Genomic DNA, 109555 nt, shown 5'->3' on the forward strand with positions numbered 1-109555 from the left:
TGCTGATAGTCCGGACAAGTGAAAGACTTCTTCTCTGTTTCTATGGTTGCAACAGCCCTTAAGAAAGATATAAATTTCCCTGCAACAACTAACTGCATATTCATTTTAAGGTAGATCTAGTTCCAGATTCCTGAGACAGAACCCTCTACCTGTTCCCAACCCCACAAAGCCAGAGCAGCAATATAGAAAATTTCTAATCTCAACAGAATTCAGTGAGCAGCATGATTGGTTTGGTAAATAAACAAACAAACAAACAAAAAAAAGAAACCCACCAAAAAAAAAAAAAAAAACCACAGCAAATTTTCAGCCTCTATGTACAAAACCAATGCAAACAAGTGGAACATTCTAGTTATATTTTGTAAAACACATGTTTGGGATCAACAAAACATCAAACATCCAGACCCTAGATTACAAAAGAGATCTATTGCCATCTAATTGTCAACCCCAAGTTTAGACAGTCCTTGTCGGAAATCATGTAATTCATCTATCTTCCCGTCTAGTACATCTAAAAAATTCTTTAATTCAGTTTTAAGGTTGGTCTGCCTATGTTTGTTCTCTTCAACTTCTGTCCTTAGCGTTCTGACTTTCTCTTCAAGATCTTTGTTCTTTTTCTCAGCAGCCTTAAAGACAAAAGAGACAATAAGATGAATCACAGAGAAGAAGGATGAGCAGCATTTCATAAATTAAAACAACAAATGGCAGCTGGGCTGTGAGACTTTGCTCGAACTTCTGTAAACTGATTAACACAAGCACCTCAGAGCAACTGACATGAGCATGTCAGAGCCCACACAGGAAAGGACACAGATTAACTGGAAAAGATGCTTTGCATCAGACTTTGTCATTTAGTTGATATCTTCAAATTCAGCTGGATTTAAATTGTGCTCTGTGCATACATTTGTGTCATTGCTACAGCTGCAGAATTAGACATTGTGCCATCAATTACATACAGAATTATCTATGGTGGTTTAACCTTGAAAAAAAAATTTAGGAAATAAATTTGCTGAGGAATAAAGTTGCTTTATTCAGCACTTTGGGATTTATTGGTATTTTTTTTAAATTCTACTTTGCCTGATGGCTTATTTATTGATCGGATTTTACTTCATCGATGAGACAGCTCATTCTCTTTTCATGTATTAATTTATTGCATTTCCACAAGACCTGACTCGAGAAGGCAACGCCTGAAGTCCAGCTGCTGCCTGGGGCAGGGCTCCTGAGCACCTGCCATGGGCACATGCCAGTGCTGCTGGAAAGGGATGTCACAGCACAGGGCCACATCCCCAGGTGAACTTGCACCCTGGTGCTGAGCAGCTATCCTCATCTGCTTCTTTCTTTCCCAAAGCCTGCCCTGCTGCCACTGCAGCAATTACCCCCAGGTCTTGGGGAGTTACTCGACACACGTGGCAGTGGTGCAGCTCCATGAGCCCAGAGCAGCAGAAACATGGGATACAGGATAGCCTGGAATTGCAGGAGCTGGATGCTACATGATCCTAGACAAACCAATTTCTGCAACAGAGCTATTTCATCACTCCTGTGCTGGGAATGGCACTGTGTATTTTGCATGTAATTAGCATTTTTTGGTTTTACTAACTGGAGCTCTCTTGCCTTGAAACACTGAAGTCTGAATAGAGAAATGCATACAGCTATGAGGAAAAAAAAAAGTAAAGGAAAGGTACCAGTTATTTTGAAACTAATTTCACTGCTAACTGTACCTGTAATTGTTCAGATACAGATTCACATTCTGACATTAGCTCTGGTATAATTTCACCCTGCTTTCGGAGCTCTTCCAGTTCCTTTGAAAACATAAAAAAAAAATATTAGTGCAAGCTTCAATTTAGAACATAATGAAAATCTGAAAAGATGAAATGGCTTTCCATATTTTATTGTATTCTGCACAGTATTTGGATGGAAAATAATCAAAATAACCTGCCTACATTCCAAAATTGCTAATTTTCTATAAGGATACATTTTTTCACTAAATTTTTTACTTTGCATTTCTAAAACAGGCAATGTAATCCCACCTCTTGCATGAATTCCATGAACTATATTAATAAAACCTTAACCTAAACCATGTAACTATGCAAAAGATGTATTAAATACCAGAGAAATCTGAATGGCTGTAATGCTACAAGCAATTTATAGATGGTAGCAAAGAGCAAATTAGACAATTTCAATGACATATGACAGCAAAAAAAAAAAAAAAAGGCCAGTGGCTTTACCAGTTGTACATATAGAGACATCATTACAGAACACAGGTGGAATGGCACAGCTCTGAGAACCACCACCTTCCCCCTCCCCCAAAATCTGTATTTGGTTCTGGCCTCACTACCCAAACTGAGCAGACCTGATGAAGGGAATTAATGGAAAGAGCAACAGTAGGAATCCACGTCTCTGTTGGAAATTAAAACAACTTGAAAATAGTGCAAGATCCTCCTCCAGAAACAGCCATTAGGTGATGACCTCCAGAGAATGCAGGGGTGCACCTCTGGACTACCTGGACTTGTGCAAAGCATTTGGCACTGTTCCACACATGAGCCTTGTCTCAAAATCAGAGAGACGTGGATTTGGTGGAGGAACCACTTGGTGGACGAGCACCTCCTCCACGAGGGGGGTATCAGCAGCTTCTCTTACATGGCAATGCCATGAGCACATTTCATGTGGGCTTGGAGTCCAGACCATGAAAGATTACTTATGGGTAGTTTAGAGCTAATTGAGAACATGCTAATGTAAGCATGAATTTTTAAAAGAAGTTAGTATATTTTCAGTGTAAATGGAAGAAGGGCTCATAAAATTCACAAGCTGACCAATTTTCTGGTTCATTTGGTACAGTAAAAACGTGAATCTTGAGGAGAACTCTAGGAGAGAATAAGGGCTGTTATATATGCTACTGCCACAGAAAGGTTGGGAAGACAGCATTACAATTTCCTTTGAAATAAAGGGCTGAAAAACACTATATTTATGACAGTGTATCAAAATCCATTTCCCTAAACTATTTCCTTCCACCACCACAAAATCCCTTAACAGCAGAGCTTTTAAGAGCACCAGCAGAGATGCTGTAATGGCACATGGCAAACTTTACTGCATTGCTTTTCCTTTTCAGCCAGCACAGAGCATTTGGTCAGTGTGACAATGGAAAAAAAACAGCTTCCCTGTATTTTCCCCACTGTTCTGGGGTTCCAAGCCATCATCCTCCTTAGAAAAATTAACACCCTTAAAAAATAACATTAATGTCAAAAATGACAAACTGGGGTACTCTAGATGAATCTGAATTTCTCACTCTTGGCATTAGTCCTGAGATCAGAGCGAGACCATAAACCAGCAAAGCTGTAAACTGTGAGCCATCCAGAAAAGAAATACAAATGCCAAATTATTTTCTAAATGATGTCTTTTTAATGGCAATCCTGATGTCTACAGGAATTTTTGGCATGGGGAGAGTCAAATGAATCTGCTCTGAGCACACATGTGTCTGGCACTGGGCACCAAGTTTCACCACTGGCTCTTCTACAAGGACAAGTGTTGTGTACATAAAAGCATCCTTTTCTAACCCCTGCCAAATTACAGCGTGCAGCCACAGCACATAACACATCATGAAACTTGGATGGAGAAACACTACCAAACAAGGGACTGTACATAGAAAACCTAGAAACAGGCAACACCCCAAGGCATCAGGCTGCTTCTGGTGGTAGGTGAGCCACTCCATAAATCTACACCCAAGGAGAGAAGCAGACAGTTCCACTCAAACATGAACATGCTATTTCTGTGTTTAGGGCACTCACCAGCTCTTTGTCCTGAAGTTCTGTTTCCAGCTCCTGGAGACGTCTACTCAACTGTGCATTTCTTTCTTTCTCTTTATTTATTTCATTGCACTGTTCCTCCAGTTCTTCAATCTTTAAGAAATGTCAGACATTAGGTGAAATTTTTCAAATTTATGAAAATCTGGGGCAGAACACAGCTGATGAAATGGACATGGGATCTGTTTCCTAAATCATAGCATTTGATTTACTGCAACCAAATTATCACTTCTTTCCTTCAAAAGAGTCAATTTACACATCCACTAGGAAACCTTGGGTCTGTATTTATTCTCTCTTACAGTCTCTCTTATAAGTACTCAGGAATGCACAAAACACTGAGCTGCTAAAGTAAGTGGAACTGGGGATAAAATCTGCACTTCACTCCTATGAAGCCAACACAAGGCTACAAGGAATTTTCTTACAAGGGTTTTCTTAACACATTAGAAGAAGAAATCTCTTGGGGGCTGCTTATTATTCTAGCTGGTGTATGAGGGACACAACATCAAAACTTTGGGGGGAGAACCAGTTCAGAGCAACATCTGCTGCTTTGTTCTCTTGCCCAGGGATGCGCTTTGCTCTCTCCAAACCTCCTGCTGCCAGCTCTGGACTCAGCTCCCAGGAGATGCACTTCCCACAGGCCGATGGACCAGCTCATTAAAGTATGTACTTTAATTCTCAGCTTCATGTTGCTTTGGGATTATAACTTCCTTCATTTGAAGGTAGAGCAATATGCAAAAAAATCTGACCCAATTAATAAAGGGGAAGGAGCTTCCCAGGGCACTGCAGTGGTGCAATGTGAGCACTGAGCAAGGAACCTACTTGGGGAAAACCTCAGAAAACCTCCCTGTATAGAGAAAGCACATTATACAGACAGCATTGCTGCACAGTCTGGCTGGTCACCAGCACGAGGACTTTGAAGAGGCAGTAAGGTGGTGTTTTAATAATCTCCTCTTTTCTAGTACAGCTGCTGGGATGTGGCATGTGTTGATGAGAACAACTTTTCCCTGCAACAGTACAGAGAGGGAAATAACTACCCTGCAAATGATGATATTTTCCCATAACACATGTTCCAGTCTCTCACTTCTCCCCTATCCACAAGAGACTGGATATATGAACCCAAATCATGTAACAACTTAAACATTAACATTTAACATTAATTTGTTAATGTAACATCAGTTAATACAGCTCTGGTTTGATCTCTGCATTACCACTGTGCACTCAATAAAACTCAAGTGAATAAACAGTGAGTATTGGCCTCAGAAAAAAGGGTGTTGTTCCACAAGGATTTTCAGTGCCAACAAACAACTCAAACCACCTCCAACACTGAAATACTACTTGCAGCCTACTGACACACAAAAAGACATGAAATTCCTTCCCTCTTCAAAAGCAAACACTAAACAAAAAAATATCCTCAGACTGATACAATCTGATCTCTATTTCAAATGTCCTAGTGATCCATCTAAGCAGCAGGAAAAGGATCTAGCTTTTCCAAAAGCATTTAGGATGAATAGGGTGAAAATATCTCTGCAAAAGCAATGCTCATGGAAACCAGGATCCCCCGTGCCCAGGATCCCCTGTGCCCATAGGGGCTGCTGCAGATAGCACAATATTATCTGAGAGATGGTACTACTGACTACTCTAAACCTCCACAGATTTAAACTTCTGAGTTGTTCTCTGCTGTAGCCATTGCTAACTCTCCATCTTATACAACTGAGAAATGTGCTCAATAATGAAGGAGAAAAGGCTTCTGATGATGCCTGTTGGCAAGTTTCTGGATGAGATGTGCCAGGTGTTAGCGCTGGAGAACCCGGCTCACAGCCCAGAGTGCTGAGGAAATAACTCACATCCTCATTCCCCTGCACTGCTGGGATTTGCTTCTAATCCTGAGTGGTTCCCAGGCTGGGTTCCTGTGGGTAACCAGGCCACAACTTTGCCTTCTGCTCATCCATATCTGGCAGCACTTAAGTAAGCTTTGAAAGGGATTATGCAATAGCAGTCCCACTTTTAGAACCTTTCTGGTTCCTCACCCCAGCCAGCAAGCCCTGCTGACACCAAGCCTCCCAAATCCTGACGCAGGGAACTTCAGGTGATGCAGCAGCTCCTCTGCTCCCTCCCTGCCCGCTGTGTGCAGAGGGAAGCAGCTGCCTGAGCTCCCCATCCACCTCCTTTTCAAAGGCCAACTCCATCTGCTAACACACAGCGGGAGAGCTGCAGAGATCCCAGAGAAAGAGCCGTGGTGGGAGCAGCTGGCAGGAGGGGCGCCTCTCCCGTGGCTGTGTTCTGCTACCTTGCCCCTCAGCTGGTCGTTCTCCTCCTTGCAGGCTGAGAACTGCTTCTTCCAGTGCTCGATGCTGGCCGCCGACTCCTGCAGGGCTGTGGACAGCCGCGCGTTGCTCTCCCGCAGCGACTGCAGCTCCGTCTCCCACTTCTTCACGTTGGATGAACTGAGAAAAACAGGACACCATGAGGTGGCTTTACCTTGAGTCCCTGTGAGTTGTTATTCTTTACCTGCCTGCAAACTCCGCCACCGCAGTGCATTCACCATTAATTTGTTGCAATAAGAGGAAGAGCACTCAGATGTGCGTAATTGCCTTTAGCCATTACATTCCTGTGGAGAATAAAAGCCTTAATTTGACTGTCTCTGTCAAAGCAAAGGGATCCACCAAGCCCAGCAGCAGTGGCCTGTGTCTGGAACACAAGCCCTGCTGTCAGAGCAGGCTGTAGGGTCCAGCTGCCCATTGGCACGCAGGGGTCTCACCCTGGCAGTGCACGGTCCCTGACACCTCCTGAGCTGTGTGGCTGCAGCACCTGGGGCTGGGCACCTGGCACCCCTGCAGCACAGCCACTCTGCACATCTGCAGATGGCACAGCAATTCCGAATGGAAGATTTCAGGGGGTTGACATGATCTATATTTGAATTTATTTTAATGCTGAGTCTTAACTATAAAAGCGTTACATAATGCTGCAGAATTAAACTACTCATTCCCCAAAGCTTTGAGCTGCAGCACAGAGCACAAGATTAGAGGGTGAACGAGAGGAAGGCTTTGAAACTCCCTGTGTGCTACTTGCTGCCTGCCTGTGGAGGTGTCTTCAGCAAGAGGAATGAGCTCACATTACTGTTTGAAACAGGTTAAGCTCCTGAAATGTCAATGAAGAGAGACGTTGTACTTCAAACATAATATATGCAACCTTGGAATTGCTCACTGGATAATGCTGCTTACAGTGATGCTTTGTTTTTTAAATACCTTTTTAAGAATAGCTTGATCTTGTTAGATTTTCTTTCCATTCAAAGATACACATTCACATGCAAGAGGCAGACAAGGCAAAATCCCAATAGAGAATTACTCTATTTTAATGTTGTAACTTTGCATATTGCAATGCCTGTATTTTCACTACAGCTGCAAATTACTCTTCTCAGCATTTTCAAATTATTTATCAAAGCAAATAGCAAAAAATGTGATTTCAAGGGGCTCTGTCCACAATTTAGAAATATCCCCTAAGACTTCCAAGTACTCTGATGAAATTATACTTCTAACTTCAACTTTTTATGGTTGAGTTCATTCCCTTTCATAATTTTAAATATCCATATCTATTTTCATCAAAGTAAGTGTAGCAAACTCAAAGAGGAAGAAAGATTGGCTTCATATGTTATCAGCAGCAATTACTCCCCTATGGCTTTAATGTTATTTCTGTAGTTTGAAAACTTTGTAAAAGAAGATGGCTATAATAGTTGGCATCGGCAGAATAAAAGAGAGCTTATTTCTTCACAACCTTCATCAGGAATAAATTAAATGGGAAATATTTCTCTACTGGATACTAGGAGGTACTTGCTAAAATCTGTTCAATCCTCCATTCTGCGGCACCATTTAAAATTAATTACAATCTGAATAATTTCTGTTAATATCATTATCCATCAGATAATTACAGCACACTTTTCCAATGCAATTTAGGTTCTACAGGAACTTCACCTTTGGGCTAGAGCAATTTTTAATTTATCATTCTCAGATTTGAGATGTGCCTCAGCAGGGCCACCATGTGATGCCTTCTCGTCGTCTGTGCCATTCACACTTGAAGCTCGAGTGGAAGATGGTGTTTCACGTCCAGACTCCTGCAGCACAACACACAAACGAACACTGGGTGTCTCCTGCATCTCCTGCAAGACCACAACACCAATTTCTTTGTAATCTTGATCCCACACCACTTGGCTGAGACCTCGGCTCTCCTGGCAGAACAGTGGTAACACACACATACCCTTTTCATCTTGGCTGCAAAGCTGGTCTGTTTAAAAAGAATGAAAAAATTACAATGATACACAAATGGAAGTTTAAAGCGTTCAAAACTTAAAAAAAGTTTTTCCCTGATACGGCTTTCAAAAGTTGTTTGGTGTTTTTCAAAAGTTGTTTGGTTTTTTAAGATAATGAAACAATACAACACACAAAGTACAAACAAACAAACAAACAAACAAACCCAGTACTGCTCCTCCAAAAACATACTATTCACACACTGCTTGGTGCTGACCACCAACAGAGAACAAACAAAGTGCACTACAAAAGAACCATGACCAAAGTCTTTACAAAATGAGTATCCAAAGTCAGCCACTCAGATCGAGACTAAAACCATGCAGCAGCTTTTCCTGCCTCCAAACATCAGCCCAGGCCAGGAACAGCTGCTGAGCAGGGTTCACTCTCACCTAAAGCAATGCACACCAAAATACAGCCAGCCCTGCAGAGAGCCTGGGCCAACTCTGAGTTTCTCCAGTGTGTAGGAAACGCAGACCCCGCTGGGCACTGCGGCACTGGTGGCACCAGCTGTGCTGCCCAGGAGAGGCTACTGTGCAGAGATACAACACAGGCTTCTCCCAGCCCCCCTAAAGCCCCCCTGCTCCCACACCACAGCTGCCCAGGGAACGCTGGACACAAAGTCAGGCAAACCAAATGCCACAGAAGTGGGCTGGACAGATGACAAAGAAGGATATTGATGAATCTCATTTAGTGCCTGCTGAAGCACTACACTGACTGACTTCCCAGTGACTCAAACTGTGTTTAACAGTACAAATCAAAGGATGTATAGCTTTCCCCGTTATTAAAACAGTTGTAACAGCTCAAGGACTGCTGAAAACATTAGATTTAAATGAAAGTTAAGAGCGTGGATGGATGAAAAATATTCTTCTGACAATGCTAATGTCCAGAAGCTGACAATTACCTTCAGCAATCTCCATTTTATATACTTTAAGCTGGCTGCCAGAAGCTGGCATAGTCCATTTGAAAATTTAACTTTAAATTATTTATCCTATATGTGTACAGGTATTAAAGCTAAATTACAAACCTGTGAATGATTGCTTGAGGTTTCAATTTTCTCTTGAGATCTGTCTCTTGCAAGTTTGGCAGCTTCTTTTACTTCTTGGAACTTCTCTGCAAACTAGAAAAAGCATGAAAGATATTTATTATCATGATTTATCGTCCATTAAACCATTAAGATCGCTATGTTCATATGGTATAGATGTCCAAAAGTGAACAACTAATTTTATTAATTTAGAATTTTTGGCAAGAAACAACATTTTAGTTCTTTGGCAGAATGGTTCTTCCAAAAGAAGTGGGGGTGTGTCTGAAAGAGGAACATCTCTGTAACTCTAGCCAACCACAGTAAAAGCCCATGGAGGAAAAGGAACTGTTGGTGTCTCCTGGTTTGATTTGGTTCTGTTTATTTCCTCCCCCTTCTCTGTTTCCCTTGGTGTTGACAGTGTATTAAAGACAAAAGTCTTTAAGACATATGTTTGGATAAAAATAGTATCAATGTCTTCTATTCCTAAGAGCAAGTGAATTCAATTAAAGAATGCAAATAAGTTTCATTTGCAGGAGGTAAGCAAGGGATTATCAAGACATAGGAAAAAGGAGAAGAAGGTAGATTGCAATGTACGATGGAGTTGTATGAAAACACACTTTTCTGCTCTAATTTTCTTATTACTTTCAAAAATAAAGGTAGAGAACTTCAGATAAAGGCTCGAATGCCTCCTCTAAGAGGGATATATCAAACTGGGAGAGGTGAAGGGAAGGAAAGATAAAGATGGAAGGTAACAATCCCAACCTCTGTGAGTTGCTGTAGGACATCTTTTCCAAAGGCAGCCTGGCATTTTTGGAATACAAGTGTTATTACAGCCAGTCAGGGTTGCAGGGCTTCAAACACTTTAAACAGTGTTTAAAATTTTATAAGGAGGATTACAAAGATGGAAAAAAAGGTATAATGCATAATATGTTTTTAAAATTATGATGTATCCACTATAAGAACAGGTAACTTTATCTTTCAGCTAAAACTGCTTGGTCCTGCTTGCCTGTGTTTTGAAAAACTTGAAATGCTAGAAAGGCAAGACATTTTAGAAGTAAAAATATAAACAGATGTATTTATTGCACAGTTTGTGCAATAAATTATATTTATATTATTATGTGATTATATCCTTGGATAATTCAGAGCACTTATGAAAAAATCGTAAATAAAAGCATGAAAAAACCATCCAAATTTACAGCTGAAGAATTGAAAGAATCATTATTCACTTAGCAATCTTGCCTTCTAATTTACAGCAGGTATTTAGCATGCTGTCTCAGTAAAATTTGGACTGTAGAGACCGATTAAACAAATTTTCTCCATTTGGTCTAAAAGCAATCTGGATTTCCACGTGTAACGCACACAAATGGCAATTTCCAACAAACACACACACACATCATGGTTAAACCCCAGGGATGAGAACATTCTGGAAGGTGAGCGATGCCCTGGGTGCACCCTGTGGTGTGTGGCAGCGCTGGTGGACGAGGATGGAGCTCTGGGGTCCAGCTGCTCCTCCACCACAGCTGACACTGCACACGCAAGGCGCGCGCCCTGGGACGGCAGCGGTTGCCATCCGATGGCATTGCAGTCACTACACGCACAAATGGCTTGATTTCCTCTCCAGCACTCCACAGATCGTTCAGAACAACCACATTACATTTGTGCCTTTAGTGATTTAACTCTAACTTTACACAAAGCATCTCTCCTGCTGTGACAGAGCAGCCATAACCAGCTGATTATTTCTAAAATATTATATCAGCACTAAGTTCTACCTTTGTGTTTCTTGCGGATAGCGTAAGGCTGTTTTGAGTCTGTCTTTTATAATAAATCTTTCTCTTTTACAATAAATCTCTTCATCTCATGTATGAAAAATTTATGAGGGTTCTTCATGGACGATACGAAATATGGGAAGACAAAAAGAATTGGAAGTGATCTATCAAATTTTATTTTGCAGCTATCTTCGTAAAGCACACAGGAGGCCGCTGTGAAAAACTATGTGAGCTGGGAAAAAAGGACATTTTTCCACATTTCCATAATAAAAAATTGCATATGATTGAGCAACACTAATCTTCAATACTAACCTAATAATGACCTCATTGCATAAACGATATCAGTCACGTCTCTAGTTCACCAACACATGTATTAAACATATTTGCATTTAGAAAGTGATTGCTGCTCTGAGAGGGGCAGTGCCAGCCCCAGCTCTGCAGCACCCATAGCACAGGAGCAGAGCAGGAGGCTCTGGAGCCACCCAAAGCTCGAGGCTGTCTGACAGTTTAGTACAGCCACAGGGCCAAATCACCATGAGAAATCAGATTTCTCTCTAGGAACCAACTGCTTCTGCCCCAAACACAAATAATTGACAAGTAAGTGGTACCACGAAATCATGCCCCACCTCCAAGGTCTAAGCTTTGAGCCATCAAACCATTACAACAAAAGGGAGTACTTAATGAAAGTCAAATTCCTAATAAAAAGTGTGTTGAGTAAATTAAAACTTGGTAAGTGTGGTCTCAAGGGGCAACAAAAATCTAAATATCCAAACCCAACTACTACAGAATTCATAATGTTTGTTCTCCTTAGGTCCATGCTTGCCCTCTGGCAAAGTTACCAAAATCAGCAAAAAAACCCCACAAAAACTGGAGTAGGAGAGATGCCAGCTGAATACTACCCCAACAGTCCATCATGGATTAGAGGATGTGCCTTCCCACGCCCCAGGAATCTGTGTGACTAAGCTGCAACACAGAGAAGATTTGCTGCTACCAACACTCGTGAAGCCTTTTGGTCAGGCAGCTGCAGCCATGAGCACTGCTTGATTAGGAGTCTCGACCAGTGAAATTTAATGGGGACTTGAGGATGCTACCGTGCATTGCAGAAATTATTTAAAGGCTGTTCAAATCCACAGTCAGTTTGTCACCAGAAGAAATATATATATTCAAATAGACCTCCTTAGCATTTTATACATTAAAAAGCATGATTTTGTATGCATAAATTTTAAGCTCCTGGTCTGGCATTATATTTTATGTCTCCTACTGACAAATTGTGCCAGTATCGGATGAAACAGCTGCTCCCACCCAAAGCAGGCTCATAAATATTTCATCTCCCTCTCGGTTTGCAGAAGGCTGGGTGATGTGACAGCCCCGGGGGAGCACGGCTGTGCCGTGACCCACAACACACGCGTGCTTTTCCCGTGGTTCTCCCGGGGTGAGCCCTCAGCACGGGGCAGAGGGGCTGCCAACAAGACTATTTACCCCAGAAAGTGCCCCGTAATTTGCTCTATCCCAGCCAGAGTGTGTCCAGCTCTGATGCCAGCTGGACCGGTGGCTGTGCTGTGTGCTGGGGCAGGGGCAGACTCTGCCCCGAGCTTGCTGCCCTGCAATGCAGGGACTGGCACACATGGCACACATAATGTGCAGGAGTGCAGAGAAATAAAGTCCAGGGCTTCCCAGGGGCCAGAGGCAGCTGTTTTATGATGTGCAAAGTCTGGCTTTGCTGCGTTTCTCCCCCGTATAAATCTTTGTCCCTATGCCCTTGACCACCTGCAGCTCCTCATATACAGCACGGCTGCCTCAAAGCACCCTGAACGGCAGCAGAAATCCTCCTTAACCACTCTGTGTGCAAAATTCAGCACTACCTGTGCAGCAGCAGCCCTGCCCTCTCACACCCACACACGCTGGCACTTTCCCGTGATTCCTGCCTCCGTCTGGCTGAAGCAAGGTTTGAAGAGCGCCTTGCTGAGACACACGGTGGGGAGGGGGAAAGGAGGGGCAGCGAGTCCTGCAAAAGGGGAAAAGGACCCTGAGTAGGACATCAGCTTTAAGCCCTGGGATTTTCCCAATCAATGTGAATGGTAATTAGGTTACTGGGTCACAGAATGCAGTTTTCATTAATGGCTCATGTTTAATTTGAACTGCTTTTCCCTACAGGTATGGATTAATGCTTTAAGTATCTCAAGAGAAGCAAGGCATTAGAATGAGGCAGTATCTTTTATTAGGCCAAGCAATATACTTTAAAATGTAGGCATTTTTAGGCATGCTAACCTCTTCTCCTGCCTCATTATTTTCCGTTGCTTTCAACAGACATTTTTCAGCTTTATTTATTTATATTTATTTTAAGCCAGGGCTATTGATCTCTGGTTTAGCAGAGTTTTAGTGTGCCCTTCCAATTCCTGACTAAGCACTTCAATTATTTCCTGTAAAATAGGCAAGCTTTAATTTATATCTTTTATAAGAGTATAATGATATTAATATAAAATGAAACTTGATTTTACTATTCCCAGTACACTTATATAGCTGTAATCTCACTCTCAACTCTGATCTTTCTTACTAATGGCTCAATAATTAAACTGAGAAGCACAGACAATAAAGGAGTATCTTTGTCCCATTGCTTTGCATGGTGGTAATAAACTAGGTTTTCTTGTATTTTTCAGCTAGATAACTGTCAGAGTTTTGGTTTGTTTTTACTTTTTTATGAAATCATCTCAAGCTATTTTTAAAAGTGCCCCCCTTAAGCTCCCTTTCAATATTCTGACCAGAAAAAGTCTTTCTGCTGATTTGGAAAGCCTTTCATGCAAGTAGAAGGCTGTATTTTGGGCAGTGGGCTCTTCAGCAGATCATGTAGTGCAAACAAATGCACAAAGTGACCTGGGAAGAAACCCAGCTGGGCTGGTGCCCCTGTACCCACATGACATGTTACTCACACTGGCTCTAGACTCATGAACACTGAGCTGATACCAGCAATGCATTTCTTCTGCGTACGTGTTTGATAAGGCCTGCAGAACATGGTAAAATTTCTCTGATTAGAGTGCAAGGTCCTTCAAATGTACCTCCTGCCTTATTGTAGTGAAGCCAGTGCCTTATTTTATTATTTACCTCTCTTCTTCTGAGGCAGACCCAGCACCACCTGCTCCATGTGGGACATGGTGCAGGTTTAGCCCCAGTCTGCCACTGAGGCACCCTGGGGTCTCGTGTCATGTTACAGAGGTGTAACTTCAGTAAGCCAGCATTAAAAGCTACTATCCAGAGGTGCTAATTCTCCCATTCAGTGTTCAAAGGTTACATCATATCATGTTTATCTATTACTCAAAAAAAAATTATTCCCCTAGGTCCGTTTTAATCCTCCTCTATTCCCACACATCTTATTAGCTACTATGAACACCTCTTTGCCCCAGGAGTGAAGAAACTGCACAGGTGAAATGAGCAGTCCTGTACACCTGAGTAAGCATCATAAAACATAACCATCTCCAACAACTCATTTTTAAACAAGCTTTGCACATCATGCCTTTATCATCCCTGCAGAACAGATTAATGCCCTGGCACTTTTATGGGCATCCCAAGTCCAAAAATAGTTTAACATACGGAAAGTAAAATAACTTTTAAGAAACACTTGCAAAAATGCAATTCTCTAGAAACTGTGAAAACTTATTAAGAGAGACTTTCTAAAATAAATTCCTATAACAACTCGCTTGATAGGGAAGTCCTTCCAGTGCAGTGCAGCCTTTGCTGCTTTAGACACCACAAGAAACACCTTCTTCTCCTGATCCTTTTCTTATTAAAGCACAGGAGAGGACAGCAACCTGAGAGGCTGCGGCATGCCCAAGGACACGCTGCTGAGGTCACTTACGAAGCCCAGTGCCAAGCAGCCAATGCCTCAGGAGTCAAGTATGTGTGAGATAAGTAGGGCTTTTTACCACATGAACAAACAATAATATCAGCTGCTTGATAAGCACTTGTCAAGACCACTACTCCAATGACAGGAGTATTTTCAGGTGCTGCTAATTCAGAACAAGAGGCTGCTCTAGGCTTTTCAAGCCTGCTAATGTACCCAGTGCCTAGTCCAGGGAAGTGTTTCATTAATACCAAACTCGGGGTGAGGGGTTTGGTGCTAATGCAGAGGCAGTTTTGTCAGCAAGCCTGACATCAGCTCGCCCTGGCTACTCATCCCGTGGCAGCAGCAGCACTCACTGCCACCCACAGGCAGTGGTAATTCCAGAGATGGTAATTCTGGTGATTCCAGAGATGAGGACCTGCAGTGCTGAGGAGGACCTGCAGTAACACACAGGTTGGAGATGTGCTGCTCTGCACTAACAAGAAGCAAGACAGCCCTTGCAGCCGCCCAGTGAGCCCTGTTACCTTTGTCAGCTGCTGCTCGGAGGGGAAGCCCAGCCCGAAGACGGTGTTGGCTCTGCTGTCTGCCCACTGCCCGAACTTCTGCGACGTTTTAGTGAAGGTCATGTTGGGGGTGATGGTGCTGTTTATGATCACCTGGTCACAGACAGAGCAAAAAATAAGAATTAAAACGTGCAAGTCACATCGGAAATGCATATCCTAGCAACGGTGTCATCCAAAGTAATTAGCAGGCTAAATTGGGAAATTGCTGTGTTCAGAAGATTTTTTTTTTTTCCAAAATAAAACAGTTGTTTTCTTGTCTTAATTCTTGCAGGAGTTCTGATGCTTTGTCTTGTTTTTCAAAGTACCATCAGAGCCCTGCAGTTAAACGTGGTTGCAGGAATGTCACTGAACTCAAAGCAGGGTCAGGAGGCACAAAACTACCCTGGCAGAAATGCAGATGCAAAATCCTTTTTTGCATTCGGAAGCCCTACAGCCACTGCCCCAACAGGTACCTGCTTGAGGCCTCCAAGCAGGGCATCCACAAGTAACACCTGAACTCAGACCTGAAGGGCAGAGAGATATTTCTGCATATTTCCATCTGTCCTCAGGCCTCCACAAGTAGGATGCCAGAGACATATCAGAAGTTTCAAGCAAAGCCAGATAATAAAAAACAAGACAAGGAGAAGCTGATGGCTTAACAGGGAGTTTAACTTGGGAGGGGTGGTGAAGCACATCACCAGCAATGCATATGCAGTATCAAATTTGGGCCCTGGAACAAATACATTTTAACTAATATCTGCTTCATCACCAGCAACCCTGAAAGCCACAGTGGTTCTTGTAATTAAAGAAACAGCCAACAAGAGGAAGGCTCGTGGATGAAGTCTCTGAGGAACTTAGTGGAGCAAATACAAAATGTAATCTTGCTAAGAAGAATTAGGTATATGTCAGTTCATTATCAAAAATCAACTTTATTTTCAAGATACATCATTATATTAGTCTAGCGACTTCTTCCCCTGGAAATTAATTCACGTACAATGTTCTTTCTGCTAGCAGAACAAGGGCTTTCTTTAGTAATGCGTACCATCATTTCCAAAATGCAAATTATGCAGTAATTAAGCCCAATCTGTGGGACAGTTTAATTAACATGATCAGGAAGTATCCTGGCAACATCATTTACTATGTATTCCAAGCAGTTTTCTCCTAAGCTATCATTTACATTTAGCAAAGAGTGTGAATTAAATTTACCAGAGGAAGATCCTTACTTGCTGCCATCCCCTCCCTGACTTTGGACCACTGCGTTGACACTTTCATTTGCTTTCTTAAAAATTACTCAACTTATTTCCCTCCTTTTGCATCATCACTTTCAAACAAACTTACGATTTTCTGCCATTCCCCACCACTGGAAGTTCTACCAGAAGGATAAAGACAGAGGGGTGCCAGGTGAGTGGTACCCCTGAAACTGTCCTTTGCATGGGAACAAACAGGGCAAGAAAGGGGAGAGGTGACCCTGCAACCAGCACAGGTCAACATCAACACTGTGCAGACAACACAGAAGTTGTGGCTGCTCCATCCCTGGGGCGCTCAAGGCCAGGTTGGATGGGGCTCTGAGCAGCCTGGTCTGGTGGAAGGTGTCCTGCCCATGGCAGGGGGCTGGAACTGGGTGGTCCTTGAGGTCCCTTCCAACCTAAACCACTCTGTGATCAGTTCTCAGGGTCACCACATCTCCTTGAGTGGCCAGTGCACAGGCAGAGGTATGAGCAAAGCTGCCCAGATTTGTTCTCCTACAGCTACGTCGTGCCATAGGAACAGACAACATAAAATCTAAATGTCATTTCAGTAATGTAAATTAAAAGAAAATCAGAGATTTTACGTAGGGGTTTGACAACGCAAAGGGACTGTGATAATACAAGGATTGCATGGAGAGTCAAAAGAACAGGAGGAAAAGCTACCACCAACCCCAAAATTCAGGGTGTTTTCCAGAAACTTTAAAGAAAGTGCTATATGTATATTTCTGCTTTAAAAAAATCTTACATCAGACAGATGAACCACTTACAAACGTCTAGCTTCTCAAGTTACAGAATTTATTTTAAAGACTATAAAATTCCCAGAAATTTCAAGTCAGAGAAAGTATTATTTCAGTCCTGCTGTGCCTATCAACTTAGACATCTGGGGGAAAAAAAATAATAAGGTGACCAGTTTGATTGAAAGGCAAAAACTTCACTCACTGATAGGTGACCCTGAGAAGAATAAAATTCCTCCACACCTCCTACAAGAATCATTGAGAAAATATAAACATATTAAAAAACCACACTAAAGTTATCTTTTACAACACAGTTCAATATTATGAGACATGATAAAAGGAATAATGAAGGCTGCAAACTGTAAACCAAGGAACTCCTTATTGAGCAATGAAATGCACTACATTAGCTGAGCACGTCAGAAGTTAATTTTTTTCTATGGCCAGTGGAGAATCCAAGGAAAGGTTGTGGTGAACACACACCTCTGAGAAACTGACAGTTCATCTGTTAAATTTATAATAAGCTGCTATTAGTGAAACTGCCTGGAAGCTGTCTCTACCTTTCCCTTTAAATCCTCCTCTGTCAGTCAGGAACTCCAGAAATGCTGCATTCCTACAGAGAAGTGAAAACCTAAGCAGAAGCCTAGGAGATTAAATCAGAGCTCATGTTTCTGTGAGCTCAGAGGAGATGGATGCTGTGGCTACATCGTGCTTATTCACCTGCTCCTCCTGCCCATCCTCACCCCATCTGTACATTCACTTCCCCAGCTCTGGCCATGGTTTCAGAGCAGTGACACTCCTCTGGCAAGGGAACAATCACGTTGGCTGTGTTTAGAGAAAGAAAGGGTGCTGTGATTTCAAAGAACAATGAACACTGAGGCTTGCAGGTGCCCCTGCCAGGTAACCCAGCTTGTCCCCACTCCCGTGGCGGGGTCACCCTCGGCTCTTTGGGACCAGAAGTAGAGTGCTCCCCACCACTCCTCCATCCTCTGGGCAGATGGTCTCAGCTGGGGCAGGAGGCAGGGGGAAGCATTTGTGCCCACCACAATGGGAAAGGTCAAATAAACTGGGAAATTTTTCTTCTTTTTTTTTTTTTTTTTTTTTTTTTTTGTGAAAGTATGAGCCAGAATTTTCAAATTTCAAAACAAGGAGAGAAGTAAAAGGGTACTATTTTGCTGCAGGCAGGATGAGCCACCAGGCTCTTTTCCATCCCTACCTGCAATCCAGCATGATAATTCTATAAGAAAAGGCCACTCATCAATTCAAATGAGACCTTATGAAATACTTTGCATTTGGTCCTCATTTGTATAATATACACACAGTGAAATTCCAGCTGCACCATAAAATGGAATAAACTTGTGGACTTTCATCCAGGATAATGGATTCAGAAGACAAACTACTCTCTAATCAAATGCAATCAATCCCTGAAGTGGTTAAAGAGTTCTCTCTAAAGAGAAAGAGAAGCATAATATAATAAGCACCTTACAGAATAATAAACTCATTCATCATCCTCAGTCGTCTACATGTTTTTTAAAAAAATCTGCCTTTGCACTCACCTACATGCAAATGTATCAGATGGCAAACATTCCTGATACACCTGCATGAGCCAAGCAAGATCTTGTACTAATTTCACTTCCTTTGGGAGAAAATCAAACCTGAGATCTAAATTTTTATCTGAAGATGACACAGAAGCACGTTCACAGCACAAGGTAGCCCTACCTTACCCAGAAATGACTCCAGACATATAGGAACGCACTGGGTACATTCATCAGATAAAAGTGAATGCAAATAGGCTGGTGTAGAACAAAACATCCAGCGGCTGGAACACACCCATCCTGCTGCCTTCCCACGGAGAGAAACTGCCAAATAAATCAAAAAGGAAGAGGTCACAAGACGACCTGAGTGCGTAGAAGGAGAAAAACGTGCTGGCAGCTCCTGCTGCTCACAATGTCTGAGCAGAGCCCACAAATTGAGCTGCTGCTCCTTTTAGGGCGACACTTGCAGAACCTGAAGGGCTCCACTCGCGCACACCCCACGCCACGACAGTGCACCGAGGGGGAAAAGCCGATGTGGCTCCTGGAAATGCACTTGCCCAAGCTGCTGCCTCTGTTAGCACAGGGCGAGCAGGCACGCTGGCAGCTGGAGCAGCACTCGGCGCTCGCCGGCTCGGCCCCAGCACACCCCGATGCCATCAGCCTCGCCAGCTTCACAGGGAGCAGAGCAGCGACTGCACAGGGCATCTGGCAGAGCCACTGGCGCTGCCCCGAGGAGGAGGAGGAGGATGAACACGCCGGCAGGAATCCGCCAGGACATGCACCCAAGGGGTGATGAGCCATGTCAGCCAGCCCTGCCGCCAGCTTCTCTGCCTAGGAAAAGACTGGAATAACAGCTATGAAATAGCTAATCAATGTACTGGCCAATGTATTTTCTAACTGTGTTAAATTAAATCAGAAAAGGACACCTTATTCTTGGACAAGAGTGCCAGATAAGGAATGATTCTGGAATTTCCCCTTTAAATACACATCACCTGTTACTCTGAAATAACCACACCTCCAGAAAAGCCCCAAGGCTCCAAGCCATAAGATCTGCTCTTTAAGACGATACTAAAACTTCCCCATTTCGTTTTCACACCTCTGAATATGTGCTTCCAGTTTGCAGCCCTTGTGAAATTTAATTTCCTCAACCCACCAGGCTGCTAATCTTCAGTAAAGATGTATCCCAGTCTAAAAACAGAATTGCAGAAGGAAAGAAGCTGCTAATCCTCTGGCCATAGCTATCACAGGCTCAGCAGGTTCTTCCAGCTCATCAAGTCGACATGAATCAGAAGGGCTTGAGACACAGGATGTGAAGATGAGGAGTCAGAGGTGGATTTACAGACAAATTCTTCCTTTATCCCAAATATTCAGCAACACTTCTGTGGAATTAGCCCACCTACATTTCCATGATCTGTATTATCCTTTACACTATCTACCATACTTCCTACCTCTGCCTCTAGACAGAATGTAACACTTTTCACCAGGATGTCACTGGTGATAAACATCTCATTTCTAGTCCTAGAAAGCTAGTGCCTACACACACATTGTTAATCAAGACTGTGGTAATAACGAGAAAAAAGAGAGTCCCTTGCTGACACCACCAAGCTGAGTGAAGCCAGGGAAGCACAAAGACACACAAAACCAAAAACAGCAATGGCACTTGTTGTAGCTTTGCTTTATCTGCTGCACCTGACACCTACATGGCACTTTTCCTGGGACAGGCTGAGGGTATGGAATAACTGGGAGCACTGTGAGTGTACATGAAGAAGAGCACTGAGTTTCTCCACTTTGCTCTTCCTCCCGCTCCACTCTGCCAGGGGGGGCACGAGGAGGAACTGAGCACAGAGCAGGCACAGCTGGCAGGAGCCACGACCAGGCTCTTGCTCTGGTTACCCTTCCCTTAGCCCTACACTGCAGGGAGCCTGGCCTGCTGCTGCTTTTCAAGAATTTCTGTTCTACACACTTAACCAGGACAGCAGCTATTTCTGTTCTACACAGGACTGCAGCTATTTCACCCATCACTGGACTCCAAGATCATCCACTGCCACACCAGGTGCTCCTGCTGGAGGTGGGAGTGGAAGAGGAACCACAAAAGTTCCTGTGAAGAGGGAGACACCAGGACATCCTGCAAGACACACAGGACTTGCTGCAGCTCTTGGTATTTGCCTCCCACCCTGAGCTCCCTCTGCAGAGACTCCTTGCATGGGTAAAGCTTCTCATGTGCTGCTGCTGCTTGTTTTATGGGGAAAAGGGTCATTTCCACAGTTGCACATAGTGCTTTTTTTCTCTTAAATTGCCTTGCATCCCGAGGATAATTCCATTAATTATGAGGTTCATTTTTAACCCCACAACCCAACAAATCAAAAAAATCCCATACAATTCTTGTCCTTATTCATAAACAGAGATGTAAAAATAACCCCCCCAATAAAAAGACTAATAACTGTTTTTCCTCTGACAAAATACCTCTGTTGCAAAGTCCCCACTAAGAACCTGTCTAAATGCAACAAACGTGGGTTCATGATTGTGTGACTTCTATTAAGTAAATCTCCTGCTACACCTACTCCATTGCTCTCTTTTTCTTCCCAAGGTAATTAACATCTCTGCAGAGTTGGCTTCCCACCTCCTCCATCCAGTCTAAATCTCTAAAATCTCCTATTTTTGCTTTGACATCTGACTAGAATTTTTTTTCCTTTTAGGCACAGCACACACATCCACCCACCCACAGGATTCAAAGCACCAGCAGCTGTTTCATGAAGAAAATCTACAGCAAGGGGTTTTAAACCCTCTGGAACAAATTGTTACCCAGGAATTTCATGCAACAATTTACAAAATATATAAAGCAAGATGCTTGCATATTATTTTCATATGAGAAATAAGATTCCTAACTTATCAGAAAAAGGGAAAAGGATGCAGTGGAGACTGTTTTTTTTTTTCCTGGTGACTAATATTGGGGTGAGGGAGAAGGCTGCTTTGACTACAATTATAAAAAATCATAAAACTTCCCATAGACATGTCATATTTATATTTTGGAAGATTTAATAAAAGCATATCATCTTTGTGTGCAGTATAACCACATCCCTAAGATAATTATTTAAGCACTGATCATCATCTGCATTTTTCAAGTTTATGACAACAGCCTCACTTAAGCCTGAAGGTCCCTTTTGAAAGGCAGGACTGGCACACCCACACAGCATCATTAAAGACTCCTCTGCTCTTTAACAACCTACACACCCTGGGAGTGGTCAGCAATAGGATAGTTTAGTTCCTGTTCAAAATTCGGAAAAGCTGTCCCTTGGCATGAGCAACGGCCATGATGGACAGGTACATTATTTTTAGGAGGTAACAGGATGTCCAGGTTTCTTTACAAAGCTATTATATGGTCTCAAAGACCTCTTGGCACGTTCATGTCCTCCACATCACACTTGAGTCTGGTGATCAGAAACCACTCGGAGTGGGCCAGTTACTGAAACAGTAGTTTTGGCACAGGTTTTCTGAGTAATTTTACAGAGGGGTTTTAAAAAGGAGAAATCTACCCAGACCAAAGTTTCCCTACTTGCTGGTAAGTTGTGCAGCAAGAGATCCTTAGCACAGATTTGCATCTTTTCTTTTTAGTGAGTAACAAATTTCATTTCTGGAAAGGTCTTTGCAATCTCCTGGATTCAGCTGTGTGTGGTCTTTCCAGAGCCAGTGACACACACACACAATACACATATCAAGCAGAAAAATGAGCCAGATAGGAACAAACAGTGGCAGATGTGCTTCTGCTCTTCTGTCAAGGATACAGCTGTTGACAGCACTCTGGCACGTTTTCTCCTAAGCTTACTAACCAGCTTCTGAAGGATTTACTTCCAGAACTTAATCCAGGAAATGAACTGAGAATTTTTCACATTTCAAAGTTAATAACTTGGGAAGAGATTAATATAGAAATGTTTAAGTGGTATGAGTTCTACGGCTCTGGACTTTAATTTTTTTCTAAACCAGAACACAACCTCAGGAGATGATAGTGATTTCAGGTTGATTCAATCTCAAGTGACCCACCAAATTTTCTGGCATTTACTTTGCTCCCTTCCTCAGCTTTTGACAAGCTCACTTTTTCATCTGGAGTTCTAGGTCTTTTTTTGTGCAAACGTTTTTAACTTTTCCTTCTATTCTTGGCTCATCTCCACCAGTATTACTAGTTCTGAAATTCCTATTGCAGCTAAGCCCTAACCATTTTTTCTCATCCTCTGAATACTCAAAGACCTGTTCACACAAGTGCACCCAATATAACCAGCTCAAGCTATTCAAACCTGTCTTAGCAACTGTTGGACAATTCTCCTGCAGACTCAACTCCAGGCAATGTCCTTTCCTCCCAGTTATTAAATCCTGCACCTCCCCTCAGCCTGAATTTCTGAATACTTGATATCACCTTAAGCAAACAAAAGATGATGCAAGTTAATTGTCTCATCCTTGGCTGACAGCTCTGCTTCTCCTTTCTGTATTTCTCCCTCACCAAATTACAAAGAAAACGTTCTCAAATTTTAATGTTCAGAGAGAAACCAAAACTCAAGCAGATTTAATCAAGCCAAGTACACCCCTAGCACTGACACCAGAAATATTTTCAGTCTCCATCAGAGACTGTTGTTTTCCTTAATTTCATTCACTCTTACATCAAAGATGTCTTTGAGAGGATTATGAAGGTGTGGTCTGTGGAGCAGAAGGATCCAGCACACACCTCCATGTGCCCACCTCAGATACTGATCCTCATGTTAAAATGTCCATTTCCTTTCCTACTTGAGTCTGTACTACTCCAGCTTTCCCTAACCCAAACATTCCCAGTTGTCTTTGAATCTCCACAGGACCCTTTGGAGCAGGACACTCGGGGCACAGCCCACACCCCATGCAGACCCTCCTGCCTTGCCCCCCAGGGCTGCTGCTGCCCCAGCACTGCCCCCAGCTTGCCCCAGAGAAGCAACCCCTGCCCAGGAGGCATCAGCATCACCCACTGATGGCAATTCCTCCTTAAATTGAGAATTCTCTCTGAATCATCCCAACTGAGGCCAAAAAAAACCCTGGAAATTGCATAATCACAACTCTAACACTTTTAAATGAAATCGGAAAATAGCTATTAAAAATATTAATTATTTACTGCGAGTTGTTTCACTGTCTGAGTGAAAGACACTTCCAGTGTAGGTTAGGCTGGTGGGCTTTGCCTCAGGCCAGGAAAGATGTTCTGCTCTCAGTGTGCTCATTGTACAAAAAGAAGGAGAATGTCTCTACAGAAGGAGCAGCTGCTTCTCAGAGAGCAGTTCAATCCAGCTTCATCAGTTACAAAACAACATGACCAAAAGGCACCACAAACAGCAGCTTGAGATTCCTCAAGCATCTTTTACAAAGTCTTTTGTTTAGCACTACTGGTATCAGAACATGTCTCCAGCAGATGAGCATCATTCTCCAGCAAGGCCTGGGAAATCTGAACCAGGAAAAGTACAAAACACACCTGGTGAGACCGATGAAATGACAACAAATTATTTCAAAGGCTTTAATTTAGATTAACAGTATATACACACTGATACTATTGCAGTTGTTCTGTCTCAAGAGAATTTATCTATCCTATTCTTATATATTCTATTTGGGGTGGTCCTGTGCAGAGCCAAGAGTTGGAATTGATAAACCTTGTGGATCCTTTCTAACACAGGATATTTTATGATTCTGTGATTACATAATGTATATAGGAAATCATAAACCCACAACTAATGTTTTTACTTAATATTCTTCTCAGTAGCACAAAAGCAATGAGATGTTTATTGTAACATGCACAAAAACTGCGCGCTGGAAGACAGGACTATGCACTAAAATTGCATTTTATACCATATATTGAGTATAATTTTTATATAGGGCATTAATTAGTTCCATCTGTTGACTCTGATAACATCTACAGTGCTTAAATTCTCCTTGAAATTAGCCCAATAGTTCACGAAATAACACACTATGAAAAAGAGGGGATGAAGGCCATCCAATACGCTTAAATTTCTGTATTACAGTAATCAGCCAGACCAGTATTGGAAATCTTCTTTTACAACATATGGACAAGAAGGCACAAATACTGGGTCAGTGAAATCAGACCTTCAGAGGTCAAAACCTGGACTCCTTTGCACTGGTTTGCCCTAATGCAGTGCCACTCTTAAGCAATGTCACACGCTGCCTTTTGAGGAAAGGTCATCAGAGTGTCACATGCTGCCTTTAGATGAAAGGTCCTTTCCATGTTGGTTCTCAGTGTCAGACATTTAAGTAATACTGAGCCCATAATCCTCCCCCCTCCCCAATCCAGGTTTTATGGCTGGCATGCTTTCTGGGACCACCTGAAAAGATTTCCCACCCAGCCTGGAAGAAACTGGAGGACAAAAACGGCATGGCAGAAGCAGTTCTAGGAAAAAAAAAAAAAAAAAAAAAAGAAATCTCTGTCTCAGTTATCCATTGGTGAAAAAAAAATCTTTGAGAAGATGGAATAAAAAATATTTTATTTTAATCAGATTTTACTAGTAGGGACTCTCTGGAAATCATAGTCCTGCCAGTGCTGCAGTCAGCAAAATAATTTTCAGGGTGAGGAGTGGGACCTCTTGGCATTTGAGCAGGCAAAGGGCAGCTGGCTGGGACTCCAGCAGCACCACACTCCTCTGGGCTACAGCACATGGCACTCCTGACAAGCAAGGGCCATAAATAAAACTAGGGCAGGCAAAACTAGGAATCAAAGAATCTCCCTGCCTTTGACAAAACACACACAAATACCCTCACCCACACCTTTCAAAATCATAGCATTTTAGCATTTACCTATAGACATTATAAGAAAAGCCAACACATCACTTTGTAAGGTCATTTTTCATTTACTTTTACACCCCTTTATTGTTGGCTACCCAAGGCTGTAAAACATCCTCTGTAGTTCCACTACAAAACTATTAAACCTGAAAAATCAGGTAGTTAAAAAACATAGGTATTTAAGAAAAGGTAGGCATTAAAAAAAAAAAAAAACAAAACCACCCTATATCACTGCACTTAATTCATCAGGTTCGAGTCTGGTGAGCACACACTGACACTCTGAATGCCAAGTGAGAAGCCAATATTTTGATTGTTGCTGCCACACATTATCACAAATCATACCCATGAGGTCCTAGAGGCAGAGTTAAATGCTGCCACACCAACGCAGACCCCTGGTGAGGTACACACTGCCAGAAGCCTTTTATAATTCAGTGCCAAAAATTTTGTAATATATAAATAACTTGGTAGGTTTTTTTCCTGTGAAAGAGTTGCTATTGGTTTAATGGCTGAATTTACGTCAATGGAAGAAAAAAAAAAGAATGAAAATATCTAGTCAGATAAAGGAATTTCATCTGTGGTACCATACCCTGTAATTGTTTTCCTTTGAAAGAAAAGATTCTGAAATCTAAGAGTCACCTTTTGGCAAAATACTCTAGGATATTTTTAACAACTATGCCTTAAAATAATTCCTTTTCCATGGGCAAAGAAAAATATCTGTTTTGAGCCTCTGAACACATCACTGGAAGAACTCAATTTCCTCTTTGTGTGCTGAGGACACCTGCCTCCAGTCGTGACAAGAAAAGTGTGGTTATAAAGAGGTGGGCAGCTATTAAATTAGGTAGCAATTAGTTCCCTGGGACAGGAACTGAGAAAGCCAGGAATACATCAACTATTAGCAGATTTACATATCAGCCCTTCTTACCTCCCTAAATATCTGCTGCCACAGGCTGCTGGGGCTGTGTCCCTGCCAGCTTCATTGTCCTCTGTAAATCACACTGTCCCCTGCATAGACACCACTCGATCAAAGAGCTTCATCACACCATATCATGTACTCTATTCACTTTGGGGGACACTGTGTGAATACTGATTGGCAAAATTTGGCCCATATTCTTATTCTTACTAATTGCAATTTACTTCAGAAACAGACCCACTGATTTTGCTTTCCCAGCACAGCAATTTTTCTGGTTCTCCCTTCAATACTTTCACACACTTATGCCCAACTTAGCTGCTGATCTCCAATATTTGAGGTAATTATCAGGTAATAAACTCTTAAATGAACTAGTAACTGGGAATGAGTGTCAGCTGACTGGTTTTTTTCCTCTGAAACACAGTCTTTACTTCTTTATCATGTATTTTCCACAATGACTCTTGCAATGCAGTCATTTTGTAAAGCCTGATTTTAATTTTTTTCTAGTCATCTGTTTAATCATCTCTCAGAGACAACTGGGGACTGGCATCTGCGATGACTCTTGCTGCGTCACTTTTCTTTGCTGCTGCCAGCTCAGTATGTCTCACTATGCACTTTATTGCTGGCTATTAATTTTTAAGCTAGCTTTATGTTCCTTATTAACAGCTCATTTCTCAAAAGAGAAAAATGATGTTGTTGCAATCCCAAGTTTTATAGAAATACAACACGAACATCTGAAAAGAGGGCAGAGGCTTGTTTCTGAGGGATTATATTTCCATCCCAAATTCCTTTCCCTCTTCTCTATACTGTTTGGATAACACATAATTTCAGTTTATAAAAAATAAATAAACCCACCAAACCAGGGTACTATCATGCATTATTCTTGAGGATGACAGAGGCTATTGGTCTGCATAATTTTCATACTGTCAAACTTCCTTTTTGCCTCCAAAAGGCAAGCCAATGTAGGCCACTTTTAATGAGGAGCCCTGTGTGTGGCTTTCCCCACACACTGCACAGCAATTGGGCACTTACAAGTTCACGTTCTCCCTGCATCATTACCATATTTTGTCTTCTTTCAATAGGGTTGACTTTTGTCCACAACACTGGGCACCTTCATATGGTGAAGTCTCTTGGCTGCCTCATTAACTCTGAATCAGTGTGTGCCCTTGCATTTTACTGTATCATTTCCTCCAGCATTCATTATGCTGCAGCTAGCCTCTAGCTAGAAACTTCTTAAAATGTGATGAAATTACTTGCTTAACAACATACAAGTCAATTATAAGGCAATTAGAAGATATACTAATCTATTCCCTTGTTTGGTCATGGCATCTTGGTTAAGATCATGCAGTGCATTCTCATATGGCATCTGTGAAATCTTCTGCTATAAATTGTAGGCTCCTGTCCACAGCACCTGTTTTTCTGTGAAAGACACAGGAATTAGAAGAGCTGCTGTCTTTAGCTTTGCAAAAACGAGGAATTAAAGTGGTACAAGCTGTTTTGAATCTAGGCTTGCCTCTCTGCAGTGCTTCATTCAGGTATTTTAATGGGTTTTTATAGGGGTGGGAGAATTCCAAAGAAACCTGGCACCTGCAGGCATATGCTGTCTCCTGGCTGGCCTGCATATTGGACTCCTGAGTACTCCTCTGCAAGGGAAGAGTTAAGCTCCCTAGACTTTCCTCTGCTTCCTATCTTTACCCTAGTCTCTTTCTATTCCATTTTTCTCACCATCCCATGTGCAGCATCCAGACTCTCCTATCCTTCCCCAAGGGGTCAGGCAAAGGCAGTGTTGCACTGAACTGGGCAGCAGAGCCAGGCAGCTCCTCTGCCAGCCAGGCTCACCAACTGAGTTACCAATAAATATTGGTACTTTAAACACATGGGCTCAGCAGTTCCCTTAATCCACACCTTAAGCCCACTGCTAAATCCTTCTGTGCCCCTCTGCCCTGCACCCCGGGTGTGTGGGGACAAGGAGGAGATAGGGACAGGCTGCACCTGCTGGGAGAAGAGAGGATGGGACTGAAGGACAGGGCACTGTGGAGGGTCTGGACCTTTGAGGACAGCAGCAGCTGCCTGAGGAAGCCACTCCTGCAGGATGACAGCCCATCAGGTCAGTGCTGCATCAGGAGGGAAGAACTCTTTGGGGTGACACTGCACAGCCTGCCCCGTGCTCTGCCACAGCAGCTCCAAGCTCCTCCACACACAGGCAATTCAACACTGCCCAGGGTGACATGCTGAATGCTACAAGTAAAATCAAGCTTATGCAACCAGGTGATGACCAATATGTAAGTGAAGTACTCTGTATTCTTGATCACTTCAAAATATTTTTATCATTAGTATGTAATGTCAGCATAAGGTAAGAAAAAGAACCCCAAATTAATCCAACATCTTGGACAAGTTGGATTTAACTGAAATTTCTCTGCAAGCCAATATGAATCATGGATGTTTGTCTAAAATAAACTGTTAGATCAGCCCCTTTGCAGAGCAGACAAGGATGGAGAGTTGTAAGAGATGCACATCACTGCCTTCCTTCTAGGCCCAAGTCCCTTCATTTACTTGAGTTTCAGCTTTTTTGTCCTTAAAGCAGACATAACTTATGCCCACAGTGATGCTGTCACATTAATCCATCTGGTATTTGCCAACACATGGAAGATTATTCTAATGAGAAGTACAGAAAGCAGGACACCATCATCTGAAGCTGTCTATATTCTTCTTTACAGTTCTACCCAATTTCATTTTTGCCTGGAAAAGTAGGTCAAAGCACTAAACAACAGTTGTTTGAAGGGGAAAATGCAACTTTTAACTTCTTTTGGCATAAACACCAGGGTTTTTTCCCCAATTAGCACTCTTAAAATGGACAGGCAGGGTCACGGGACTCTCCATAAGGTGAGCAATGAAGGTAACATCTATTCTTGACCTGTTCCTTAATCAGCAAAGATTCAATACAAGAGGAATAATTTATGTGGCCAGCAATTGATTCTTGCTTGGGAAGCCCCAGGGGAGAATTCTAATCATGGCAAGCTCACCTTCCTCTGGGACACGTTAAAACAGGGGAAGGGGAGGGGGGGAATGTTCCTTCTGAGTGTCTTTTGAGCAGGGGACAAAGCAAAGCTGGGGTGCTCAGCTTGTTCTCTGCACTCACTTTGCAGTTCTGGGCAGGACCTCTGGCTGTGGCCATATGCTGCCCCTGCAGCTCCCCCACCACATCCAGTAATTACTTTGTTTTCATTAATTGGTCTTAATGCATGCATGCACACCCACAAATCAAGTGAGCCGCTGCTGTGAGTGCAGCAGTTTTGGCTTGGAAATTGCACTTGCCTGGCCTTGTAAAGCCACCAGCCCCCAGCAGCAGCCTCAGCACAAGCAAATCTGGGGGGCTCAGCTTCCCCCAGCAGGTCCCAGGGGCTGTGTGTACCAGCTGCAAACTGCAACATTCCTGGGAATAAACTCACTGGCACAAACAGCTTCGTGATGGGGAGATATTAATGCTGTACTGGTGTCAATGAAACATTACCATCAATTAAAGCAGGCAGTAGGGCAGATTTATAAGCCAATATGTAACCAAATATAGCACAGGATATGTTTGGAAAAACAAGTATGTGAAATAGGCATGACAAATAGAAAAGCTTTATTAAGGGATGATTTCTGTGATCTCTATCTCCCACAACAGTGATATTTTAACATCCTTATCCAAACAGGAACACAGATAAAAAGGCTGTAAACTCATCTTGTTACCCTGTGGTTTGTGCTCTGACAGAAATGACCAATGATTTTTGTACATGAGCAAAATGTTTTCATTTATAGCTCTGATTGGGATCTGCTAGGCAAAGTTGTCACCCATCAAGTGACTTTGGAGGGACTAATCAGAGGGATAAATGTAGTTTGCAATAAAAACAGTTGTCTGAACAACCTATTCAGACCAACTGATTTGGATTCTTACAGCAAATACTTGAGCATACTCTCTGGTAATGCAAAACAAATTAACAAAAAAGGTTGGGGGAAGAGCCTTAATGCCTAACTTGTCACCTAAAGCTGATGAACTCCAGTGTGAAAGCTTAAGAAAATTAAGTACAAAACTGTAAATAGTTCAGCCAGGCAAAAGCGAAAATGCAGCTGCCATTTATATTAAAACCTATAGTCTGCATGTATCTGTCTCCTTGTGCCTTTTAAAAATAACGTTTTTATCACCAAAAAGGCCTCAGTCTTATCTACCCTGATATAGGTGGCTGTTTCAGATACCATGCTACTGACTCAATTTGGACACAAAGTTCTCGGCTCACTTATCATGAAGTCAAACTCATCAGAGATAAAATCAGCTAAAGCTGGGCAAAATCACTTTTAGGGTGCCCTGTGTTTTTCCAATTATCACTACAAGTGTCTCCTTGATGGATGATATAAAAAATGGAGCATTTACAACATTTTAATGCAGCCCCTGTGTGTGCTCAGCCAGGGCTGACAGTCGCAGAGCTCTCCCCCAGACACGCGCCGGGTGCCCCCGCTCCTACCTTGGCTCCATCCACACTGATAATCCGATAGCTGTTTCTCGTGCTGTCATAGAAGTAGGAAACAGTTACAGCCTGCTTGCTTGCAGGAACCCAGTTCTTCTTCGTGCTGGGGTCGATTTGGAAGACATGGGCTCTGGTGGTGAAGATGGGCTGTTCTCTGGAATAGGGAGGGACAGGAGAAATGGATGCATGAGTCTGCGGAAGGTGAAATGTCCCAGCAGCCCAGCCCTGAGCAGGCACGTTGAAAGCACAAGGCAGAGAGCACCTGGCAATCCCCCAAAAGAAAAGACAGAGCAGTGACACTGCCCAGCCCCACTCCAGCATTGAGTACCTTTCCTTGGCATCACTAAGTGACACTCAGCACCCTCAAGTTACTGCCATAGCCCAAGAAACAACTGGCATTTTTCTCCCCGTGCTAAACTACCTCAGTGCCCATCTATTCCTCAAAGTATTTATTTCCAGGAACGGACATTCACACGCATTCTTTCTTTCTTTCCCTATCCACATATTTTGCCAAAAGCAGCAAACCCCCACAGCTGGATTTCCTCCTGCTGACATTTCTGTGAACTGCTACCTACAGCCAGGGCTCCTCTGTGGGTGCACCAAGGACTCCAGTGACATACAGGCATGGTATAATTACTGAAATATTCATCTCTCCTCAGAATCCCACTGTTCTGTGGATGTGCATGAAAATTTCATTAGATGCAAACCAGTCAATCAACCTGGGAAGTGAGGGGGGAAAAGAAACAGAACCAAACTCCAGCCTTGATACAGATATTGCCTTTTCAGCTCTCAGTGGGTGATGCAGCACCCCTGACATCCTGTTCCTAAACATGGAAAGCCTTGCTCAGATGCTGCTTCTCCTCAAGAAGACTGTGCACACAATGGAGGGGTTTTGTTTTACCTTCAATGTGTGACCAAGCAAATCACACAGAAAAGCAGAGAAGACTCAGGACCAAAAGAACCAAATGTGATACATACAAAGTCATCTGGGTTAAAGATCAGAATTAAGACTTTCTTAAATATCATACAACTAAATTCACCACCAACCATACCTTTAATCCAAGTTTAGCAGTAGAAGTGAACTGCAAAGCAAGCTCTACTGAGTTGTTAAATGCATTTTCATGCTTTTGGTTTTTAAAAGCTACATTATTTTATATTTTAAAAGCTACACTGTTTTATATTAAGTGTACCACTCAATATATTCTTGTCCCATATAAAATATGGGACAAGAATATGAATAGGTAATTGACAGAATTACAATAGGATCCAAAACCAATGGTACTACAACAGAGCTACCACCCAGAAATTTAAATTAAAATCGAGGGGAGTAAATTTGCAAATATGAAACAGATGAAGTGATTTAAGAGTACAATTAGCTCAGGAAAGATGGAGTGAACTTGCAAAGCCCAGCAAGACCTCAGGAGGGAGAAAATAAGAGAGTGGTTTTCTCTTTGCAAGACTGACACAAAGTTCTACATTTTTCCAGGGGCTTGCAGGTTTCTGGACAGACAGCTGTGCTGAACCATGTAAAATACTTACTCGAAATAAACTGAAATGACAATGGGACTGTCATATTACAGCTGTCAAAGAGTAGCATTTGCTTCAGTTCTCCCTTATCAGTAACTTGCTGAACCCAGCTCTCATTTCACGGGCCAATATCAATGCCATCCTCAGCTGGGTGGAAAGAAGGGGCAGGATTCCATAACATTTTAAATACTTTCCTTATCCATTACACAGGATTAGCATTGTAACACCTACAGAGGTCATGGAGTTTGTCTGCAATGACAAATTCAGGGAGGGGAAGTTTCTCCCAAGCTGTTTAATCTCTTAAGAAATGTACATTCCTTGAGAGAAAAATAATTTTGGCATTTTTTTGCCTTTTACATAGTTCTGTATTTTCAGTTGACTCTATTAAAACCAAGGTAGCATGACCTGGTATTGTAGTCTAAATGTTAGGAATTTTCCTCCACACAAACCTATTCCACAAACAACTTTAATTCTGTTACATTTTCTTAACTACACCAGAAAACACAGTTAAAGGCATGCCTGGCTGCTCTGCAGCAGGGACAGTAAGCATTTAAAGTAAACCTGGAGATAATAAAAGTAGAATGAAGGCAAAGGCCCCACAACTATCTATCTATTTGTTCAGGAACCTTGACTGAAGCTGCTGCTGTTGAAACAAGAGCTGTATACATACACCCAAGTGGATAAATCAATGGATAGTGAAGCTCAGGGCTGCAAACATCCGTTTATCCATTCAATCTTTCGTTAAGAAGAAAAGGCAAAACCTCTGTTTCTAATCCTATGATTATCAACAACAAAGCCCACGTGCAATTTGTCTTTCTGTGTCACAGTGACAGCGTGCTAGTTGATAAATTATTAAAAATAAGAAAATGCAATGTGCAAACTTAAGCATTTTAAATCATTTGAGGTAGCTGATCTGTTGACCTTTAGTTGGGACTCAGATTTGGAAGGACCAGTTGGATGCTCCACGTGCCTCTGGTCTTCCTGCCATAGGTGGCTCTACAGGTCAGCAAAGCCCCCAGACTGATTTCTGACTCCCTGAAGAAGAGGAAGCACCCCCAGAATACAACCCAGAACCCCCCAGCACCCCCAGAACACAACCTCCTGGATTTTCTGACATTGTCTTTTAATAATTAAGAAAAGCAGATACATTTCTGTGGCTGTGTGTGCCCTGCTGCAGTTCTGTGCCCCAAGGAGCCCAAAGAGCCCACGATTTATCACCAGCACCAGGAGCTGGTGGCACCATGTTCCCACCACAGCAGGATGGCAAAGCCACCTGCAGTGACAAACTCCAGAGGTACAGCTTCAGCACGGGGGAAACGCGCACTGCATCCCAAACTCCTCTGAGCAGTGACACACACACACAGGCAACTGTGAAACTGTGGCACTCAATTTTCAAGTGAAATGCTAAATTAGGTACTTTTTAAAACCTTCACCATGGCCCTACAGAGCTCCAAATTGAGAATGATTATTCTGTCTTAGTCACTTTTAACTTTTCTGCGTTCAAGAAAGCACTTTACTGGTAGAGGAATGACTTTGTTTCCCAGGGTTCCTTTCTTTTTCATTTTATCGGAGATTTATCAGCTTTTATGATAAAAAACCAGCAATGCCAACTTGAGACTCCAGCAGCACATTCTGCATGGTTTGAGCCCTGTGAGCTGGTTGTTCTGTGAGGCTGCCAGTTTGCCCAGGGAGGCAGGAGCAGCAGCACTGCCAGCCGGGCTTGGACCCACACACAAAGGCAAAGAGAATTTATGAATATTTAAAATCTCATGAATTTTAACCAAAGTTTTTAATGATTGATTAAATACTCTTTAAAAAATCCCAACTGTTTAAAAATCAATTTGACACTAATATCCACTGCTCAGAGTAAAGCTGCTTGAAAAGTCAGACAGGAAAAGTAGAAAATCACACCTAATAATTCTTTATCTGGTAATATAATTTAAGACAGAAAATGTTTTTTCATTATCAAATCTGGCAAGCATGTTTCATAAATATAATTGCATTTTTCATGTCATCGTTTTACACATTTTAGTCAACCTTTAATTACTGTCCTTGCTTCATAAGAGTGAAATCTCAAGTAAAAAACAACCACTCTCCTTTAATGTCATTAACCTTTTCCAAAGAATTTTAAAAGCAAACCACAAGATTCTCGAGCTGACCAAGTGCTTCACAGCTGTGTTAGATACAGTATCACTTTCTGGTTAATACACAACCATGCCAAGTTTTACAAGTGTGTGACTAGCTGCAAGCCATGTGTTTTATATTACTCTTCCTAATCAACGGCAATGCACTCTCACTTAGGAAAAGTTCAAATTATTTAATTCAAATTTCCTTGTTTATCACTTGAATCATGAGCACAACCAGTGATTTAAATCACTTCAGCTGTAAAGAGCCCTTGGTGGCTGGCAGGCAGCATCCTCTGGGCTGTGGGATGCTGGTGGCCAATGGAGCCGTGACACAGCAAGCTCCAGCTGGGCGGCACCCGGGAGAGCCAGGGATCCTGGATCCATGTGTGGGGCCACGTGGAGCCAGCTCCACAGCAGGCACTGATGAGAGAACACTTCTGTACTACAGCAATCCTTTCTGCTAGTAAATAAAACAAATAAAACTCACATGGGTGCCTGTGGGATCAGCACCCAAACACATTTAAATGCTCCGAGTGCCCAGTGCACATCAGGTGGATGCACTGACCATGAAGTAACTGGGACAAAATAATTTCTGTACGATCTGGAACATCAAATATGTTTGTGACAGGAGCTCTGGTACTCCACCTGAGGCAAAACACTAATTACACATTTTTTAAAACTTTCACTAGCAGATCACTTAACATTTCTGGGATAAGGATTCCTACTTTACAGCACAGGATTATTTATGCTCTCCCCACACTATCTGTAGACAACTTTGCATTAACTGTCTAATTGAAATAAAAATATTTTTTAAAAGCACATGTCTTCATATCTCTGCCATTTGGTGGAGGATGCACATGCCTGCAGAGATTCTGGAACGTGGTGCTTCCTGCTACAGCCCAGCATCATGCACACGTTGAGTTTATAGCACCTGACAGTGCCAGCAGATCTGCAGTGATTTGCTGTAACAAGTATTAGATAATGAGGATCTCTAAAGAAAAAAGAGTAGATGCAAATGCAAAATCCTACTTTGTGACATATCCCCCATCATTGGTCACAATACAAAAAACTGTATTTGCTGAACACAACATGATAAAATTGGTGCCAATAGTTATTTGGACTGAACATTGCTACTACTGCCTCACGGGGCACTGAAAAGAATGAACCCTCTATGTACATACATGGTAGTTTGGAGTGCCATTTGTATTTATTCAGATCATGGATGGAGATTTTTCTCCTATTTGAAATACTTATCTTGATGAAAGTCCAGACCAGTTATGATGCCTAAAAACTACCTGTGAAAATAGTTTATCTGTTAACTCTACTCACTTGTGTATACACGCAGGTCTCAAACTTTGAAAAAGCAACCCCTCTCCCCAAAACACCAAAACTGAAGTAAAGGCAGGCCTGTGATGGAGACATAACTGCTGTGGGGAGAAGTTGCAGTTCATGGTGGCACTCACAGCAATTAGCACAGTGGTTGCAGTTTATACACAATATTAATCTTTGCTCCAAGCAAAAATTAGAGTTCATTACCCTCCAACCTGTTACCTTTATGCATTCAACACTTGTGCCATCTTGGATCAAATCTTTTCAGAAAAAAAGAGAACCACACAAATGGGTTTCTTAATGATGACAGAGGATGAAGTTAAAGGATCCCTTCTGACCTCACTGCACACACTCCAGTCAAGACAAAACCAGCAAATTCAGCTGCCTCAGCCCAGTGCCTGAAGTACTGGAACCTCAGCACCCATCACTGCCCAGCTCATGGCTGGGGTCAGGGACCAGCATGCAGAGCTGGGGAGAGGCAGACACGAAATCTCTGCAATCTTTGGATGTGGCAGCAGCAAACTGGCATTAGGAGAGCAGGGAGTTTATTCCCTTCCCAAACTGCCATATGCTAATGAATCCAGGTCACTCAGATCTCACCAGGTGCCACAGGCAGGTTCTGGTGCCGGCTGCCAGCGCACACAACCAGCAGAGCAATGAGAGCCTGCTTCAACTTGCAAGGGTGCAAAACCCAGCATGAGGAGAGCAGGTGGGAAATGGCTCCATTTTCCACCTGAGGAAACGCCATGGAGAGTGAGATGGCATCCCAGGATAACTGAGCCACTAGCAAGCCTGGAAATAAAATTCATCACCTCCTTTCCTCTCTGCAGCTCTGCTATCACTATCATTGCAGGGCAGTTTTATACCACATCTACCCAGGGAAGTTTTTGGCTATGTGAGGCTAAATCAACAGCTGAATATTCACCACTCAACAAAAAAGAACTAATAGTCTGTACAGAGCAGAGAGAAGCTCTCAGTGCATTTGACAGCTGCTCCTCCACACTGTGGAGGAAGGTGGGATGGGGTGCCTGCAAACCAGCAGCCTGCAGCTCCCATTGGTCCTGCAGTGCAAACAATCCTTCCTCCTCACACTTATTTCCACAGCAAAAATCACTTTTAAGGATGGAGACATAACCCCGAGCAGCACAGGGCTGAGAGAGAGGGAGGATTTACTATCAGTTGTAAATGGGGATGGGAGAACTGGCCTGGAGTGATGGGCTGAGCTGGTTTTGCTGCTGCTCTTTATTGTCTATTAAAAAAAAAAACCACAAAACATACAGGCACCTCTGAAAGTGCCACTGTCAGTACTCAGCAGTCAAGCCCTGTGCTGCCAGGTGGCATTCCCTCCCAGAAGGGTGGAAGGTACAGGGAATGACTTCTGGAAAACCCTGCCTGCTGGGACAAAAATTACACTGCCCCTAAAAGAGACAGAAAGAGAAAAAAAAAAATAAAATTTACTCAAAGTCTTTCTTTTCAGTCTTGAAATTCCTATTTTACAGGCAGACCAAGCTCCTCATGATGTGGCTGAAGTGCTGAATTTGGCAGCAGTGTTAATCAAGGTCATGCAACTGTTCAAATATCCAGTCATGATTCTCTGGTGCCCACTTGATATTAGATTTGATATCAACTCACCTGCAGAAATATATGAACTTCGTGCAAAAAAAAAAATCCATCTTTTTAGCTCCCTTCAGTTACAGGCATTATTATTTCAACAGAATATAATTAGCAAAAGTGCTTCTTGCATTTTTAGGGAACATAATAGTTCCAGTTACTTAGACAAAAAAAAAAATAGAATAAAACTAGCTAGCTAAAGAATTGTCTGTTAAAAGCACAGACATCGATTAAACTAATTTTTGATTTGTGGCTTAGAAAATCCAAAAAGAATAAATCTTCAGGACAAAAGCTCTCAGTATGAAAATCCTTGTAACATCTGTGAGGTCTCACAACACCACTGTGCCTTTATGAAGCCAATATCCAAATTAAAAGGCTTAACTTGGCCACTGAGGAAGCTCACACTTTATTTTGGGGCCATCTCCAGGGGTCTATTAACCTTTCAAGACACTGAATAAACACTCATACACAGGTGACAGGAACTGAGAGGACCTTGAACTAATCCTCCATAGGTAAGGTTACTTATTGGAAAAAACCAAGTTGAGGCACATGTGTATGAAAGTGGTGGTGTAACCGATCATTTCAGAGTTTTTTTTCTGAGAAGACATTTAAAGGGGATCCATAGATCTGCACCTCAGTAATGTTAGCACGGCCTCCCATTTGCAAAGGTGTGAATTCAAACTCTGCAAATAGGAAAAAATATTTGTACTCTGTGTACAGCCAGCACCTTTCCCACCCTTGTGACAAATGAAGCTGGATCAGCATGTGAACAGCCCCCCAGAGCCATCCTATTGCTCTGGATTGGTTAAAAATTACATCCTCTGTATTCACCCCAGCTCCAGTGGAGTTAATGCTTCCAGCACAGCCTCCTCCGTGGCACAATGTTTGCATTGTAATATTTCAGGGAGAAATGCCATTGTAAATGGGAAGCATAAACCCTGGAGTGGAGAGAGCAGGTCCCAGGAGCAGGAGCACGTTCCCTCCCTCCCCTGCAGTCTCCATCCTGGCACAGACCAAGGGCACAGGGGGATGACCCAGATGCCCAGCTCTGGATCACAGCATGCCTGCATGGACCAAGGTCTACCCCGTGCAGCTGGCCTTGGGAAGGAATTCATTTTGCCTTTATAAACAAGCAGAAAATTCCTTCAATGCAGTAGTGGAATCTTTCTATCTTTACTTTTAATCCTTTGTACTTCTGCATGGCAGAAGGCTCGGGGCACTTTGAGGTTGTATGGGCTATTTCATGTCTATTTACAAAATGAAGAGAGTAAATGTCAGAGGATATATGATCAAAACACACCATACCTCCAAACAGAAGACTGGAGTGAAAGACCATGGGTGTGCATGTAAAACCCACTGACACCACCAGGGCAGCACCTTTATGACATTTTCTCCTCCCATGCTATAGGAATTTGCATGGCTGATGAGGATATCGTCACACAAAGCATTCTGAAAAGCTGATTTCAATCAGTGGCGTAATCAAAGCCTCAGTATTGCAAAATAATATGATTAAACACTCCATTATTTCAAACACCACAGCACTAAGCAAATCCTTGGAGGGGAGTGCTTTTGTGCACTAATCCATGCATGTAATTATCGATATGCTTTCCCATGCCCTATTCAAATGCTCTCCCCTGAGGCTTTTCTTCCACTTACACTAGGGAAGAAAAAAAAAAAAAAAAGCCAATCAGTTCAGTTTAAAGAACAAGTTGTATAACTCTTTTTGATCTACTGCCTGAAGGATCAAATAAGGAATTCTACCAGCTGTAACGTCAGAAGCAAACGATAGGGCTCTGCTTGTCCCGGTGGCCACCACCACGTGCCAGCAGCACGGGCAGGACACGGCTGTGCCCTGTGCTGGGACACGCTGCCACCCGGGCTGCTGCCAGAGCACCTGGGGCAACAACACCCTCAGCTCTGAGCACTCCACTGCAAGGAAAAGGGTGCCAACAGATGGCTTAATACAAGGCCGCATGTCTTTAATGAAACTTAAGGATGTAAAAATTAAAAGCAATTAAAGGATAAGCAATTTGCTCTGTGAGAGATTAGAAAGATGCAAAGCAATGCCCACACCAGGTTTTCAGTGCAGGTGTTGACTTGCCTGTGCTGAGAACACCACCAGGCTGGCAACAGCACTGCCATGTTTAAATGGATTTGATCTTACCAGCCTCCTGCTAGAGCAAAACATGCAAAAGACAAAAATCACAAAATATGGTCAAGAGCACCAAAGACAGTGTATTAAAAACAGGAAAGAGAGGTTCCAGTGCAAGCACAGCCCTGTGCTCACAGGGACCCCACAGCTGCAGCTGGGCAAGGGCAAGGAGCTGGGCACAAAGAGGCACGGCTAGAGCCAGCCTCAGTCCCCACCCAATGCAGCTGATATCAGACAACCTGAAAAGAAGCAGATTCCCATTTTCTGGTGATTTTAATAGACTAATAGAATTATCAGGCAGAGTACTGTGGTTGCTGCTTGCACGCAGGCAAACTGGGGGACACAGCTCCTGGCACCCATGGATTTCCTAGCAGCCAATAAGAGAAGGGAATGACACATTTCTTCTGCTGCAAGTTAAAAATACAAAGGAAATTTCAAACATTTAGAAGCTAACATTATTCACTTTGATCTTTAAAAATATAACACCATCTGTAGCCGTCAGATTTACAGTACAGATCTCAGCTATGTACATTATTTGTTAGTATAAAAAGCTGTCAGCAGCCCCGGTGCAAAAGTGAGGATCCTCTGGCAATCTCCTGAGTTTCAGAGAGAATTACTAACCTGAAAAACTTAACCATCAGGTTCTTCATGAGCAACACAGTATCTACAAAACAAAAAGCCTACCACTTCCCTTGCCAAAACCCCCCAAAACGAAATCCCTGCAACCTGCTTACACTGCAAAGTGTACATATTTGCAGGTAATATTGGGGAGAACTTACCCCAGACCTATCTGAACCTCAACAGCCACCTACTTCTGATCCCTACAGACCTGTTCCCTGGCACTTCTGATTTCTGCATGTCAATGCCTCCAACCTTGTAGGTTATGCACAGGTTATACAAAATGTGAGGTATGAAAGGATTTAATTTCAAGTATCAGCATTTTTCATGCTCTGCAGGTCCCATAACTACAGTTAAAATGAAAATATGCCAAAAAAAATTGTATTTTCCTGTCAGCAGAGTCTCAAAATTAGTGTGGGCTGGCTGAAAATTTGTAGAATAAACAAAACATAGCACACATGCCTTTTATAAACTTATTATGCAAGATGAGTTTGGGTAATATGCAAAACCAAATAAAACGTTCAAATTATTTTCTCAATATGCATTAGCTATTCCAAATTTAACCCCAGTTTTAAGGAGGTGACAGTCCTGAGGGGCCAGGCTGGGACACAGGCCAGGGGAGAGATTGGCAAGAGCAGTCAAAAGTCAGAACTCTTAAAATGTCAGATCATTAATAGTTTTAAAACCAAAAGGCCTTGACCTTTTTAAAAAATATATTCACTCTGCTGAAAAACTCTCTTCTCAGTTTTCTGAAGTCAAACAAGAAACTTTGGAAATGAATTCTTACCTGTATGATGCTAATGATGACTTTTCTCACGTTTGTAGTATTCAGCTTTTTGTGCCTCAGAAATTAATACAACAGGAGAGGACACAGTATTTTTTTTTTTGTCTGTGATATACTTTGTCCTGCTGATTGAAAGACTGCACTTAAATCTGTCTCTGCCTTATGAAATTAAGGTCTACTAGACATTAAAAAAATCCAATTAGTGCTACAAAAATTAAGGCATACCATTTCCTCAGTCTCATTTACACTAATATAGACTTTTTTCCTTTCTGTCAAGGGTGAAGGACACAGCTGAATGATGGCATTTTTTCCATCTCATTTATATATTGATGTAATAAGGGCAGACAGGTAGGCCTATGCAAGTGCTGATTCTGTCAGCAGCCCAAGTTGCCAGGACTGTGAATATTGTCACTTATAGATTGATAAATGGACTACACGGACTAATTGTATTCCAGTGTCTCTGGACAGATGGCAAATCTTACAGCCATATGGTGATTATTTCCACTGAGCTGAAAGTATATTAACACTTACCAAATGTTTAAAATGATGAGATGATCTAAAATAATTTTTCCGTGGACGTGGATAAAAACAAAGGGCCGGGCTGGGCTCCCTCGCAGGGTTCCCCTCCGTGCAGGCTCCAGGGCCCGCGGGGATATCGATGGAGCCGGCTGCGTGCTGGGCCTGAGCTGGAGGCTTTGTGAGCACCCAGTGCTGATTCCAGCTGCTCTGCATGGCCCCTGGGCAGTGCCCCTCTCTGCCGGCTGCCCTAGGAGCAGGCAGCACTGAGACATGCACTTCCTTCTCCTGGTATTTCTCATTCCTTCTCTCTGGTTGAAGAAATACTGAAGTTATTGTCCTACTTTTAAAGGGAGCCATATCCCCAGCCCTGCCCCCTGAAAATCCAGTGAAGGACTGCCCAAACCCTGAACACAGGATCTCTGGAGTAGGACTGACCCAGCAATGGGCACCTGCAGCCCAAAAAGCCAACCGTGTTCTGGGCTGCATCCCGAGAACAGGGCAAGGGAGGTGATTCTGCCCCTCTACCTGCTCTCGTGAGACCCACCTGGACTACTGCATCCACCTATGGGCCCCCCAGTGTAAGAAGGATGTGAAGCTGTTGGAGTGAGTCCAGAGGAGCACACAGAGATGATTAGAGGGATGGAGCACCTCTCATCTGAAGACAGGCTAGGAGGTTTGGGTTTTCAGCCTTTCAGTACCTAAAGGGGCTACAACAGAGCTGGAGAAGGATTCTTTACAAGGACATGTAGTGAGAGAACAAGGGGGAATGGCTTTAAACTGAAAGAGGGCAAGTTTAAATTAGATAGGGAGAAATTTTTCCCTGTGAGGATGGTGAAGAACTGGCATAGGTTGCCCCAAGAGGTTGTGGATACCCTATCCCTGAAAGTGTTCAAGGCCAGGCTGGATGAGGCTTTGAGCAACTTTGTCTAGTGGAAGATGTCCCTGCCCATGACGGAGAGTTTAGAACTAGATATTTAAAGTGCCTTCCAACCCAAACCATTCTGTGATTATACATGCAATAATGCATTTTGCTATCCCCATGTGTGCTCCCAAAAGAGAAATCAACTGGGAGGAGACAGAAGTGTGCCCCAGCAATCCTGTGAAGCAAACCAAAGCAGCTGAACAGTGACCAGAGGCTCACCCTGCTCGCTGCCAGCCCTGTACCCATTGTGGAGTTCTGCAGCGCTGCTTCAGCACCGAGTGGGCAGCCCAGTGGTTCCCCAGCTGCAGGTGGAACACAGCAGGCTGGTACACATCCCTTCTATGAGTTATGCAGCAGTGAATTCACCCTTCAGAACAATGGGAGAATACACGCAGGAGACCTGATCCTCTTCTGCTCTAAGTTTCTGCTTATTTATACCAAACAAATGTGAGCAAAATCAGCCCAAATTCTCCACAGATGTTTATGCTGGAATAATAAACACATATCACACAAGTCAAATGATTTTTTGCTTTGCTTTCAGAACAAAATTCTGAACATTTGTTTGTTTTAAAATAGGATTGAAAATAATGTTTTGTGTTCTGCAGGAATTTGTTTTGCATGCACTTTCATGATAGGAAAGTCCTTGCTAGTGGAAACAGCCACCTCCTTTGGTGGGGGTAAAAAAAGTTCACGTATCAGTTTCCCCTATTTGCCATAAGTAAAATACAGCAAATCAAGAGCTGGAAACTGCACTCTTCATAGTCCCTGTGATCTAAAATTAATGCCTGGTGTTGGTATGCAGAAGGATCAAGTACTGGCTCACCCACTGAGGACAAGGTGCCAACTGGTGAAAAATTCTTACTATGCTTTTCACACATTCACACTTTAGCACCCAAAGTATTAAACAGACTTAATTTTTAAGGCCTCTTTTGCAGGTCTCACTAAACACGGGGGTTTTTAGGAAGCTTTACTACCCCTGAAAGGCAGCAAAAGAATGTATCAGTGGCCCATTTCTCCCTAGACAATGCAGACTAGCCCTGTGTTTTTCCATGCGCCTCCCAGCCAACACTGACCCGGGTCTGGAGCTGCTGCCACCCTGGGCTCCGGCCAGGCTGTCCCCCCAGGCAGCAGCTCCACTACGGGGGAAGGAGAAGTGCCAAAAAGGAGATGGAAAAAGAAAAGAAAGAGGGGGAAAAGTAACTTAACTCCAAGGTGCAAAGTCTGGACCACCTGTCTAACTCAGGGAAATCAGCTGTTCTTTAGTGGAATAACAGACAGCACTGAACTATCCCAAATCGTTCCCAGCAGTTGTGTGCCTATTTTATCTTCTGGCCAATAATTCAGAGGTCATCCTGCAAAGCAGCTGCTGAGCAAAAACTCTTTCCAGTACAACCTCATGTCACTTATGCTAATTTAACAGTTATTGGGAAGGGTGTTGGAGATCACTGCAATATTACTTTGGTATTTCACAAGAGAAGCCATAAAGAGTTGCACAATATTGCTCTCCCTCCAAAGGACAAGGATGCCAATTCATAAGGCAGGGAGGAAAGACCAAGCAGGGAATGCAAAGTGGATTAGATATTTTGATTCCTTTCCAAACCCTAAGCTTAAAATATAAAAAACTTTGGCAACTTCTCCCCCATAGAATTTGAAATGCTAATTTCTAACTCAATGGAGAAAAGTTCTTGCAAAGATCTGAACAATACGTATGCAGGATTATTACTCTGCGGCTGAAAAATTTAGAACAGACCTTCCCTGTGGAGGAAAAAGCAGGTAACCACAACCACAGGAGAGGTCTTTACCCCAGGCTTAGGTCCAGCTGATGAAGGAAGCTGTCCCTAAAGCCCTCTGCAAAACCACAGGCTTTGCAGAAAAGGCTGGGGAGGAAAAGCAGGGCGAGACAGATTGCTATGAGCATCAGGCTGCACACTACCACGTCCTTGAAAGCTGATGCATCTCCCATAATATGCAATTTTGAAGGTCTCAGAAAACACATACTCAGAACCTTCTGACTGAGGAAAGTCTTGGAGGATCACATGGAAACTTTAAAGACATTATTTGTCCTTTGGAGCTCTCAAAAGACAAAGTGAAATTTCTCATTCCCATTCAAATACCCATTTTCCTGCTCCAAAGCACACAGGAAGGTGAAAGAGGCGCAGAGGGGAAAGAAAATTTCCCCAGGGAAACATGGACACAGACATGCTTCTGGATCTGCCTGGGAGATGAGCAGCTTCCCATCTACCCCAAATAACTCCTAAACCAACAATTCCTTCACTGGAGCGTGGGATCTGGGCCTTGCTTCACAGCTATTGTGTTTCATTGTAACTGAGATTACAGACTCAAGCTTCCAACTCCTTTCCCTTGAATTTGGGTGGGTGTAGTGAAGTGACAGATCCCGGTTCTCAGTCAAGCCAGTTTCTGTTCTTCTTTAAAAGGACCATAAACCAAATTAGATGGGGTTTTATGAATGAGCGTTTTTAGAAGACATTTTAAATACAAGTTTATGAGGAACACCTCTATAAACAACAGGCAACAGAAAATTATCTATCTCCTGTAATGAACTATGCAAGTGACAAACAGCTGTCAAACATAAAATAATCATGAAAAGAGAGAGTTCTCATTCACCTGTGTGCTGTAAAGTTTTAGGCAACTAAATCTCCTTCATTATTTCATGAAACAATAAATTTGTCCCTATCACAGCTGGAGGAGAGGGGATTATTATGACAATCACCGAATTTAACATGAACTGAGTACAAAGATACTTTTATCTCCTCCTTGTACACCCAGGGGCAGCAGCTGTGCCCTTGCTGTACACTGTGCCCATGAGCATCGCCCACTTTCTGTCCTGTCTGGGCAGAAACCTCGTGGCAAGTCAGGGAGGAATATTTCAGCTTTGGAGTTTTTTTTATCAGGGGTTTGGACCACATGAGGGTGTAAGAAGGACTTTATGAGGACTTTACCTGGAAGGGGAGTGCTTTTGTGTACAGACCACACAAGATACAAACTCAGCACATGTAATATTAAGGGGGGGGGAAGTGAAAAAAGGGAACTGCATATATACTATGTTAGTGTTTAAGAGAGTGGGTGAAGTGGCTAGACCTCTTCCTTTGTATAAAGGTGGAAGGAGATTAAACTGACCACCTTGAGGCTCTCAAGCTATAAAATCACACTTGCACGTCAGGACATACTATGTAGTGGAAGAATAATCTGAACTGACAGCTCTGGGGGAAAGTTAAGCTAATGGGGACTGATGACATCACCTTCAGGATTGGCACCACATCATCCTGCATGCCAGAAAACTGCTCCATCCCAAAAGGTAGGATCCTCCAAGGGCAATTGTCATCAACTCTGCAAGCCAAATCTGCCAGCTGGAGGCATGGAACAAGTTTTAAATCTGTAATTCATACAAACTCATCTATGTAATTTGTAGGACTTGGGGTGGTTGGGTGACACAGGGACAACTACACTGTTGCCATCTTTGCACCAGTGTCTGAACTACCCACCAGAATAGAGCTCCTGCCTCATCTTTAGACACCACCATCTGTGAAATAACTGATAAAAAGGTGTCAGACTCTCCCCACATGTCCCACGCATCCTCCAAGCAGCCCTGAGTGCTGGCTGGGGACATTCTGCACTTGTCACCTCAAAGAACTTCTCCACCTTTTATCAAATGCTCTAACTGAACATTTTCAATACCACAAAACGTTGTAGATTCCCACAAACAACTGCAGAGAGACATTTTCGATGTGTGCCACAGATTCATAGTGGGAAGCTGCAGTACAAAGCCTGATAAAACCAGGGAATGAAACAAAGACAACAACAAAGTGTTGCTGTCACAGATTACAGAGCAATTCACCAACAGCAGAGAACTTGAGTCAGTCATTGCAACACAAATAATATGAGGGGACACTGCTCCTTGAAGTACTACCTTTCAAAAGGAAAAGCTTTGAGTACTCCCCAGCTCTGGCTACACTGTCCTTCTTCCAGGGACGAAACAATAAGTAATTGAATACTAAAAAATAAAATGCTCACACCTCCACATATAAAATTAAGATTTCCCTTCAGAGCCAAGCAAGATTAAAATTTTGTATTTCCCCCCCCCCAAGAAATACAGTGCTTCCCTTTCTGAGTAGAATCTACTGCAAAGCATTAAGCAAACAAGTATTTATTCAGTAAGCACTCATACAGCACCATTTCACAGTTCCACAAGGAAGGATCCTCAGTACAAGCAGAAGCAGCTTTAGGAAGAAAATATTTTACAAGCTGGCTACGCATTTTTAAATGTATTCCACAGAGGCCTTTGCTGTCTTGCTGCACTGAGGTACTAAACATTGCCTGATAAGAATGCAGTTGCAGGATTATTATTATTATAATGAAAATGCTAATGGGGAGCAACACTGGCAGCTCTGGAGGGCTCTCCCAGGCCTCTTGATGCATAGGCAGAAAAGTGCAACTTCTACAGAAATTTTCTTTCTGAATCACAGAAGGGTTTGAGTTTCTAAATCCTGTAGGCTGCAGTGAAACTTCCAGATGGAAAGGAAACAGTTTGTCCCTTCAGGAATTCTTACAACTTGCATTTTGATAAGCCATGTCAAATAAATAAAATCAGATCAGTGCACGGAGGAGGCAGGAAAGGAGGGTGCGGTGCCTCTGAAGGAACAGGTCTGCACAGTAAGCAGCACTCACTGCTGCTCACACCTCCATCACCCTCTTTTTCCTCATTTCCCTCCTCAAATCTGCACACTCTCGCTCCATGATAAAGCCACTGTTGTTTTGCAGCTGAAGCTCTTGCTAGCCTTCATACATGAAGCCCACAAATCCTAGAACACCTACACAGCAGAGCCTCCCGCTCCCCTATGAGTCATTAGGCAGGCTGTCCCACTTGCTGATGTCAGCCAGCACCATCTCTTCTTTTTAAACAAATCCTAAAACGCCTCGAGCATCCATTATTTAAAAATATTATCTTCATTTTAATCCTGACCCCAGTGGCAAAATTACAATTACCAAGCAATTCCAAGTGATGCAGAGGGTCCAACAGCCTCCAACAGTTGCTACGTCAATGAGGAGTAAGCAGCCAGCTCCTCGTGTCACACATGAGCTCAGCACAGAGCACCAGAGCCGGCAGCAGCGGGCAGACTTCTCTTCCAAACAGGCAGAGAGCAGCTAGGATGTGTCACCAAAAATACAATCAAAGATCAACTGCATCATCCAATCTCATCTAGTACATTTTGCATGAGTGTGTATTACACAAGCCCTACTCACACCATGCCTAACCTGTGCTGGGTGGTGCGTGGCTGTGGCGCAGCAGCAACCTTCCCAGATCCTAATTGTCTATTCCCTGCCTAAGTGCTCTTGCCATTAAAAGGGCTTCTTTAATGCTCATGTTTGTCTTCCTTTGAAGGCAATACCCTTGTCACATTCTGAGGTTTAAGAACAGGATCCTCAGCTATTTACAGCGTACAGCTGAATTATCAGAGCAACATAGTTGAAATACGTTCCTCTGAGCACATTTACATCCTAAAGAGCCATGACCAGAGCACAGGATAAACAAGTCACACACTGTGTTTGCAGTGCACAGAGTGCAAAAGGCGATGGAGAGCACTGAAGGTGAAAGCAGACAGAGATTTGACCATGTAGCAACCTTGAGGAATGAGGATTTCCCACTCTGCACACACCCTATCACAAAGTCAACAGGAAAACCAACAGCTGATTCAAAATGCTTACACGCCCCTAAGTGTACGTTCATGGGTGAGGCTATTTATCTTAGGCACTGCAATAGCAGAGCCAAATGAATGAATAAAATGAACACACAGCACTGCAGAAAATATAGATGCAAAACCAGGCTGATGCCCTTACTCTTGGGTTCTCAGCAAACTCACTGTCCTCTGCCTGGTTCATGCTGGGAAGATGTTTGAACAGTTTGAGACACTTGATCACATCCTGGATCAGTTAAAAATGTTTCAATTTAAAGGACCTGAATATCAAATATTTCTTTTTAACATTTAAAAAGAATGTTTTGATTTAAAAAGAATTTAAATTATGCCTTTGTTATCAGGAGACCTACTCACCATTCTCTTTTCAAATAGAAAGAAGGGCTTGAGGGACATCCCGGCTTTGTGGAGAATATTTTATTTATAAGATTTTTCTCAAGTGATAATTAAATTAACAGTGGTAATTAATTAGGTTAGCAGCTGAAAGCAACATAACTATGATGACTCTCAGCATCAAGTTTTCTTTCTGTCCACTCTTTCTACAGCACAGCCCACATGAACAAATGTCCGAGAAATTTGCAGCAGAACACTCAAACTAGTTGTGGTACTGGCAGATTTCTCCTCTTGTAATTTGGTGAACTTATCTGTAACAGACCTTAAAAATTCAGTTCTGTTCATGTGCCTACAGTGCTGTGAATCTCTCACAGTTGTGAGAGGTAAAGTCACTTGGACAAAACACTGTTACAGGTTTGTTCACTCACCTGAATACAACCACACCAAAACTCGAAGCACGCACAAATCATTACGAGGACCCAGCTGTTTGGTCTTGTCTTTTCTCTTCCACCACCCCACCAAGCTTCCTGCCTCTCTAGCCTTACATAAATAAGTTTAACATAAGCAAGGGACTACACATTACTGAGGTCAATGGAGTTTCCCCATCATTTCACCCAAATATTGCTCCAGAATACAAAGTTCTCTGGACCTGACTTCCACAGATTCTTGTACAGACACCTGTATTTGTACACAGGCACAGAATTCTCCAAGTCAGAAAAACATCCATTTATATCTACCCTGCAAAATGGAAATAGCTATGTCAGGAACCAAGGCTGTGAAGAATCAAGCACCCCCAGCCAGCTGCTTCAAAACCATGAGATGAACAGCCTCAGCAGCAATCAGATCTCAGTCCCTTTCCTTGAACACCAAAACCACCACCAGCTGGATATAATATGCCCCCCTGTGCTATGCTGGGGACCAAACTGAAGCTGCTGACCTTAAAATCTCCAAAAGAGTCCCTGAGCTCAGAGCACCAACTCAGCTGTGTTCAGGCACACTCTTGTCCCAGCCCTGCTCTGAGGGACAGCAGACTGCAGTGACAGCCAGGTGCCATTCCCTGCCTGCCACTCCCAGGGTCTCCCTTTCCCTGGCAGACAGATGGCCTGGCCAAACTTTGCAGGGAGCTGGTGAGAGACTGCCATGGATTTCAGCAAGAGCTGGACAAAAGCCAAGGTGAATTTCCTCTCCAACAACACCATTCCCTGCCACTGAGCTTCTCAGGCACAGCTTATCACCATGGTTTCTGAAGTACTGCTGGTACCAGAAAGTGAACACCCTCCAAAATTACTGTCTTCCTATAACACGAGCTTCATCATATGTTCTCCTACATTCCTTGCCCTCACATTAGATTTTGCCTTTTACTCCCCAAATAAAGCCACATGCTGGCTGATGGACATTGGTACTGCTGACAGCAGAAGGGAGGAGAGCGAGGCAGACTTTCCTGATCTCTTAGATGTCAGTGCATAATAAAAACATCACGTGTGGCCACCCTCAGTAATACAGCCCCACGTGCCTTTCCATGAATATATCACAGGGGGAACAGAGTTTTGTTCAAGGGACCTATCTCCTTAAAGTTACTTCACTGCCTGATCCAGGCTTGGAAACTCGCCTTTTCCAAACTTCCTGGGGCTTGGCTCAAAGCTCACCTGGAGAGGTATGGACAGATCCAGCTGCAGGGGACTAAATTACCCCACTAGCCCTGGAGGAAGCAGCAAAGAGAAGACATCACATGTCAGCCAAAAGAAAGGTGTGCTGTGAGCTAGTTCACCATTAACCTCCATAGCACACACTTCTACATGGTTGTGCAGCTTTCTGCAATAATTTCTAACACTCAGAGGCCTGATTGGCATTTTGACATGATTTATAAAACAGAATTAAAACACAATTTTAATGCGAGAGGGCATCTAAATCAGTTGAGTTTTAATCCAACAGATAATATAAATATCAGCTTCAGCAGTGAAGAGATTTACAAGTCTAATCTAAACTGCATATTTGTCACACACCTCGTAACAGAAATTATTTGTAATGGATAGATAAGGAAATACAAAGATAGTAAAGAAATGAAAATAATAAAAGAATTTAGGCACAGATGAAACAGCTATCCAGCACCTTCTTAAATCAGCTAATACCAAAACCTCAACCATCCTTATAACTGTAAATTTAACTTGGACTGCTTAAACTGAAGTCATTCTGAGCCAGACCACAGCTATTAGATGAGTAGGTGCAGCCCACTAACATCAGAGACACTTCCTTGATTGTGTCAGCCCTTGGCTTGCAACAGCAAGAGACAAAGCAGGAGGTATTTTCAGACACAGATTTCTACAGCTGGAAATGTGTTACATTGTGGTTTTCCAATAGCTGAAGTTTAAACTCTGAGAGGATTGAGGTAACAGCAGCTATCAGATATGCTGGGTAGAAGAAAGAAGTGATTTGGGAAAAGATTCATTCCCTTTAAACGAGACATTTGTCCAGCCAGATTCTTAACAGTGGCTTGACGAAAATACAGTGGTTTTCAGTCAGCAGCAACTTTCACATTGACTTTTATGGACACTGGAACAGATTTTTTTCCCAGTGACTTTTTTACAACGTTGTTTTCATGTCCCTTGTATTACAGGCATTAGGTTTTTTTTAAAAAACATGTAAATTGTAAAACATGACACTACCTTGCCGCCTAGTAAGTGAAACTAAACCAACAGTTTAAATAGCTCAGCTCACAGCTAATAAGCAATTTAAATAGCTTTGCTTTGCTAAGCTCAAGTAGCTGTATCAGGTTTCATAGCACAATCAGTCACTGCCAAATCCATAGGCAGCATTTAAATGAATCATTAGCAATGGTCACCTCCAGGAAAAAGAAAAAAGGAAAGCAAAAGAAAAAATATTTTAAGAGCTAAGAAGCAAGTCATTGCCACAATTTCTTTGAGTACATGCCCCATATGTGACACCAAAATGTGCCCAGGAAGCAAATCCCACTCGAATGCCTGGGCCAAAATATATTCATCCAAGTAAGAATGACTGAGCTCTATGTTCTGACCACAACCTGCTTCACAAAGACACGTGAGTACAGAGGTGCCCATTTCACAGAAGGACAAGCTGGAGCATGCAGAGGTGAAGGATTTGCAGCACAGATGGAACTGGAAGAAAACTGGGAGGTTGCTCCTGTGTCATGTGTGCTAAGCCACAGTAATGCTATCACAAACGTACTTCCAAGTTCTCCGGATCAGAAAGGTGAATGGCAAGATAATTATGTGAGACACAGGGAAAATGTATATTCACCAAACACCTTGTCTGAACTCTGTACAGAGTGCAAGAGAAGGTACAACCCACACTGAAACCCGGGGAATGAATGACACTGGGAGCTTGATCTCATGTGCACCAGCGTAAGACTGAAATGACTGAGAAACGCATTAAATCAGGGAATTGAACTAGACTAGTGAACGTGCCTGCTCCCTGTACAAGTCTGCATGGTCTGACACTGCACGTAGCAGCACAGACAGGAGCACAACCAGAGCTCTCAAAAGCCTTTGCAGCCAAAGTCCTTCACAGCTTGAACAGCTCCGGAGGCAGAGCAGGACCACACCAAGGCCAGAACTACAACTGACTGACAGAAAGGGTGGAGGAGCACTGTGACCTTCCACTCACTCCTCTCCAAGCCACAGCTAAACTGATCTACCAGTATGGAAACGGTTAAAAATGACAGCAACTAAAACATTTGCCTTTAGAGACACCCAGCACCCAGGCAGAGTGACAGAGGCAAGTTTCCCGTAGATGGATGTCTCTGATCATCCTGCACTCTGTGGGGCAGTGCTGCTCCAAACAGGTTTCAATACTTCTTTCTCCAACCCCAAGGACAGTTTCTCTTTTATTTTCCAGTTAAACTTTGCATAATTAAGAAGCAGATGAGCCCCTGTAATCCTGAAGAGAAACGTGGGGAGATACTCACTTAGATCCTATTTCTCCCTCTGACCCTATACTTCAGTACTCCGGAGTATCAAATTCGGATGCATGCATGTCATTTTAATTCATTATTTATCCATATGGCCTCACATTATATCACTTTGACAACAATTAACAAATCTATAGCGGGAATTTGGACATTTGAAAGCAGCAGAGGAAGCTCAGGAACGGGAGAATGATTCCTTGCCACATGAGGGTGAGGAGAGGCAAGGAAAAGGTGTAAGAGAACATAATAGGATAAAAATAAAGTAAATTAAATGTGTGGGTTTGGAATCCCCCAAGACATTCTGGTCGAGAGGATCTCTAACCTATATATAGTTCAAGCCAAAGGCACAACCTTAACCTCTGTTCCCTGATATTTAGTTCAACAAACTGCCCTAATGCCAGCATTTGGCTTTTGTCCCCTCATATAAGTTAGAGGATAGCAAATATGCAGGACTGATTTTTGGAAAGACCAAGCTGAATTCTCCAAGATGCCACCACATGTGGTTAGAGACTCCTGGCATATTAAAAAAAAAAAATTTAAAAGGGAAAAATATTTACACAAATTGGGGACCACCTGGCACAATTCAGGCAAGTTTACCGTGTGCCTCCAGCAGCCAGAGCTCTCGCAGAACCAGCGCGTGGAACATCTGACAATGAACTCGCTGCACATCCCGCAGCTGACCGGTCAGGGACCGGACCCGCGGCCCCGCACCGGCCCCCGCCCCGCGACATCCCGAGCTCCTCCCCGCTCCTTCCAGCGGGGATTTTGCCGCCGGTGCTCTTCCTCCGCGGCGTGCCCGCTCCGCCGGCGGCTCCCGAGCGGGCGGCAATGATTAATTACGTTATCAGACGCCGTTCAGGGCAGCGCTCACGGGGCTGCCGCGCTCTCCCCGCTCCGCACCTGCGGCGGGGCCGGGTCGGGACGCGGTGCCCACGCGGGGCCGGGGCCCGGCGGACTCACCCCATGTCTCGGCACCTCTCGGCGGCGGCGGCACCCCCGGGCGGCTCCCCGCGCTCGGCGGCCAGCGGCGGCCGCGTCCCCACTTCGCACATGCGGCCGCCCCGGCCCCGGCTGGCTGCGGCTGCACGGCGGCTGCACGGCGGCGAGAGCCGTCCTGCTCCTCCTCCCGCCGCCTCCCTCCCCCCTTACATAACCTCCCTCCCGGGCGGCGGCGGCACCGAGCAGCTCCCGCGGCACCCGCCGCCCTGCCAGGCGGCAGCGCGGGGGCGGCGGGCGGGGCGGGGCGGTGGGCGCGCCCCGGGGCCCCTCCGCTCCCCGCCCCGGGCCCGGGCCGCCGGCGGTGGGCGGGTTGTGCTCCGGTGCGCAGCGAGGAGCCGCGCCGGGAGGATCTGGGCTGCCGCATCTCGTCCTCACGATGCCCTCGCCGGGGGCCGGCGACCCGCCGAACGGGGACGAGGCGGCGAGCGAACTTCGGGTGAAGTTGTGGGGTGTCCCCACGCGGCCCCGCCCGCGGCCGGGGAGCCTCAACGGCGAGAGGGGTGAGCCCTCCCCGGGGACCGGCTGTCCGGGACCGGCCGTCCCGTACCGGGATCTCCCGCCGCCAGCCCCGGCTCCGCGGCGCGGGCACGGCGCGCTCCGAGCGCGGGTCCCGGGGATGCGCTTCCGACTGGAGGCGATGCCACGCCGAGGGATGCCCGGTGAACCACGAGCGGGCGATTCTCTCCCTCTGTCACGCCCTCCCCGCGTTCCGAATCCGCGTTCCCGGGGCCCGTGAGTGCGGAGCCTGCGAGCCACGGGCCCGGGTCTGCCCTGTTTGGCCACCGGCCCCGGCAGACCCGGCCCCGCAGCGCAGGTCAGGGGCCGCACCCAGGCAGCACCCTCCTGCTCTGCCCAAAATTGTGAACCCCGTCGGGAGGACTGGATCTCCTTTGGCTCTTCTCAGCCTCGCTGCAAGTCTGTGCCACATAGGGTCCCAAAATTATGTAGGTTTCGTGAAAATAAAGGGGGACGATTCCTAACTAGGGAAGGAAAAATTGGACTAGCGTGGAAGAGCCGTGTAATGGCTACCCAGCCACGAGGGTGACACTGGCATCTGACCAGCAATCACAGGACACAAATCCATAGCAGAGCCGTGGACCTGCTCGTTTGAGTGTTCACAGGACTGTGTACACAGACACACTTACTCTTTCGGGGAGAAAATGCGCCCAATTCACACATAAGACAGGCTTTTAACTTCACCCACACAAAGTTATAATTAATACTCTGCCATCAAGAGTGATTATTTTCATCTTTTTTTTTTTTTTTTTTGATCTCACGTTGATTTTTCCTTTCTTTTCAATGAAGTTTAGAAGTTGTGAGAAAGGTTTTCTATTTGCTTGCTTTTACTTCATGTGTAATAACTGGGAGTGTCCCTAGTATTACCTTGGGACATCATGGGAATCCTGAAAGAAAAACTTAGCCAGCAACCAGACTCCTTCCAGCTATGGACAGTGGAACCCCTTTTCTGACAGACAACGATTTCCTGATGTCCGAAACACCAAAATGGAATTTCAGTCCCATACACCCAGAGTCCATGTCATTGGAGGGAAAAAGGACCAGGGTGAATGACACAGACATTTTCACAAGGCTGTAGGATGGCACCTCTCCCATGTACTTGCTCTCTTTACCACAATCAGAGGGTTACTGTGGGTGTTGGAGGAGACTTAACTCCTTACCTAATCACTGATGTAAAACTTCCTATGTCCTGTTCTGCCAGCTGAAGGTGAGGTTCCATTTCCTCTGAGATAGCCACGGCAAAAGTGACAAATCTTTCATGGTGATGATGACCTGCATCCTTGAATATTGCTTTCATGTGACCATTCCTCTCTTCTAGAGGGCACAGTGAGGGGTGACATTTTCTGAGGGTAAAAACAGCAGTGTAGAAGTCTTGTGGAAAAAACTCTCACCGTGGATCTGTGCATTTTATAACACTGTTTTTACACCATTTACCACATTTTGTTAAATCTCCATTCATCAGAGAGAAGTTGTCTTGGTCCTCTCTAATTAGCTCATTTTGGTGAGTATCCAAAAGCTGTGTTTTATGAACCAGTGCTGCATGAGACTTACAAGTGTCTAATGGAATTGGATCAAAATGGGGTAATGCACTCACTATGTGTGTCATGTTAAGATGAGAATTGGCAGTTGGAACTGCAGTTGCCTTAGCATTTTCTAATTTTTTAGTTTTTTCCAATCTTGCATTCAAGACTGTGCTTTCAACCCCATTTATAAAAATAAAGCTTAAGTTTATGGAAGCATAAATGCCTGTGAAATTCACATGATACAAGATTTTGTATATTGCCTTTGTTCATAAGGTCTTCCCACTTCATTCATGCTCTTTGCAAAACTGTCTTCTAGGACATACAGGGTTTTAGTCCCATTTCTCCAGTACCCTGAGACATTTTCCCTGGCAGACAGCAATTTAGCCCAGTTTTGTGCTCATATTTGGGGTAAGTGCAGTCCCTTAATCTGAAATTCCCACTGTTCTTCCAAATGGATGAGATACTCCTCCTTCTGAAGTGTGGCACAGTGCTGTGGTCCTCCTTTCTCTGCCAAAAAGAGGATTAAGCCCTGTCCTCACTTCAAGTCAATGGTGAAAGTCCCATGCATTTGAGTAAGGCGCAGATCTCATGCAAACCATTTAACAATATCAATATTGAATTTTTTTCAATTTTTCTACAGACAGTTCCATCTTGAACCTCTCAACCATCACTGTGTCCCAGTTTGTGTATAGCTCCCACTGATTTACATTATTTTTGTGTAATTTAGTATTCCAGTTGTTTAAGGTATTTTCAGTTCTCTGGAAATGAGAACTATAAATATTCTATCACAATTAATCAGTTCTCGAGCTTCATATGTGACATGATCTTTCATTTCCGAGCTGGCTCAGGCACAGGATGTGTAAGGAGGGTAATTCAGTCCTCATTTAGTATTCACAAGTGTGCCCTTATTGCTGTGGCACGCTTAGGAACACTCAAAATACTGAAGGCACAGGATCCCTTGGTAGGATTCAAGCTGAGGAATAAAAATATCCACATTCTGTAAATGGGTCTAACTTTAGATGAGAAATTTCTCCTATTCCCACAGGCCTCCTAAAGATATAATTTTTTGATTCCTAGATACAGGGTGAATATCCTTTTCAGAAAGCTGATCTAACAATCAGGACTATGTACCCAGCATTCTGAAAAGCAAAGAGCTCACTGGGCTCTTCCTCTCTCTGTGTTTCTGTTCTCTCCTTTTGTTTGGTTTTCACTATTGTTGTCTTCTGCCACTCTATTTCATTTTAGATGTAATTTTATTGCAGAAAAAACCTGCTGCTCGGTCTTTTTAAACTATTACACTTCAAGGTAGTTTTCTCTCTATTTCCCATGGCAGATAGTATTAAATAAAATATTCAGTACTGTGATTTTCTCTTTTTTCCAAGTAGACTGGTGAAATCTGCATTTTTTTAATCCAGCAGGATTGTGCCATTTCCCCTTTTTTCCCCCTTTGACAAATAACTAACCATTTTCTATCTTTAAATGTTATCCAGGAGTTTAACCAAAAAAAGCTTGGGGGAATTCTTGATTTTTACATTTGAAACAGAGAATTAGTTTTTTTAATCTCCTGACAAATGGAGAACTAATGTAATTATAATATCACTAGATATAAAATGTTAAAAGTGAAGCAACTGAGAAAAGAAAGGATTTTAAATAATTCTGTTGAAAACACTCTGATTTGCAGTATTTGTTTTTAAAACCTACTTAATCTAATATCTAATAAATAATTAGGACAAAAGATCTATTTGCTTAAAATAATAAGCACTCTTGTCCTTTCAATTAAAATGTTAGAGCTCACAATAAACATGAGACCTTCAACAAGTCCTCCAGCAAGACATCTGGTTTCTAAGAAAAAAAGCTTTCCTCTCCAGTCTCCTTCAGAAATAAGCCAATATAATAGGATTACTTTCTATGTCCTTAAAAGCAAAAAATAAAAGGGAGAAAGTAATTTTAAAGCAATTTGTCCATCTACTTTAAAATGGGTTGCATGTTGTCATTATTCTGTGCAGTTTATTCTTATATTTACTTAGTGCCATGAACACCTGTCTAACTGGAGTCATAGAATGTTCATGCCCAGTTTCTACTTCACTTTTTTAAGAGTTATCCTGTGAAAAATGCAAGTACCAAATCTAAGCAGATGTTTATGTAAATGCAAAGAGCTGTCATTGTCACACTGGTATATGTTGCCTTCTGAATAAAGACAAATGCAGCCAACCAAAAATAATTTCAAATAAGATCTTGGAGAGAGAAGACCTGGACACATAAAGAAAGCCAGCAAAACCAGAACAATGCCCTGCACTCACCACAGGACTCCAGCCTGGATGTGAGTACCCAGCAAGGAGTTGAAGGCTACAAAACTGTAAGAGGCTGTAAGAGTATAGGAGGCTGCTGGAGTGTAAGATGCTGACCACTGGCAGAGTCAGAGAGAATAAATGGGCAGATCCTCTAGGCTCCTTTGTTCTTTGGTCTGCTAGAAATCCAGCTTGGGACACATCCAGGAATGCACACTGAACATTTGTAGAGGAGGTGCCACACTAGGAGCAAACCTTGTTCCCTCATCAGATCTTTTTCTTTGTACTTACTAGGTAAGACAAACAGATAATCCCAATTCTCCTTAATGTTTTCATTGAGGTAGACACTTTGATTATGTCCACTCTGCTGTAAAGGAAATAACTTTGGTCATCTGACAGCTTTTTTCTGTACGTAGTGGGTCTTGCTGCTCTGCTCTGGAATCATGCTGATTTGAACTGGTTTGGACTGGGACTCTGCAGGTGATGAGTGCTGCATGTGAGTGTCCTCACAGCTTGTATTTGAGTCTATTTACTTGTTCATATGCACAAAAATACTGCTTTTTGGGCACACATGCATGAGTGACGATCTTCATAAAGCTGCTCAAAGCCATGTACAGGTCACCCAGATGATGAGACAGATCCTGACTTGCTCCTCAAAACTGTACCAGATTTCAATTTCTCCTTTCCAATATGCAGGATTTTGCATTTCATACGGCACTTTAGAAGTTATCAGCTTTTTCACTTAAAATTTATTTTGGGGGTTTTCTTTTTAAGTCTCCGGAGAAAAAAAAGAGGTTCCATTTCATCTGCAAATACAGATTTTGACTCTGGTTTCCTTCCAGGCTTATATCATAAAAATCCTTTTATTTGCATTTTATGAAATGGGAGTTAGAGCAATCAGGCACCAATTATGCAAACGGGGTAGATTAGTTTTCTTTTAAACTAATTCAGATCAAAATTGTTGGTCCTGGCAGGCCAAATTATACAAGAGGAAGGAGAAGGAAAGAACTGTGTGTCTTGTCTGTTAAAAACAGGACCCTCATATTGCAACTTGGCTGTCACAATGATGGTGACAGCCAAGGCTGCAGCAGAGAAACAGATAATAGAGAAGGGAAAAGATATTCACATTTTTGGTGAAAAAAGCTTAATTTTCAAACATGCAGAATTGTATGACCATACATTTCAGCAAAACATTTTGCTCACATGTAAATTTCCTTGTAGCTTGGGAGTTTTTAATTCTCAGGCCCTTTCTACCATCTGTAACTCAATCTCTATTTTTTAAAGAAATTGCAGACATCTGTTTAAATACCCATCTCTTCCGTCAGATGGAATTTTGGATTCAAAAATATAAGCTCAGAAATAATACTAAAGTTGGATTTCATTTCCAAGCAACCACAGAGTGGCATTTTCAACGCTGCCTTCCCAATCTGCCCACTGTGCTGTGCTGGCTGTGGCAGGCTCTCCAGGACAGCAGCAGTGTCTGCTCTGGGTGCTGAGCTGGGCAAGGGGGTCCTGCTGCATGGGGGCAGAAAAAGATGGGGAGGTGGACAAGATCCCCCCAGGCTCAGTGCAGGAGCCAGGGGAGGGGATGAGAAGGAAATGTGGGATGTTCCTGGAGATTGTAGTGAGAATTGTGTTTTTTTCTTTTTTCAGCCTATCCTTCTCCAAGCCATCCTGTTTCCCCCCACCCTTCTCCCAGGGCCGGTGTGTGCCAGCAGGCAGGTCTTTATCCCCCAGCTACCTCCAAGGGTCACTCATCACTGTGTTCCCACTCACCACTGTCTTCCTCTCAAGGAAACACTATAGAGAAAGAGAGGCTGAGACCAGACATTTCAGAGTGTTTTTGTTTTCCAGAACTGCTGCCTTGGCTGTTTGTGGGAATTTGTACCTCAGGCTGGTGCAAAATACCTCATTCTTTGTGTTTCTTTGGGCATCACTCATTGGTGGACTTTAACCTGTAATCAGCCCCTTGCTTGCTCGACTGGAAAGGGAAGACATTTCCTGGGCACAGCAGAGGTCTGATTCATTTCCAGGAATGCCCAAAGGCTTTTGTATTTGCTTGTGGGCTGAGGTGTGTGGATTTTTTGCCTGGATGAATTCTCCAAGGACTGAGCAGCACAGACAGTGCCAGGTGGGAATGAAGTCACCCAGGATTTCAAGTCTATTTACAAAACCTGATGGCTGAGTACCCCACCCTGCGTGGTGAGTACCCCAAACAACTCACCTGAGTTCTTAAAGACACGAGGGGCACCGCAGCACAAGGTTTTTCTCCTCCAGTTGTAAAAAATACCTTGACTTAGAGAAGTCAGACCTGGCTCAGAGATTGGAAGTTGGCAGGGCCCAGGACTATGGGTGTTTTTCACAAACAGGGATAATTTTCATTTGTGAAGAAAACTGTTTGTCACCACAAAAGTGATATTTTGCACCATCCTCTGAAAAAAGTATTGAGCTTTCCACCTTGCAGACCGTCCTATGGAAAGCAATTGAAATGAATTTAAGAAGCAGGGTAATGTCTTTATGCTTCCAAAGAGAACTAGAAAAGAAAAACAATAAAACCAAACCAAACAACCAAACCACAAAACCACAAACAAATAAACAAACCCTACTGACCTTAATTTATATCACTTTCAAATAAAGTTAAAGAAAAGTTAAAAACCTTGACCTATACCAGTCTTTTTGTCTAAGTCTTGCTAAACTACAATAATTAATCAATAATAAAAGTGAAGCCAGAGGGCCACAAATCATGCTGGTTTTACTACACTAAAAACTCAGATCTCAAAAAGTAAAGAATAGCGATTTGACAATAGAATAACAAGGTTACAGCTCACACAAAGAAAGATACCAGGAACACCTTGATGAGAAAATGCATTTTAAAGGCCTCAGTTGGGTTGCAAGTTGGGCTGGGTATCTTCCTGGAGAGTTCAAGGAATGTTTCTGCATTCCTAATTCTACCCAATATTACTTTGTCCTGCAACAATACCTGGATGACAAAATACATAAATGCTATCAATCAGTTAAACAAACATAATTGCTTTTTTCTTTTTTCAGTTCAGTACTTTTCTTATCAGAAAGTATCTACTGCCAACACTCTTAAATTCAATCTTGCAAAATTCTACATAACAGAAGTTATAAAGTTCTTGTATGTAATGGTAAGCACAGATTCCACTTTTCTTGAGAAATGTCATGGTCCTTGGGGGGGATGTATAAAATCCATACTCTTTGTAAAATCAGGGCAAAATTTTAATCAACGCAAGTATTTTTTTAAAAACCCAAACATTTTAGAGACAGTTTGCAGCTCAAGCACACAGAGGAGCACTCTCTAGATCCAGAGTCCTTTCCTGGGTTTAGAAGGAAAAGGACGGCAGGCAGCAGCAGCTGTGGGTAATGTTAAACCAAGTTTTTCATCCACAGTTGAGTTTGGGCTTTGGAGCCAGTGGAGCGGTCACTGTGCACTACCATGGGAGATGACACCAAACAATTCAGTTTAACACTGTGAGACTTGAACAAAGGGGAGCAGAACACTTACAACTTCCAGAAAAGCTTTTAATTGTGTTTTGCTTTAATTTAGTCTTTAGCCAACAAAGAAATACTAATATACACAAATCAAAACCTTTTCTACATACTCGAGAAAATGAAGTCAACACTACAAAGTATGGATGGTGCATGTCGTCTATTCATTTACTGGCTCTTTGCAGAAGAGCATATGATTTCTGTTGTAAATGTACCAACATTTTTCTAAGTTTATTTTGATCATTTTTCTGCAGGAATAGGCAAATCTTCATCCATACTCACCTGTAATAATATTTATTACTGTTCTTCTTCTTCTCTGACTGAATATTCTCTCTGTGTCCATCTGGTGAGTACCCTTTTCCCAAAATAGTTAATGACTACTCTTTCCTATATTTGCATGAGAGATGTGCTATTATTATGTTTGCATGGAAGAAGTTAGGTGATCCTCCGAAAATGTTTTTCAGTGATATCATTTGTCCAACTTGTAAATGGATTTACAGTTCTAAATGTGACATCATAAGTGGTATGTGACAGAACATCTAAGCAAGAAATATTTTGCAGTCTCCTAGGAATCTAGCCAGAATTGCTCTTTTTAAGATCCTGTTCCTTTTCCCAAAATAATTAAATCTTGTTCATAGAGAATAACCTGCAGCTATTTTTGTTCAGTATTCGATGTTTTTTCCAATATTTAAGGCTCAACTGTAGCTGGATTTAAGAACATGGCTTTTGAGATACAATTCCACAGCATAAGCTGTTCTGGGAAAGAGCAGGAGCCAGCCCTGGAAGCATAACAAAGCATGTTTTGAATGCACAGGACATGCAAAGCCACAAATGCCAGCCAGCACCACATGCTTAAAGCCACATTCAACAAACCAGAATTTCCTCGAGCACAATAATGCCTGCTGTGACAAGTAACTAAACTCTTGAGGAAACAGCTGTTAAAATGCATTTTCATTTCCAGCTAAAGGAATTCTCACTACACAGACACCTTCAACAAGGTGATGATTTGCATTTTCCTTTGTTTTTACATGCAGGTATCTCAAAGCAATAGCATCCAAACAAAAGCCAGCCCTGGCCCCCATGATACCCATGGAAAGAAGCCTTTCTTTTGACTTCACTGGGAGTATGATTTGGTCATAATGGATTAATCCTCATTCCATTCCTGTGGCACAAGGAGGGATACACAGAGATCACTTCACACCTCAGCGCAGCATGATGTTTCTGGAAACTATCAGCTGTTCCAAAACAGAGGAGTCCAGCATGCAGTTTGAAACAGGATGCAATGGCCAACACTATCTTCATCTGGAACAATATAGGAAATGCTGAATGGCATCAGTTAAAATAGATTTTGGCCAGCATACAGGGATTAAGAGACTTAATTTTCAAAAGTTGTGCTGGGACCTTAAACAACCATAAATAGTCAGGACTTTGTATTGGTGCCTCACTGGAAGAGCAGCAGCACACGCAGTGTGGTGGTTCCGCATGACACGGGAACACGTTGCTTCCTTGCTGGATCATCTGCAGCTTTCAACAGGGCCAATGGGGCTCCCACGTCAAACAGAGCCACCACAAAGTCCTGATCCCATGGAATGCAAAATTACAACAGTACTTGGAACCAATGGAACAAGGATTTCGCTCCCTGGAAATAGTCTGTGAGATCTGGCAGCAACATTTCCCATCAAATAGCAACTGTGAGATCTTTGATATCTTATATAACTGCTATCCTTAAATAAATCCTATATCTAGTTCATCATTTTTTCCCCTGATTTAATTAGAATCGTGCTTAGTTCTTCAGGTTGGTGAAGTCTTATCTTGCAATATGCTGCAGATGCTACTGCTTGGAGATTAATGTTTGCTTTTTAATTAAAGTTTTTACTTGAGAAGTTTGTGATATCTCCACACTACCATTTAAGACCAAGAAAATAACTGTGTATTATTCTTAAAATGGGCAGCCATAGCATAATAAGAAACAATCATATTCAGCATATCACCACGATCTACTATGTGCTTTTCATTTATATGTGAGATTTTCTTAGCTTGTTTTTAATGAGCCTCCATCAGAAGCTCCATCAGAACTATGAATTTTCCATGATAATACCTCTATATTTTTTAAGTTTAGACTGTCAAGTAGTCAGCAAGATCTTCTGCACTAGTTCCCCACCAGGATCAGAAAGTTCAGCTGAGCACTGCCCTGCTAAGCAGCTGATTGCCTCCACAGCAGAGCTCTGCAGGTGGAGTGGGGAAAGGGAAGAAACAGCTACAACTCAAGAAAGCAGGAAAGGGAGACCTGAAACGGGAAGGGTGAGCAGGGCCACAGGGAACAACAGCACTGTGGAAATGGTCCAGGAGAGGAAACTGCTGCAGGAAGCTGGGGAAAAGATGGAGAAGGAATTACAGCAGAACTAAGGGAGGAAAGGATGCTGTGCCTTGACATCTGAGGCAGAGGGGTGCCTCGGGAGGGCAGGAGGGGGTGCAGAGGGGTGGCAGCCAATACATAATCTCCTGAAAGATTAGGAACCCTTGTTTGCTGGAAAGAATGATCTCAAGTCCTAATTTAGTAACAGGAGGAAGAGTTGATTATTGCTCTGAGCAGTGTTGGCCCAGACCCCCAGAAAAGCATCAAGTTCTACACAGCACAGACATGAAATGAAAAGATAGTTCCTTGTCAAAGAGTTTCCAGGTTCTGTGTAGGGCAAGGCACAATGCAGGGATGCACAGAGGAGTGTTCCTAACAGGGTGTAGACTGCTCAGCCCATCTTTGCAAAATCCTGCAGGCTTCTCTGCTGCTCAGCTAATTCACTTATACCTTATTTCACTGAAGCACAGTGTGGTCTCAATGTTGATTGGTATGACTGGAAAATTCTGATTTGCAACTTTTAAAAATGGTTACTTAACACTAAAAAGACACTCTCAATTTGAGTTAGTATAAAGCTGGCCTATAGCTCAGCTCTTGCTTTCTCTAATGGCCCTTAAACTTAAGAGGAGCTGCAAAGAACATTCAGGAACTCTCCTTACAAGAGAAAGAAGGGAGACCAGTTCCTGTGCTAACAGCTTCTTGGTAAAGCCATCTGGGAAGAGCCATGTTTAGTAAATGACGGAGGGAGAATTAATTAGACCAGTTCCACTTACCTCGGCCTTGAGAGGGAGCAAGACCCTGAAATGCTGTTCTATTTCAGTGCCTTTAGCAGAACCTGAACCCATGCTCACACTCTGCACAGGGACAGGACAGGCGGGAGCAGGGACTTCATGGCACATCTAAGGGCAGGTTTCAGACCTGGGCCTCAGAGTGAGCACGGGAGCCTCAGGGCAATGCTCCAGTGCCCACAGAATGTCACCCTCCTGAGAAGGGAGCCTGGGAGTAAAACAGGAGACCTAGGTATCCTCTTTAGAGGTTGAATATTTGACTTTGTATCTGAGGCAACTGATTGGAATGCAACAGGCAAACTGCATCAAGTGTCCAAGCCAGGAGAAATGCTACACCTTTGCTGAAAGGCAGAACCACTTCCCCCTGCTAGATCCTGGGCTTTGCAAGGATCTGAGTTTCTGATTTAAACACAGCAGCAATTGCTACCAGATGTGCATGCCGGGGCCCTGAATGCACTGACAGCCCTTAATTGGCACCACCAGCCCTGGGCCCCCCCGCCCCAGGCATGGGGGCCCTCGGTCCCTGCCCAGCCCTGCTGGGCTTGTTCATCTGGGCACTGACCCACGTGCTGACCTGAGTTTCTGCCTTGCCTTGGACTTGTCTCATCCCTGTGAACTTGTCTGCCCCTCTGAGCTCCGTCAGCTGCCAATGGCCAGCCCTGCTCAGGGCTGTGGGATGGGCCCCTACCCTGCTACCCTCCTGTCCCTCTCTGCTCCTGACAGCAAAAAGGAAATGCTCTCAATTCCCCTTCCAAACTCAGATGGGTACTACTAATTTGTATTTAACTTACACTTGGTCTTTCCATACTGCAGAGGATTTGAATGTTTTAGACTGGATATGGACAAAAGATATGCGGTAAAACTGAAATTAAATATCCAACTGTAAAAGAAAATTGAGTATGAATAAAATCTAGTGCTAGAAACTTCTGCAAGTAACTTCTTTATATTTTGAAACTGTCTTAACAATAGGTAATCCATGGTAGCACTGATTCACACATCCCCACTTGCAGAATTACTTGACATCTAAAAAGCATCTGAGTTGGAGTTGAGACAGCATGATGATCATAATGAGTTTGATATCTAAGCGTTTGGCTACTCCACTTTCAAGCAGTTCCATAGAACTACACTTAAAGTGCCTGAATATTCCTCCCACTTTTTCTCTTCTTTTTTTTTTTTTTTTTTCTTCCAATTTGTACAGTACCTACATCTAGGAAATGACATAACCTGTGCACCAGATGTGCTGTGTTAAACTTCTGCCTGCCCCCAGCCCCAGCATGCGTGCCCCACGGGGTCTAACCCACCTCCACCCCAAATGAAGAACATATGGAGCACCAGGAGTGGCAGCAACAAGACTTCACTTTGAACTACATTCCTCCTATCAAAGGGTCCTCTGTCTTGCCTTCTTCTTCTCCACTCCTCTGGGTAATCACAAGGAAAGAACTGAACATTTGGGAAAACCTCCTGGGGACAAATTCATTGCTAGTGTAACTCTGCTGAAGTTAATGGTGTTGCACCTTGGATAAAAATGGCACCATAATATTAAAAACCAGAGACAGCATACTACCCTGTAATTACTGTCTAAGAGAGAAAAAAATAATAAAAATGATTAATTCTTATAGACCCCAAAGGGCATAGCTGGCTTAGTCAGTTTAAAAGGTGAAAATAAAAGAAGGCAGCTAGAATGTAGTGATTTTAAATTTGTATATATGTTTATAAATATGGATAAATGACAGTCAGATTTTAAAAGCAATATGCTAGAAATATAATTTAATGCGATGGTGATTTTCAAAAGACAACAGAAGTAGCTCTTAGGGAAATTAAAGGCCTTCTTTCATACTGGCATAAATTAGGAAGCAAGCACTGTTGTAAACTTAACGCAAAGGAATTGGGCCCCTGGAGCACCAAAATTGTTATTCTGTAACACAATCAAGCACCAAGAGTTGCATTTTTCCCTTTTTCAAAAAAGGACAATGTTTTTTTTTTAGCCAGTTAACATTTAAAGGTCATTGTTAAGGGAAGGAAACATTTCTTGTATTAAGTTTAGTGAAGTCTTTAGAAATGTGCAGTCTGTTCCTTTATGGCCTTCACTTTACAACGCCATATGGAGGTGTGTGAAAGACACTCTGAAGCTCAGTGATACTGTACAGTACAACAGCAAAGGCAAAGCAGAGATCTGACAGAAGAGTTGCACGGGCTTCGGAGGCATTTGTCAGCAGCAGCTGTTGTATTTCCGTCTTTGTTGTTATTTAAGTGAGGTTCATCTAGGCAATAATCCTGTCCAGACAAGGAATAAAATCCCATGATGAGAGCTCATCTTCTGAGCACAGAAGATCCTAGAGAAAGAGCACAACCCCCAATATTTCTGCAGATTGGCTAAGCAGTATCTCTGCTTACCTACCTCCCAGTGCAATGAATGACCTGGCACTCGTTATTGCTCAGATGTCCCCTGGTGGTGTGACAGCCTCTGGTGCCCACAGAAACACAGCTTTCCTTTATGGGTAATCAATAACGATGCTGCCACGCATGCCCTTTGTACCTGCTGGAGCCAGGACACAAAGTCTTGCTCTCCCTAGCTGTGCCAGACATCACCATTTCCTAGAATAAATTACCTGGGGAAATCAGGTTTCCTTGTACAAACAAACCAGGCTTTCAGTTACACAGTAACTGAGACATTCAAAAATAACGGGGGAGACAGGGAAATTGGCTGATAGGAAACCACTGAGGAGTTTCAGCAAGCTAAGAAAAAAATCAGGGTTTTGAAGACAAATTTTCACAAAAATATTTTCTGAAATGTTAATTTGTTATTAAAAATCCCCAGCAGGATCCATAACCATCTATGGAGGCTTTGCTGCTTATTTGTTTATAGACAAATCTTCCCTCAATCAGACAGGCCCCAATTACAAATGATGTTAGTTTCTTAGTTGATTTCTCAGAGTTGATATTAACACTAGAGAAAATTAATTCCTCCTGTTTAAAGATATAGAAATGCCCCCCACCAAAAAAAAAAAAAAAAAAAAAAAAATTAGTTCTCCTTTTCCCTTGCTACTGAGATAGACACATGCTGACTTTTCATTAAAAATATCACAGCTGTCAAGCTCTACTGAGACAGAGCAACGAACACAGTCTTAAAGATAGCAGAAAATTGCAAAATAGATAAAATTTTAAACAAATAAAATTTTAACAATGGTTTCCTTTTGCTCCTTGGTATAGGCTGGTTATCCTGTAGAGCAGACCTACCTCTTTACCTAAGAACTGTTTGTAATAAGAAGGGTTAGAAATTAATTTTCAAATGAAAGTTGAGTATAAAGAAAATACATGAGTCCAGAAGCTGGGGATTTAGGCGAAATATCAAATACAAAGTCCTGTGACAGAACAGCAAGAGTTATCAAGGCAAAATAGCTACAAAACCCCCTGTCATTTTCCATTGTTTCAAGGCAAACAAGACTTGGCTAGTTTTAGCACATACTCCTTTGTTCAGCCAGGAAGATCCATTCTAAAAAAGCTTAATTAATTTCCAATAGGCTACAAGGAAAAAGTCTTAGTTAAAAATTTAGAAGATAAGACTTTGTCTAACAGCACATTATTTAACATTATGAAATCTACAGGAAAAAAGCAAAGCCTTTGAGGCTTTATCACACTGCAGTAGACTTCAGAAATGCTGATTATGAGATCGTGTTCACACAAAAACACATTAATTACCCAGAGAGCCTTGAAGTGAGCAGAAAGATTGCAAGAGTGGATTATCAATTTCTCTGTCTTGACAACACTTGGAGCTTGACCTTTTAAGCACTTAGGTACCTAGTTTGTAGGTATGTGCTATGTGAGGCATTTAGTGGGTGTTGAAAGTTCTACTCGGTGACAATACTCATTTCTGAGTGCCTTTATTCCTTTAAAAATCATCTGTCACTTCAGGTTTTTTATATGCAGTTTGAATTTCAGAATAACATCTATGAGAAATCTTAGGATATTGCTTGGATCATGATCTCCTTCTTGATATAACCCAAAGCAGTCATAGAGACTTGTGACAAAAAAGAACTAAAGCAAAAGTATCATGTATAAATGTATATTATATATAATTGTGTGCCACACTGGTTTAGCCATTCCCTGCAAGTGTTTTTCTATGCAAAATGTGCTGATGAGAGCACCTTTCCAATACTGTAATTTGTGAAATATACTGCTTATAGGATTACAAGGGGCCTATGCCTTCAACAGAACTTATATTTATGCCTAAATTATGGACATGTATGGATGACTTCAGTCTATAATTAAAGGTTTAATATTAAGTTTGATCTTTTAATGAGAAATGTCACCCATGAAACAGCAGACTAGAGCCTCAAAAATAAAGAAGTGTGTACCTTCTATTAAGAATCATCTCTTTTATGCATGAAATCCTCTGTAGACACACCTGAAACTGCAATATCCAGTGATGAAAATGAAGCATGTCTGGAGAAGAAATAAAACCCAACTTACTTCTGCCTATTTCAAAGAGGCAGTCAGTAGGAGAAGGATTATAAGGGAAAAACCTAAGTGAAAAGATATTATTTTTCAGCCTCAATGACAATTTGTTTGGCTCAGAACTAGCTGTCCAGGCTAAGGTGTTTGCATTATGCTATTTGGATTGAGGTCATCGTCTCCTGTTCTGCAAGTGACAATACACACCTGCTGTAGATCTCACAGGAGAGCAGATTGTCATTATTGCTGTTTATATCAAACAAAGGGCACTTATTCGTTCTAATATTTTTGGAGAGTTGGATACTGCTATTGCTGTTGCTGGGGTATTTTGTTTCAAGTGATCTACCTGATTATTAGTCTCTATGCTTTGCTAGTGCCCACGAGCAACAGAATCTCTAGCAGAACTTGTAGAAAACCATTGCTGTCTGAAAGTGCCCTTTAAAAAAACAAAAACAAACCATTTATTATACACAGCACAAGACACCGTTTAAAAATCACTGGCTTAAGTGTTGTAGATGTCAGCGAACCCAATGGGAAGAATGATGATGTCTAACTCCATTTCAGAAGGCTGAATGATTTCTTTATTATAATTATGTTATAATACATTAATATGCTATATAAAAGAGGATACTAAATACTACATGCTACTTTCTCTAACTATCATATCTAACTAACTCCCAACTCGTGACCCTGTTCTCCAGAGCCCAGACACAGGTGGCTCCGACTGGCTCTCAGGCCCAAACAATCCACCATGGTCCAACCAAGAGCTCACTCTGGGTAAACAATTCTCCAAACACATTCCACAAGAGAAAAGCAAGGAGCAGAAATAGAAATTGTTTTCTCTTTCATTTCTCTCTGTGCACCTCAATAAAAAATCCTGAGAGAGAGAGAAGTGTGCTTGCCACAGCTTAAGTGTTGTGGAAGTTAGCACTGCAAAGACATCGGCGCTGTGGGAACAAGGCAAACTGGGGACCATGGACACCGATACCATTTCTGCTGCAGGAAGGTCTTGATGCCACCAGCCCTAACCTCATCTGTATTAAAGGTGACAAGCCTGAAGTTCTGAGGCTCACACGTAACTTCATCTGTATGAAGGGTGACAAGACTGACTGCTATCTGCAGCACTGGGTGGCAGCGTAAATGTGTTGCTGGAGCAGGCGCCAGCACAGAATTATTTTGGTTTACACGGAGTTATTTGACTGCCAAAAAGCTTCACGTCATCTTACCTTCCTCACGTAGCAGTCAACACATCCCGAAGCTTTTTTATACCAGAAATACACTTAAATGGCATTATAGACAGCCACTGACGCCATGCTGACTTCACCTTTTTCATTTGCACCTTTCGGTTAAAACCCAAACATTTCAGGTGTCACCTCCTTAACACCCGCGTGGCAGCGAAGGACAGCGCCACGCAAGGCTCAATGCTCCTCCTGCCAACGCGCTTTGCATCCAGCCCTTACCGGAGGGAATCGCTGGTTCCACCCCTGCCCGCTCCGCCCGCCCCGGTGTGCCGTGTCCCGCCCCGGTGTCCCCTGTCCCGGCCCAGAATCCCCTGTTCCGCCCCGGTGTGCCGTGTCCCGCCCCGGTGCCCCCTGTCCCGGCCCAGAATCCCCTGTCCCGCCCCGGTGGTCCCTGTCCCTCCCCGGTGTTCCCTGTCCCGCCCCGGAAGAGGCGGGATCGCGGCGGCAGCTCCGGCGGCTGAGGCGCGGTGAGGGGCGGCGGGGCGGATGCGGGGGAAGGAGGGAGGCTGTGAAGGAGGAGGGACAGGGAGCGACCCCCCGGCCCCCCCAGCTCTGTCCGGCCCGCCGTGAGGGGAGGGGGCTCCGGCGGAGCGCCCCGGGGGCAGCCAGCCCCCTCCGTCGCTCTTTGCTTGGCCTCGGGTGCAGGGGGGTGCCGGGTGTCCCCGGTACGGGCCCCCCCCGGGATGAATATGATATTAACAGGATAAACTGTTGTTTATGGAGGGGAGCACCTCCAGCTGCTCAGGAGAAGCTGTAGCGACGGGTCCCCAGGGCAGTGCTACCCCCGCCGCCCTCACCTCGACTGCCATAGACTTGAGGAGCGAAGTTCCTTAGAGATAGCCGGTAATAAAAAACTAACGAGCTTAGCTCCTGGCAAAGGAAAGGAGGATGAGTTATTCCTGCAGGGATAACTCCTACACCTGCCTCAGGGCGGTGTGCGCTGTGTCCCTGGCGGGGGAAGGCTGCCCGGGGCTCTGCGGCAGCAGACACCAATGTCTGAGGGTGCTGCAGGGGAACGGGGCCGCAGGAGCGCCGCACGGATTCCCCGAGAACACCGCACCGACCCGAGCCCCGTGGGTGCAGCGGGCAGAAGCCCCAGACTGGTGTATATTTTGTATATTTTAGCCCTTGGGGTCCTGCCAGCAAATCTTCAGGAGACAGCAGAAGAGCTTATTCTGGGAGTCCAGATACTGTAAATGCTCTAAATTATGTGGGGCTCGTTAAAACAGTGGGCTTAGAGCCTTTCTGATTTGCTATTAAGAGCATATTTTGCTGATGGACATTACCCCGTAACACCAACACGTGAATGGCAAATGCACGTATACAAAAATAAGGAAACTAAGGCCTTAAACACAAATCCCATCAGATAGGCATATTATGAGGTAATTTAGCATCCTCTTAGGTGCTGACCTTTCCCTGAATCAAGTTATTAGCACATAAATTACTGTGAATAAATCTGATTATTTTGCCTGTCTTGATGATTATGTGTATCAATAGGCTTTGCATGATATTCTACCTTAGCAAACTTTTCAAGTTGATTGTAGGAATTGTTTTCCTGTCAAAAGTCGTTGTCAGGAGTAGATGGAGAGCATGTTCTGAAGTCCTTTTTCCTGTGAGGTATCTATGCTGTCTTCCCAAAACCCAACAGCTGTGTTAATCTGAGCGTAACTTGTCCATCAATTTCACTACCTGGATTTTGGTAGCTGTTATAACAAGAGGCTTCATACATTGCTAAAGCCTCTTTTGTTGTGTTCATGTTTAAAGTTTTCAGAATGACTTCCTTGGCTGACATGCCTCCAAATTATGAAATGATGTTTGCTCATCGATTCACATCGGACGATGAAGAATACCAAGAATACCTAAAACGCCCTGCAGATCCCCCTCCTATAGTTGAAGAATGGAGAAACAGATCTGGTGGCAACCAGAGAAACAGAGATCGGTACTGGTTTTTCTTTTTAATTGTGGTCATTTCAAAAGTGCAGTTAAATGATAATTGATTTCAGAAGTATTGGAGTCTGTTCTGTTCAGTGAAGTATTTCCTTGTCATATGTACGTAACTATGTTTAAGAGGGAATAGTCTTCTCTGAAAAGTAATGAGGTTTTATATTTCTCTGTATTGACTGGCAAAGTTTTTGCATTGCGTATAAAAGAATTAAATTATTTGCTTTTCAGTAAAGAATGAGCTGGAACCACTGAACCCATTGCCCTGGGGTTTGTTATTGCTCAGCCAGAACCATTTTTCCAGAGGGGAAAGATGAAACTTCTGCAAAACTAAGCAGCCTGTCTTATGTTGGATGATAACTGGCAGGAAGATGTGCAAAGGAACAAGCTGCTAGTGTGATTATCTGTTACTAGCTGTCCAGAAAGCATTTCATTTGTAAGCTAAATATTTGCTGTATTTTTAAAGATTAGTCTGTAATTCTTTTATTCAGTAGAAGTGACTGTAAAATCAATCATCCAATCTGTCTGGCAAGTACAATGTTACCTGCCTAAGCAAAATACTTTGAATTATTTCTTCAAGATGTAATTGCAGCTTTTTACTGAATTTTGGACAGATTTTTGAGTGACTGAAAAACAACAATTATAGCATATAGTACATTTAGGAATAGTAACATCAGCCGTTAATATAAAGTAGTTAAACTCAGTCCAGCCAACAGCTGGGAAAACTCCTTAGCTAAATATCTCAACAGGATTTGTGCCTTATCTGAGGAAAAGGAGGACAACATTGTAACTTTTTCTCACCTTTGAAGCTCGTCATTAAGTAAAACACAGAATCACAGATAAAAACAGGCAATAGTTTAAGATGTTCTTAAAAACTTCTTGGTTCTTTGAACTGGTGAACTCTTACACCTACACTATGGTCACAAAGTCAACTTTTTGCAAATGTTGTCTGTCTGCACCACACCATTTGCAAACAAAATGACTATGAGGCAGCTCAAGCCTTGATAGGAATTGAGATAGGGCTGAAAGACAAAAATTGAGACTGAGTCTCAAATTTAAGACAAAATTGAGACTGAACAATGGCTAAATACCACTGATAAAGTAGCAGTATTTTAGCAGTAGTATTCTAGGGCATATTCAAATTCCAGGATTCAGTGCTGTTAGTGCTAAGACTTAGTGCTGTACTGAAGCCTGCTTTGCCAAAGCTTTCAACCTTGAAGTTGCTGGATGGAACCTGGCTTTGATGCACTACAGATGTGCCTTGGGGTTGATTTTTAGATTTATGGTATGTTTGAATCGGTCTTAAAACTTCCAGAAGTTCACCTAATGCCTGGGAATACTTTGTGTTAGGAAACAGACTGTCCAAATACTGTATTGAGTAAGAAATTAATGAGTGATCTCAGATGACTGTAGGTATGTTTTCATGAGTTTGTCCTATAAGTATTTGAGTGTATTAACAGTTACATGACAGTTTTCATGAAAACTGCCAAATATAAGAGTTCATTATAATTCACTTTTTTAGCCTTGATATAATTTATGTCAGCCTTTGATCTGTCTTCTCATTGCAGGTTTCAAGATGGCAGATATTTTAGAGGAGACAGATACAACTGGCAAGGTGACTACAGATCTAATCAGAGGCCAGACAGAGGCTGGGGTAACAACTACCAGCAGCACAGGCAAGGACAATCCTACTCATCCCACTACGGACAATATGGCTACAACTCCTACAACCCGGGGCCTCGTTACCATCCCTACTGATATCCTTGTGGCTTGAAAATCCAGTGATGCTATGTAACACATTCAGTTAGATTTTAGTTTTCTTATTTTTTCCACTGTTTTATAGATAACTGAAGAATCAGTGTTACAGTGCAGTGCTGTTTTTATGTAGTGTGAAATGAAAAAGGGAACTCCCTTTATTAATAGTAAAAGCATATTATATGGGGTTTGTTTAGACTCTGTAGATTTTAGATTAAATTTTTAACTCCTTCTTTTGTCTGAATATGTATTGTGCACGTATTTTCTTCCATCACTGAGATTTCTCTGTTACATTTTAGAAACCAAAACAGGTGAGGGAAGGGCAGGATAGCTGTGGTTTGTATGCAGCCTGTAGCAGTGGCACATTGCCTTAAGATAGCTCTTTTTGAAACTAACATACTTTCTGTGGAGAGATTTTTTTTTAGTTTGGCTTTTGACAGTGAGAAGCTCAGTTTGGTTTCAGATGCCCTAAAACTGAGAAGAGCGATATCCTATTACTGAAATGTTTTATGGGATCAGCATAGTGTCTGTTGACTCAGTGGCTTCAATGCATTTGAAGTATTCCTCTTAAAACATGGTCTAAAAGTTGGATAAAAGATAAGTAAATATCTATCTTCTTGTAGCAGTTCAGTGATATAGAAGTTTTACCTGAGAAATAATATCAAACTTAGATTAATCTGTGTCATCTTCAAACAAATTCGGTGTGTGCGTAATAAATTTTGGAACTCCCATTTCAGCAAAGCTGTAAAACTTCGATGCTATTGTAGTTTGTATGAAATACTTTGTGCATGTTATAGAAAAAAAGAACTATGATCAGTACTGGTCTGTACTTTTTTCTGTATGGAAAAGTAGCATAAACAGTGCGAAGTGTTACTCAGTTCTTAGAATTTAAGATTTATGGGGTTTTTTTAAGTATTCACACAATAAAAGTATAGTTCACATGTAAGGATGTTTCTGAGCATTTCTGAAATCTATTTCTGACACATTCAGGATTGCAACATTGTCTCCTCAACCAACAGCTGAACAAGGAGCTGGACTGACAGCTAACTGCTAATATGGACAGCTGTGGGCTTAAGTTAGAAGATTGGCCTACTCAGCTGCAATCAGAAGGATGAGACACATTGTGATTAATTAGAAGTCTAGAGTGTTAATCCACTATCCCCATTTTGCTCTAAGAAGGTCAGTTCCCTGTTTCCCCACTTACATGATCAGCTAATTTGTATCAAGGGAGCAGCACCTGTCTTTGTACTTGACATTTTCTTCAGCTGCTGTGCAGAAACAGGGCCCCATCCCTGCTGACTGCTGTAAAAGTCATGGCATTATGTGATAAGGAGTGCAAATAAGCGCATCTTGATTAAAAGACAAAGTACAGAAGTCAAAAGCAGAGTCCCTCAGCTCATCAGCTGTTTTTAAGAGCTAAAGGGTGTGTTTACATAGAAACAGTTACTCTATGTAGCTTTTACATAGGCTGTGGTACACAAGTGTCTTCACCTACCTGCTAAGTATTTGTTGTCTGCTTTTCATATAATACTGTTAGCTCTGATACAGGTTCTAATATCCTACTCCCTGAAGTATTTACCTCAAATTCAGTTAGAAGTCTTTTCAAAAGAGGTTTTTCCTCTAAGGAGTTCTAGTGGATGAAATGCACTCCTTTGAGCCCTCATTAATATAGTGAAGCCTTTACAAAGGGAGAAATACAAGATCATGCAAAGTTCTTACATCTGCTCTGTAGAGAGCCTGCAAGTCGGTACCCTTGATGAAATTCCCATTTAATTGAGAATCATGTGCAAAGTGCCAAATACCCCAGGCTTCCCCTCCAAGAAGGGAGTGCATCTCTTCCTGCAAAGAGCCTGACACTGCCAGGAAGTCAGGCTGTGCCAGGATGTTCTTCCACACCATCTGGAGTAGCATCACAGGTTGAAATGAAACCCAGCAGAAAGAACAGATCTGTTTCATCTGTTGCCTTTCCTCAAGCTCAATAACTATTTTATTATTTTGATTATCTTTCAGCTAGTGAATAACGAGTCCTAGTGGGTGGGAAGGGATCTCAAAGATCATTTCGTTTCAACCCCTGCCTTATCTTCCACTAGACAGGTTGCTCAGTCCCATCCAACTTGACCTTGAACACTTCCACAGTGGATGGGGCATGCACAGCTTCTCTGGGCAATGTGTGCCAGTGTCTCACCACCCTTGCAGGAAAGAATTTCTTCCTAGTATCATCTAAAGCTGCCCTCTTCCCATTTGAAGCCATTCCCCATTGTCCTGTCACTACATGTCTTTGTTAAAGTCCCTCTCCAGCTCTTTTGTAGCCCCTGGAGGTACTCTAAAGTCTCTTAGGAAGAAAAGAGAGGGACATTCCTCTTCTAAAGAAGGTGGTCTAAGGTCTCCCCAAATTCTTTTCCAACTCTCTCCTTGTCTTCATGACAGCATTATGAATCCCACTTTGCTGGCTGTGCAGCAAAGCATGCCAAAAAATGCCAGGGGGTGTAGTATTCCAGAAAATGGCAAATCCAACCTTCAGCATTGTGGGTGAACTGTAGAAGAGATAGATGAGGATGCTCTAGGTGGAAGTTATGAAATAGAACCACACATTTCCTCATCTTGGTTCTCTTATTCAGAGTTCCTTATTGAGATCAGGAGAGAGACAGGCCAGTGCGACTTCGCAGCTTGTGTTTTTATATGCATAATTCCCATATGCCTTACCAGCAGAGCTCTCAACATAACCTTAAGAGTTTGTATTATTTATAAAACTTTTCCTTGGAACAATTATGTCAAGAGTCTAATTTGGAGAGGTGGGAGGAGATGAATACATTGCTAAATACATGCACCAGACAGAATGATATATAAAATTGAAAATATAGTACCTAATTTTCCACTTAGATTAATTGTATTTATGAAAAAGTCCAGTTTACTGTCTCTGTCAAGCTAAACAAAACCAGTTGAGTATTGCCTGCAATTACAGTTTGTGCAATTACAGTTTGTGCATTACAGTGTGTTACAGGTGATAAAACTGAAGCTGGGTAACTTTAATATTTGCAACTTCAAGCACAATTGTTTAACTATGCTGGAGATTGCAGAGTAAACATTAAAATTCAGTGTCTGGAATCTGACTTTAGGAGATCTCTTCCATCTGACATTTGCTCAGACAACATTATTATCATGAATAAAACAAAGGTAAGTGTTATGTATTAAAAAATGACTGCCATGTTACCAAGAGTGTGAATGCAAAGTTCTGAATAGGGCTTTGCAGCAGTTCTAAATCCATTCCTGAACACATACAGTGATTTTGCATGGCTTGTTAATTGATACTGAAGAATAATCATGCTAAATTACAGGTACTGTGGCAAATAACTAAGAAAAATGAATAGCTTTTGTACAATTTCTTGACTAGCATTTTAAAAATGATAAAGGCTTTAAAAACCACAGCTAAGCCCCTAGAAACTCAAATGCAAAAGAACATGCACAGTAAAAAAAAAAAAAAATCTCACTGTGATTTTTGAGATCCAGTTTTACAAGTTTTCAGTGCTATTCAAACTCCATTTTATTCTGTCTTTGCAGCTGGGAACAGAAGTGTGCAGATGTGCTTTGAAAGGTTAGTTAGAAGCTGAACTACTTTCAAGAAGCTCTAGTAGAGATTTCAACAAATTATATCTTAAATGCCGTTTGTGATATAATCAACATGCAACTCCTGCAACAAGGAAGATATTGTACCTACTGTTTAAATATATTTTAATATATTGCAGCAGTTATACATTTGAATATATTTAAACTCATACTATTCATTTGCTAATAAATATTCTGCTTAACTAAAAACATGTCCACATTTGCTTCATACTGAGATGTTGGAAGGGAAAAGCTTTCTGTATCAAATTAAAGAGAAGGCTTTATCTGCCATTACCCATACTCCTTAGGTAAAACAAAAATCTCTGAATTACACAACACCAGGCAATTTTTCTGGCTGGTCCAACTGTGCTGTCACACCTTCTCGAACACTCAAACAAGAGGAGTATGAACATCAAGCAAGAAGGAAGGAAAACAGGAATGCTCCCTCCCACAGGTGCTGACCACCTTGGGAGCAGTTTGGCAAAACTGCATCTCCTTTGCCTTTCGTTTACCCATCAGGAAAAATTGCTATAATCTGTCCCCTTGTCCCTGAATGTTAGAAGAGAGCTACATAACCCTGCTGAATTATGCACAGCGCTGATGCTCTAATGCCCAGAAGCTAAGCAAGATTATAGGGCAGATCAAGTTTCCCTGAAAGCACCTAGGAAAAATGCAGCCTGATTCCAGACACACAGAGGTAAATCTAGAGATCAAAAGCGAGTCCAGTGGCTCCAGGATTGCCAGGAGAGTCAATGGCAACTCTGCTGTGGTGGTGCACAATAATCTTGCCTCTCAAGAAGCTTATTTTTCGATTAGGCCCTGCAGGCTGGAATGTATTTTTGGGTTTACCATGGCCTATATTTTTCTTCAGAAAGCCTGGACTGCACTTAGTGGTTGTCAGTCCTCATTTGCTTGTGTGGAACAGCAACGCCAAAGTGTTTTTTCTGTACAGCTCGCCCCTAAGTACCCTGCCCTGCTAAAATGCACATTTATTACAAGAGATGGTGGAAGTTGCTAGTACCTATGTTTTACTCCAAGTCTAATAAACACACAACAGAAGAAATCATATCACCATCTTCAATGCATAACTTCTGTGTTATTTGTGACTAGCATGAAAACAAATTAATGTTGTCTTTATCCTAACACAGAGATGCCTTTTTAAATCAAATCATACATCAGCAGCTGGCTTCCCCCCCCCCCCCCAAAAGTTTGGACTCCCTTTTATTTTGGGAGTTTTGCTGTATATTGTATAATTCAAATTTTGCTTCATTAATAAAAGTACTGCTGAGGTAAAAGTTGAAAGCCCAACTATATTGTAAGACATTTCACGCAGCTTTTGGCCAGGTTTAGCATGATCAGAAAGTGGATGCTTTTTGTCCAAAGTCATGCCTGAAGTTTGTTTCTGAAGAAATATTTGAAATTATACATTTTTCTATTGAAAATGTGCTTAAGAAAAAATAAAATTACAGTAATAATTGCCAAAAGCAACCAGCCCCAAATGATTACATATTCTTTTTTACGTATCAAGAAAATTATTTTTTCCACAGCAAAGGCCTGCTTTCCAGTCATCATATCATCTTGATTTATGAAGGCCACAGAGACCTAAACCAAAGTACATTTAAGAATACTGCTTCAGTGGTTTTAATGGTATGAGCATTTAAATACAGCATAGAAAACCTCTGGAGTTTAGATCTGTTTAGTGCAAGAGCTCTGTGGGGACACACGTTCTCCTCAGATCAAGCTCATATTACTCATTTACAAGCCACACACTTGAAACACAGGCTCTGAAGTGAGCTGAGGGAGCATCAAGCCTGGGGTACACATATGCTCCTCTAAACCCCAGCTAAACTCCTGTAAGAATGAAAAGGAGCTTTACCTTAAATTGCCAACATGGGCAAATCCTATTTCTTCCAGCTTGTGGCTCAGAGGATACTTCCATCAGAAGGAGTAATTTATTTTTTTTTATGTTCTAAGAGCAAATGGGAGTGGAGAGATGTTGTTACAGTGCCGGTAATGAAGGGAAGGAGCATGGCTGAGCTAAAGAACTCTTTCATGGCTGTTTCCCCATGTATCCTGCAAAGCAGAGTAACTGTTGAGATTTGACTGCTGGTCAAGTGACTTTATGGCCACATAACAGTCTGGAGGGTGGGAAACAAAAACCAAAACCAATCAAATAAAAAAAACCCAACATCAAAACAAATTTCTTCCTCCACAGACTCCAGGGACTTCCCCATCACAGAACAAGCTGGCAGAATGCAGAATCTGGAAGCAGTTAAGCAGCTGCCTTATTACACTGGCACAGCTTAAGTCCTTAAGTAAGGTGGACAGACCCAAGGGACAATAAACAAATCACTGTTTATTACATATCCTGCAATCTGGGCAAATCCAATTGAAGAAGCTCTTTAGACTCCACCCAGTAGGATTTTAGTTTTTAGAGACAAAATGGATTTAGTGCTTGATAATAAAAGCTAAGCCTAATCTTCTTTCTCTCCACACCTGCATTGGACATATTCTTACTACTGACCTAAAAATGTTTTTTTTTAAACCTGATACTGTTTTTACTGTTCTTGCCTTCCTATCCCTGCTACTTCCTGGCACCAGGCTACTTATTTCAGATATAGCTGTTTTACTAGTTGCTCATATTCTGAGCACTTCTGAAGACAAGAACTCTTAAAGCTACTTTAAAATTCTAAAAAGACAATTTTGCCACAGTTCCCACAGTTCCAGTCATTCTTCCAGAACTAAAAAGAAAGTGAAAAGGATGTTTTCAGAAATAGAACCAGACATGCATGTTACATGCTCAGCTACAAATCACATTTAATGCTTTTGTGTCTCAGCTTCCATCTGTAAAACTCTGCTTCTCTGCCCTGTTTTCCTCTTCTATGCTCTGCATTTTGGCTACAAAACCTCCCAGGCAGCAGCTACTCCATATAAAGCATAGGTGTGGTGTATAAACCTCATATATAAACCCCTCAGCTGGGGTCTGAATGTTGCAGCACAATGTATTAGAAACATTATGTGAATAAATTGTTTGTTGATTTTAAAATATTTTTTAACTAAATCCAAAGATACCATGAAGGCAGTGACTTGTTTTAAACAGTGTCTTTGTATCACTCCATAGTTTTATATATATATATATATATATATATGGGATTCTGCAGCCTAGGAAGCTCTCAAAGCTAGACCTGCAGTAAACACTAAGTGATTCTAATCCTATGGGAATAGTAGAAAATGCTGTAAAAATTTAAATGGCATAAAGACAGCCTCATCAGAGCTAAGAGGTGTGGGTAGTCCAACTTGACAGTTAACATTGAACTATATAGAGGTGATTAAAAACAAGGGGACAACCTACTCAAACTAGATTTCACACCAATAAAACTTGTGACAGTTACTGTATTGAATGTGCTATTCATGTATATTTAATTGATTTTATAAACATTCTCACACACACCATACAGTCACAGCAAGGGTGAGCAAAATTCTAGCCTTAGAAGTATTATAGCACTTGCTTTTTAAAAAAAAAAAAAAACAAGTAGATGAAAAAATGTTAATGCAAACAACTAAAATTACATAGCTAAACATCTGAGTTTCAAAAAACATAAAAGGTAAAACTGTTCTTTGCACCTACAGGAGAAGAAAAGAAAACACAGTGGTGAGGGGAGGAACGGATGAGTCACCTATGATGGAAGAGGGTGAACAAAAGAGTGGTGTACTGGTGAACAAAAAGATTGATATATCAGCTATTGCAAAAAAAGTCTCTGATCAGAAATGAAGTTTAGTTCTAGAAGAGTCTACTGAAAGGTCAGTGTCCTTAGTAGATGAGAAGAGGAAACCATATAACTGAAGGTAAAATAAAAATCTATTTCAAAGTCATTTGTAATTGATGAGAACTGGAAGACAAAGATGGCATCACAGACCGTTGGCAAGAGAATTCCTCCATATGGCATCTATTTCTCATTAATGCTCTGGGGGAGGATCCTAGACATCCCAGCAGGTCCTGTCGTGACTTTGGATTCAAAGCTGTCCACACACTCAGCTGCTCTCTGGCTGAACTCCACTTTTGCTGCACACAATGCACACAACAGTGCCAGGAACATGGGCTGATGAACAGCTTCTGTCTCTTTCATCACACTTCCCATACTACATTTGAAAAGGTGGAAACCTGTCCCTAACCATGCCACCCAAGACATGGCTCAGAAAACCTTCTGAGATCTTCACATTTTTTACTACTAGTATAGAAACTTCCAGTATTCCCTCTGAAAGCTGCTCTTTGAACCCCTAGAGCTCATTGCCAATTCCTTCTCTCAACAATAGCTTAAGCCTGAGAGCTCTTCACCCACTACACTGTTTATCATCAGCTATGGATTGGTTATTTTGGGACAGCTTCATTGTGGAACAGTGTGTGGCAGTGACTTTGTAGTATTTTTGTCTGCGCCACTTGGGATAAAAGCAGCTTATTCAGAGATCCCAGCTGAGCTCAGGATCCTTACACCACCTACCAACATCTCTGTGGAGCACATTGCTTGCAAGAGACAAGAGGAGTTTAATATGACAATCTCAGTAAATTACACAAGAGTGCCTCAGTTTCAAAAGCTGAGAGGAGGTTATTAAACAAAGAAAATTACTGTAGGTAATAAAAATCACTGACACCTCACTGGGAGTTGCCTGGGTCAATACAGACAGGGGGGAGAACACTACAGACTTGAAAACAAGAAAAGGGTCAAAGAGCAGAATTTATTTGAATTCCTACGGATTAAGCTGCTAAATAAACCACATTTTTTCCTATGAGCATAACAGATATAAATATATAGGAGCAGTCAGTCCACTGCAGCATGCTGAGAGCCCAAACAAATGTTCTAACGCATGAAGGCTCTCGTGTGTGTAACATCTGCATCACAAGCGGCGTGGGGCAGCGCCTCGCTGGGGCTGCTGCTCCGTGGCACTGCCAGCCTGCAGGCAGAGCGGGGCCCTGCACGCTTTGCTCACAGGGCTGAGCATCTGCCAGCAGCTGACAAACTGCAGATTCCCATGCAGTAACAGCAGGGCCTTCTGTTTTAACTAGCGAAACACTATAGCAGAACCACTGATCTGTAGCTATGATTTTATTTAATTTGTTAAATTGTTTACTCTGTGTCCACATCTAACTCCATTTCCAAGTCAAATTAACATATCACTTCAGATTAGGATAAGCAATACATCCTGAATACTGATATAAGCCAGAATGTAATTACACTAAACTCAGTTTATAAATCTTCATTGACTCTTTGTCAGGAAACTTCACTATACACAGAAGGAAATAAAGGAATAAACCAAAGATCATATACTGAAGAAACTATTAAAATGGGTATTTTAATTCACATTTGTAACTTTCTAAGAGCTTTCAAATTTATATGGCTTTAAATAATAATGATTTTGACAAAAACTATTTTTTCCTCTGTGAAAGGTATTAACAAGAAATTGAAAAGCGCAAGGAAAATGAGGTTCCATTTTTCACATTTGTGATGAGCCTACTCTGACTGTGCAGTGGGAGAGGTATTTATCATGCATAGCCTGTCCTCCAGTTTGGACTGGAAGCACTGTGTGTTAGAGGATCATTAACCAGGGTCATGTACCTCATCTCTCCCTCACAAATGAACACTGTCAACACTGCAACAGCCACAGAGACACTGTATAATCAGGGCCCAATGTACACAGTGTGGCTCACACATGACAAAGCAGACAGACTAAACTGCACACAAGAAATCCGCTTTTCCCTGGAACACACTTGTCCCAAAGCAAGGGCAAGGCCATAGCCTCATAGCTGCTGCAAGGCTCCTTGGAGCTGGTCTAGCCTACATGCAAAGCACAGACCCTACACAGACACCTCTGGCCCTGAGGGATCCTGCCACCAAGAGGTATCACAAAATTCTGTTACCTGGCTTCCAGATGGACAATGTCCTTATCCCTTGGATTACACAAAGTTTCAAGCACGTGACAGGAGCTTTACTCTGTGAACACACTACGAAAGGAGACTGGAGACAAATACCATGTTGCACTGCCTTGTACAAATCACGGTGTAGGGAATGAGTATGGTTTCATGGAGCAAAGATGTGGGTCATGGAGCCATGTCACATACTGCTTTCACATCCACACACTCCAAGAAAACATTGGCTGCATAGATTTACAAAGCAATCAGATTGCATGGTGAGAGGTATAGAAGCATATGGAAGAATTGTTGTCTTCACACTAATATTCCTGTCTCTGAGCTCTAAATGCAGTACTCTCTGACCACTACTGCACTGCTAAAATTACAGGAAACTAATTATTGAAACTGAATTAATGTCTGTTAAGTTTTTCCCACACAATCCTGTCTCTTACAGGGCACTCTTAAACCCTACTATTCTGGAAATCATTTTAGGTTCCTCTTTTTGCCATAAAAGAGAGGAATGCAATGCAGTACTGAAGAAAACAGTAAGACTTTAATCACCTTCCAGGAGTCTCATGATCCACTCTTAACTCTTTTTCCATTACTATTTAATGGTATTATAATTACTGTTATTCTCCAGTGTCCAGAATAATCACAAAACAAATACAACCTTGATTATGCTCATATTATTTTTTATATTACAGGGGCAACAAGAGATTTTGAGCTTTACCAAAGGAACAGAGGAATGTGCATCTCCAAGAACTCCCACCTAATCTAGAATGAGAATTTGTAGGTTATTATAAACAGAAAAGACTGAAGAGAAGGGGCAAAACACAGAGGTTGTTTATATGCTCTTATTTTCTTACTGTAGAAGTCTGATATTTTTCTTTTGAAAAGATTCTTTTCTTCATGAAAATGGACACATAGTATAAGACATATAGGATAATCAGCAGTCCTACTCTCTACAATTGGCTCAAACCTTATTGTTTAGGACAAGTTCTTCTCTAAAACCCTTAAATATAGTTATCTCCTCTGCTGCCAATCCAACATTTGTGACAGCCCTGATAGCTTCTTCTCTGCTGCCAAACTTGCCTCCAGTCACACTTTTCTGTTGCAACTAAGAAGTCACAGATTTATTTCTCCTCTAAAACTGTGGGCTGTATTTATCCTCTAAATCTGAACAAGCATGTAGCAGTAGACCAAAGGCTCCTTTGTGGACAAAGCATATAATCTGGAAGACAGACAGGTGTCTCTTCTGCTTGATGCTGTTCACAGGCAGCAGAGCAAAGGAAAATAAGTGTTTGAGTCACTCTCTCACGCACTACACTATCAAGTGAGTCAGTTAATCAGAAAACCTGATTTAACCATTCTCAAGTGATTTCACTTAAACTGTGAAGTGTCATCCTCTTTTGGTATTTGCACTTTTTCCAGCAGTGACAATCCACGCAGCAGAGGGGCAGGTCTGAACTTCAGAAATGAAAGGTCTCGATGATGGGCATGAATTTATTCAAGTTAAAATTTATCTTTAATTAACATCTTTATACTTTCTTTTCTGACACAGAAGAGCATGGCTCATATTTTGAAATTTTTTAATGCAGTCCAGAGCTCTCTCCCCCTGCAGAGCCAGCTCACCATATCCACTAACCTGACTGAGCATTTCTGGCAGCAGCTCCTCCTGGTGCAAAAGGCTGGAGGCTGGGCTCCCAGGGCTCCCAACTCTGTGTCAGGTGAACCTGGGGGAGATCTCACAGCTTTGGACAAAGCTCTGTAGATAAGACAAGACCTGGGAGCTGCAGCTGGCCACCCCTGGTGTCAAGGAAATGTGCCAGCCTCTCACAGCAATTACAAAGTGTTAGCCCTTCCTTGCTGCAAGGGGTAATAGTTCAGCCACCAACACAAAAAAATATTAAGATGCAGCTGCCTTTGTTGAACCAATTTACCTAACTAAGATGGGAAGGCAGAATAGATGAACTACTTATGAGCAGCTGATCAACTTTTTTCATCTGAATTTGTATATTAGCCTACACAACTCTCAAAACAAACACATTAATAGATATTCTTTTTATATTTCACATCAGAGGCCCTCACATGAACCAATCATTTCAGAAGATTAATCTTTCCTGTTTGAAAATTTCAGATTGGCAGGACTCAGGAGTTACACTAAGAGGGCCATAGGTAATATTTTTTTACCACCTAGATTCACAGACTGCCAGCAAGAAATAACTGTGAAATTTATATTGCAAATTATTAGATTTACAGTCTTTGAAGACCTGACAGATTTTTTTCCCCATTCTGACTTGAGTGCTAAACAGCAGAGGAGGTGCTATAAAACATCAAGAGACTATCACACCCTCTAGTCTGTGTATCTTCTTTCCCAGCAGAGTTTAGAAGGACATGCAGGACAAGCCTGCAAAGTCCATAAGCCAAGTAAAAGTGCTTCTAGCCCAATAAATTACCCTTCAACAAAATTATTCCATGCTTTCCCATCATGTTTTATTTTCTTTATTTTTTGATTTGAGAAGTTAATCTATTACACAAACCCAGGAGTGAAACAAATAAGGTCTGTTTCTTCAGATGGTCTTCAGATGGTTTCTTCAGAAGGTAACACTGGATAATCACAGGGCAAAGTCTAAAACTCAGCCTGAAAATCACTAAGTCTTGAAAATGAGCTAACAGGATTTACTTAAGTTTGGAAGTCCAAGTGTGTAAAACCTGAAGCACTTCACTAAATTCCTCCCCAGGTAAAAAGACCAAGTTGGTTCACTGAAGTGAGCAGGAATTATATGCAGCTGAAAAACCAAAGGTTTTCTATAGGTTTCCTTTGGAGGCCTACCTTACAGCAAGATCAGTGAAAAAACACCTTTCAAATTCAGATTTGCCACCCCCATAAAGCTGGCAGAACAGCTTATGGCATGCTCTGGTATCACACATTCTTTTTGTCTTTAAGTGCATAAAATGTATATCAACCCCTCCTCTGACAGGGTCACTTTACTTGTTTTTGTGTATTTAGGATTTATATACTTTTCAGACAACTAAAAGTAGTGTTTAATTAGATCTTACAACTTCTCTGCTTTTACACACACAGGTACTTGACTACTGAAAGACACACCTTGCCTCACATCCACAATTGAACTACAGCTATTGTCAAATTAATGTTTTCAGTTGTTCTATTTTTGCATTTATCTTCTGCCAGAAATATTGCCCGGCATGGTATTAAATAAAGGAAAAAATTTATTCCAGCTGATATGTCACAGCAATCAGAGCAAACAGAACTCATAGACTTTGAGAACATCATTATAAGCTGATCATCTTTTAAAAATATTTAACAAAAAGCTCCTGGGTCTGCTTTAGCAGCTGAACCTGAACTCAGTGAGGAAGTGACTGAACAGAATCAGACATTCTCATTAAGTAAAATTAGCCAAGTGCAATTTGCCTGGCTGGTTCCCTCTATGTATTAGCATTTATATTCAGTCAGTGATGAGCTTAATCAGGTTTTTGGAACAAAAAGGAAAAATCTCCTCAAAACCCATAAACCTATCAGGTTTATTAGTAGCAGTTTGCACTTCCATTGTAAAAAGGCAGTTAAGAAGCTGAAGAAAATTGCCTGTTCAGAAGTGTATCTGAGTAGCCACCAGCAATCTTTCCTCATAGCAGGAACATGACCTCACATACACGCTGGCTGATTGCTGTCAGATTTACTGGAGACAAAAGGAGACATTTCATTAAAGGGAAAATGCAAGAAGGCTACAAAGAGCTGCCACAAGGCCTCACGGGAAGGGACAGGTTTGCCCTCTGATTGCAAAGATTGTATCACAAGATCTTTTCCCTCCTTCCTCAATGAATCCATCTCTAAGGGCTGTCAGGCCCAAAAAACAGAAAAAGAAATGTGGTGGCATCTAAGGAGATAAGCATCAGCAACAATGCTGATGTGACAGACAGAGACCAGAAACAACCCCAGAGAGCCTGATCCTGCTGGAGGCCACTTACCTGCAACAGCAGCAGCAGAACTGAAGGTGAGAGGCTGCAAGAGCATCCAGATGTGGCAGGAAGGTGGCTGCTGGAGCTGACTGTGTGTGCTGATACTGCCATCAAATGTAACTCCACACCCCTTCTGAACATCAGAAAGGAAGCAAAGCACTTCATAGATTTTAAGACAAGCTATGGAAAATAGCACTGGTGAAAAAAAAAAAAGGTTCCACAGGAATGGCCTGTTTTATAAAATTTAACTTGGCAATGCCCCTGTCAGACAGCTGGGCATAAAGTATGTTAACACACACTGAGAGCTTTGAAATTTGTTATAAATTATGCCTCAGTGCATCCTGGTTTGCAAAGCATTACAGCAACAAAAGCCGGCCAAAGGAACAGCTTTTTTTTCAGCCCTTCCCACATGCACTGCACACTTATGAGGTATTAGGAAAAAAACAACTTAATGACAATCATCCCAGAATTATAGTTTGTAACTCTGGTTATTCTCTTAAGGCAGACAACTGCTTTATCTGAGCAGCATGAAATGAGGCTTTGACCCTCTGCTGTTTGTTCTATTTTCCTGGAGTCCATGGCTAACTGCTCTCTTTAAAGCATGTTTCTATAGTGACCAACTGCTGAATTGATAATATATTTCACTTTTCACCTGCCATACTTCAGATTTGGAAACTCAGAATGTTATTTAAACAATATTCCAAAAATTTACCCTCAGGCTGTAGTAAGAGATGGCACAATGGATACTTCCTCACTCTAACTTCCCCAGCTCTTGAAAGAACAAATAAATGCAGCATTTATAGATGAAAGAAAATTTATCACATCTCAGTAACAATTACTTGAGAAGCCAATATATAAGGGATCAGGAAGAAACAAATTCCCAACATCTCAGAGAAATACCAGACTCCTCCTTTCAGGCAAGCATTTCATTTCTTCATCAGCTTTTTTTATTGTGCCTCAGTTGTATTAAGAGCCCTTTGCCTCAAGTGCAGCCCCTTCCTAGAGAGTAACAACCAGGACAGCTTTGATAGGAGGATAGAGCATTGTGTCCCCCAAAGGAGATAGGGGAGCCCATTTTTAAATCCAGCAATATGGCAATGAATCATCCTCCCAAGACAAAGACTAAAACCTTAAGAGGGGAATACAGTAGGTAGAAGTAATGCAGAAACAATTAAATTTAAAAACTCAGCTGGTTCAAGTTTTACACATGCAAATAAGCATTATGAGAGGGGAAACAAGAATGAGGTGTGAAGTACTGAGTAGGAAGATCAGGTGTATTTATATTCCTGGAAGCTGGAAGATATTAAACTGTGCTTTCTGCTAAATTGCAGCTGCCAGTTATTGACAAAGTTGTCAATTATCCAAGATTATTTAGACCGATGATACCTGAAGAAATGAAGATTTAGAAACACTTGGGACTAAAAGGGGAGCTAGGAATGCACTGCAGATGATAAATGGAGTGGATTGAAAGAAAAAGAGCAAAGAGACAGTTTCAGAGGGTATAGTTACATATCCTTAATTAGCATATTACACTACTACAACGAAACCAACTTTCAAAGCTGGATTTTAGAAAATATATATAACTGAGTGGATGAAAGACTAAGACCCTTCTATGCCATAAGACTGGCATAGAATTTATTCAGATAACTTCTATTTTGCTAATATTTAAATAACTTAATTATACTTTAAAATTGCACTGACTGTGCAGGTCTGCAAGCAGTCAGATATTAAATCATCATTAGATGGATTTTACTGAAATTGGTCAGACCATGCATTAGGGAAAGATGACAGTGCTTGATTTCAATAGTTGAGTAATCATGTAGCTTAATGCACATTGATAAAGCAGGTACCAACAGGTAAAAGTTATGCAGCAACAGGCACAATGTTTTTAAATTGGTCCAGGAATAAGAATTTATTTTGAGCTGGATTTGTAAAGTGTCTTGAAATTCTTGGAAGAACTTCTTACAATATCACAAAGCTCTGCTCTATGAAAACATATTCTGCTGGAGTAAGGGATACTTGCTACCACAATTTTTTCAATAGAATGAAAGATATTTCACTGTGTTCATGAAGAGGCAGTTGGCAGGTTAGGATTTCAATGCAAGGCTTGCAGGAGCCAAGCCTAAATCACAGTTTTGGCATTGTTTGGTCACACAAGTTTCTTTGCTCTTCTCTACCTCTCTCGATATACAATGTGTCGCAGTTGAGATGGCCACAACACCCAGAGTATCATCATACTATTCCAGAAAGCTTCAACCATACACAGTAACACCTTACCACTTCAGAGGGCTGCAAGCATCAGCCCTTCTTGTTCTTTAGCCCAACCTTTCATACCCCCATGGTTCTTGCATTGCACCTGTGTGCCCTCTGTTCCCTTTGTGGTTGGTCAGTGCCCCTGGGCACTCCATGGCTCATTGCTGTCAGTGCTGCTCACCTGCTTCTCACAGCTGTGCCCACTGGGGATGAGGCTCAGCCACAGCCCCACTGCAATCCCCACAAACTGTGCCACAACACAGCCCCACTCCAATCCCCACAAACTGTGCCACAACACAGCCCCACTGCCAATCCCCACAAACTGTGCCACAACACAGCCCCACTGCCAATCCCCACAAACTGTGCCACAACACAGCCCCACTGCAATCCCCACAAACTGTGCCACAACACAGCCCCACTGCCAATCCCCACAAACTGTGCCACAACACAGCCCCACTGCCAATCCCCACAAACTGTGTGCCTACAGCAATGGACCAGCAGTTCCACCCTCCCAGGCATTTTACCAGGTTACATAAATTCACAACCATGGTATTAGGGATACAATTGATATAGGGATATACTGCACAAAAAACATTGACATAAGAGGCTGTCAGATATGACTCTATGATTCTATATGCAACACCCCAGTGTTACTTATGCAAACATTCCAAAATAATTTTGGTTACTCATATTACATAAATTGCACGTTCCTAGCATGTAAAGGCTTTATTTGCCATGCTATCAGGAATTCAAGTTACTTTCATTGATCAGGAAGAACAGATGCAGAATGGCAGCTGAAGGTGTTTAGGAAAGGTGAAGAAGCCATGGCAGAAGCCAGCAAAGCCGTGGCAGAACATGCTGACAAGGCAGAGAGGGCACTGAGAAATAAATTGGCTATTTTAGGTAATCATCACTGAAGATCAATGTACTTCAGACACTGTATCTGTCCACACAGCTCCTCCCTCAGTCTGTGTATGAAGTCACAGGGAAGTGTAATGGAATACATCATTTCAACAGAGTATATAAGCTTTTAAATAAACTTTATAATGGCTGTTGCAGCATCAAATTCCAAATGTAATTTATAAATACATAATTCCTCAGTCTTTTTATTGCTGTTTTCTACTTATCATAAGAAGTTTAGGAAATAAAAGGAAAAACCCCCAACAACAAACCACTAACACTTCATCTTGGTTTGCTTTGCCTTAATTATTCTGCAAGACATGGCACCCCTCTGCTGGGCAAGAGCAGATCTAGCAGCAGGGAGGGGTGAACTAAAACTGATGGAACAGTAAAATAAAATCAGCCTGTGCAGACTGAAAAGACAAGTAAGGAAAGAGGACTGAGGCAGTGTATGGCTGCCCAAATGCCAGAGAAAATCAGGGGCTCAGGTGTGAACCATTAAACAAACAGAATTCAGAATTTAGACTTATTTCTCCAGAAAGTAACATTTTTCATAACATCTTTAAAATTAGTCACCTTGAAGGAACTGCCATCTTGACAAACACCAGTTCTTTAACCCCAAAAGCAACCGTTGCAATATTTAGAAAACAGGACACTGAAAGAGTTCCCTAAAGTGAAAAACTTTTACCCATGAAAAAGCTGAATTATGAGCTATGAAGCCTGTATTGCATCAATCTGGCAATGCATCTGCATAAATGCTTATGCACTCATAACACTGTTTTCCAGGACAATGTATGACAAACCTTAAGCAAACCTTCAGAATAGTTTATCTTTTTTCCTTTAGCAATTATTTTAATTTTAACATGACAACCATAGGACAAATACAAGACAATTTCAGAGATCAGCAGTGATGCAGAGGAAAAAACAAAGTCCTACCAGAACCATGTGTGGTATCACATCTTTGAGAAATGTCAGTTAAATCTTCCTCTGACCTCTGAAGCATGATAAATAGAGAAAATAAAGAGAGCCTTTTTCTCATCAGCCTTGAAACTGGAGTATAGTTGCCCATTTTGTTTCAGACTTCCTGTTTTGTTCTGCTCTACAAATGACTCAGCTCCGTTCTCTAGGGGTTGCATTACTACTCATTTTTAGACCAAGGAAAGATTATAAAAAAAGGCTGTTTCAAAGTAGCATTCTATGAAGACATTTCTAGGAAACAACTCTTTTCTTTGTTAAAAATATAAACACAAACAAAAGCTTGATTATATTTTTGCCCCTTTTATTAAAAACAGTCATTACAGGTGACATACAATTGGCAAAGATATATATGACCAAATCTCTACTTTTAAGGAAACTATTTACAGACTATTACAAAGTGACCCCACGTGTGCAATGACCGGGTTCTGCATTGGTTTTACAGACTGAAAACTTCAACAGCACACTGGCTTCAAAAGACATTTATTTTAGATATCTGTAAGTGCCCACAGTGAAAAGCTGCACACAGTACCTGCTGTGAGATATCAGAGAGAACAGTCTCTTTTTATGTCTCTGCCATCCAGATTTGTCCTTTTGTACCAGTTCCCACATGGAATGCTGTCACTCCAAGCTTCTCACTTTGTTAACCAACGTTTGCTCCACTAAAAAAAATATTTCCTAAACCATTTGTTTAGGGACCAGGAAAGAGGAAAAATCTTACCTACAGGAAACCAGAGCAGAAGGAAGTCTGTAGTGACAGAAGCAGATACAGAGTCTCAGTTTTCTAACCAAACCTACAGAAAAACTTCAATTGTACAGCAGCTATATTAACAAGGGGAGGGGAAAGAAGTATCTTCCTGTAGTCATTACCCACACTTGCAACAGCACTGCATTAAGTAAGAAAGAATATCATATACCAAGATGCTTTTTCCTATTTCCTGCTCTTGTTTTAGGTCAACTGGAAGCTTCTTTTTTCAGTTTTTCTAAAATCTCATCTGGTGTCGCTGATACTGAAATCTTCACCACTTTGTCACGTGATTTACCCCCCTGGTTTAGACAAACACAGAAAAAACCTATATTTCAGAGAATCACCCTTTAAGGTAAAAAAAACAGTGCTATTTATAAAATGCTGATAAACAAATTAAGCAGTTTGCCCATGATTCAGGAAAAACAAGACTTACATAGATTTGTTTCTACCTTTTCAAAAGACATTTCCTTGGTCATCTTATCCTTTACCACTACTCTTTAAAAGACTTCTCTGTAACACTCAATTAAACCAACAGATAAAAATAAAAAGCACCATTTTTCATTGTGCTCTTGTGCTTATAAACTATAAATGGAAATGGCTGGAAAGACTGACTCGAAGTAAAATGAATTAATAAAACAAATTATTTATTCAGTGCAATGAATAAAACAAAGAGTTTCTGCTCACCAAAGTCAAGACATGTAAATTCTAATACAGAGAAACTCTTGAGGCCCAGCTACAACCCAAGGGCTTACATATGCTCTTGCTTATGTGTGACAGTTAAATGTTAGAATGAAATACAGAAGTTGTTAAAAAAAAGTGAAAAGTTATTAATAAAATGAATATTCTCTGCAGAACACAAATTCTGTGAACTCGTTTGACATGAAAACAAGAGAATCTTGAAGAACACATGAACTACAGAGATTTGCAAAACATTATCATGATAACTCTTCTGGTTAAAAGATTTCAAGATCAGCCACAGTTCTTCCTACACTAAGTTTGTTCTCAGTGAATCCTTCCATTAACTCACCTAAATTTTTTTAAGTGTCTTTCAGACTGAACTTGGAGTAGCTCCCTGTACTCAATGTGTAAGTTTCAAAATCTTGAATTTCAACTGCAGTAGGGCAAAACTGAAAGGAAAGAAAGGAAATACCTTCTCTAAAATAACGTTGCTCTTCTTCACTTCAAGCACCTTAGAGAGGTAACGGCACAGCTCGGCATTTGCCTCCCCTTCTGATGGAGGTGCAGCAATAGCTACACCTACTGCCTCAGCCGTCACATCTATAGCAAATAGTTGGAGGATTTTATGCTTAAAATATTCAAAACATCACACCACAGTTTGCTAAAAATGAATGTTTATGCTTTCAAAAGCATTTAAGTTTAAAACCGAGTAAATGTATAGATTAGCAGGTGATGGCATTTTCACATTTCATGAATTCCCTTGACTGTCGGCCAGTACAATCAAATATAAACTCCTGACAAGACAAGCAGTGAAGCCGTCATGCTGTAGCAGGGTGCAGTCATGAGTTACCAGCCTTCTCACAACGGGGGCACCGCTCTGAGCTCCCCTCAATGCCCGTTCTTGTGCAGGTGTTGTCCTGCTTGGCATCACATAACACGACTCAAATCAGGTTACCCCCGCCCCTGCCCCAAAAGCTGCTTGTTAAATCAGTCTGCTCAGAGAGTTACACTGTCAGTAAATTCCCAGTAAATTCCAAAGGGGCCTGAACACCGCCACAGCCCGTGGGTATCGCACACACGGGGGATGTCAAAGCAGTCCCAATGCATGCAGGCGCAAGCACAGGGCTGTAGAGGGCGAACATGTTTTATTAGATCCAACTTTTATGATTCTAATAAAGCCGCATAGACCCTTGAAGCACAGCCTGCACGAAACCACAGAGGCCAAACGGAAGGACTTAGGATCAGGATTTACCCTGTGCTCACCGCGCCACCCAGCGCTACACAGGGGGGAAGCGAACGAGCTACTCCAGGAGAGCCGAACTCCTCGCTTCAGTTTCCGGGGGGGATTTTGCGCGCTCCCTCCCTCCGCCCCTGTTCCTCAGGGTGCCCCGGCCCACAGACCCACCTGTGACGGCGCTGCAGCGGGCGCCGGGCTTGGCGCGCACCGCCACCCTCACGGAGCCGCCGCCCGCCGCCACCACCGGTCCCGCGGCGGCGCCCGGCTCCGCGGGGCCCTTGGCGGCCGCTTTTCCCTAAAACAGAGGAACAGACGCGGTCACCGCGGGCACCACCCGCCCCTGCCCCCCCTTCCCTCTCCTGGCCCTGCCCGCACCTTCCCGGGCATGGCCCCGCCGCTCCGCACCGGCGCCGCCCGCACCCGCAGGAACCCAGCGAGGCTCGGCATGGCCGGGGCGGCCCTTCCGGCAACCGCGCCGGGCCCGCCCCGAGCGTCTGCGCGCTCCGCACGGCCCGGCTGGGCCGGCGCTGTGCCCGCCGCGGCTGCCCCGACACGGCCGAGCCCCGTGCCCGCCGCGGCTGCCCCGACACGGCCGAGCCCCGTGCCCGCAGCGGCTCCTCCGGCACGGCCGAGCCCCGTGCCCGCAGCGGTTCCTCCCGCACGGCCGAGCCCCGTGCCCGCAGCGGCTCCTCCGGCACGGCCGAGCCCCGTGCCCGCAGCGGTTCCTCCCGCACGGCCGAGCCCCGTGCCCGCAGCGGCTGCCCCGACACGGCCGAGCCCCGTGCCCGCAGCGGCTCCTCCGGCACGGCCGGGCCGGCCCCCATCCCCATCTCGGAACAGCGCCGCGCCCAGGGACAGGAGAGCGCTGGCGGAGTGTGCACAGAGCAGGACGTTTGACAGACACTTGTTCTACACACAGCCTTTGGACACCCCAAACCTGCGTGACCTCCCCCTTAAGAAAGGAAATTTTCTTATTTTTTCTTCTGCATGCTCAAATTTTAGTATAACGTGAGGGAGGGTACTGGTCTTTGTACACCAAGCCATTCTGTTACTACACGGTACAGACTGCAAAGCACTGAATACTATATACATACAGCAATAGCAACAAGTTATTGTATGCAATCTGCAAAACTCGTTGCACACCAATAATCCTTAGGTTTATACTAATTTTTTTTTAGTACTAGAATATCCAATGATAAAATAACATCATTACAAGTCTCAGTCTCATTTTCACATTATACATTTTTTATAGGCACATATGTATATATACAGTGGCTATTTGCATAACCAGTTCTATATTCCAAAACAGCCCTTCTGAATTAAGAGAGATTCTGGAAAGATCTGTTTCTTGCTGAATTTGACTTAATATTTATTTCTTCAGTGCAGCTGCAGATGTTCTCTGCAGTGCAAAGTCCATTAATTCTCCATGGCTCTTGGAAAAAGTCAAGATGATGGCAATATGAATGCAGCTTTGCTGACGTACTTAAAAAAAATACAGTAGCAATCCATGTCCATAGGGTCAATCCAAGGTCATTTTGGAAAGAAGTGCAAGATAGGACTACAGCAGCAGCTTTACTGTCTTTTAAGGACAGATTGGAGAAAACATACACAAGTTGTTCATAACAAGTAATAATTTTCCAGTTCAAAAAATGAATTTTACTACATGAGAAACAATGGGGTGAAAACACAAAGTAATTAACCACAAGGTACTACTTAAAACAAACTTTTCAATACACAGAGTACTTATTCCATTAACATTTCGTTTAGAGGAAAAGCTAAATTACAATTAACCAATAACGATGCAGGAAAAAAATAGCTTTTCTGGTACCCCTCAAACAAATTTGTTTTGTTTTTACACAATAAAGTAATTTAACAGAATTTTTTAACTGCTGCCAATGGTGAGCTGAAGTCCACCGATACACCAACACATACCAGATCATCATTTGAAACTAAGTATAAAATATTATTTCCGGTATCTGTCCATCTTCTATTGATGTACCATTGTTGTTACCTGGTGAACTATAAAAGACAAAGCATGTTTTGCTAGCAGTAGGAGATTCGTGGATCACTTTCTTCAAACCTTTTGTTCCATAGTGGGAATCAGGACCCTGAAAAACATCACAAGAGATTAGCAACACAATGGAAGTGGGCAAGACCCAAAAATTGCTGATGGTCAAACACAACTGACTTGGGCTATTTTAGTAGTATAAAATTTCTCTATGCATATTATATAAATGATATAAAAAATCACAGGCAACAGAAGCCAGGGCCCTATGTCTAAATAACAAAAATATGTTTCTCTGACAGCAGACTTAAACCAGTTGATTTTATCCAACTAGTAATGAATACATTCTAGTATTTCTCCTTATCACACAGGTTGTCTGTATTTTTACTTCGTTCCCTGCCTCAGCTGATTTTAATGTACAGTATTTTTTCCAACCTACTAAACTCTAATTTCTGTATAGGAAATTATATTTAGAATAATATTAAAAATTTTTTGAGAAATAAATTTGTCCACAACACTAAGAGAAGACTTTCTGAGAACAAGTCATTATTGCCTACTATTTCAGCACCAGTATATAAAAAGAGATGGAAAAAAAAAAGCTGTTTTCTAGAATTTAGCTAGTGGTTAGAATATCCTTGATGAAAGAAATCAAACTTAAGTTTTGAAAGAGAGCTGCCAGATTAAGTTTTCTAGATAGAGTTTTTTTTTCCCCACACAGAACCAGTGACATCCATTAGAACTATTTTAACTCCTACATCAAAGCAAAAAAGTGGGAAGGCACAAAGGATCCAGTTTTGAATTCCATGCTGTGGCCCGGAAGAGATGTAACAGTCTTACAAATTACAGTAGAGTTCTATTATGTCCTTCTTTAGCTCTAAAATTAAAATAAATTCAATATCTAGAAGACACTTTCCCATCAGAAGACTGATAAAAGAATAACTCTTGCATCAAAGGAACACTTTCTTCTGTCCTGTTAGACAATCTTACTTTCAAGGTTGCACAAGCTGTGTAGCAAACCGTGGGCAGAATCTCTATGGGCTCCTTGAACATAACTCTGAAGGTACTGGCTGTTCCGTCGCAGCTAAATCCAGTGTCGTTCTGTCCCAGCGTCTGATTCTTCTCATAATCAATTATCTGGACAAAAGCATGAACACTGTAGTTTTATGTTTACAGGCGTGAGAAAGGCTCTGATTGTATGCACATGAGAAGGTTACAAGCAAATACTTGCCTACCCCACCCAGCCTAACTGCAAGGACAGTGCAATCTCAGCTGGAAAGGAGCTGCGATTTCCTGATACCACTGGAGCTGACGCAGCAGCTCGGAACGATGGCTCGCGAGTTTTACACGGGCTCTGGGCACTGCTCCAGCCAGGTTAAAGTCTGTGCTTGGAGAGGGAGAACAGCTCTCACACCTTCAGCTTCTGACCTTCATATACAACATCTAATCTTGTGCTTAGATTTGCTGATCTCTGCACACCTTCACAGCCCACATAAGGGAATCTCATTTGCTGCCTGTGGCTAGTTTAGAAAACAAGTTTTTACAGATAATGTAGGCAGTCAATGACACCTTCATAATGGAAAACAAAAACTTGTGCTATTAAGTTTTATACAGTATTTATTCTGCCTTCAATTTCAGTGGCAAGTAAGAATCACTAACTCCAACATAGCAATAGCAGATTCCTTCCCATTTTGGATTGCAATCCTGATCCATGCTCTTCTTCTACTCTTGCAGAAGTTGGATGTCAGAGCTTTAGAGCAGAGCACTTCTTGTGATTACTACACTAGGAAGAAGCCTATCAGTTTTAACAGTTTCTTTTTAACTTGCCATATAACTTTCACTATTACCCATGCATGAGATTAAGCTTTATTCTAGGCAAAGTGTACTGTAGTTTTTTCCCCAGCCACAATCAATAGAAATATGAACAATTATAATGCTGAAGACTTAAGCCCTTTTCACATAACAGATGTATTTGCAGTATACATTATCGCTATTTTAAAGCAAGTTTTAAATGTTTAACTCTCTGAAGCTCTGCTAGTATTGATGCAGAGCCAAGAAGAAAGCTAGAGGCACAAGACTTAAATAATCGTCTGAAAAGATTGTCACAAAAAAGTTTCAGATTCATCACTTATTAGGGATACTTCCAGGGTAAAGAGAACCTATATAAGATGGATGGCCTTAATATGAACCACAAAGGTTTATTTAGTCTTTCAGTTTGAATTGGGAGGATTTTTTTCAAGTGAATCTTCCAATCATTCCCACTTAATATGCACTGGTTTGCATTGAAAAAAAAATCAAAATTCTTTTCAGATTAAATAAATCCAGCAAACATCCTGAAGGAACACACTGAATGCTTTCATCTGCTAACAAGAATTCAGCTGAGAGATTCAAAAAAGAGTTTATGTGAAGTAAAAATCCCCAGGTATGTTTAGTATAGCTGCTAGGTTCCCAAGATCAACTCCTTTGTTCTAAAGGTCCTGCCTAGTGCACTATGCTACTCATCTACATGGATGGATGGTTTGACCAAACCAAACTAAAGATACTTCAAATAAAGGAATTTGCAAGTGAGTTTTTAAAGTGAGGAATGTAGAAAAACCAAATTCCTTCAAAATGTCATTCTATGTATATTCTGTTTGGAACATCATTAAGAAGAAAGGCACATTTTTTCCTTAGGAGACAGACACAAAATCCCTCAGAGTAGTCAGATAATAATAATCATCAAATAGGAAGCAGAAGACAATTTGTCATTTAAACAGAATGGCCATTAATGAACTGAAACAGCAATTCCAGCACATGCTGGAAATCTAGAAAGATAGGGACAATAGAATTTCTGCTCCTATATGAAGTCACAGACTATTTATTTCACAAAATTTCTCATGCACCTAATAAATCAATGTGACATTATAGTACCATAAACAAAACAAATCTCTACAAGAAAAAGAATTCAAATAGACTGAAATTCCACATTCAAAAAGGAAAGAAAATATACAGTGCTGGATCAGTACTACTAGAAGACAATCCTGACCACAACATGCTAAGGGATCTAACAGGCAAGAGCAGGAAATACAATTTTAGTGGTGTCTTCAATTGCCTGCTGGGACCAGGCAAGGGTCACATCAGGACATGAAGCAGGGGGACATTTTTAGATACTATCACTGGCCACTTCATGAGCCTGCTAACCAATTGCTCAGCAGGAAGAAATGCAACCCTTGATTTGGTACTGAGTGATGAGCAGGATCAGATTCAAAATTTCATAATGGAAACACTATGTAACAGTGTCCATAATATACTGAGAGTCAACACTCCCATATGAACAACAAAAGCAAATCCCCCACAGCTGTGCTAAATTTCAAAAAGAGAAAAATGAGGAATCTTGTTCAAAAGAAACTAAAAGGAACAATTACAAAAATCAAATCTCTATAAGAAGCATGCAGGCTACTGAAGGACATAACACAAACCAAGTACAATACCAGTACATATTTTCTATTAGGAAAGGCTTGAGAAAAGGGGAAAAAAGCTGGATGTAGGGAAACACCTACACTGAAAATGATTGAAGGACAGGAGAATACAGGAGAATACAGGAGAAAGGGAGCAGAGTTCCATAGTGTTCTTCTTTTGCCCAGTCACCCACTTATACCCACTTGTGACAAACCACAGCTTAGACTCCTGGCCTATCAATTGCTCCCTCCCAAATATAGACCAAACCTTTTGCAAGTGCTGCAAGTGGAGCTTCCTTTTGCAAGTTCCTATAAGTGTACAAGCCCATTTAAACATAATATACTGTACCTGTATATTAACTTGATAGTCTGTGGGTCCATGGATAGATCCATATAATCCAAATCCCACTATAGAAATTCTTCTGTTAACTGTGAACCTGGTAAGACACAAGAAAGCAATTAAAACAACTGAGAATGGCATTGCATTTTTTAATAGCATTTTTAATTTAGATTTCAATACTAAGAAAACTGCTTTACCAGCTTTATAGGTTAAAGCTTTGCTAATTCCTCAAGATATTCAGCATTAATAAACAAAACAGAACCAAATTATTTTCAAAATATCTCCAAAAATATTCAAAAATATTCAAAAATCTCCAAAATAAAAACAGATCAAGACTTGGTATTTCAAAAAGAAATATACAGATAACACTCAATCATTCTAGAATGCACCCAATCCTCCTTAAACTCATTCTTGTTTTTATTTCATGTGTGTAATAGCTAAAAAAAAAAGGAAACTATCAAATGTGTGCAACAGAGCCAGCATGTTTGATACTGTATCTTATACAAAAAAGTCAAAGTTGAATGATTTGTTCCCTTTCTCCCCACACATTTCTGTCTCTCCTTCAGTTTCTCAAGTCCTACCTGATCCGGTCGCTTGTTCCGCTGTAGCCCCAGCGACTCTCCACCTGCTGGAACCTGTTAATGCTGCATTCTTTTCCTCTAAGGCAACACCTTGGTCGGTCAATATAATCTACTTTAGGTTTAGGATTGACAGTAAAGTGCAGAAAGAGATTTACTACTTCCCTATCCGACAAGATTCCAGACTGAGCAGGGCCTGTGAAAACATAAAACTTCTAAAATGATTTGAAGGATTTCTCCAGCTGTTGTATTTAAACCACACATATTCACAAACTGAAGACAACAATATCTTCCAATGGCCAGAGCCATAATCTGCAGAAGGTTTTGCTTTCATTTGTGCATCACAACTGTTATTAGTACAATATTAATACCAACTGTTAAACACAGTTGAACAGCACTGAGAGAAGGTCTCAGTGAGTAAGACAAAGAACTCCAAAACTCACCGGCTGCAAACTCTTCAATAGTCATTAACGGGAAACGGATTAAGGAAAGAGCTCTTCCAAGGACTTTTTGTTTGTTCCCGAATGTCACAGGCAGCTGTTGTCTTTGACACTCTGCTTCTGCCCAGCGAACAACAGCTCCAAAGAGCCTACTTTCTCGAATACTGAGAGTGTCCCTTTCTAGGACTGCACATAATGTATCTAAAGAAAAAAATGTTAGCAGCTTTACATCAGTTTTCATCCAAGCCAGTAATAGTGCTACATTATGAAAGCTTAAAATAGTAATTACACACTAAGAACATTCATAACAAGACTATTAGCTTTGTCTTATTATTATAAGTGTATATATATTACACATAATTTATCTTGCATAAAAAGTAATCTCGCAATGATACATAGATTTCAAACTAAAAGTTAATTTTCCTACTATGAAGACAGGATATGAGTTTTCTTCTTGATTCCTAAAAGTGTAACTAATCTCTGCAGTGATAACAAATATCCTGAAGAATTTCCATTGCTAGGGCAAGATCAAAACTGAAAGTGACCAAACAGTGAATGCACACTACTAAAAATCCAGGTTACTCATGATGACAGTGTCATATTCTCATCTGGGCAGCCACCTGCCCATCTGGATCAACTATAGCCACAAGCAGCAGTGGTACACAAAAACCAGTTTAAAGATACATGAAAGTCATTTAAGCATTGACATATTTGCTATCCACAAAGCCTGATGGTGAAACACAAGATCTGAGGCAAGGCACATGTTTAAAAAACAACTTATCCTGTATTTATTACTCCTTCTGGCCTTCTCTGAATAACAGGTATGCACAAAGTATCAATGAATACAAGTCAAAAAATAAAGGAGTTTCTATAGTCTGAATCTTCTGTCTTTGGGAATTTTTATCTGCTTTGAATTTAAGTAAGGCATGTTTGCAGTTATAGAAAATAGCATATTGGAATTTCAAAACAGATTGAGACTTACCAAGACTAAAGCTTGCTCAGTCTGAGTACAAATCCTACTGAACATGAGCTAACAATGGCTTTAAAATTTCTTTATGCAGTGAAACACTTTCCTTCAGTCTGAATTTTTCCCACAATCTAGCTGAATTGGAGTAAAACCTTAGATACATATAGTAGCAATGAAATTGAGTAAGTAAATTTACAACTGCTAGCTTTTGATAGAAGATTAAACAGAGAAACTAGCAGTTAATGTATTCATTTTTTAAAGCAGATTTCATTAATTGTACCTGATCTGTGCAACTTTGAACAGATAAATACCATGTGGCAACAAAACAGTATGATTCCTGTTGCACATGACAAGCAGATATGGATGCCTCAAGCATGAGGCACAACCCTCAGCAAGTGAAAGCTTTGACTTCAATGAAGTGTGGTGTCACCACAGTGGGAGCCCTGGGACACCACCACTACTCAAATGGGGACACAGTGCAGTGCAAGCCAGCTCAGGAGTGAAGCTCAAAGGAAAACACTGCAGGGGTGGATGGCCAAGAAGGGAAGAAGTGCTTGGGACTCTGCACACTCAGATGGGGGAAGGAACTATCCTGGGGCATTGCCATTTCATGCTTAGGACACACAGAGTAACTTACCTATGTCGATATCTGTAAAGCCTTCTGCACTTATGGCATCCATAGTGCTTTTGTCTATTGTGTCCAGACAAAGACTAGCAAGCTGAGGTTCATCAAACAAACGAGCCTGGAAAGATAAATAAATACCTCTTAAGCATAAAGCTGACAAACTCCTGATCTTAAAAAGCAAGCATTTTACCTCTAGTATAGACATAAATTGAAATAAGTTGATTTGTCTAAGTACTCTTTGTGTCTATACCTTAAAGAGCACTGAAAATCTCAAAGGAGTACATAATTAAGAAGAATTAGTAATTTCCCTCCAACTGGGAATTCTTCTAGTAAATCAAAACTAAGCTTAAATTTACCTACTTGAGTAAGCAGCATAAAGGCATTATCTGCTCGGAGATGCTTTGTTAGGAAATCCACACAATGTGCTTCCAGGGCAGGGACTGCATACTTTTTAGCAGTGTATAAAGTAGTCATGACTGTTTCTGGACCAATTTGAACTTCATCTGAATAAAGAAACCTATAAATCAATACACAAATACAGATCATAAAAACGTATCTTTAGAGGGGCAGCCAAACACAACAGTCTCTTTGCATTTAGAAAACAGGCCAAAGATTTGCACTGTGAGTAGTACAACAGCTGACCTCATAGCATCTTTATAAATAAAGAAGGTAAGTTAAAAGGTTCAGGAAAGACTATTATGTTAGCCTAATGCATACATTTGTTTTAAATATGTATTACTCCCTAGGACTGATCTGGCTGTACTAGTTATACATAGCTCCCCAACTGTAAACAACAGCTGAGCTGCAGAATTACTTAACCTACAAATGCATGCTCTCAGTTCATCAGGAAAACATCAATGCACAATCCACTATGGCTGTACGCCTGAAGTTCATTTACTGACAGTGCACACTGGCTTCCCCTCCATGAGGGAGCAGTGTTAAGGACTTAGATTGTGAGAACATCTTATGTCAAAGTTACCCCTCTGTAGTATTCAGAGGGGAAAGAGTATATTCTAGCACATGACCTTGACTCTTCTACTCCTGCCACACTCTGGCTTGTCTTCACTGCCTGAGGCAAGAAGATCGGTTGAGATTTTAGCATAAACTGTGAACCACAATATAGGAGCCACCACCAATACCAAGAAAAAAAAAAACCTGTTTCCTGAGCAGTTGTTGTCTTTTTAAAAATAACTTTTCTTAGAGGTGACATTTAAGATAAGTTTAGCAAAATTTCATCAGCCTTTCAGATAACAATCAAGAATAGTCTGTGATTTACAAAAATACTTTTGTCCCCAACACATATAGGTAATTAAATATAATAAACCAGGGCATACTAGCAAATGTAAGAATTCTACAATGAAAACCAAGTCTTTCCTTAATATTTCTTAATATTTGTTGTTCAGAACATCCTGGAAATGAGTGACACACAGAGACAGAAGGTGTGTTTAGAAGGGTTTTTAAATGTAGCAATCAGCAGTTTGTATCTAACAAGAGAAACTGGTAAAAATAAGACTAGTTAAACTTCCTTGCAACATAGAGAAATTAGAGAAGTAATATAAATCCAGAATTAAAGTTTCAACCGAAGTTCTTCACTGTTTATATTTCCTATATTCCAAGAAAACTCTAATTCTCAGTAGTTGCTAGCACACAAACATTAAATTTCCTGTTACAATACAGGTACATATTTACCATTAAAAGATTCCAGTCTACTCAAACAGCCAGCTTGCACATCACTTTGGAGATGTGAATGATGCTCTAGATTAAGTTCTTTAATTGAACAATATTAAAATTGAACAATATTTAGGAAGAATTAATTTAATTAAATGCTTTTTTTTAAGTAGGCGTTTCATACAGTTCGATTAGAACTGATTTATGAAAGTTATGAACTATTATTACCTGTTGATGAAAACAATGGGCTGACTTGCTCATCACAACTGCTGACAAATTTACTTTTAAGAAATAAATATTTCACAGGTACACTTTTACATACTAAGTTGACAAGCTCTTCATTAAAGCACTAGAACAGTGCATTTTGGTTCTAAGATCTAAAATAATCAGTTTAGAATGCCATAACTTTTGTTGTATGACTTTATAGGAGCTTAGAGTCCAAATCATGTAAAAGTTGATTAACAGGCTGTAAAAAAAGCAATACTGCCATGCAAACTACAGTATGCATTTTACCTGACAGAAAAAAAAGAAATCCTGAATTGGAACATGATTTTGGTTTTATTCCTTAAGTGAATCCAATCTGAAGCCAATGAAGTGACACATCAGAGGGGCTCATCTGGCTTGTTTCACTTTCTGCTATACCTTCCAAAGAAACAGGGTGCAGTCCTAGGTGTGTCTTCCCTCTACAAATCCCCTGCTCATATTGCCAAGAGCTGTGTCTGTGTTACCTCTCCCCTCTGTGGCACGCCTGAACTAGCACAGCTTTGTGTTTACAGCACGGCTCCTCCTCCACTTAACTCAGTGGGACTGATAATCGCTTCTCCTTCCCCCTTGCCTTCTTCCCTCCTCTCTTTCCCTTTGAGACAGAAACAACCTAATTTTATTGGCATCCAGGATGAGGGAAAGGAAAGCTGGGGGGTGTATGTGCATAGTGGAAGAACATTTTTAGTGACCAGAACAGACAATTTTTCCAATTGACCAGTCAATCATTCACTCTATATGAGCCTCTCGTACATGTTATGCTATTTTTCTTTACTCTCAGGTTAGCACTTCCTTCTCCCCTTGTGTGAGCATCCTCTCAGTAGCTGGAATGTTTTCACCATTATAAAAGCACACAGGAATCTTTTTTCAAGTTAGCCATAATTAGCCCTTTATTTACTGCTTGCCAAAATTCTCTGAAAAGATTTTGGGAAGACAGACTGTTAACTTGTGCCATATCATCACTTTCCTTTATTCTGTGATCAAAGGACAAGTTAGCTTATTGTAAAATATGAATGAAAATTAAAAGAAAAATCTTAGTAAAACCAGCAAAAAGAAACCATAAAGCAGAAACCTACTGAGACAACTTAAATTTTCTTGATCATTGCTATTCAATCTGTATTTAGAAACACACACACAAAAGTTGTTTCACTGGGAAGTAGATTCAAACTTGGTGACTTTGATATTATTTCAGCTCTTAAGGATTTATCTGTCAAACTACTTTATTTTTTTCATTAAAAAATCTTTTCCTTTAATTTACAAGTAGCATTTGCCGGTAAATCCTTATGAAACAAATAAACTGCAGACATGACTCAACAAATCACATGAGTAAATAAAATGGCAATGAGTTGAGGAACATTAAATAATTAGTAAATTATGTCTAGAAAGTTTTGCATTACTTAAACATTTCCTGTACTTGATGTTCATTTGCTATGTGTATTCAAAGATCCTGACTGAACTTTTTGGACAATATACCTCAAACTGGTATTTTCAAACATTAAGGAAATGTCCTGTGAAAGGTAACTATAATTTTCTGAGTGATTTACTAATGATAAGATAAAAGAGGCCAATGGTGCAAGGTATCATTCCTGCCTCTTTCAGTCAACACCAGGAAAAGACCCCATGTTGTTTCCATCATGGAAAAGGTCCAGTACTGGCACGTATTACAGAAGTTCTTCCTACAGATGTTTTTAACAAGGTATTGCAATGTATATGTATTTCAATATAAGCTCAAAGAAATACACATAGCATGGAAGAATGTCCTGAAGAGCTGGCACAGACAGCAAACCTGAGCTGTTTCAGCAGTCCACCACTGTGGTGATACTCAGACAAGACACAAGCACGGTCCGTTCACTGACGCAAGTCCCCAGGCCATTACGCACTGGCAGCCCTACCAACACAGGATGCTTTTGTTTGCTTCTAACAACATCTCTTCATTCATTCTTCAGTGTTCAAACACCATCCTTCTTATCTTTACTTAGAAATCTCTGCTGCTGTGTTTCAACTTTTATCCAGACAAACTTGTATTATTATACCCACTTTTCACTGCCCAGCATTTTTCCCACATATACAGACACGAACGTATACATGTGCACTGTCATTTACTTTCAACCTTCAGAACCAATTTGCTTGAAAGACACTTCCCACTACCTCTTGCTACTCTGCACAAAAAATCCACAAAGAACAGTTCATTTGCTAACAGCAACAGCAAGACATTGCTGCTCATGGGGGTTTTGTGCACATCACTTGCTTTATCTCCTGTGCCTGTGATTACCTGAGGACCAGGTGACGTCTAATTGTTCCTGTCTCTTAAGCCTCAGGAAAAGAAGAAAGTTGCCAAGACTTTGGAGTTTTTCCTATTACAAAAAAGCTTTGAGACACTACAGATGTATTTCCAGGCAATAATAGTACTTGTTTCCCAAATGTTCATTAGCGAGAACTGTTTTATATATTTTATGGTTTATATTTTTTGCCTAGCAGAGTGGTGTCTTTGATAAAAACCTTAAGTTTATGCAGTTTAGTTGTATTACCACACCACAGCCCAAGGTACAAATAAACTATTAGTAATTGTTCCTCTGAACACCATAAATTTTACTTGCCACTACACTGAGTAAAAAGAAATTACACGTAAACTCATCAGTTTTGTGAGCACACGAACTAGCAGATCCTACTCTGCCCAAATTAGAAATCACTAACACACTTTATATCCTTTCTGCTATCATTGCGCTCCCACTCAGATGGCCTGGAAGTAAAAATCAGCTGGTTACTGCCTTCTGCTGCATGTTCCCCCTCTGCCCAAGTACGATTACAATGGGCGTTATTATGGCAAAAAGACGTAACAACTTATTATCATCGCTGACAAAGAAAAGTGAACAGGAAGATGACTAAGACTTCAAAGTATCAAATGGCGTGGTGAAACGAAAAGCTTGGTACAACAGCCTCTGTCCCGGCTTAGTCACTATTAGAAAATGCCTGGATAGCTGCAACATCAAGGGGACCCAGTAATTCCCATCATTTCACTTTAACAAACCAAAACTCTTGAATCCAAGAGCCGAACGAGACACCCACCGAGTGCTTCCCTAAACGGACAGTCAGCTGCCAGGGAATTGGGGCACTTCTCTTGGGAAAACAGTGCAGGGTAAAGAGCAAGAAGGGACCAAAATACGTTGGAAGTGCGGTATGACCTTGCGTGGAGCCCACAAGGCATTTCCGCGCCTTCCCCGCTTCTCCCTCCAGGGACGGGCAGGAGGGACAGGCCGGGCTCTGAGGGGACAGGACCGGGAGGGGCCGCGGAGCGAGGAAAAGGCACCGGCGGCCAAGCGGAGCCCCCTCCGTGCGCGGCCGCCCCCGCCCCGCGCTGACCTGAGGAGCGCCAGGAAGGCGGCGGGCTCCACGTCGGGCAGCTCGATCTCGGCCGAGGTGGTGGCCATGCCGCCGTTGAACATCGCGTCGAACACGGCGCTGCCGGCCGCCAGCACGAACCGGTGGGCGGGGATGCGCTGCTGCCCGGGCCCGGGGGGCGCCGCCCCGCCGCCGCCGCCGCGGGCGCTGCCCTTGCCCACCACGAAGTGCACGTCGCTGAGGAGCTCGTTGGAGAAGAGGAAGGCGAAGCGCTCCCGCAGCGAGCCCTTGGTGGCCTGCCAGTTGTACAGCGGCTCCCGCTGCAACACCGCGCCGGCCTCGGCGGCGGCGACACCCGCGGCGGTGGCGGGCGGCGTCTCCGCGGGCGCCCCCGGGCCGCCCCCCGCGGCCGCCATCGCCCTCGGGGCCGCGCCGGGCCGGGCCGCGCCGGGCGCTCCGTCAGCACCGCCCCGGCGTCACCGCGGGCCCCGCCCCGCGCCGCGCACGCGCCGCTGCCCGCGCAGGCCCGGCCGGAGCCGCCGCCCGGCCTGAGCGGGGAGTGCCCGGGACCTGCCCCGGGACCTGCCCCGGGAGGTGCCCGGGACCTGCCCCGGGACTGCGCCGCTCGCCGGGCCCGTCAAGGCGTCCGGGACCGCCCGTGCACAGGGAATGCGCTTCCAGAGCCGCGGAGAGGAAGCGGACGGGCAGGGCACAGGGCGCCGCGGCAGGCACGGAACTGATAACGCTCCCCGTGGGAGTGAATAAATGGCAGCGATTGTGCTTAGGCACGTGAAATGCAAATTCATTGTCATAACGCCCGTTCCGCTGTGGTAACAGGGAGAGCAAGGGCTGGCGACCTGTTTTAAATATTTCTGAAGTGAAGTTGAAACATCTGCGGCTTTTAAGGCGCACACGCCTTACAGTCCTTCTGCACGTACTGGGTGTCTCGACGTTTGGTGTTTTAGCTTCCGAGGGGAGAAGTCGAAGCGGAGCGGGCGCTTGTGCCCCGCCGCCCCCGGGCAGCGCAGCGCCCTTGGAGCAGCGGTGCGGGCAGGCGGATTAACCCCTGCACTGTCGTGCTCGCTTTTAGCAGAGAAAGGGGAAAGGAATAAGAGGTGTCTGCGCTTTCCCAGTCCTGTCAAACCGCTGCGGAGGTGAGGCGATTCCTTTCGCCATCTGCTGGGGTTGTGCTGTAACCACAGCGGCGATTTCCACGGCGGCCCTGGGAGCTGTTTGTCACCGCTCCCGACTTGTCAGCATTTATGGAAGCGTGTGGCTAAAAGAGGAATAGAACATGTCACCGCTCTGCATTCAGGTTTATAATTAGGACAAAACTGAGACCAAGCAAATGTGGTCCGTTTCGCAGAACAAGTTTTTGAGAACCTCTAGCAAGATGGAAGCAATTTCAGCAGGGTAAACTATAGTGGGAAAGGGCACCAGAAGATATAGTGTACCAACCAGAAAGCAGCTATATTTTGCACAGAGGCTATATTTAAAAATAAAATCATACTGCTGACTTAGAAGAATGAAGGTATCATCTCTGCACTTTTCTTCTCCCAAGGTGGTCAAAGAAGGGAAGGAAGGGGAACCCCACATTCCCTTGATAGCTTAGGGACAGAGATGTGGAACACTGACACCTTGGGCACAAATGGATAATTTTCATTTAAATGGGACTTTTTTTTCTTCAGTGATGGGATGGCCTGGGTG

At 42.3% G+C, this 109555-nt stretch overlaps 4 protein-coding genes across 8 annotated transcripts; 1 reads left to right on the plus strand and 3 right to left on the minus strand.

Moving 5' to 3' along the window:
- Positions 1-336: 336 nt before the first annotated feature.
- On the minus strand, positions 337-53697 carry HOMER2 (homer scaffold protein 2). Of its 3 annotated transcripts, none has more exons than XM_053954782.1 (10): positions 53506-53697; positions 30971-31127; positions 15236-15367; positions 9114-9206; positions 8040-8066; positions 7757-7941; positions 6076-6232; positions 3774-3884; positions 1710-1790; positions 337-620 (listed from the first exon to the last, which is right to left on the minus strand). In XM_053954782.1, the coding sequence occupies exons 1-10, from the start codon at positions 53595-53597 to the stop codon at positions 432-434; spliced, it is 1224 nt and encodes a 407-aa protein (XP_053810757.1). In that variant the 5' UTR covers positions 53598-53697; the 3' UTR covers positions 337-431. The 3 variants fall into 3 exon arrangements, with proteins under 3 accessions (XP_053810757.1, XP_053810758.1, XP_053810759.1); XM_053954783.1 differs by having other exon boundaries at positions 7757-7896; positions 53506-53696; XM_053954784.1 differs by lacking the exon at positions 8040-8066 and having other exon boundaries at positions 7757-7896; positions 53506-53695.
- A 16885-nt stretch (positions 53698-70582) lies between these two features.
- On the plus strand, positions 70583-74860 carry RAMAC (RNA guanine-7 methyltransferase activating subunit). Of its 3 annotated transcripts, none has more exons than XM_053955183.1 (3): positions 70583-70685; positions 71983-72157; positions 73728-74860. In XM_053955183.1, exons 2-3 carry the CDS (start codon positions 71991-71993, stop codon positions 73915-73917), a joined length of 357 nt encoding a protein of 118 aa, XP_053811158.1. In that variant the 5' UTR covers positions 70583-70685; positions 71983-71990; the 3' UTR covers positions 73918-74860. The 3 variants fall into 3 exon arrangements, with proteins under 3 accessions (XP_053811158.1, XP_053811159.1, XP_053811157.1); XM_053955184.1 differs by lacking the exon at positions 70583-70685 and adding an exon at positions 70754-71061; XM_053955182.1 differs by lacking the exon at positions 70583-70685 and having other exon boundaries at positions 71973-72157.
- A 16955-nt stretch (positions 74861-91815) lies between these two features.
- Positions 91816-94705, minus strand: C13H15orf40 (chromosome 13 C15orf40 homolog). Its single transcript, XM_053954723.1, has 4 exons — positions 94567-94705; positions 94360-94486; positions 93427-93554; positions 91816-92575 (listed from the first exon to the last, which is right to left on the minus strand). Exons 1-4 carry the CDS (start codon positions 94636-94638, stop codon positions 92483-92485), a joined length of 420 nt encoding a protein of 139 aa, XP_053810698.1. The 5' UTR covers positions 94639-94705; the 3' UTR covers positions 91816-92482.
- Positions 94706-95415: 710 nt separating this feature from the next.
- BTBD1 (BTB domain containing 1) lies at positions 95416-108264 on the minus strand. The gene is made up of 8 exons (XM_053954722.1): positions 107870-108264; positions 102941-103097; positions 102593-102698; positions 100992-101189; positions 100552-100744; positions 99980-100067; positions 97184-97330; positions 95416-96299 (listed from the first exon to the last, which is right to left on the minus strand). Exons 1-8 carry the CDS (start codon positions 108262-108264, stop codon positions 96141-96143), a joined length of 1443 nt encoding a protein of 480 aa, XP_053810697.1. The 3' UTR covers positions 95416-96140.
- Between the last annotated feature and the right edge of the window lie 1291 nt (positions 108265-109555).

The sequence above is a fragment of the Vidua chalybeata genome, chromosome 13 (assembly GCF_026979565.1).
Source record: "Vidua chalybeata isolate OUT-0048 chromosome 13, bVidCha1 merged haplotype, whole genome shotgun sequence".
NCBI lineage: Eukaryota > Metazoa > Chordata > Aves > Passeriformes > Viduidae > Vidua > Vidua chalybeata.

Bases quoted from the DNA above. Each gene is read 5' to 3' on its own strand.
- C13H15orf40 (XM_053954723.1), bottom strand. From the start codon at position 94,638: ATGCCGAGCCTCGCTGGGTTCCTGCGGGTGCGGGCGGCGCCGGTGCGG. The intron at 94,487-94,566 runs GTGCGGGCAGGG...CCTCTGTTTTAG, and splicing joins GCGGGGCCATGCCCGGGAAG to GGAAAAGCGGCCGCCAAGGG. The intron at 93,555-94,359 runs GTGGGTCTGTGG...TATTTGCTATAG, and splicing joins CCGCTGCAGCGCCGTCACAG to ATGTGACGGCTGAGGCAGTA.
- RAMAC (XM_053955182.1), top strand. From the start codon at position 71,973: ATGTTTAAAGTTTTCAGAATGACTTCCTTGGCTGACATGCCTCCAAAT. The intron at 72,158-73,727 runs GTACTGGTTTTT...TTCTCATTGCAG, and splicing joins AACCAGAGAAACAGAGATCG to GTTTCAAGATGGCAGATATT.
- HOMER2 (XM_053954782.1), bottom strand. From the start codon at position 53,597: ATGTGCGAAGTGGGGACGCGGCCGCCGCTGGCCGCCGAGCGCGGGGAG. The intron at 9,207-15,235 runs GTAACAGGGCTC...TGCTTTTTCTAG, and splicing joins CCGAGCAGCAGCTGACAAAG to TTTGCAGAGAAGTTCCAAGA. The intron at 621-1,709 runs GTACAGTTAGCA...TTTGTCTTTAAG, and splicing joins CTGTATCTGAACAATTACAG to GCTGCTGAGAAAAAGAACAA.
- BTBD1 (XM_053954722.1), bottom strand. From the start codon at position 108,264: ATGGCGGCCGCGGGGGGCGGCCCGGGGGCGCCCGCGGAGACGCCGCCC. The intron at 102,699-102,940 runs GTAGGTAAATTT...TTATCTTTCCAG, and splicing joins CCTTTATGCTGCTTACTCAA to GCTCGTTTGTTTGATGAACC. The intron at 97,331-99,979 runs GTACAGTATATT...GCTTTTGTCCAG, and splicing joins ACTATCAAGTTAATATACAG to ATAATTGATTATGAGAAGAA.